This window comes from Struthio camelus, chromosome 5, assembly GCF_040807025.1.
Source record: "Struthio camelus isolate bStrCam1 chromosome 5, bStrCam1.hap1, whole genome shotgun sequence".
In the NCBI taxonomy this organism is placed as follows: Eukaryota; Metazoa; Chordata; class Aves; order Struthioniformes; family Struthionidae; genus Struthio; species Struthio camelus.
Genome location: NC_090946.1, coordinates 68,448,541 through 68,561,045, shown reverse-complemented (window position 1 = coordinate 68,561,045; position 112,505 = coordinate 68,448,541). Strand labels below are relative to the sequence as shown.

Here is a 112,505-nt window from a genome sequence, read left to right as displayed (position 1 = left end):
CCCTAAATTCAGGGAGCTGATTCATGTTATGCCTTTGGTGATTACATACCACCTATGCCCAAATCTCTCCTATCATTACAGAAGGCTATTTCATTTGACTTTCTATCCCACACTTGCTCTGTAGTGTTTCCTTCAGGTGCATCAGTTAGCTATGGAGTTAGCTTCTTTTCTATTGGATGAAAGTCATGAGAATACATAGTAGAATATTATCTCCTAGAGATAATCTAGGAGATTATAATAATAACACTGTATTAAGAAAGCACCTTTTCTTAAGAAGCACATGGTATTGTGGAGCTGAATATTAGAATAAGTTTTGGAAAGACTCTGCATCTTTTTAGACCGACATGGTCTATCTATCAGGAGAGAATTTCAAATATACAAAGAATAGAATTTCTTTCTTGAGCAAGACGTGTCTGGGACATTCTCGTGAACGGGAATGAAATCTACAGTTTCAAATTTTTCTAAAATTAAAAATTCTGAGGAGGGAAAATTGTCACAGGTTTGTCAAATCCTTTAATCTTTTATATGTTTATGTTAAATTATGTGACAGATTTTGATAGAGAAAACCAAAGATCCTTTCTGAAATGGCACTTCCAAATTAAAAAACAGTAATGCTTTACTCTGAGAATACTGTGATAGGGTATTTACCGGGATTTTCTCTCCTCCCCGTTTATTTTCTTGTAACCCTGCATGCCTGTATATTCACCTTCTTTCACAGAGTTTTTTTATTTAAGCTAAACCACATGTTCCAAAGGAAAATGGTATCATTTCTTAGACCCATGCTACTGTGGATCACGTTTCCAGGATTTTCCACCAAATTCAGCACAATATTCACTTTGCTATTGAAAATCTGACTTTTGATTTTGAAGCTTAATTGATCTTATTAGAATAGTTGCCCCTTCAGTCACATGTCTGGCACCCTCCCAAACTGCCATTCTGAATTGCATGAGCTAATAAAATTTATTGCTATATTATTATTAACTAGGAATATATTCCAAGTTTTGTCCCCTAAGCAAACTCATTAATTTCTGTTGACAGCCTTCAGGTGGCACTGAAGATGAAAAGAAAAAGAGATTTTTTTCCCCTTTCAACTATAATCCTGCAGTTGTGCTTTAAAGAGAACATGGTTCTGTTTGTATGATCTTTACTGAAAGGGACGATATGGAGTTCTGTGGCTTCACACACACATTCCCATAAACCCCCCTACAGAAGATGAAACATGACACTTCCTTTGTAAGGGATCCAAGAATCCTGCCCCTAATCCATAGATTTCATATGTATGTAATCAACTTTTATTGGTTTTGTGAGGATGAAGCTTCCCCTTCCAATGTGAGCACAATACAAACGTTGACAGTGTCATTAATAAAGAACTGTGCAGCTTAGACAAACGGGGAAGTTTATGTAAAGCCTTTCTCTCAATGCTTTCGGTGATGCTTGTGTAGTGCAGTCTTGCCACGTTAGACCCTTGCTGTGTTGGACCCCCAAAAGCAAACTGCCTGGTAAAAGGAGAGAAAGCTGGTGCTGTCAAAAAATCACAGCAGAGCCGAAAAATTGTTGAGGGTTTCCTAAATATCTTTTTCTCCTGTTCTTTCTGTGTCTTGATAGTGAGCCTATTGAAGATAATGGCAAAGATCCAAATGATTTCAGTGACACTAATTCAAGTCATTTATGGGCAAATTTTGAGGCTTGCCATTTGTAAGCCTTCATGTTTTTATTCAGAAACTGAGGTCATTATCCAAAGCCTTATAGGGACCTAATTTTGGAATCTAAGTGGCTTTTAGGCTCTTTTCACCACACCACATGTAATCCATTCTTTCAAACTCAGAGACAGGAACAGCTATAAATATTGAAAAGAACATCAAGAGTTTTTGGAAGAAAGTATTCTATTTGGATATTAATTCATCAGCTCTCTAAAAAAAAGAATACCAGGCACTGGATACTGTTCTCAGTAAAAGGTCGGTTGAATCATAAACCAACAAAAAGTTGAACTAAGAAACACTTCTGCTTTCTGACACAGTCACAATCACTAGGGTTTCACTGTTGGCCTTAGTAAATACCAACCCTATACAATAGAAAAAAAAACTGAAAAACAATTAAGTTTTTCTTCATCCTCCCTCTCCCTAGATTCCTAATTTGGATGCAAGGATACTATAGGAGATTGTGTTGAAATCTTTACTAAAGCCAATGTGAACATATCCAGAAAGCCAGCTGCCGTATCATCATGGAAGACAATCACATTGGTCAGATACAGTTTCCCTATAGTAAATCCATGCTAGCTGTTCCCCAACACTTTCATGTTTTTCGTGTACCTGAAGACAGCTTCCATGAGGACTTGCTTCATAAGCTTTCCAGGGACAGAGGCAAAGCTGACTAGCCTGTAGTTCCTCAGATTCTTCTTACTCTTTTGAAGATTGGCATGATATTTGCTATTTTCCAGTCATCTGGGGCCTCCCCAGATTCTCACAACCTTTAAAAGAAGATAGAGAGCAGCCCCTCAATATCTTTGGCCATATTTCATTTAGTTGAGAAATTGTAGAATAAAACATTTCTGAATGCCTCTATAGACAATAGCAAGCAGATCCCTCCTTCAGCCTTACAGCACACAGCAATAGTACCTGTTCTGAGCGTGCAGCAAGGATATGGCACATGCAGTTAACACCATTAGGCTCCAGAACAATGGAGCTGAGAAAGTCCCAGCATCTTTTGAAAGGCTATGTGGTTCCGTGTCCTATTTTTCACAGGCAAATAACAAAACAAGCACATCTGAACAAGATCAAAAGTCTGTCTATTAACATCATATACAAAGGAAGGGAAAAAACAAATCATCCTAGAAACAGAGATGGGTTTTGGATTACTTGATGTTATCAGCTTCAGAGCCTGGTGGAGGGTGATCATTTCTTATGACAGTTTTTTGAGATTCACTAATGCTTTTTCAGCCACATCTCATAGTTATCTAAGGGGGAAGGACACAAAGCACTGTCCTTAAACATGTGCCTTCTCACCTGAAGATTTAATATCAGTCACCCTTCTGCAACTCTATCTTAAGTAAATATACAAGTGCAGGTCACCAATATAGCTATCATACATCTTGAAGTGCGTGTTTCAGAATGATTAATACATATTGGTTGCTCCGGGTGTCTTTTTATGATTTTTTTTTTTTTTTACTGTTGCACCTAACCCTCATTTTGATAGTCCAGAATTCTTTTTTCCCTCTTGAAAATACTCAAAAGATTTCTTTCTCAACCCTTTCCACATTACTCGCTGTTCAAATGTTACTATAGATGTCACTTGAAATGCTCTCATTTTGATCAGTGTCTAAGTTCCCATCCTCTGATCGACAGAAGTAACAAAACAGTGAAGTTCACTTATCTCAGCTATACCCTCTATAACCACAGGACAAAAAGAGACTAGCTTAGCATTGTAATAACCTATTAATGATACTGAGTACCTCGATTTCAGATGTCTGCAGGTTTTGCAGACGGTGTGCTTTGGCGGTACCATGTGCACAAATACAGAGACACCTTCCATATCTAGTTCCTGTTGCAAATATAGGGCTGATTGACAGGATTTAAATTATTTCAGTTGATTTCCACTGCTGAGATGTAGGACTTCCTGACCCTAACCTTCCTCTCCAGCTTGAAAAGGTACTAAACTGTGGTCATGGATGAATGGGACTATGTGAATGGCAAGTAGAAGTTGCAAGAGCTTGAAACATTTAGTATTAAATGACTAGATGAACAAAATAAATGGGAAATTTTAAATAGGTTTTGAATGGTTATACCACCAGACATGTGCTTTCACAAGTATATTCCTTCAGTTTTACTTCCAGATGACCAAAAAAATAGAAAGTGATTCTACTTTGCAGAGGTTGTAGAAAACAACAGATAGATTAAGAATCATATTTACCACAATCTGCTACTAGAGAAAATTTCTAACTATAACAAGAAAAACAGCATACATAATTAAAAGGCAAAGAATTTTGTAATTTTAAGTTGGTTTCCCTGACTTATTTTGTTATTTATTTTTTGCAGTTCATTCATGTTTGACAGTAAGATTACACTGGTCACCACCTTGTTAGTCACACTTCCAAGCTCTTCACCACTAGCATAATTTTATATTTCAGTATAAAAATTGAACTGAAGCATTTATTAAAAAAAAAAAAGCAAAAACTTGTTTTTGCTGTTTTAGTTTTAAGTAAATTAGAAATTCTTTCTCTATATACATCTAAACCATGGATTTTTTTGCCCACTACAAAAAACTTCTAGCTCCTGCTCTAAGAGGTGGAGAGACACCTGGATCAATATCAAAAAGGTTGTGGAAAAATGGAGAAGCCATTTCACTAACACTTTTTAATGGACAACTACAGTGGGGCACATGGAAATATCCTTGTCCCGAGCTGAGGTACAGAAGCAACAACTGCCATCAGTATCTAATTCATGTGGGACCAAAAGTTTCCATCTGAGAGTCTAATAATCTCTTTCCAAGGAAGAAAATCCTTTCTACATGGATTTAACATCATAGTTCATGAATGAGCTCAGAGGTCTTATTAAACCGAAAATTTTTTCCCTAGCCCAAACCTAAACTGCAGGTTTCACATTATCTGGCAGTATCCCTGACTCGCTGTTATTAATTGTACATTTCTCACACTAGTGAAAGAAACAAACAAACGACACACCTTGCTTAAATAATTTTTCATTGCCATCAGATACCAAGAAGCCTTAGCACTGCCAAGTTGATCAGCATAGATTATTAATTATGATACTGCTGGTACAGTTCAATTTAATCAGAAAGAACATCAAGGAGTCCAAGAAGTAGGGTATATAATGCAATTTATCTTTGCCTTGTACTGATAGGGATAACAATGATTTGCAAATTGCTTCAGCTACAAATACACAATTAAAAAGAGATAAATATCAAAAGATATGCCACATTCTCAACTCAAAGCCAAAAGTGCAGGTCTTAATCTTAGTAGTCAGTTTTAAAATCATGAGTTAATTCTTCCCTTGATGTGCACGCTTAACTCCCATTAAAATTAATGGGGGTTACACATGCTCATTGAGGAAGAAATAGACCCCATAGTGTGTATATTCTTCAAATAATAAGGATTTGGTAATTACTATATTATTTGTTCATTAATTTTCAATTTATCTTGTAAATGTGCACTCTTTGTGATCTGAGGTCCAATTATAGAGAGTAATTTGTGGCAAAAGGTCTAGTGGAGCATTATCCTCTTAAAGGACATGTGGTTTTATAGCATATATTGACAGTGCTCTAATTCTTAAACTTTATCACTTGCAGAATACACCAAAACAAGGGAATGTGACTCCTGGCAGCCAAATGTGTATGGTCCAAAGCGCTTTGAAATCACTGGGTCTATTCCATTGACATCAACTAGTTTTGGAGAGGCAGCTTTCCTCTAATTAGTCATTGCCCAAGAGCAAGATTTTTTAAGAGTGACTAATGATATTCAGGTGCCTTACTTCTGGGTATCCAAGCAGAAGGCTGTTTAGAGGGAATATTTTTCAGGAGGTAAGTATTAAGCAGTTTCTGAAAAATATTGATTTTTTCAGAAAATTTCAGGGAACTAAGGTAATTGAGATTAACTGATTAACTTCAAAAAAAAAAAAAAAACATATTAGTCCCCAAAAGACAACTCTTAGTTAATTTATGGCATAAAGAAAGTGGACCTTCTAGTATTTCCTGAATGATAAAGTACACACTGTTCTGGGACAGAGAGACATGCAGCTGTTCTTTCCCCCAATCCATGGAAATTTTGAATTCTTAAGGTATTATCCATTCATAATGAGTACATATTATAAGCCTATTTAAAAACCTTAATTACATGTAACTAAACAGGTATTTGTGGTTTGAATGGATTTACCACAGCTTATCCCAAAGTGTCAGCTGAGTAGGCCAGAATATTCCCACCTCTACTGATACTCAATAGCATTTTAATGACAAGAACATTGCTAGTGACAGCTGTCAATATTCAGCAAAGGGAATCTGGCCCAAAAGCACAATGGATTTGTGACTAGCAAGCAAGTGAAGAGACAATGAATACAAAGAAATACTACTTCATTCCTCTTAGGGTTCCCTGTGGCCCTTAAAAATGTATAGTATTTCTGTATGATCTGATGGGCAGCAGACATGGGTCCAACAGAGGCACAGGAAGGGATTGCACCCTACAGCTACGAACTCTTTTCAACAGATAATCTGCCTGGAACACCTTACCTGATAATAGTCGTGGTGTTAGAACCATTTTTAAAGTAATCTCATAGTTTCTCATGGCCTGAATTCTCACTGTCATGTTTTTGAATGCTTAAGGATAGTCATACAGCTTTATGAATATATTCTTTTTAGGAACTTTTGGACCTTTTTTTATAATGTAATCTTACTCTCCTATCTTGACTCTCCTTTCAAAAAAAAAAAAGCTTTCCAGTTCTCTTATCCAGTTTTGATATCTCACCTACTTCCCAAATAAACCTGTCTGTGCTTATTTTATCCTCCCACTTCCTTATTTTCTGGAACTATGTCCTTCCCTCCCCTTTTCAGAGAGAGTAACTAAGTAAATGAAGTCTTCAGTGCTTAGGACGAGAGGCAACAGGCACAAAAGGAAAGTCCGTCTGAACATGAGGAAAAGCCTTTTTACTGTGAGGGTGACTAAGCACTGGAACAAGTTGCCCCTGAGAGGCTGTGGAGATATTCAAAAGCCATCTGGACACAGTCCTGGGCAACGCTCTTCAGGTGACCCTGCTTGAGCAGGGGGATTAGACTCAATGATCTCCAGAGGTCCCTTCCAACATCAGCCATTCTGTGATTCTGTGATCTAGTGGTGGAGTTTCCTTTATGTATATCAAAGCAAATTCACAGTCATTGGTTCACCTGGAATTGTCTGTGCAGTTCATACATGCTCCATTAGCAATATATATTACAGACGTACGCCCCCCTCAACCACCCCTTCGATGGTAAGAGGTAGCATAGATCCTATATGCTAGTCTTTATATTGTGTAAGCGGCAGTAATGAGTGACTGAAAAAAGTTCATAAAAGGATAAAGCAGTTACTACCCATAGCCAACATGACCCAAGGAGTTTCCTATGAAAGGTATCACATGCTCTGGAAGTTTCCTATGTGCTGATGTAAATTCATGAAAGAGGCTGATGATTAGGTTCAATGAAAACTATGTTCAATATAACTTGTCTTATTGACAAGCCATCAGAAAGTTAAGAGAAATTCAAGCTGTCTTGAACAGGCGGTTAAGGGCAAAGGGGAGGAAATTGTAGTACTTGGTGTAGAAAAATAGAACTGTCAAGGCAACTTATTTTATTTAAAAGTTTTTCCTGCACAAGTAGCACAAAATAATAATTCCTAGTCTATTCAAAAACAAGATTATGATTTTGGGGCTAGCTTAAGGGTTAATGAAAGATCTTACAGATTGGCTGAGCCTATGAGAACAGCATGACAAGAATGCAACACCACAGCTACAGAATTTGTTCTCAAACTAAATTCCAGGATGCTTTCAGATCAGTTTAGATTTGCATTCCAAGACCTTACAAGTTCAGAGAATTGGTAACAATTACAGATTATTGAAAATGGTAATATTTTAACATAAAAAGTCATTTCATAGTTATACTCTTCTATGACATTTCTTCTCCAAAATATTTCATATTTAAAATAATTGTCTACAAACTGAAGTAGTTATTTTTGCAGGGAGAGATATCTTGTTACGTTCCTTTTCCCTTTTCTTCTTAATTTTTCAAAAATGCAAAAGAAAGAAACCCCTGAAAATAAAATGAAAAAGAAAATATTACACCTCATCAAAAGATTTTTTTTAATAGATGTGTTTTGTGTACCTCTTGATTTTTGGTATTTTTAGGATGTTAAATTTTAAAACACACACACACCCACACACCAACACACCCACAAAGGTAATTTGAGTCTTCTAACAAGAAAAAAAATTCTTACAGAGATTATCTGTTTGCAAACTGCAAGCGCTTGAAATAACTACAGTTTACAACCAGCTGGATGCACAACAGGGACACAGACACCAAGTAGGGGTGTAGATACTTTGTGCTTTAGATACTTATTTTCTAATAGGCATTTTAGGCCTTTCCCCTCTTTACATGCTGCTTTTTGTGAGCCCCATTTCTTTAATATCGAGTTCGGCACTGCATAAGACCTGGAGCATGTCACTGTACGACCCTCACCAGGGAGCGCAGTGCCTAAAAGCCAGGCACCACTGCAGTCAGAGTTAGAGCACCTCACTCCCCGCAGCCCCCTCCTTTCACACTACCACACACCACACACTATACACCCCCACAACACACATTTGTTAGTCTAGGTCCATTGTAATGTGGTCCATGATAAATGAGTTGACAGGTCTCAGTTTAAGTCAGAGTAGGAAGATGTGCAGGCAATACAATCCAGCACTCTGATAGGCAATGTTTAACACCTTCACAGCTATTTTTAAAGAAGGGATCAAATGCTCTACAAAACAATGAGGATACCTACTGAATATGATAAATCTAGCTGGTTGTGGATTATAGTGCTTTTAACGCAGACACTAAATTTATTTTGCTGCTGTTATATGCTGCAATGTATTTTGGATAGCTCTGTTAAAAAAAATAGGCATTTTCATTCTAGAGTAACAGAGAGCTTCATTTGTCTGCTCTATAGCTAGAGACATTCATTATCCCCAGGTACAGCCTACCTAGCTTTTAAAGACAGCAGCCCAAGGAACAGTTTACAGGTTGATTAAATTTACAAAGTCAGTACAAATGCATGGCAATGATACAGCTTTTCAGGCCCAAAAAGGGACATTTAGACAATTTTGACACTAGCATTTCCCTTTGATCTATATCTACAGTGTATCTCTGTAGAAAAGTTCTGCAGGTACAGTATATGCTGGGGAAGCTGAATGTAGGTCAATGAGATGCACTCTGCTTTTTTAAATAAAAGCTTTCTGCAGAAATTGCAGGATTTCCTGTTACGACAGGAGGCTTCACATAGTGTATTATATGTTCATTTTTAAAAAATGCCTTTTTAGTTGTGCAAAAATCATGCATTTTACTCAAGGTGCACACACACACACATGTACATACAAGTTTCTATATACAATATACCTATTTATGAATAATTTCTTTTCATGTCTTTTCCATTTCTAATTTGTGGCTGACACGGAACAGACCACAGAATTTCAAGATGCCTGTTCTTGCACAGCAAACGCTGTTAGCCAAAAAGGAGCATGCATACCTAAATCCTGTCTAACTAAACTTTTGATCTTCAAATCCTTACCTCACTACCACCTAAGCTTAGCAAGACTAAAGCCCATAAGTTCCTAGTTTAAGCCTCTAAAGTTATCTGGGTCCTCGATTCTTGTGACCTAGAGTTAAGACTGTTAGTGGAAAAGTCTGATGTAAGAGCACAGCTGCCAGGGCTCCCCTGGAGAAAGGCAAGCACTGGTGGAGGGCATTAGGGCGTTGCAGATGTCCAATGTGAGGGCCTGTCCCCCTCCATTGCCCACACAGAGACCCTCGGGTAAGTGGCGAGTGAGGCAGCGTTGGGGAGCTGCCAACCTCGCTCCACCAGCGAAGCATTCCCCCTAAACAGCCCCCAGCAAAGCCTTCCTGTCTTCATCTGCAGCCCTTTGGATCTGTCTAAGCACAATTACTGCATCAAGCTGCATGCAGGAAACAGCTTGGAGAAAGGGAGGTGAGTCAGAGAAAGCAAGTGAGCCAGGAAGAGCTAGTGTCTCCGTAGAGCGTCTCCCCACCAAGCGAGTGTGTAGACATTTGCCCGATTTGGAAGCTGAAGGAACGTGAGGCTCTGGAAGAGAGCTGAAAATTAAAGAGTTTTCTGACTCATGCTTTGTGCTATTAGCTGTGATTGAACAAAATACTTGTGCTTTTAAATGGAGAGGGTTTTCTGACTGAAAATGAGCTGCAGGAAAAAGCGTGTTAGGAAAATACTGTCTCAGTGTCAGCTCTTCCCATGGATTTTACAATGTGAGAGGGTGCAGTATGGGACAAATTGAGAGAGATGAAAAATAAAATAAAGATCGAATACCTTAGAAATTTGCAGAAAGTGTAATCCTACGTCATCAACATCCTGATTTCTATTTCAGGGAGGGAGTGGAGGGGGGTGGCGGAGTGTCCTCATGCAGCTGGGGATGTTTCTTAGCAGAGCTGGCAAAGGTAGGTGTTGCGTGACGGCATTAGCTGAAATTATTGATATTATGTTTCCTTGCATACGGAGAAATGTGTTTCAGAGGTCCTGAGCTGGGTGAAATGTTGGTACTCTGTTAGGCCACAATGATTCTGGAAAAGTACCTGGCAAGCATCAGCTCAAACTGAAGTTAGTGGAGTTTTGCCATTGCTCAAGTTGAAGCCAGGATTTCACTTCTGGTGTCAAAGAGGCTCTTCCTCTCCCCAACCCCCCCCCCCCCCCCCCCCCCGTTATGCACTGGCTGCATACTTAATTTATCCCATGCATATCGCAAATATAGCAGCGCAGACCTTGTTACCAGAAAGCTCAATTATTCTAATCCGCTCTTAGGGGCGCTCAGCGCCAGGCTGCGCGGAGCTGCCTCCGCTCGCCCCGGGTGCGGCAGCACGTGTGCGCAGCCCCGCGAGCCAGCAGGAGCGCATTACACCATGCGCCTCGCTTTACGCTGCCTGCCTCTAAAGCAGCAGATTGATTTTAAGTTGGCCCTTTTCGATTTTAAAGCCTTAAATAAAACAGGCTCTGGCTATGACTGATGCCCGTCTCTTTGAGCCTTGTCCTAATGGGGGACTGCGTTCCCACGCCACCTGCTTTTCCTGGAACCCTACCGTCACACCGCCAATCTGCTCCAGATTTCGACTTTTCTGTGCTGAACTGCATGTACCTCACCTTCCCTCCCCCCCACCCTTTTTATTCCTTCCCCTTTGACCCTTTCTGTTTATATACCGTGTTCATCTCAATGTTATCAGAGCACCTCACAAATGCAGATTAGCCCATGTGACTTTGCATCGCGACGCCAGGTACCCACTTTTTCTCCTGCAGCTCGTGAGAGGAGGAGCTGGATTTCACTTACCGCAGGATAAGAGCAAATAGGAGGTTAGAGCAGAGCAGCTGACTCTGTTTCTCTATAGCTTAATTTAACTTGCTTGTTTGCATCGCCATACCCTTGAGTGTCTCTAGCCAATGTACTTCATTACTCTTCCTCCTTCCTCTGCCTAACAGAGCTAATGATACTTCCTTTGTGAGGTGCTTGCAGATCTACGGATAAGAAATGGAAGTTTCAGAAGAGGCATTATTATTTATCATTATTTATTAGCCTGTCTAAGCTCTAATTGCCCCGCCCATCTTTCAAGACAGTAAGAACTACTTGTGATTTTATTGCAGCTGTATTATCTTTTAATAATTAAGATAGTTATTGGCCCCTCTTTAATTACTTTTTCTACCTTGTCCTCTTCTCATTTTAAAACATGCATTGGTTTGCTTTGAATTCTAACATGGTACATACCTGTTTATTTAACTTGTGTTGTTAGTATATTTAATTTACTTTAAGTACAGTTTATAGTGGCAGATATGTAGGGATTTTAATTAATAGAGCTATTAATATTATTAATATTAATAACACATGGGTTTTCTCTTAATATTAAAATATGACCCAAACATTACAAAACATAGATGCTTAAGATTAGATAATTAATCCAAGCTCACGTTTCAGAGCACAGAAATCTAAGTTGCTTTTTATGAAGTTCACCTATGTATTTAAGGTTAAAACTCTAGGAACCCATGTTCGAAAATCTTGGCTTTGATGTATAAATGTGATGTTTTAATATCGGTGTGCATGCGAGAGGTAGGAGAGACACCTTTTCTCCACCTCTCTTCCCACCTTTAACATTAAGGGCTAATAGGGAACCCAGCACGAGGCAAACAGTCTACTCCCAAACAGCCATTGTGTGAGCTGGATCCTTGAATCACCTCGGGGCAGAGGACAGGAAAGGAGGTTTAATGCTTCAAGGCCTGATGTAACTTACCTACCTTTAGGTACTTAAATTAACAGCTCTTTTTACGCCCCCGGTTAGTAGTCAGTGCAGAGGAATAGGCACCTCCAGGGATGATTCAGCCCACCTAAAATCTGAGTCACCCTGTGGAGGTGCCCCTCTCGCTCTGCCCTTTCAATTAGAGTGGGTGCTGCAGCTCTGAATTTCGGCGTCTCAGTTAAACACCTAAACTGAAGCGTAGGGAATTTTGGCCTGGATGCCTTTACTTTCTTATGTGAAATCGTTAGTCCTTGGAAAGATGAGACCAACATTTACACAAAGAAGAAAGAGCAGTAATGCCGGGGTGGCTAATCTTTTTGCTATTTATCCAGGTACCTATGTATTTGAAATACTTATGGGTACTGTCTTGCTTTGATGTGCAGGGATTTACAGATGCAGTTCCATTAACACTAGTGAGAACTGGGTGCATAGATCCAGTGCATCAAGATGAGAATATCTGGTAATAAATCTTTTAATATGCATGTAACATTGACTGGATAATTTGAAACATTTTTAAAATCCAAATAAAAATTGAGTTTTCTACTACAAGAGAAGTTACCCCTAGAGACAGATAAGTGGAATCTATCTCCACGTAGTCAGACTTTGTGTGATTTCATATGGTACACAGAATGATCCTTTTTCATCTTTATTGATTACTAGAAGAGTAATACAATTAAAGGTAGCAAAATGCTTTAAGGTTTTTGTTCTCTGGCAAAGAATCAAGAGTTCAAAATGGGGCTCCTTTCTCATTATTAAAGAACACCCTAAGAGACAATCATTTCCAGCAGTTCTCTCTTTCTCCTCCTCCCCTTTTCATTTCCTACTTTATAATTTTGGGGATAGAGGAAAAAAATTCTCTATGTGTTAATACTAGTTAGTGATGTGCAGACACAAGAATAAATCTATTCTTTCTTTTTACAACTACAGGTCTAAAAGAAATACTTATCACTATTTCATTAATCACAATATTTTCTTGCCTCCTTGGTCACATGGATGTATGTACGCGTGGGCACACACACGTAGACAGACTCACATTTGAGTTTTCTAATATGCACCCCTTGATAAGCACGGCAAGATTATGGCAAGATTATGAATACAAGGAAATAGAAAAGACATTTAGAAACCATAGGAAAACAATTCTTTTGGTGTTTGAACTGCAGTATTATTCAGATGTGTATAACTACTGCTAGGTGGGGGAACTGCAGGAAATATGCCAAGGAAGAGAGACAAGGGGAGGCCATCAACAAGACAGAGAAAAAGACAGAAAATGCTTTTGTTTGCAGACTTGACTGGTTGACTTGACTTGAAAATAATAATAGGTCCCCTTTCTCTCTCGCCAGCCCTCTCCCCTGATTTATCGTATCTAACAGAATTGATTTGCACTGGAGATGGATATGTATCTCGGTTGTTGCTATTGTTTATGTCTACACAGTACATTTCCTGCTCCGTGAGTTTTGTTCCTCATTTCCTCACTGCCCTGTTGCAAACCCCTATTGCATTTCCAACTGTCGTCACTTCTTTTCCTTTCACTTCAGTCTTCACACAGAAAAATGAAGAAAGAGGGACGCTGCACTGTCGTGGGGACTGTGACAGGCTGCGGTTGTTACAGGTTATGACATTTTTTGATGCAGAAAATTGTCTACCTGCTCCCTTTTGAGTGTGGGGCTTGTGTTCCTTCCCTGCTGTGTTTCTGCTAAAATACAGAAGTGGTAAGGGGAGAAATTCCCACACCTGGCACGGGGCTAACAATACTGTCATCAAACTTTGATTACCATCCATTTAAATGGGGTACCTTTGGACAAAGAGATGGTAATCGCCCAGGGCAAACCATCTTTTCAAGTCTGAACACCATGGCAGAGAGGAAACTAAAAACTATGCAGCAGATCACAGGGTAAGGCAGGGGTATCTCCTGGCGGGGCTGATCAGGAAATTGCCTGGCCTTAGGTAGCTAGGGAGGACATCTGACAGGCAGTGAGGAAAGAGCAGTAAGCAGAGAGTCCTCCATGCCCCAAGAAATTCGGTGCACGCCGCTCACTCTTCGACCGGCCATCACCAGCCCGCAGGAACGTTCCTGGGAACAAACCATGGGGGTGAGTCACGACCGGTGTCACCCTGGAAGTCTCAGGGTGACCCTTAAAAATGACTCTGACATGCAGAGGTGCAGGAACACTTGGCCAAAAGAGAAGATTGAAGGAGCGTGCTTTTGTAACGGTGATGCCTCGTTTAACTATGGAGATAGATAATGATAAAAAAGATAAGCAGGCTGGACGTTACAGAAATTTGAAGAGAAAAGAACTGGAATAAGAAGCTGTGAGTGGCCATGAAGATGATACCAAGCAGGCTGAGACCAAATGAGGAACAGCACGCAGATTTTCCAGCACTTTCGACAAGTATGCTAACCACTCTGACATGGATGTGCAGCACGTTCCATCTCTACTTTTTGTAAAATAAGATCTTAAACCTTATTGAGGATTCTCTTTCCCTTCTCCTGCTGCCTAGTTGCACAAACCTTCTTCACATTAACAGGACTGGATTAAGAAAAAATATTTCAGGTCCATGACAAAAAAAGGAGGGAGACTGAATTCAATAGCTTTGACAACAACAACAGCAGCCTAGCTATTTCCTTCACAATCAAATACAGTTATGAGGCTAGGAAGAGGGAGCTATGGGAAAAGGAGGAATTGGAAAGAGAGGAGAAAAATATGTAGAAAGAATAGAGAGAGGAGGCTAGGGAAGAAAGATCAACAAAGCCTAATGGCAAATGGGTGGCTTAGATGATATGTTTTAGCAGAGGAGGCATTATTTTTAAAGTACTCCTGAAGTTTTTATGGCTCTGGGCCCCTATTTCATCTTAATTCATCCTTGGGGATAAAGACTCAGCTGGATGGATCTCAGTCACTCCCTTCCCTTTCTCACCCCTTGTCATCATGTTCTCTTCCTTCAGTACATTTTCACCATGGTTAAAAATTCTGACTCTCACTCCCCTTCCCAACTGACTACCGTGGCGCCCTTTGGAAGGTGCATGGTGCCCCGACTCCCACGGAGTCGAGTTCCATTGGAACTGCTGGTAGTGCATTCATCAGCCATCTGTCATTGCAGCTGCTTGTTGAAGAAATCAACTTCTTTTTTTTTTTAATACTTTGGCTAGGGGAAAAAAAAAACACACACCAAAAATTAAACAACAACAATAATGGCCCGACTGTTTCCCTGACAATCCAAACACAATCTGCTGCCCACAGCCACCGCAAAGTGTCATTGAGGGGAAGGAAAATTCTCCTGGCCTACTCTATTTGACTGCGTCTACGGCCTTTGTTTTATTCTCCTGTTCTATTATAGGTGTAAAACCCTTTTCTGAGGGGAGAATAACTCCTGTGAAGTTTCCGTGACTCAAGAAGGCTGAGCTATGGTACGTCAGACTTCACCAGCCAGTTGTCGATACAACATTTAGCTGAGAGTTTCAATAAAACAGGAATGCTTTTTAAAATTCCACCATATGGTTTTTATTTCATTGTATTTTCTACAATTGAACTGAAACATTGTGGAGAGGTGATAAAAACTGGGCAAACGTAGGGTAATATTTAATGGTGTCAGGAATCTAGACTACAGGCCTTCCAGCTTTCCAGTCTTCCTGCAATCTAATTTGATCTCTTTTCTGGAACTGTCTTTCAGAAGACAGTGAAGATGGATCTATCCACTTTATTTTCATCCTGAAACCTTTATAAATTTAGCCACTGTTCTGGGCCCCAGGTCGTGCTGTCAGCCTTGCTCACGGCTATTTCAGTGGTGACACTGGTGGAACCAGAGACTACTGCACCTCCCCAAACAGGAGACAGGCGACCGGAGCACAGCCCTCTTGTCTGATGTTTGAAACAGAGCTAACAGATCATTGCAAGGCAGAGCAAGCTTTGTTGCCTACAGTCACACTGTGGCTACATACTTTTCCTAATGTGTTTTCCTTCTAATTTGCTTTTGGAAAAGAGAAAGGGAAAGGGAAAGCTTATCTCTCTTTGTTGCCCCTGTAGGCAACTGAGAGAGAAGCGGGATATAGTGAGAAGGCTAAGTGATTAGTAAAATTAAAACATACAAACTATTAAAACCTTTAAGGCATAGGAAAAAATAGAGCTCATGGCATCTGTTTTAGGTCAGCACCTAAAGAGTTTCTTACAGCTGATATGGGAACTCTTAAGAAACATAAGCGTTGTTAAACACAATGGCGTCTTTATCAAAAACAAGAAACGCACAGAAGGAGGCCGTGGTACCTACAGTGTGGGAACATGAATCTATCAAGTGAGGAAACTGTGAAAGCAGCACGGGAAAGAACGGACATGGCCTCTTGGGTTGGTGGCATAGGCTGGTATGTCTGAGCTCCTGCACAGTGCATCTGGCCCTCCTAGCAATAAAACCTGAATTGACAGGTTTGTGTCTCCATCTATACAACACGACAATGCCACTGCAAACTGAAGTGTAACATCAAACATATTTTATACTTTTGTGTATTCATATATGTGTATATGTAAGTGTCCCTGGAGCCACAGAGATACAGAGAGCTTTTCTTTCCCTCTCCTTCTCCATCTTTTTTAGATAAAAAGAATGGTTGTCTTTCAGTCCTTCCAATTGACTCCTGGCAAAGATAGACAGATAGACTTCGAATTCAACTTACTGCCTGGTTTTTTACTTATTTTGTCAAATCCTTTTTCAGTTTCACATACTGAAATTCTCAGGCTTTTGATTACAGGCATGTGGTGGAGGGAAATCAAAATGAAATGGAAAGTAAACAGGCTTCACTACACTCAAAAGGCTTCAGATTTTTAGTTAAAGCTATCGTATTTTAAAAGGCAGGTATTTCCAGGAATGAATTCTTAAATGTTTTCTGTCTATATTATTTTAAATATACTCAGAATTACCTGCTCATAAACCAGAGTCAAGTCTAAATCCTTGCCTGAATCTCTTGTATATGAAAGACCATAATTAGTTTCTCCAGGAAAATAATTGGGTTTAAAATAGGAAGAAACATTTCACATAGTGACTTTTCTAAATGTTTTTTAAAATAAACACATGTATATTCAATGGAGGCTTCTGTCATACAAACCTCCAAAAGCTCCATTCAGATCCACTAATAGTCAATCCTCTTGGCTGTGAAATAAGCTTCTGTATTGTGTCATCTCTACCAGCAAAAACCAGCCTCTCTGCCTTAGCTCATGTTCATGGGTTTGTGGAGCTCCTGCTGAGAAACAAAATGGGCAGATTCTAATGCAAGCAAAGTACTTAAGCGCATGTGTAACTTTTGCAGAAGTGTGATCCTTTTGATGAAAAACTTAGGCTAGCTTGAAAGCCTGCCCCTTTTCCCTGTAAATCAATTCTACTTGCCCGTAGGAGCCATACACTTTATGTTCTCTCTTAAAAACATTAAAATTTTATTTTAAAAAAGGTTACCCAAATCAGAGCTGGATAAGTAGCAACTCCCATCCCTCAATCACCATCCCTTTGCTCAAGAAGAACAGTCCCAAGTTACTAGGCCTAAGTTCAGCTGATGATTATGTCTCTGAATTTATGTGTAGGTGCATCTTGGATCACTGTCCAGTTAATCCTATCCTCTTCTTTGGCATCTGTTATCACAAGCTATTTATTTGCGAGTTCTTCTGCAGTAGCACAGAACTTTTATCTGTGCTACTTTATCTGTGATTCACTACCATCTTTATATCTCAGGGTATGCATTCTCATATTCGAATACACGGAATAAAAGGTGCTATGCGGTTCACATGTAGCTGTTGCTGTCATCTAAAATGGTTGCTTTGCACAGGACTTGACATCCGTCAGAGATGTCAGAAGGGATGCGATAGTCTGCGTAAGCTTTACATGAGTTTTCTATGGAAGACAAACTCCGAAGATAAAGTACTACCGCAAGGTTAAAACAACAACAACAAAAAACTCCAGTCCAAGGCAGCAGTGGCTCTCTTAGCTCACAAAGTGGGTAACCAGTCAAGCGGTTGAAATTTTGGGTCCTGGACGTGAACGATTTTCAAAGGAAAACAAAGATTTATTTTCATACCTTTCATATTTTTCTCTTCAGGGATAAGAGGAGTAGTCCGTTCACACTCAAGATAGATTGACTTCACATCTGAAAAGACACATTCCAAAAGAGCTACCTGTCTAGAGAGGAGCTTCTAGCTGGGAGGAACATAGTCTAGGACCTGAAAATTTCTGTTAGCAGAAACAGAATGGAAACAGACTGTGACAGAAGAACAGTCCAACCTCAGAAAGAAGGAAACTCTTGTGGAAGACACGTAGGATCTCAGACAAGCATGCTTGTCCGTCTCCTGCCATGACCAACCTGCATTCCTGTATTGCTAATATTCCTCAGTGTATCAGTCAAAGTCATGTGTGAACTAAACATTTGAGTCAGCCAAAGCCATTAGTGCAGACTATCAGCCTTATGTCATAGAAATGAGCAAAGTCACCACATGCTAATGAGGAGCTTTATAACTGCAGCCTAAAATGGTGAGCCCCAAAAGCACACTGAGGAAAAGGTGTTTGATTCCTGAAGCAAATTTAGCTTTCACATGAGTCAAAGCAGAGCAGAGTCATAGCCCTAGCTCTGAATATTACTCATGCTTTTATTTGAATAATATAAACAAATAAGATAAAGATAATGACTCTACGTCCGTAGCTTCCTCACTACACTCCTGTTAAATTAAAGGACCAGTTCTGTATTCTTACACAGCAATAGAGTGTTCTAATACTTACACCATAATTCTTTGTCCTCCAGTATGAAGCATTTGAGTCTGCACTTAATGCACAGGTATAACATCGGTGAAAGCTAGGGAAGCAAAGTCTCTGTTTTTTTTATTTTTACATTAAAGAATCATGTGCAAAAATAATGACTTGGCCTTTTGGTTTCCTACAATATTTTAAACAAGTCTATTCTGTTGATTTAACACAGCTTCAATTTCTGGAGCACTACTCAGCGTATATCTATAATCAGGAATAGCTTACAAAGGTAGTGTTTAACAATGTTAAACAAAGCACACTGGCAGTTGTAGAGCCACCCTTACGACTAAGAATCTGCTAGTGAGAGTAGAAACTGTGTTACACAAGGGCTTCTCATCAAGTCAATCCACTTAGCAGGGAGGATCAAGATGGATTGGTGTTATGAGGGATATAGTCTTATAACACTCAAAATGATGGGACTGGTGCTACCCCATGTGTTGCTAACTGCCTTATCTGTCGGGGATCAGCTTTTCCTTAACCTTTTCTCTATTATAAATCTGATGCTGAAGGAGTTTAGTGCTGGTCTAAACACACATAAATGATGATGTTTTCTTTGACTTAACCTGAATGAACTATATTGTTCTGGCTTGAGAGGCTGTTTTGCTATTTATTGGCATTAGGGTTTCATGTCATCATAAAACTCTACTCAAAATGCAAATTTTCAATTAAATTCCTTACATTCATGGCAATAGAAGCTGGTAAAATTTTCAATTTTTTTTCTACTGCACCAATATAAAAACTTTATAGCACTGAAATTAGGAGCTAAAGACCTTTTCCAAAAAGTGTTCACAATTATTTTATCCATATTTTTAATATTCATAAAAGTGGCAAGAACAAAGTGAGGCAAATTTGCATTTCATATCTCACTAAAGCTACTCCACATATACACGATAACACATCCTGAGAACAATGAGATATCCTGTCACATGTATGCATTTTCTAAAACTGCACAAAAGGAGGATTTCAAGGATGCATAAATTAACTTCCTACCTTTAAATTATTAACCCAGGCTGTTCCCTGAATATGAACCAATATCAGAGGACAGCTCTCTCCCACTCTTTTGCTCCCCCCCAAAAACAGCACACAATATTGTCAGCCTTTCCTCACTTAAAGCTGATGAATTAAGAAGTAGAGTTATGTGGATACTGAAAAACGGTTTTCATCAAAGTTTTTTACAGTCCTTCTTTTCATGCAATTTTTGGAGTGGGAGGATGCATATTGCAGAAATCATTAAGAAATCAGATCACATATCCTAACATAGTTCTTTTGGGAAACAAATTAAGGACCTGTTGCACTTTGATATGTGGGGAGAAACTAAGTTTAAATCAATGAGTTCTTGAACCAAAAGAGATGAAGTCTTTATCCAGGATCTTGTCTCTGATCAGGATATCCCAGAAGCACTTTCTTTTAGGCGCTGCAAAAATAGATGGACATGTACATACATTTCCCTGAACTGGCATTGTTAAAACTTGCAATTGCAGAAGCCATGTGACTGAAGTAGCCAATTGCGACTGATGGTGATGCTTGTTACAGCTACTGAAATGTGTTTTCCAAATGTCAGAAACGGGCAAAATAATCTACTAAAGCATTTTTGCTGACACTGTTTTTTCACAAAACTAGTAATCCGGTTGTAGACTTTTGCAGGAGACAAAAAAGGTGAAATTTGTAGATAAAGGATTATAAATTATTAACTCCCTTCTAGAAACAGGTGATATTAAAAATACAATGTTAATGAATTCCTTTAGGGCCCCATTTATAAATTAGTACCATATATGCACAACTTTATATGGGAAAACAAATTAGATGATTGATTAAAGCAGATAGATTGGAATTAAAGAGGAAATGTTCATAATAGCAGCCAAGCTGGATAGTCAGTGCAGATTAATGCATTTTACTGAAGCCAGCAGGTGAAGTTAGAACTTAACGGCTACTTTCCCTCTTACTTTTTAAGCCTTGTTTGCAGATTGCCCTGAAGCAATCTGCCATTGCTTTTTCAGTTGAAAATTTAGTGCCATGAACATGTTAGTAGTACTATTTCCACACAACCTTGTAAAAAAAGTCTAGCAAACCAATAACTAGCACAAAGTACAAATGCATATGTTTTCTATAATTACACAAAAATCGTGATTTAATAGCCCTAACTTCCTTCTTTAACAACTTGAAACCATCACACTTAATGTGATCTAGTAAGAGATTGTATAACAATGTAAAAATCACTGTTTTTCCTTACCTAATTCAGATAAATAGCAAGGAACACATTCCAGACATTATTCAGGGTTTCTTACTTATCATCACAGAAAACGATTACCTTTTATTGACCTGAACTGACGTGCATTTAAGTCAAAGGAATTTTGCCAGTGATATGGGACCAGGTCTTAAATTCCTTACATTAAATTCCCACTCCACTCACAAGCTCTTTAGTCTAAATTTGAACTCATTTCTAAGCAAGCATTTTTCCAGAGTTCAACACTGCTTAGTTAACTCACTGTTTCATTTGTTTCTGCATATTATGTTGGCTTCTACTCAGGATTAGAAGCACTGAAATGCCAGAAGAAAAATGGTTTCTGCTGCATTTTTCCATCTGGATGTATAGAGTTATTACCCAACAATCTTATGATGTCACCCTCTCTCATTCCTGCCTCGTACATCCAAGGATCTGAATAGTTCATATAAGGACCCAAATTTCTGGATAATTATCTGAAACAAAATGGATCTTCTGAAATTCACCATTCAATTATTAATACCAACAAGACTGAGGTAACTTGGAGCAACATAACTAAGTACAAAACAAAAAAAAGTACAATATTTCCTTTTGTACTATAGCTGTAATGTATCAACATGAGAAATGGGCAGTTTGGGTGTGCTGATTACCCAAAGATATTTTCATGGTAGCCTGAAACTCCACACATACCAAAATGCAAAACCACATCTGTTTTCTCAGTTTAAATTGCTGCATGATGCTCACTCAGCCTCTGTACTTTGGCATGTGCCAAAACCATGGCTGAATAAAGAGAATGCCTGCCAAATATATCCACTTTCAAAACCTATGCAAATGGAGGACTTTGGGGATGCATAACTCAACCTCCTCTCTCAAAGTTACATTAATAATATCCCCCTTTCTCACTGGAGCATTATAAACAAATACCATTAGAAAAAAGAGAGGCAAATCCCTACATACGTCATGATGCCTTCTCACAGAACTTGGGTAAATTAGGTGTAGTCATAAAAAATGGGGCCTTTTCAAATTGCTTTGCATGTCTGTGTTACATGAAACGTGATATGGTAAGCGTGGCTCAGCCAGAACAGGTCTGAGCCCACCCTGAGCTGGGATGAGGTTAAGACATTGAACCAGGACTAAAGATCTCAGTTCAACTATTCAGCCGTTCCACAGACACTCTGTGTCATGTTGGGTCACTCAGTATCAATACCCTTCAGATCCTGAGCTATAAGAAGGTAGCCTCTTTTCTCCCGTCCCTTGGCTGCCTGATGTGTGTAGACTGTCTTTTACTACATGCTTTGTACAGAATCCACTATAACACAATCCTGAGTTAACCTGATACTGCTATCATTTTACTACCAATAAATGGAGCTCTCTATATAATCACCCATTAGACTTTGCCACAATGGAACCATAATGGAGCTCCTCATATGCAGCCAATAATAGGATTGTTCAAAATGTTTGCTTAGATCCTGAAGTCCCAACAAATCACCTACACATAAGGAATTCACAGACTTTAGCCCTGTAAATAAACAAAATAGATGATGTAAAAAGGACTCAAGTTGAACATTGTCACTCTTTGCATGTCAGAACGTCAGCACTTTTACCTACAATAGTTGCTTCCTCCTTCTCAGCCCACACATTCGCTCTACTTTCTCCAGAATGTCTTCCAGAAAGGCTGTGCTCTCCCTCCATGTGCCTGGTCAAGTTCTCAAACACCTTTTCATTTAATTATTGCTATTATGCAATAATAACTAAAGTATCATTCAGAAGTCGTTAAATATATCTTTAATTTTAAATCCAGGAATATTTGGATTGATTTACATGAGTTCTCATGCAGTACTGTAAGGAACAGACAGCTAGATAACTGGGTTATCAAATCCAGTCTCATGCAATTTTTAGTATACAGTTAACTCTGCCACAGAGCAGTCTGTAATCCTACTACACCACCAGGCATACCAGGCTGCTTGGTAGTCTATGACACTTAAGACCTTTTGTAGAAAATCTACCGTGTACCAAAGCAAGCACTCAGGAGAAATTAGGAGGATCAGCAAAATAGTAGGCCCCTGCTGCACACCAAGGACTTTGTTGGATGAAAATGCCCAGATCATCTTGGGAAATGGAAAGCTTCCTGACAATCTTTCCTGTGGTAAAATTTTTTCCTAATCCCAAATTGGACCATTGTTTAACCCTCAGCATCTGAGTATTTACTAAGATTGTTGCTATGCAAGCAGGACCTTTTGGGACTTTCCTCAGGCAGCCATCCTGCATCATCTTCAGCTAAATTTGAAAATGAATCAGTTCCAGAATTGACTATGCTACAGTGTGTACGGGAAAGACAAGGCAGAGAATTAATTAGATAGATGGATACCTCAAGTCTCTTTCAGGCTCTTTGGGAAAAAAAAAAATGAAGCACTTTCCCCTTAGCTCTATATATGATACAATAGACAAGGGAAACAAATGGCAGTGGGAGTAGAAGATGAAGATTAGCACTGTATGGACATTTCACTGTGCAGAGCCAGTACCTAGTGACATTTAATTTTTTTCACTTTTCACATGCACAGGCAGTAATTCCCCTTTTATTACCACCTGAATGGAAAAGATCTGGAATTTAAGAAGCATTTATTGGTCTTAGCAGAGAGAATGAGTCATTAGGAAAAATCTGAATGAGGAAAAGAAAGGGATCTGTCTAGCACTCAAACTCCCCATGAGCTTTCCAGAAATAGGCTACCCTCCCTTTCACCAGCAAAATGCTGAGTAATTCCCTTGAGCTGCTAAGCACTCCCATCCTTCTGATACCAAAGGGAGCCAAGCAGCATTCATAACTTCTCAGGAGATGCTCAGCACCCTATAGGACGTGATCTAGAAGAACAGGTTCATAGAAACAGACCTACGTCTATTGCCCTGGAGCAAGCGCTTCTCCAGTAGTTAGTCAAAACCAAATCCAAAGCTCTGTGAGGATCAGTGATCAAACTCAGTCCTTTTTGGAGAAGAACAAGGAAATTACAGCAAGGAACTGTGTCCATGCAACACTATGATTGCAGTGAATGCCCCAAACGGTCAGAACTGCATACATGAAAGATCCAAGAATAACAATAATACGGCCATGATGCGCACAAACGGTATTTCTCACTCTTACTTTCCTTGATTAAAAAAATATATATATAGCCAAATAGTAGTAATGATCATATTGAGGCAGTTTTGGCACAGAACACATAGGAGAGGCTGAGTCCCAGGAAAGTCAGCAACCCTGTGGGAACCACTGACTTAGGTATTGCTAGTACCGTTTCTGTGCGACACCTTGCAGGTGGTAGCAGGGAGCTGGTTATTTTTTAACGTTCATTTTGAATGAGGCTGATCTAAGTTTACACCCAGCCTCCTGTTCTCACATTCAGCCCATGCTCATATAGGAGAAATCTTTACTGGCTGCAAAGTCACTAAGCATTGAAAAGAATGTTTCTGGGTACACAGGCAAATGCAAAAAACCCCAGTATATGCAGGGTGCGTGTGCATGTGTGCACATGCAAGCACTTGTTAGTACATACATTGTGTTGTTTTCTATAGGAGTGCCACCGTGGGCACGTAAAGCCGCTTGCCCACACCCTACGCTTGCAGACACAGGCGCACCCAATGAGAACCACGGGACCTGGCGGGAGTCACGGCCCAGGCTCTGGGCCTTTGCTACCATTTCTGACAAGGTAGCCTCCTTCTCTGAAAAGGACGAGCTGGAGCCATCTTTCAGGAGTTTTCTTTCCCTGACAGAAATCAGCAGGGTTAGAATAAACTGCATAAGTTATCAGCTCCTCAGGAAAGAACATGAAAAAAGCCCTTCTATCACTTAATGAAAAATAGCTTCTTTTTTGGACAGAACTTCATAGGCTTGCAATCAAGCCGCGGCTCCCCCCTCCCTTCCTTCCTTGACGTGCCATAGAGGCAAATCAAGTCGGCATCTATTAATAATATTTTCCCCTGCTCCTTTCATTTCTCTGCATGTCCTACCACTGTCAGGCCCCGTGATGGAGCAGCGCCTTTATCTCGTCCGAGTCTGGTCTGTCAGGGTGATAAACAATTCTAACAAGAATCAGAATAAAGATCTTCCCAGTAGACTCGGCGGAGAGATAGAGGCTTTTCTCATTTTCTCGACGGAAAAAAAAAAAATTTAATCTAGCAGCTCCGGCTTTTTTCAAGCGTCACATTCAAAGAGATGCAAATTTGTCAGAGCTGAGACCCCGGCTGACTCTCAGCACTGCGTGAATGTCAAAGGGGGGACTCGAAGCCTTTGACATCCCTGCCTTTTTTGGGGGCTATCTGCTAAAATAAAAAAAAAGGAGAGAGAAAAAAAAGCAAATGCTTTGTAGTGTGTGTTTCAACAATTTTCATAAGTTTTCTTCTGAAATAAAATAGTGCCGTTGGGAAGGTAAAGTGAGAGAGAGAGAGACAGAGACAGAGCGAGTGAGAGAGAAAGAAAGAAAGGGGCAGAAGAGAACATAAACTTGTCCATTTAGATTTAAACACACCATGTTAATAGTAACATTTTCATTATTTGGAAAGAGTTAATTTAAGATCGTTGGTATCGTTTTTTACCTCAAAAAAAAAAAAAAAATCAATTTACCTCACCCTGAGATGGGCGCTATGCTGATAGCATTGCATATGTATATGTCTGTCCTCATTTGTTTACAGGCATGATTGTGTGCGTGAGCAAACACATATGCATTCAGATGCATAGCTTTTTTAGTGCACATGCAGTGTGTGTCTCTGCGTCTGTCACAAATCTATGTATTATTATGTGTTCTTTTGCTATATGCTGACAGTGTACTCTCCACTGAATGAATCAGAAATTAAGCTAGTACTCTGAAGATCATACCATCTGAAGGACAAATACAGAAAATATATAATTTTGTTAAGAACTCAAGCATGATGATGATTTGAGGGGACTGTTGTTGTTGTTGTTTAATTGGATTAGGTTTTTTTTTAATTTTTTAATTATTTACTAAGTGGGTATTATTTATTTTTGACCTGTACTATAGGGATTATAGAAGAAATGAATCTTTAAGAGTCCAGACTATGGAAAGACAGCTGTGATACTCACATAAGGTGGAAGCTGAATGTTTGTGTCCCTTTAGAGTACAATCTTCTAGGAGGAAGGAGTGTTTCCTAAACCTTGAGGTCATGGAGTCATGTGAATGTTCAGCTATCTCTGGTGTCACTAAAATACATAAATATGCTTATTGTTGTAAGTATAAAATGTGAGCACATTAAATCCTGAAGCTTTAGAATTTAGCAAATCCTCTCAAATCAAAGTGTAGTAAAGAGTTGTTTCCAAGTCATTCTTTTCCACTGTACATATATGTGCACTGTTATTTGTAGGGCTGTCCATACCACTCTACAGTCTTAAATACAATATAATTTTGAAGTGGATTTTAAAGGGAGAAAACTATGATCAAGGCTGTAGAAGATGTGGATCTATTGTGTAGATTAAAAAAAAAAAAATCCAAACAGAGCTTTCCATAGACATGAGAATTAACCAAAAAAAACCCACTCTGTAATCAAAAACTAATTTTTTTTTCAAAGCTGCTGTTCACTAAACAAATGTAGACTAAGTTTTCCCACGGTCTAACACTTTCTGCCCAGGACTCCATGCCAGGACCAAGACAGAAGTGGGCTTTTTTAGTCATATCTGTGTATTCCCTCTAGCCTTTAGCTATCAGAGATATTTCTTTACCCCCTTAATTTGACTTATCAGCACTCACAGCAATTCTCAGGAAGCTTTTGAGGCAACTGCCTTCTTCTGTAAAATATGCGGGGACCTACTCTGGATATGCAGCATATAAGGGCTGAACACTACTGTGTCAATCTAGCTCAAAAGAGTCTACTTTAATCCACTCACTGTTTAATAGTACTTGTGATGTGTGGACGAAATATTGGCAATGGGTTATGGGAACGGCTTGCTTCTCATTGCCCTTGTCTTCAGGCTAATTCTGAATTCATTTAACACCTCCTCAGTCATAGCTAGTTGGGCGCGTTGCACTCTCTCCATAAGACTGTTGCTGCAAACTCCGATCATTAATTACTAGACTCTTACTTGCAATCAATGCAAGTGCTAATACTCTCCGGTCTCCACTCAGCCTGAATTGGTTAAATAATAAACTGGCTTTTACTGCCGTAATGATCCATTTGTAAGGGAGTTGTCCCAGAAACTCCAATATATCTCATACGACTCTATTCAAATGAGGTATTGAAGTGCTTTTCTCAAAGGTTCTCAGATCATTCACTTTTTACTTTCTCTAAAAAAGGCATCCAAGTCATTATACTCGCTGGGAAGGGGACTTGCTCAGAGTTAGGGGCCTAATTCAGAACAAAATATCTGGGCTGTGCTGAATCTGCTAGGCAGGGTTTAGTCACCATCCTGCAACAGCTGGCTCCACGCTGGGACAAGAGATTTGTTGCAGACCCAAACATTATTGTGCTGTGGAGGTGCATAGCTGGACGCAACTGACCTGCTTTTCCTCCTTCAGGAATGTTGAATGTGGCAGGGCCCACTTCTATCCGTGGGCTACAGTGCTGGAGGTGACGCAGATTTAACAAAAAGAAAAAGTTGACATTTAGACCAGGTCTCTGAGAGTAGGAAATGATGTGAAAGAACATGCAGGTGCAGCACGTAGAGGAGCAGAGTGCGCGTGGGCAGGAGCTGACCACTGTGAGTAACTGGATCTGAGAGACAAAAAGTACCAAAAGCAATGGACACTGAAGGGAGAGAGAAAATTTAGGTGAATAAATGAAGCTTATATGAAAGCATTAAGCCATTTAATTGCTGGAAAGGAGTTATATCCTCTTCTAAAGAGATAATAACTTCTGTGTCTGCAACTGAAATGCCGCAGTGTCCGCTGAAGCAAACAGACCTGAATAAGAGCTTGATATCATGACAAATACAGTAAGATCCTGAGGTTAAGATGCTCAGGATCAGTTTCTGCTAGCTAGACAAAGAGAGCTACATTTAATTCCTTTAAAAAGTGCCCCGAGCACCTCACCATTTCCTTCAATGTCAATAGGAGCTTCTGCTGGGTTCCTAATCTTTTTCTTTTTCTTTCTTTTCTTTTTTTTTTAATAAAGTTAGACTACTTCTTCAGATGCTTAAACACATTTAATAACTGAATTTTTTAGTATTGGCAGTCTCCAATGCTATTCTTCCTCTGCTAAGTATATCACCAGTCTGCTATCCTGAGTTATTTCTAGAGACACATCTTGGGCTAAATCGGAACCCAAGTGACTGAGTTAAAACTGCAGTACGCATCACTAAGTCCTAACTACAGATCACATTGCATTCAGATGTAATGTGATCTGCCAGAAAATGATAACAACCCAGCAAGGAAATAAAAATAAAAAGGAAAAACTAGTTATATTTGATTTTTCATAACTTATGCTGCTCACAGAGCTTGTAAACAATTTTTATGTAGAGAAAAAAAGAAATCTTCACACACAACGTCTCCTACTCACGCTGGATATGAACTCTATTATGTACATACTTCATATATACTGAAGAAACAAAGGGAAAGTAAAGTAAAGCATTGAGGGATTTTTCTCCTGTCTCAAGAAACAGGTTTATTCTGCTTTAGAAATTAAAAAAAAAAAAAAAAAAAAAAAAAAAGAGACAGAGAGAGAGAGGGACTCCTGTAGTAGCAAATGTAGATACAAGAGAGAGATGTTAAGTTTTATTGCAAGATCTTGCATGTTTTCAAGCACTAGCCACCTTTAATAATGCAAGGAAAACAGCAGTGTACTAGGGATTTCTTCAATGAACATTAAAAAAATGTTTACATTCAGTATCTGTAATAAGTTTTTTTTTCTTGAGAGATGGTTATAAATTACAGGTTTACCAAAGAATAACTACAGTTCGCATTACAAACTTCTGCGAACCTTGAAACAGTTGCCTCTGTGTACACCCTTTTATTTGTCATTACCTGAAACAGCTCCATGACTAAACCAGTGCCAAATCCTACCCTCACCCTCCCTGCTGTAAGACTACAATTCAGTGGTGTCGTTGTTGGCTTAAGGCAGGATAAGTCAGCCTGAACCACAGTAGCTCACTAGATAATTCATACTTTAGCAGGTTTTGTTCAGTGGGCAATCAGTTTATTATTTTTATGAGTTCACTATAATCATTATTCTGCCTGCTGTCCTCCTCTAAAGCAAGGTTTCAGCTACCTAGCTAGGCCTGCTCCTGCAAACCTGCAGCACTTCTGCATGCAAATAGCATAAGGAGGGTTTGTAGGATTTAGCCCCTGGCTTATAAACTGTGTAAATTATTTCAGAAGTCATGTCAGGTATAGTTTATTCCAAGGTTTCCTTGCAAATTTTAATCAGAAAACACAGAAAGGATATACAGTTTAGATTGAAATATTCTTTCACCTTGTACTCTGCCCAGATTGACTGTGGGCTGATATAACTGGCAGAAGTTACAGCATGCATGATAGAGGAAGGCTGGACACAAACTAGAGAAAACACATAAAGAAACATTTATTTTAAAAAAACTAAATCAACCATAAAGATCCTCCCAGTAGACCTGGGAGATGGAAGCCTTTCTCATTTTCTCCATGGCAAAATTTAATCTAGCGGCTTGGCTTTTCAAGCGTCATATTCAAAGAGATGCAAATTTATCAGAGCTGAGACCCCAGCTGACTTTTCGCACTCTGTGAATGTCAAAGGGGCTTAAAGGTTGAAGTGTCTATACCTCCCTCCATCCTTAGTAATCCGAAAGCAGACTGAAAATACAAAGCACCTACCTCCACATGTTTGTTCAGACCTCTTTATTTCCTGTGTACCTGCTGGCTATAAAAGTGTTCCTTTCAGGTGTTGTTATCTGTTTTAACTAAAAGCACATATAGAAATGAGTGTGCAATTGAAAAATGCTCCACCAGAGAATCCCGCAACAGCAGAAAACCTTTCCCTTCAGAGAGCTACCCTGTCCCCCACTTCACATATACACATTTTAGTTGTTCTTGCAACAGAGCCCATTCCCAACTGACTGATTTCAGAATTGCTATTAACTGAGCAGTAATCTCACCCAGTGACATGGTTCACTTCATACAGTCTCAGGAGGTAATATATCTAATAAAAATAAAAGTAATAAAAATAAAAGCAGCCCTAATGAATACGCCATGCCTTGTAAGGTATACTCTATATCACATAGTAGGAGCCACCTGAAAGCAATGACAGTGGGGTTTTTCACCTGCCTCTTATATGATGTAAATATCAATCTACTAATGGAGTTCCCATTGACAAAGGCTAAGAAAAAAAAAAAAAAAAAAAAGAGAGAGAGAGAAACAGCATTGAACAGATTGAGGGAGACTAATCTTGTTTGCCTAAAAATGGTAAAAAAAAAAAAAAAAAAGTATATATAAGCAAAGGCAAGAGGATTTAAGCTTAATTCCATGGGTAAGATGTTTATTAAATTAAATTACATTAACATATACATGATCAGTGTGAAGGGAAGCCCCCAACAGCCTTTACTGAATGACAGATTCAGTGGGTGAACCGGAGCTCTAAGGCTGGACCTAGAGTAACAGTTTCAGAGAAGTGTTTCTTCTCATTTAACAATTTATCAGTCCTCTTGATGATGAATTTACGGGAAAATGATGACTGTCTCTTTAAAAAAGTAGTTTGGGCAGTGCTTTTTGGTTTTAAAGTCTGGAGACAGTGGCATTAGATTGATTAGGTGTGTACATGTTGGCTGAGAAAGCTGTAGAAAGGGGAATGGAAGTGTTTGACAAGATGAAAGACTATTCAACATGTTAGACAGCTGGTTGAGTGAAAAGATCTATAACAGCACAGTAAAATATACTCAACAGTAAATGATACCTTCACTGCAAAAGCTACTACAAGTTAGGTCACACAATTTTAGCCTAGGATGACAGGTTCAACCAAACAAAGTTTTAAAACACACAATTAATGTGTGTGTGCCTGGTAACAGACAGATAGCACTTGAGAAATTGAGACAGACAGGGGTTCCCTTTTCCAAATTTAATAGTGACTATGCAAAGTTCCTGAGCCAGATTCTGATCTCAGCTGCTTATTCAGAGTAACTGCTGAGCTCGGAGGAGTTGTTCCTAATTTACACCCAGGTAAGAGAGATCAGGATCTATCCTCTGCCTCAGTCCGTTTCGTTGCTATAGGAAATGTATGTTTTCAAGATATAACTTTGTTAAGGGAATTGTGAACCTTCTTTCTGCAATCCTGCAGTGACTGGTGAGCACAGTAAATGTCTGTGTGTAGCCATGTGCGCCATGTTTTCTGACTTGCACATGAAGGCTCCGTAATCACCATGTGATTTTCATAATTAACGAAGCACAAAACACACCAGGATGGTAGGAACAGTGAAGCGTCACACATGACACAGATAGACAACAGATAAATAAAAATGGATACAGAACACCCTGTATTGTTAAGCAGAAAGAGGGATTTCAAGTGGTTTTCTGGTGATAGGCTTGCAGTGATTATGGTAGTAGGCGACAAAAGCAGTCTAAAACCAAAGGAAATTTTTTTCTGTAGACAATAATAGGACAATTGGACCTGGATACAGTTGGGTAATCTTATTTGGTTATTCATGATGCAATGATCACTTCAGATAGCAGAGGTTGTACAAAAAAGCCTTTTAGTCAGAGGCAAGTATGGCATGTGAAGCTAAAAACATTATCAGAAGAGCCCACATTTCTTTTGTTTTCCTCCTGAATTAAAGCAATGGGCAACATAGCAAGTGGTAACATTGAAGCAATACATTTCTCCTAAACTCTTTAAATTTCTTTGTACCGTTGGGGGACAGGTCCCTTTATGTTGTCAGAAAAGCAGAAAGAAGTCTTAATTCAAATGTGAATTAGGTCTGAGGTGATCAGCAGTTTTGAAATTAGAAAAAAAAAAGACATTTATTTTTTAAAACTTGGGTCTTTTCTAGCCCTGCTGATTTAGTGAGGATGCAGAGCTTCAAAGTCATTCTGACATTTCATTTAGAAGAGGTGGAAAAAAATCTTTTTTGTGAAATCGGCCTTTTAGTTCAATACCCTTGTATCAACTGTTTTCATCATAAGGTTTCAGGAACAGAAAGGTAGGCACTTGTTAACCTGATTCCACTGTATATTTGATAACAAAAAGTGGTTTTTAAATACTAACGTTAGCACATATTTCCTTAATTATAGAGCCCTAAAGGTACGTCAGACTAAGCAAACCATTAGATTGTCAGAACATTAATAATCTAGTAGTATACACAGAGTTGTTCATGCAGTGCAATGGACCAGGGAGTTTGGTTTAGGGATTCGTAGTGAAGGCACAAGGGTATCCATTACTAGCTCAGCCAGGAACATACAGAATGACCTTGAAAACGCAGCCTCATAATCTGCCTCAGTTTGCCCACTTGTAAAAGCCTAGAGATGCTTTGAGGTCTTCGGATGAAAGGGGCTATTAAATGCACAAAGTATTTATTAATTAATATTACACTGAGAAAAAGACACTCGTGCTTCTAAAATGTAAATAATGCATTAAAAATCCTCAATAATACCAGAAGTGCTTTTTCATGAGCAGATATTTATAAATTAGATGGTGTACTGAGAAATGATTTAAGTAATCCAAATGATTAAAGTAAAGACATGAATTCTGTAGGCGTGCCCCAAACATACAAACACTTCACTTGCTCAACTGTATCTACAATTTTTTTTTTCTTAGGACGGGAGACAGGAGGTTTCCAGGATCCTTCTATAGGAATGTTAAATGATTCCAGATAGGGCTTTTTCTGGGGTTTACAAACATAATTTCAGGGCTAACACTCTAATATTAATGTCATCAACTCTTCCCCCCGCCAAGTTATTTATTCTCAGAAAATTCCTTTTGCACATAGAGTTACAGCTTTAATTTCCCTGAAGCTCTTCCCTACCGGAATTTTAACATGTCTCAAGTCACTCTTGACTCTCACAGTTCAGCAGTAATATTTATATCTGAAATGGAAAAGTATAGTGCAAAATATAGGAACTTCAAAGGCAGAAGCTGTTGAGTGGACAGAGAACACTTTGTATTGCTAATGTAAACCATTTGGGGCTATAGAGATTCTGAAAAAACATGTGCTGAACTTGACCTTTCATGTCATCAATACAATAATAAAGGATTAGCTCTATGAAGTGCCACAAATATTGAGTGACTTATGGGTCACTAACTGCATAATGTTTGTTTCAAAGATAACTCTACTTCTTGCAATGAAAGTGTAGCAAGTTATCCATGCTATTTTCCTAGGCTTAAAAAAGTAAAATGATGTCACTGACTGTGTAACTGTTTGGCCTCTAGAAGAAAAGATCAGCATCTATGTCTTGCCTTTGTAGCACAATCGGATTGGCAACCACGGCAGATTTAAAATCAAGATGTCAGGCAGGTGCCAAACGCAGCAAGCTACAAGTAGTGTGTTGCTTTGGTTAGGCTACAGGAAGATTGAACTCTGATATTCTTTCTCCAAAGCACTGTCTTATTTAAGAGTTTTATTCTGTCTGTGGTCCTGTTTTGAGTTCTGTTTGTCAGCCAGCTGCCAAACTGCACGGCATTGACTTGTCAGGATGAGGCTGTAGGAAATAAGCTCAGAGTCAGAAGTCTTACTTTGTACCCCAGTAAGCTCAACAGACAACTCCTCCATCTTGTCTTGTGTGAAGAGCTTGGGGAGTGCTGATGAGAAAAGAGGAAGAAATAATTTCTTAGTTGGAAAATAAATCTTTGACTTCTTTTTATCTTGAGGTAAATAAAGGATAAATTAAATGTGAGCTACACACCCTCTAAAAATAAAATTCAAACTCAGAGGTGCCCATGAAAGACCAACACAACTTCTGTGGTTTAATGCAGATCAGCAATTGAGATGTTACTAAGGTGAGTAAAACAGAAAGGGTTTCTCTCATTGATGAGACACCTTCCTAACATTTTTACTGTTTAAATAGGACAAGACAGATACAACGTTCTTCACATAAAGGAGGGTGAAAGATTCTCAGCGAGGAGAAGAACAGAACGTAGGTGGGAGAGCATCCGATTTAATTAGCTGTAGCAGCCAGCAAGAAATGCGAGAGACAACTGTCCGAGCAAATTCTAACAAAGCAGTAATGCATATGAAAATGAGGGATATTTTTAAGGGAAAGACTATTTGAATGTTTTGTAATTTACTTAATTTGATCCAAAATTAATTTGGAGAAAAATGGTTGATAAAGTTAGGCTCCAATAAACTCTCCCCGGTTTTCAGAAGCACAGAAAAAGAGGTCTGCAGTGGATTATGCTGATCGGAACGTGAAGCCTCCGAAAGAGCTATTTCCATTTACTCTCTAGAAACTTAATGAGTTTTTTTGCTCAATCACATCCCTGCTTGATCCAGTTTGGATGGCTGTGAATATGGGAAGACTAAAAGTTATGGCCAGATGGTGACTTAGAATATGGCAGCTGATTCTTCATTACCCCTAAAGCATCCACTCTTTAGCCATGAGGATGCCTCCCTAGTCTTTAGGCCAAGTTGAAGAGAAAGAAAGGGCTCTTCTAAGTCTTTCTTCTCCTGCAATACATTGGTGATTTCTCCCATTCACATGGGAGGATGGGCTATGCAGCAGACAACTCTGCTCCTCAAAATGTTGACTTGATGTGTAATGGCTGAGACATATTATCTTAAGTATCTTGTTTTGCTCCTGTTTAAGGGAAGGTGCATAACCATGTTTCTACACGCTATAGAATGCTATGTGACAATGCTACGAGCCTGCACGGTCTTCGATAGAATTGGTGGGGGGGGCGGGTTCCCAGGGACAGCATAAGTGTAACTAGGGGATTCAGTGTCACCGACACTTGAGCATGTTTTCTCGGTGGCCCTAGGCTTATATATGGAGAAGCATACGGTTTGTGGGTCCAGGTTGGGCCAGCTAGATAACTTCTCTGGAGGAGGTGCTGCATTCATATACAGGTGCTTTCTAAGCTAGCATTACCTACCTAAGCCAACGGGCTTAAGGTTCACCCTGGTAATGCTGGAACAGTAGGAATAAAAATCAGCACTACAGAAAAAGAGGTTAAAAATAGATTTGGATTAAACTGGAAAGAAATAGGCTTTTTAACATGTATTGGTTGTTCACATTAAAATAAATATTTGTGGTATTTTTATTAAATAGTGCAGTTATTTACCATTTATGAGATTATATTTTATGAGACGAAGTATCTAACTTCAACTTTGACTTTCATTTGTTAACCTAACTGCATGCTTCAATTAAGGTCTTCTAACCTATCACTTTGTGGAGTAAAATCACCTTTCACAAAGTTTCTTCATTATAGCTCATTAATTAATTGGTAACTGGGATAGATTTTAATCATTGTTAAAGACTCACACTTTCTTACATTGCTGTTGCAGAACTTCTTAGTCAATTAAGCAACAATAACCTACTTTACTTGGTTTATTCTATTAATGCCTTGGGACATTTGCATGAAATATATAAATTCTCTGGTATTGTAGTTAACTATACCCATGACCACAGCCTGTAAAAGTCACGTGTCTGACATCTGGAGAAAGAATGGGCATGAATGCCAAAGACTAAACCAAAGCACCGACTGTCTAAACTAACAAAGTAATTCATGTCCCTCAAAGAGCAGAAACAGAGAGAATGCAATACTTTTTAGTTCCTTTAAGTTTTATTATGATTTTATGAGACCATTCTTACAGGCAGAGAAGAGGTTGGTGTCAGGGGACTGTGCTGCTTCCGAGTGTAACTGCCTGAACCAAGTCAGACAAGAATGACAAAAAATACTTTTTTTGCGCAAATGAAAGAAACTTGTCATTCCAACTTCACAAAACAGCGCTAGAGATGAAATGCTCAACTCCACTGGGACAGCCATTTTTTTGCTGTTATTACAGAAGAAAATTATAACCATAAAAATGTCCAATTTAGAAAAAAGGTGCCACTTTAGTGTCATTTGCATAAAAGCTGTTACATACAAATTGTTATAAAGACAAATGTGTAGTACTCTTGTTGAAAATTGCTTATATCTTAGGTGCTTTGCCTGAAACGACGTAAAGGCCTCTTCAAACTGAAATTCATTCTCAGGTAAATAAAGCTGAAAAAGAATTTTCACCTATTTGTATGTACGTGAGCAGTTTTTCATATTGTCTTAAACAGATTTTGACATGCATTTCTCCCATGCTTTTAAGTTCTTTCCCTTCTTAGCCTGTTGGTGGCCTCCATTACGATAACTTGGCTTCGCTGATGAGGGCAGATGAAAAAAGTTTGTCCTGAGTACAAGTCTATGAATCAGCTAAGATAACTTTCTGTAAGCGCAGGGCAGCTGTTACTTCCTTCTGTTAGAAAGTGCTTGCATTTACCTCTCCGCAATGAGCTGACCACTTTTCAGGCCTGAGATGGGTTACTAATGTTTCTGTCATTACTGCTGCTATCTACTGACTCAGAGAAATTTACTGAACTCTTCGGAGAAAGTCAACCAGACGTTACTGGGGCCACTGTAAAATTCAGAGCACCTATATACAATATATAAGTAGTATTATGATGACCACCCTTATTCATTTTGCAGTGGTGCTTAGATGACCCAGCCAGTATCAGGCCTCCATTGCACTGGAAATCATTTCTCCGAACTGTGTTGGCTCCCATGGACAAGTTCTTCCAAATTGTGGTGGAGCCACTAAAGGAGCTCCTCTACCATCTGTCTATCCCTGCCCTCTCCTCACCTGAAGGCTACACCCCTCCAACCCACTCCAAGTATGTTTGCTACTGGTGTGCAGAGCTCACATGCCACATCACCTTGAGCAGACAGAGGTGAAGGTGTCCCCCTCTGCCGCACCACACGCTGGAGTGTGACCTCCTCCTTCTGGTGTCAGGGTGAGCAGCTAGGAGCCTTGGCCTCTGCAGGCATCCCACCACAAACTGGCGGAGCTAGGCTTCAAAAGCCATAATGGACATCCCCCCAGGTAGAAGAGAGGCTCAATAAACTGATTTATCTAAAATTACACAGGAACTTCATGGATTAGACAAAAGCTATATCAGCTAGGTTTCTGATGTGCAAGTCCAGTTGCAAACATACGGATCATTATTTCTGCAAGGATTTTGGAAGTTTGCTACAACTTCACAGATGTTAGTGTTCAACAACTAAATAACAAACTTTACTAAATAAAAATGACCCTATTCAGTAGTCCAATTAACATTATTTTTGGATTTCTGAAAACTGACTTCAGAGGCGTGTATTTATATTCAGTGTAGAACACTGACACAATACAGATACGCAGGAAATCCAGATTAAATGTTGCAGTGAACAGAGTCATCAGACAGACATTACTGCAACAGAGAATGTCACATTAATATGAATGAACACGTTAGTAGGGGATTTTCAAGTGGTCTGATACTTTCTTTACCCAGCTGCAGGATCACTAAAATTAGTGTAACTTGTGTGTAAGCAGGAGAAACAGGTAACAGTAAAATCTCAAGTTAAGATGTGTAACTCACTGAACCTTCAACATTCTACACCATGGTATTCCCAGACACTGCATAGTATCTGAAATTAAGAAGCAAAGCAGGATATATCATAGTGTAGAATACATTAGTCTTGACTCCCTTGACTGTGAGTCCTACAAACGCACTGATCCTCACCAGATATATATGGTACCTTGCAGCACTCATAACACTCTACATTATATGGAAACATCTGCAGCAAAATTAAAAATAAAGTATTCTGGAAACTTCAGACAGTACAGGGCCAGCAATAATATGCCTACATACTTTATTCTCTGCTCTTCCAACGGGTTAATTAGTTTCTCAAGTAAAATAAATAAATAAGATAAAGAAAAAAGCTTGTTAATCACACATGGATTCTAGTGTTTTATTATTTGAATGCACCATAAACACTAAGCTCCAAATGGTCTCATTCGCCACAGTGGAGAGCACCCACGACTCCGGATGAAGACAGAAGCATCTACAGGTACTCTGAACCTCTGAGCACTAACTGTGAATTTTGTAATTTTATACTTTAAAAGCAGTGTGAAAAGACGCTTGTGATTCATTGTCAGTCTTTTTCCTTCTTAGTATGAAAAAGTACTAATACCCTGCTTAGCCTTTCTCAGGCCCAGATCTTGACGCCTTCTGGATGGAGAGTTCTGCACAGCTGTGTGGCCATGACCAGGTCGTGTGAGCTGGAGTGTCGCCTTAGCTGGCACCTCTCCCCACCATCTGCGCCTCTTTCTGCAGAATAGTGTAAAGATTCTTCCTTTCTATGCAAGAAAGTTGTATGTTTTTTCAAAGAAAAACTGGAAAAACACAGTTCAGCTCACAGAAAATCACAAACAGAAAGAGCCTTTAGCTCTGACTTATATTCTGATTACTTTTTTTACGAAAGGCCCAATATTTTCACCAAATGGTGTCCTTCCAGGATAGTTAGTCTACAGTGAAAACACCTTTTCGTTGTTCCCTGTGATTATTAGAGGGATAGAAATACCTGGAAATCTCTGATAGACTGAAATCACAGGTTCCTTAAACAGAACCTACCACCACTTCTTCTGAGTTCAAAAGGGCAAGTCTGTCTGAGTCTAGTCAGCAAAGGACAGGTGCTGATCCAGTTTTAAAACTTATACACAGTAGAATTTTGTCATACACCTAAGCAAGAAATAATGCTTTTTTTGCGTTAGCCTGTTAACAGGAGTTACACCGTTAATTACGATCCTCAGTCCTGCCTCAGGTAAATGTCCAAAATGGGGTATTGCTCCTTGATGCTACTCAAAAATCTAATTCTGCAAACATTCCACAAGTGAGAACACCTCCTTGACATAATTAACCCCATTAAAATCAATTAGACTAAGCATGAAAGTCAAGCAATTTGCATGAGTAAAGATATTACAAGAATGCGACTTACGTGGTTGTTATTTACTGCTGGAGTGGTAACAGAAAAAAAATAGAGATCATTTTCTTTCAAGTTTTAAATACGGTAGATAGCTGCAAACAACAAATTCTGTCCATTACAAGCTCTGCTGGAGAAATGGCTAATGGAATACCAGCCACCAAAGCCTTGTGACTCTCCTGTGTTCACAGAGGACTGCAATAGCTGCCTTGATGATTGTTCTTTGCCTTGGCGACTGTTCTTCACCCTTCGGCTGTGCAAAGAGAAAGCAAAAATATCCTCCAGTCTCTCACCAGGAACGCCGATGAGGTAAGCTTCAAGCTAAGGAAATTATGGAAATTGTAGGCCTTTGACACCTCACAGAAGGGCCTCCTAGTCAATAAAGCTCTAGCCACTGGACATTGCATGACAGGGCTTCACAGAGAAGCCATGCTGAGGGAAGACAGCTTGCCCTTACAAACTTCTCAAATAATTTCTTTCTAGTGTTGCTCCAGATTCACTGTTAAAGACGAGGGCCACCCCTTACAGGTTTGTGGTGCAGACTACGTGATACTTCTTTTGTGCACTGGATAAAGGAAAAGAAGAAGAGGGAGAAAGAGAGCCACACTAATTTATCTTTGCGCCCAATTGTTTTGTCCTGGGCCTTTGGCTTTGACCTAGGCTCATAATGAGCTTTATGAGCAGCATGGGCAGTATTGCTGGGAAACACCAATTTTCAGCCTCTTCTCCTGTTTCTTCTCCTCTTCTTCCAAACTCTTAGACTGCTCCTAAATATTTACTATATACAAGGCGTGTTCACAGGCAACGCGTGTTTACCTTTGCCTCAGCCTTCCTTTCTTCTGTTTATACTTCTTGGCTGTACTTTTTTTGAAACGTTTATGTCACTGCACTAGCAAACAGACAGCAGCATTATGTGCAGTAGCCCTTCCACTTATATGCGTTATTGCACAGGTGATGGAATTTGGATTTAGAGGAGAAAGTTTCAGTTATTTAGCCATTTTCTATTCCTCCATATAAAAGAGAGAGAGGAGAAAGAGACGCTGATATTATTGAAAAACTAGGATGATAATGAACTGGAAGGGAGAATATACAAAATGCAGTTGTCAATTTGAGTTGAAAGTCAGATAAGAACATTAGAAACCAGCCAATTAAAGTTTGCAACCAGTAAAATCATGAGGCTCATTTTAATAGTTATATATTTTTAAGTCATTTTGTTTTCTGTATTCCTGTCCTTTGCCATGGCTTTTCCACCAAGCGGTGAATATTGCAAATGCTGTGGGACTTTTCTCAAACTTGATCAAAGCACTAAAAAACTAGAAATGAACATAAATATTTCTGAGATCCTTAAGGAACCTGCCAAATAATTGTTAGTGACGGTTCTAATTCTTTAGTAAAATTCATCTCTTACGACGTCTAGAGGAGACCAGACAACCAGTGACATTTGATGATGTTCCTGATTGTTTAAGAATAGTGCACACTCTTGTATTTTTGTAACTGCGTCTTTCTTGCCTTGTCCCGAATAACCTACTTGTTTGCTTCCTCTACTTGTGTCTCATGCTAGGTTTTCGGACAAAGGAAAATTGACAAAGGAAAATTGAGAAGAATATAAACTCTAGCAGTCTAAACACAGAACCACAAGAAGGCAGGGGATACAAAATTTTGAAGAATAACTTGCTAAAGGCATAAAAATAATAATCAAAACTTTTTTTAAACACATCAGAAGCAGGAAACCTGCCAGGGAGCCAATCAGGCCTACAGGTGTAAAAGAAGCACTCAAGGAAGATAAGGCCATGTGGGAAAAGCTAAATGAATTCTTTGCATCGATGTTCACTACAGAGGAGCTTAGGGAGGTTTCCACACTGGCACCATTCTTTATGGGGGGACAAATCTCAGGAACTGTCTTAAATTGAAGTGTCAGTAGAAGAGGTTTAAGAACAAATCGATAAAATGAATAGTGACAAATCATCAGGACCAGATGGTATTCACGCAAGAGCTCTAAAGGAACTCAAATATGAAATTGCCAAACTACTCACTGTGGTGTGTAACCTAGCGCTTAAATTGGCCTCAGTACCAAAGAAATGGAGGTGGAAAATATGATACCAGTTTTTAAAAGCATTTGGGAGTGTGGAGGGAAATCCAGCAAGCTGTAAAGCAGTAAGTCTGATTTCTCTACTGGGCAAATCGGTTGGAAATATTGCAAAAAAACAGAATTAGTGGACTTATGGAGAAATAAATCAATGGAGATGCTATAAGCAATGAATAAAGCAAGGTGTTTTCAGACAGTGATTCATTCTGCTTCTCCTATATGCCTGTTATAGGGTGGATCTAGCTTAGAGTAGATAACTGGCATTCAGAAAGTTAAGTCAGAGGAGAAAAATTCACTGCTGAGTAGCTGGATGGCAGATAAAATTCACGCTCCGATCTATACAAAGGAAAACAATCTTAAGCCTAGATACCTAATGATGGGTCCTATATTAGCTATTACAATTAAGAGAAAAGATGACAAAGTAATTTGGATTGTCAGTCTGAAACGAAATCATCAAGTGTCAGATTTAAAACAAACCAAAGGAAGTACTTTTTGATATAACACATAATGAAACTGTGGCATTCATTGTCACGGCATGTTCTGGATGCTGAAAATATAAACAGTTTCAAAGAACAATTGGGAAAAATAATGCAAGAAAAGTCTCTCAAAGAATATCAGATATCACATTCAGTTCAGAATTCCCTTGTACATCATAATACTAGAAGCTGGGAGAGCATGTTGAAGAAGTATCTATATTTGCTTTCTTCTGATACTCTTTCTTTAAACATCCATTACAGGCTATTGTGAAAGACAGAAGATGAGATTTGGTAGATCTTTGATTTTTCCCAGTATGTCCATCCTTACATTAGATTTTGTGTAATTTAATATGATATGATCAAGGAGAAGTTTCAGATGAAACCCAAATTGAACATGGATCCGCTTTAGCAAAAATTAGCTCTAGCGGACCAGTGCTGTTTTTAAGTAAACGTTTCGAAACAATGACTTCTTCTTTGAACTGAAGTATCTGTTAGAAATTTTGCTCAATGCAGTTGGAATAGTCAATGAGGCTCCTACCAGTTCTCAGAAGGATTCAGGCCAGAGCCCAAAGAGTTGTTGCTCACACCCTTCATAGCGTACTTCCACCAAACTTTTAGCTAAAGTCATCAACTATAACTTTATCTCTTCTCTATTTAGAAATCATGAAAAGGAAGCAGTCTTCCTCAGGATTACAAATAATTCATCATCTCTAGGCAGACATTGTAAGTACACAATCATGGATTGTATTTTCTTCTTATAGATAATTCTGTAATGATTAGCAATCTCTCTGGCGAGTGACAGTAATGTATTTGAAAGAAAGCTGTCTTCCTTTTAGGATCATTTAGCCCTGAGTATCCCATTGGTCCAGTTATCCATAGATAACTTTTTAGGTAGTTTGTTGGTTAAAATAGGAAGTTAGATGGCTTACCACATATCCATCTGTGCTATCAAAACCTGTAACTACTCACTGGATTTGGCAGGGTAAATGAACATTTTGTTCAATTACATTAAAGGTCTGATTTTAATTGTCTAATATTCCCATTAATAATGTCTCTTTAAGTCATCTGTTCAGATTCTGCAATGTTAAATTGTCTCTGAAAGTTAGAACAAATGCAAATTAAAACAAGGGTCTAGTTAACTCTCACCTGGCTTATGATTAAATGTTTCTATATGTTAATGTTTTAGTTATTAAAATGTATGAAGACATGGAAAAAAGCTAGGAGTAAATAGCACCAGGGTTTGCCTTGAGAGTAGTTCTCCATGGAGGAACAGCACTTTGGATCTAACAGCAGTGACAGACAATCATGGTTCAGATGGCCTAGGTCACTGTAAGGCTGTAAGAGAACAAAGACGACTCACTGTAATTGTAAAGAAAGTATAAAACAACAAAATATGCTTCCAAAGTAAAGTTGAGAAGATGACCAGTTAGCCACTGTGATTTTGACAATACTAGTGCACAAGCAGTGGGTGATGGCTGTTGAAGGCAGGAGGTGGTTTGATCTGGATGAATTCTTCCATGAGTGGATTTTAACTAATCTTGAGTAGAAAAAGAAGGGGAGTTTTGGGGGATGGGAGATGAGTTTCCACAGAGAAAAGAGGAACTTAACCAAAAGTGATTCTATGAAACTGGGATGGAGTGAAGTAGAAACCAATAATGTTCCTCCCCTCTAAAGAGGGGAAGCTGATAAAGGAGAAGCGCAAGCAACTATCTCCAACCCACATAGGAGCTGAAAACTGAACCCAGTTTTCCCCGCTTTCCAGCACTGCTGAGCACAAGAAGAAGTGAGGGTTTTGCTTATGTTTATATCATTTTGTGGAGGAGATTTTAAAATGATGTCATCAAATTGCCTCACTATAAACTGCTAGAAAAATACAGAGGAAAAATCTGATGGAGTGCTGGAACTGTGAAAAACCATGTATGCCAAGGTAGCAGGTTTCTCTGAACAGCTGCCGGAGCTCTTGACAGTAAAGATCCAGACAAAATCCTTTTGCAATTTAAACTGGTGCTGTCTCTGTCGAAAATCCTTTTGCAATTTAAACTGGTGCTGTCTCTGTGGGTTTTGGTAGTCTCTAAGGCCAGCCATTTTGGCTTTCAAGCCTGTCTGGATTTTCAGAAAGAGGCAGAGGTATCTGGGGAAATAAGGAGAAACAAGGACCTGAAATTCAGAAGGGGTTGAGGTGGGAGGTGGATTCTGAGAAACACAAGAAAAACGGAGAAGAAAAGGCAGATGGAATAGGAAAGAAGGGGGGACAGATAGTGAGAAGGAAAAGGAAGTAACTCAATACTTGTGAAAAATAAGAAGCTTATATGTGTGTGTATGTGTGCACGTGTGTGTGTGTGTGTGTGTGTGTGTATATATGTGTATGTACACGCGTGTGTATATATAAAAACCACATATTGAACCCTTATATTATTAAATAACCTCTCCCCCAGATTGAAATGTTTTTCCATCCCGAGATTCCTGGAGATATGCATGAATGACACTGCGAGAACCCACGCTGTTCAAAGGGAATTCTAGCGCTGGAGCCTCACATTCAAGGTCAGTCCAAGGTACCTCCTACGAGATCCCATGGGAGCCACAGGACTAGACCCTTGTTGTGCCCACAGCAGTGGCTCTTTAAAGGTTTATATTTTGGAAATGAAAATGGCTATGGTAAATTTACCCTAATAAAGAAAAAATGCCTTGCCCAAGCATTAAAAAACAAAAAGAAAAGCTAGGAGTGTGAGGAAGAGCAAGCGCTGGAGTTTTTTTGGCAGACATTCATATCTTGTGTTCTGAATAACCGTAAGCTGTAAGCCTAGATATAGCTGAGCTCTTTAAACGCAATACCCTTTCCCCTTTTTTCATTTAGTTATCTCCTTCTCTGCTCCTTGCCTCAATCTGCATATGTTATTGGCCTCGAATCCCAGGGCTGCCACCTTAATCTGTAGTAGCTAATAGTACAACCTCACACATGGCCTGGGACCAGGCTCAGGTTAACAAGAAATCCAAAAGCAAATGGCTGGGGGAGGTAGCTATAAAATAACCACTTGAAAATTCAAGCTGTGATTTTTTTTCACATTTGCATGGAGGAAGCAAAGCTTTTAGTCTCAGAGGTTCAGTCAAATGCATTAAAAAGATGAACATTTTAGTTAATGTTCTTAGAAGATTTCTAAAAGCAGTTTTGATTGTGTACTATTAGCATTAATTAATTTCTATACTGAGACCAGCCGTTATATTAGTAGAATGCATACTTTAATCAATTTCTACTTGCTGTTTTGTGCAAGTTAAAGGTAGCTTTGTGGTTTGTGCCTGGTTTATACAGTGCGTTTAACTCAATGTGCCTTAGGTAATGCTCATCTGAGGTTCAATGTATACTCTAATCAGAGCATGATACAAGAATTATGAATGAAACCCCGACAAGTAATAGGGTTGTTTTCATTTTGGACCATAGTGGAATATACCTTCTCTAAACAGGTGCTTGAATGCATTATTAAATAACACAATACTCAACTGCACTATCATCAAAAGCAGGCATAAACAGTTAGGATTAAATCTCTTTTCAATAGCAGCTTACCTGCATCTGAGAGCAGCTGTTTGATATACATTTGCAATCATTCTGTCACCGGTAAGTTTAAAAGCATCCTGTCAAGTGACTTTTTTAAAAATAGTTTTCAGATGATTATTTTTGAAATCTTTTATCATTTGGTACAAGCAATTAAAAAAAAAATCAAAATTAGATAGATTCCCAATTATTTTTTCTTGCTCTTATTTGACAAATAATGATACTTTATCCTCAGGATTTCTAAACATAAATTAAAAATTAGTACTTTATTTATTTTTACTTCTTTAGTCATAAGCATTGATGATGATTAAGGGACCAGATGATTACCCCACACCTCCCAGCACCCAGAATCCCTCTCCTCCTTCATCCCTTGGCACTTCCCTCCCAGCCCAAGGAAAAACTGCTGTTATCTCTCATCACCAGCGAAAAGGAAGACCCTCAGGAGGTCAGACTCAGCAGGTTAGGAAGCAAAACCCAGTCCCATAAGAGGTTCTGCTTTTGGCAATAAGGCCTCAGGCCTCTCTGATCCCAAATACAGAGGCTTTTCTAAACTATTGATTCAGGAGAGATGAAGTCCTGACAGAGAAAAGAAAGGGAGGTGAGGAGGGTAAGAGTTGAAAAGACTTAAAAAGGGAAGGTGCAATGGAGGCTAAGAGAGATACAGTGAACTTTTGATACGGAGAAGAGTTTGAAAACAACAATTTCTCAAAGCGGATCCTGTCCTCCCTCCATCTCTACTCTGCTAGTGCCAGAGACGGCTCCCAGGGCCTTCCCCCAGCCCACAAGCTAGGCACTTGGTCCCTCCCCAGCCAGCACCCCGACTTCAGAGACCATCACACCTCCCCACTGCTTTCACGGGAAGTGCTCCTGGTTTGCCCTGGAAGGTTGTTTCTGGCACTCAGAAACAGACACTGTGATGTCCCACAGTCCCATTCTTCCCATGGCGTCCTTCTCCGTGCACTGCCCCTCAGATTTTTTCTCCTTTGTACCTTTTTCAGTACGTTATCCTCTCAGGGCTTTTTGTTCTACAACAATTCTCTGATGCTTCAAGAGAGGTCAAGCTCACTGTGCCTGGAGCTGTATACTGAAAGAAATAGTCTCTGCCCCAAGCTGCTTCCAGTGTGAGCAAATTGGATGGACAAAGCTAGGAGGCAAGAAATTGAGGCACAACTTTGTAGAACATCACCTCAGCCTAGCCTCCTTCATTCCAGATCAGAGCTGACTAAGCACCCTGCCAAGTGCCTGCCCACGAATAACCCTCTCATCTTCCCCATCCACATCCAGGTCGCAGTGCAAAGACTTGTCTGCTGAAAGTACAGACATGAATGGGTAAAAGAAAGAGGGGCTGCAAGTGCATGGTATGGATGGATCGAAAAAGCGTTTCAGAGAAATTGAGTGCATCAGCTGTACTTGTATGGTTCCCTGTTAGGTCATCTTCAAGCCCATCTGACCAACACAAACCAGGCTTATATTGGCATATCCTCTACAGTAGCACTGACCTGGCAGGAACAGAGTCACTGCTGCTGCACTTCAGATTAGCACATCCATGATTCAGGCTTCAAAGCACTAATCTGCTCCAAAAGTCTTTGTCAGAAAAGGTGCTGACATCAGTTTCCATCCTGGCGTAAGCCACGGCCATCAGTGCTGCCGTTTGGTAGATCTCAAAAAATAAGTGGTCGTAAACGACTCTGTTTTTCTTGTATTGGTTACTCATATTACTGATTACTGATAAAATAAGCATACATATATACTAGAGGTATTTGGCATAAACAAGCACCAGTGGATTACACGTTGGCAAACCTGCAATGATGTTAAGTATTTAGAAGGCATGAGGAAAAAAAAATGCTGTAAGTGATGTCAGAAAAAGTTGCCACTGTAAAGGATTCTGAGACTGCAAAACCTACAAAAGATTCAATGACTGCAAGGGCAACTTATCCATTACCATTCAAGACCATTCCGGCTGCAAAGATATTGCATCCCTATCCTCGTTAACATCTGTAATTCAGTTTCCATGCCCATTCCCTCTTTGGACTCCCTGCTTAGAGTACAACAGCCACCTGGCCTACGGGAGCGGGACTGATCCTGCCACTGTACACAGACTTACAGGAATGTCTTCCTAGCCTTCCCTGGATGTAATTGCAATCAATCACCTAGAAATGGAGGCTTCACTAGTTCGTTACTAGTTCCCTGAGCCATCCAGTCTCCCCAAAGCTTCATAAAATTTCTAGTTTTCTAATATTTAAATTAATTATTTCAATTACCTACTACTTAGCAATGTTGCTTATGTTTCTCTTGATTTTTCTTTTCCTACATAGATTTGGCTGGAAAAACTTCTGTAGCATATCTATATCTTAATTAAAGATAACCTGTTTTAAGTGCAGGAAAATTAAGAAATTTCAAAGTTACTATTTTTCTCTCCGTTTCAAAGATGCAAATACAAGAAAGTGAGCAGTTAGACTTTAAAAGAAAAATTTATGAGTATTTCCCTCTTGGTACTCCTTCCAGTGCTTCCTAATTAAGGACAAGCCAATACAGTATCATGTACCAATCTGGTATTTATTAACAAAGCTAGTCATGATTTTTAACTGATTATTGCTCAGAGGATCCTCCCCTCATTAATATAAATGAATTAGGAGGAATACTGCCAAATGTTTCAAATGGGAATTAACATGAGACTGCAAGGTATAATTAGTTGAAAATGCTAAATACATCAAAGTATTAATTTGTGTGTACATATATATGTGTGTGTGTGTGTGTGTGTGTGTGTGTGTGCATGCCTATGTACGTATTAAGTTTATATAGTATCTAAATATATTATATATATCTATACACAGTGCACATATCAACTTAAGTGCAGCTTATAGATAGATACATACCCGTTTTATTATATTATACCCTGCAGCTAAGGAACCTAAGGCATCAAGCTGAAAGAGGATTACAAAATTCGGGGACCAAAAATTGAAAGATATCCACACAGGATAACTTTGATAATATTTGTCGTTTAGGGCAAGGAATCTCTGAATCGAACACCACCACATGTACAATATCACAGCCTGGTGTCTTGTTTTCTGTTAGTCTCGTAATTGTATGATTTTTTCTCCTCTCCTCCCCCACCATTTCTATGTTTGTGGATTTACTAGAGTGCAAGTGTGAATACAATGAGACTGCATCACCACAGCCCAGACAATAATTTTGCCCTGTACTTCTGACATTTAGATTTATATCATACTTTTCTCTGTGCTTGTGACACCTTCTGTAGCTGTTTTGAGGAGCCTCTCAGGCATATTTCTGGAAACAAAATTATTTGGGAAACAGAACAACACGGTCAGAATATCAAACAACATACAGAGATAGAGGTAAATCATGACATATAATAGAAACACACTCACCTTTATTACTCAGTTGTACTCATGCTGGAAAAACAGCCTCGCTTGCCATCACCTTCTGAAACCAAAGCACAGGCTACTTAGTAAGGTGTGGGAATTATGGTCTAAGCAAGATGAGAGCTGAGCTAACACCAGCCTTGGACCTGTTGAACCTGTTAATTCTACCTAAGGGTGTATGGCTGCGCCAGTCCAGTGGGTGGCCAGAAGCTACTGCAGGCTTTGTCTAGTTTTCTGGATTGTTTTTCACACTTCAGAAGGAAGTTGCACTTAACCTAGGTAGGGATGGTGTGCAGGTACAATTTGGGGCAAAGAAAACAAGACACAACCCCATGACTGTAACATCATGATATGTTGCAGGAATGTTTTTTGTACCCAGTAATTATAATCAAGGGTCTGCACTCCTCTCTCAGCCCACTCTTCAGCTTTGAACCAGGATTCCTAAAACGTATCCAGACTGAAATCAGGACTAAACCTCACTACCTCCATCCACGTGGGCTGTCAGCCCTAACTGTACACAGGGGTCATTGTCACAACCATAAGAACTGCTAAACTGGATCAGATCAAAGGTGCAGGTATCCTGTCTCTGAAAATGGATGGCATCAGACATCTAGGGAAGAAATACAATAGATTGCCTTTCTCCACATATACCTTCCCTGCTCCCAGCATTTGGCAACTTAAAGTTTTCTTTAGCAGGTAGTTACATTAGGTCATTGTGTCTAATGATCCCCAAAGAACGACACAGTGACGTTGTGTTTGACCTCCATGACTGTCTAATTTTTTTTTTAAATCATTTATCCTTTTGGTCCTCACAATATCCTCCGGCAGCAAGTCACAATCCTATGAGAAAATACAAGAAGCGGTCGTCTTTTAGTTTTTAAATTGTTACCTGGTCCTTTCACCGTTTGCCCCGTAGTTCTTGTTCTCTGAATGATTCTTCCATCTTCACCTTCCTGAAGCCATTCATGACACAGTAGACTTTCCCTCCTTGGTTATCTTTTTTTGCCCAACTGAAGTAGCTTAAGGTACTTAGAGGTTTGCAGAATAAGGAACTTGTTACATGAAAAAATAGACAACTTAATATTAAATAAAAAACTTTCCAGAGCATGCCTGCATTCATTCTCTGCTACATTGTCTGGCGTATTTCATCTGACATCTTAAAATAAGCCTTGGAACACATGTATAAATTGGAAGGTTAAGAGATTACAAGCATTTCAAGGTAGAGACTGCATTTTCCTGTGTGCAGTAACAGGTATAATGATGGTGCCTTTAAATATGACTGCAATAAATAAATAATGATAACAAAGGTGTGGAATAGCAGTACAAATATAAAAACATTTAGCAGTCTAAGCTATTCCACTATAAAAGAAATGTAGAGTTTATTTTGTTTGCTTTCACCAGTAAAGAATGCCCTTTATGGGCTTACTTATGTAACACCCACTTGTGGTCATAACTGCTTCCCTCATATTTTAACCTTCAGGATTTCTTTTCCTCTAAATATCTAATTAGTACTGCTTTTTTAATGGTTTTATAAAAGCATCTTGGCATGTATGCAGAGAATGGCCTAGTGCCAAGGTACCATAACGTGCAGGAACAGTAATGACTCTGTCTCTGTACTGACTCTCTTTGATAGAATATGATACAAAAAATCAAATGCAAAGCTGACAGGACAGCTCACATTTCTGCTGGATCTCATAAATCCTACTTGGCGTGAGACTTCCACATCTCTGGCTATGCTTTGTTTTTATAGATATAGGGTATGTAATTAGTTCCTTTTTTGCCTTTTCCCTCTTCATGTTATCCTTGTCCAGTGCATACTAGTCACATATATTGGTCATTTTCTACTACCACCACCTTTGTGAGACAGCTGCAGGGTAAAAAGACCAAGGCATAGGAGAGCTTGTCAAAGAGACACTGTGCCAACAACCTAGAAGATTTTCTCAGATTTTCTACAGCAGAGCACCTGAGAAGTTTGATTCTGCACTGAAGTCATGGGCTAACGCACTGCATGGGATGCTCAGCAGAGGCATAACCCACTATGTGCAGGCAGTAGCAGAAGCTAGAGATATTCAGCCAGGGAACTTTCTTTGTTCAATGATATCTTCTGAAAAGGGCCCCTTTTCTAAGCAGCTGAGTGATATGAAGACCTACATTAATGCACAAATCTCAATAAAGGGCTTAGGTTCTGACCTAATGCTTCCTCCCACTTGTCCAAACTAGTCCTAAAAACAGCTTAGCCCTGTCCTAAAATCAGAGTATGATGTTCTCCAGTTCTGCTTCCATGCAGACAATATATAGTTTGTAGTAAGTATATCTCAGTCACCAATAAGGCCTAGCTAGCATAATGGTTCTTCAGTGCCACTAGCAGTCCACATAATTTACAGTCACCCTCAGATCGCTCTAACTCATGGCAAGGGACAAAAGCTGGCTAATGATCAGTCAGTGCAAGGTGGCATCTTTGCTCACACCTCCCTCCCAATTAGCACTCCTTGCTCCTTGCCTGCAGCAGAAAATCTGGGCCTTTATATTATTTTCCCACAACAGCAGCCTCCATCATTAATTAGTGTATGGAAGCTCTGGAGATCCATTGGGAACACAGAAAAAACATTCTCCTGTGACAGTGCTACTCATGCTAACAACTCTGATTCCCCTCAAGCTGTCAGTAGCACATCCTTGAGCTTCTGGTGACCCTGCACAAGACCTTCCTTTGGACTGAGGGAAGGAAACAATGAGATATGCAGCTCATGAAGCTTCTGGTCTCATGACTGCATTATCTGCATCTAATAGGTTTCAAGCTGACTCTGAAGCTTTTCCTGCATCTGGGGCATTGGCAATGTCTCTATTCCATGTGTCTTCTCTGGTGACTAGTAGTACAGCTAAAGCTTAGAGATGTATCTTTCTCAGTAGATACCTGATTTGGGTATCTCTTCTCTGCTCCTTCACCTATTTTCACAAAACTTCTGTCAAAGACACTGTGTTTCTACCTTAAAATCACCATCAACTGGTTTACGGTAAGAAGTTACTAGGCAGACAGACAAAAGTGTCCCTGGGGAAAAAAATTGAAGAATAAAGTAAATAATAATGAATAAAGATCTCATAAAGATCTGTTCTTGTGCTTCCAACAGAAATCTGGCTACACTAAGAAATTTCTCAAGAAAGCTGGAAGTTTTAATTATGCTTTTAAATATTTGGAATTAACTCTGGATAGCATCTGAAATTTTAGATGTCTAAATTTTCTGGGATTCATTAGTCACTAATAATGTCATGTCCACTTTCCATATGATTCCAGGTATAAGAAGAAAGTGTACACTTGGCATATGTGTGATAGCAATAGAAAACATTAGTTAGAAATGCACTAAGAAACAAACGAGAAGTTTTCCACTAACAATTAGTTTTCCAATTTTATGTAATTTTTGCACAGCTCAAGCTATTAGATCAGATCCTCTAATAGCTTTCCCCAGCAAAGAACAGCTCAAGAGTGTGATTTCTTTTCCCTGTAGTATCATTACACAGGAAAAGGTCCTGGTAAATTCAGCATTTGCCCAGTTCAGATCACACCTATACTGCCAGACTATGCACCTTGTACTGATTAGACTCCCAAAGTCCTACTTTGACACGCAGTTGGTTCAGTTTAAATCTACAAATGGTCTGAGGTCAGGTCTTTGGCTGTTGTAAGGTGCCGATACGCAATCTGAAGGGGATATCCCCAGGATATTAAATCTATTGACCTATTGACACAAAATCTCTGATGGTTGAAAAGAGCTGTCAGTCACTAGCATTGAAGTCTCTGCTAAGCAGTATATGAAATAAAATAACCACTTTTTTGGATTATTCCCTAATAGTATCTCAATTCAGATTTTTTATTGACCTTAAGCATGACTTAACTCCCACGAAAAGGCCTGCCAGTAAAAGGCAGAGTCATCAATCCAGATCACAGCGGAAAATTAAATTTAAACATCAAGTTCATTCTTCAAAAGTTAAATAATGCTTCTGGCATCGACAAGTTCCGAGTAAAATTCTTTTTTTTTTCTATACACATTCTTTCCAATCTCTATGCCATTAATGAAGAGCGCATACCTATTGTGCCTGATCTGGTATTATCACACATAGAACGTCACTTTCGGTCTCCCTCTACTTGTTATCTAAACGTATATGCCATTGGGCAGAACTCTTATACTCTCATTCCTCCTCTCTCCCCCTTCTAGATCTCTACAGGATTGAATAAAGAAAGTTCTATATCCTACAGAAACACCCATATGCAGGGCTGCAGATGAGAGAAGGATGGAGAGAGGATAAAGACGAGGTCAAAAGCAAATGTAAAGAAAGCAAAATATTTCAGCTCCCTTTTAAAATATGTAAAGTTAACTCAGATCAAATTGATTCCAGAACAGTGTGCATTCTATTCCAGCAATATCTATTGCCATATGGGACTTTTAAATACTGGGTTTGGAAAGGAAAGAAAAGAACACAAGGTAGCCTAGTTAAAAATGCACCAGAAGTATGAAGACAGCAGCCCAGTCTGTTACTTGATATTCAACCATTCTCAAAACTTCACTGGGCTTTTTTTTTCTTCTTTCTTCTGGGGGATTCTATATTGCTATGATCAAATGCTTGACAGCCATTTTCAAGTAATTTCGCATGATTTCCATGCTGAAGAACTATTAAACGTAAGATTCTGAGAAACTAGTCAATTTGTGCATTTCACTATTTTCTCCAGCATAGACACCCTAACCGGTCCCTCTAAGTATAGTACAATATCATACTATTTCTTCCATCCTTTCTTTTCATCACAGAAAATTCAAAGCTTTTGCATGTTTTCATATTTGTTATACATTTGGATCAAATATCGCTTGAATATGTAAAAGGGAATAATCAAATGTAGAAACAAAAAAATTTTGGAGTGTACATGAGTATGAGCGTTTGGGTACATCTACCTATCCGTTTATATTCTCTCCATGAACAGCTTAGAATAAATAAGGTTTTTAACGCTATGCCTGGGGTTTAAAAAAACACAAATCAAGTAAACGTATGTTCACAACTGTGAAATAACAAAATATATTTTAAAAGGAGGAAATGGTATAGTCTAACTGCAAATGAGTCATCTTAATGGCATAACAAGAAGAAAAACATACATAAATTTGGCATTATATTCAGCATCACAATTGTTCTAGTAAGAGAGGAAGGGGAGAGAAAGACAAGAGACTGACTTTAGAGACGGCTAAGTGCTGCTTATTAGTGGGGAAACAAGTATTCTACTACTTTGCAAAAGTTAGCCTTTTTGCAAAATTTTGGGGGCTTGTCAGATGACAAATATAAATATTAATCATTGTCTTTTAAATGACTGTGCTAAATTTCTATTTCACTTTACAATCCAGAGTGCAGCACTTATATAGAAACAATTGCATTCTGTTCATTAATTTGAAACCATTCTGCAGTGATTAACATGTGAAGTCTGCCAAAGCATTTTCAAGGTTGTTTTTGTACTTGTGTGTGTGTATTTAAGATCACTAGGAAAATGCAGTGAGTAACTCTGAACATCATATAACACTGAAATATCTTTCCCATTCTTTAAACCCAATACAAAATGTTTTTAAAGTATAAGTATACCTTACATAAAGAACAGAAAATCTGTTTGCCTTCTTTATTTCAGGAGACATATTATTATCTCAGGAGCTTGTTTAAAGGTGGCCTACAAATAATTTCTCAGGAGTTAGTTTTATATAGCTTATACTTCACAATGAATGAATGAAGAATGTCAAAAGGTTTGTTTTATTCTTGTTACTTGGGTGATGGCTTTTTGCTTTAAGATATTTTTAAATGTCGGTTTTGGTTTTCCTGCATTTTAATCATTGAACCGATTAGTGATTTAAGAAATACACTATCAGCATGGCTGAAGAGGATGGGAAAAGAAGGGATTATTTTTAAAACCTACCCTTTTTCAAAAGGTTGTACTGCAGTACAGCTAGAGTGGTGTTAACAAAAAAAAAAACTACACAAAAAGTATCAGGGAATATCACTAAAACTCCTTTTCTTTCCTTGAGCCATTCTTTCCTTTAACTTTTTGACTCTTATGATGTCACAATTTCAGCAGCTTTTCAGACATCGATCATATAAATAGACTTGGATATGTAACAGCAAAAACAAGCAACAGAGGGTTAAAAAAAATTGTAATACCTTTTCACATTTTATGAAGTATCACAAACCTAACCCAAGCTCACATTAACTACTTCATTATTTTGAACTTGGTCTTACGTTAAGAAGAAAAAAAAAAGAAACCCCACTCCCTGACATATAGAGATAAGAATACTAAGAAGTTCAATTTTCAGTTTTACTTTAACCAATAGTCCTTCTCTCTAATTAGGGATGGGCTTAAAACGAGGGCACTGATTTGCAATAGTAAAAGATGTGATAATTCACATCCAGTTCTAACCAAATGTGTTATGCATGATGTAGAAGACAGTCACCTTGTTCCTTTACGTCAACACCTGGAGCAGGTATGGAGGCAGCGTGTTCAGACATTGGCAAGGAGCATCCTGTCTTATTTTATAAGGTCTCCATCTGTCCATCTTGGAAGCAAGAGCAGCGTATGTTTGGCAGGGACTCTAGTGCAAGGATTGTAATAAGGGTCTCCTATTCAGCCAACCAGGAGTGCTTTTTGCTACCTTTCTCACCTTTGTAGCCAGGAGCCTGAGGCCTTTTGGCCTGAACACCTAATAGCCATTTACTTTGTAGCCACTAATTAAAGGGATGTCCTTAGCAAGCAAAAAGATAGCCATGATAAGAAGGGTCTTTTAGCAGAGAGGTAAGGGAAATAATATTCAGATGGATGCTGAGCCTTTGAGAAATGCAGGGTACAGCTCACCCTTGAGGAAGGACTCAGGACTTTTCTGTTGCTTGCTCTCACTGCAGTAGAAAATACTTCTTGAAATATATAAAACTGTTAAGTTCATCAATTTTATAAGTCTCCAGAAATGAAAGTCCACAGCTGTGAATAATGGTGTAGTTCTGCATGGAGATGCATTGGCAAAGCTGTGTGATGCTGTTTTGCATAAATTCATGCCCATAATATTCTAGCTCCTAGTCAGTGCTACTTGATCTGTAAATGCTAACAGATCCCTTCTCCTCACTTGTCTTAGTACACTGAATAAATCAGAAGGGAAGTCTTCTTGTCTGTTTTGGTTTAATTCTACTGCTTTATCCCAACCACCTACAAACTTCTCTAGCAGCAGCCATATCAGTAATATAGATCAGAAAGAAGTGCCTGATACTTTTTCCAAGCTACAAACTTATTTTCAGAAAATAGTGGTTGATATGAGTTTCCTGGACTATTCTCATTAACACTGAAAAATAGGGGGGAGAGAGAGACAGACAGACAGACAGACGGAAGCAGCTCAGTCCTCTGACCATCTCTCATTTATGCATGGTTCAGCAGGATATGTCACGGACTTCTGTGGAAGTCCCATGGATTTCCTCCATCATGAAAGGGAACCGAGTGCCTCCAGTCATGAAGATACAAGTTTTTAACAGCAGCCTTCCTGGGATCTAAGATGTTAGGCTTGCACTAACAAAGAATTAGCTCGCAGATGGCAACAGTCAGCAATGGATTTCCCTCTGTTCTGTCTGCTATGGACCTTCACCTCTCACATGTTCTCCTGATGCAGAACATAGATGCAGGGCTGGCTCACCTACTCTGAGCTATACTCTGCTCCTTCACTCACTACCAAGCTGTTTGTGGTTGCTTGCTGGAGCCATCTTGAGTGTATTTGCCACCAGCTGCTTCCCATGACCTCGTTGTTCCCATAACCACCTCCAGAGTGCTGCAGCACACTGCAGGAGCCTACAATTTCATTTGCCAACACCATCTGCTGGACCTCCTGAGCCAAGATTACCTCCTCCTAAGCCCACACCCTTTTTATCAGGGTTTCAGATCCTGCAAACAAGGGGTCACAATCGCAAATGAAAGGCTCAGGAAATCTGAAGCTGCTGTTCTTATTCCAAGCATCTTTCCTTTCTCCTTCCAGCACACAAATATCCCTCTCATTCCACAATAATTGTTCTAGGGGGAAAAAAAAAATCCGTTACAACTTTTGGCTGCTGCTTTAAGCACGCTACCAGGCACAGTAACGCTGAAAGGAGACACGTCTGATTACAGCTTCTCTTTCTCTACCTCTAGACTGTCCCAGTCCAAAGAACTGAAACTAAAAGTGCCAGATGGCGGAACTGTATATTTATAAGCCTAAACCCAGTCTTTCTCTAGGAAAGACTTTTAGTACTAGAATTCAAGAGATATTGTCTTATTTGATTGATCACATTGCCAACTCCTGTATCTCACTGTTGTGAGATACTGACCACTCCCCCTTACCGTTATGCCCACATAACCTCACCCTCACATAACCTTACCCTTAATATAAGTGTATTTCTCCCTTTTATCTCTAAAGTATCTCCATTGGATTGACCAATCCCAGCAGCACTGAAGAACTTCAATCTTCCTGAAACTTGTAAGGCATATCAGTGCTTTTACTGCTTTGACAAGAAAAACCTCCACTTGCAGCCTCTGGTTTTCACCCCGTGTTGCAATAAAAACATTCCCCTGGGCCCTTGGTGCAATCTTGGCTTTATATGGAAAAAAATGTCAAGCTGCTATGCTGTCACGAGACCATGAGGTCTTTCTTCCATTTTCAGTTCAAATATCTGAAAATGCAGAGAATAATTTTTCCTTTGTAAATTATACTTTTCCATTGGTTTCAATCTGCTGTGGGGAAAAAAGCGAGAGGAACTCACATGTTCTGCTTCCGGTTCTGATTCGCAGTCAATCAGCTCTATGATTTTCTCAGCTCCCTTAACCAAAGCATTCCTCACTTTACTAATTTGCAAAGTTGGTACAATAAAAGAGACATATCTGCAGGAAAACTGAGAGGAGAAGCCACTGCTTGCAAAAGCCTAAGAGAAGTATTTGATAACTTATTTTTACAAATTAAAAACATGACAGAGTGTTCACATACCCACATGTAAGCTCTACCCAGGAATCTGCTTGTAAGTGGACCACTCCTACATAAACCCTGCACTCTGTTTATAAGGCACATTGTTTCTTTTAAAAAGCCTACAGAACCCACACTTTGATTTGAATATAATAAAACTGCAGAAACAGCAGAAGCTGGCCATGTAACTCCTATTTTAATGAATACCTAAAGTAACAGTCCTCTAAGCTATTGTGTCATCTTTCAACTCCTGTCCCTCCCTCCCCCTTTCAGCACCAAACTCGAGGAAAAGAAAAACTGATTGGCAGGTACTGTAGCTGGCGTGAATAACCACGACTATATATCTTGTCAAAAATCAGCATGTACTTTAAAAAAGAAGAAAGTAAAATATGAAGATAAGAGGAATAATCTGAGGCTCTCCCATATTCTCATTCAAATTTTTCTATTTAGATTTCACTATATTTCCTTTTTTAACCTTCTCCTGCAGGTCTTTATATATAGGACAAAAAAAATCCGCTTCTGTCATTTAAAGCATGATGAAAGTACCAAAGAAAAATCTATTTTCAGCTGTTTCTCGTTAGAACACTTTTTTGCCACTGTGATGAAAGTCGATGCAAAGAAAGGAAGACGAGTCACTGATGAAGATGAAGAAGCATTTCTGATCAGCCATCTGCTCAACCAATTAAACCCCTCGCAAATAAAATTGTGTATACGTGTATAGCTAACCCATAAAGATATACATATCTATGTGTACACTGGCATGCAAACACATACATAAAAATACCATGTAAAGTCTACTCTGCATATACTAAACTGTGCTTACATGCTGGGTATAGCTAATTAAATGCATACATAGAGAAACACTGCAAATATAAAATAGAATTTGGCCCCATTGGAGAACAAAGCCTTCTCTATTAGCATCCTTTTCTTTTAATGGTCCTTATGCAGTAAAAATAAAGTCCAAACACTGTAATTTCACTCCCAGAAAAGTTACAGATACTGTAGGTATCTTTAGAAACAGCTGCAAAAGTGGATTCACTTCTGACAAGATTGGTGTTAATTACCAGTAAGGACTTCAGTATAATACTATTTAAATCATTTTAAATTATCCCTCTCAAAAATTAATTTTTCATCAAAGATTACACAAAAAAATCATGATATCATCTCTGCAGCTGCGATTTAGTAATAATTTCATCTATTATTACCAATGTCAGTTAGATAAAAGAAAAATGGCATCCTACTGTGCTGATTCCAGCATAGGCCATATATAGAAATTTTTAACTATCACTTATAATCGCCTTGATGAGCTTAAACCTCCTCTCAATTAACACCCTAAATGACACTGAGACATCTTAATGGAGGATGTAAGTAAAGGAAAAAGACTTTAATCAAAGAATAAGAAGAGAAGTGCCAAGGAAAAGGAGGAAGTCTGGTGTACCTCTCAGTGTCCAATCACACCAAGGTCCTTTATCTTGTCTTGAACTTCTTGTCATCTTAATATTGCGACTGTAACTTCACAGCAGCACTAAGAAGAAGAAGAAAAAAAGTGTGCATACTCTTATCTGCAGTTTGCATCCACATCTGAAAAAGACAGTGGAGGTATGCACCAGGCAGGCAAACACAGACTAAATGAAACTGAAGAGATTATGAAAAATAAAATAATTGTAAGTTACAATGAGCCTGACTCCATTTTGCTTTCCACTTCAACAGTGATTCAGGGAAACCCTTAAAGACTGCAATACAGTTATTCTCATGCTACTCAATAAAGCTTGAAATAGCATGTTTTGATCCAAACATCCCAAACTGAACTAAAGTTCTGCTTTTACAGCCAAGAGGTAATTATACTTCTAGAGATCCCAGTTACAGACAACCATGTAAAACTTGCTTAGATGGCACCTACAGTCTATATTATTAAGGGCATTCTTGTCTTTTTTAGCATACCTTAAGTATCCCAGTATAACCATTTAAATGCATAGACGTACCAGCAAGTTGTGATAGCACTCTCCGAATTTCAGGAAGGTTGAGAAGTAAGCCTCTATCTAGTGGTTCTCAAACTTCAGAACCAAATTTAGTAGCCATCAGAGTAACCACACAAATGTGGTGAGCGGACAATCTCCAGCAAGCCTCTGCAGGCTTCTCGCTGCAGCCTTGTGCATAACCACTGGGCAACACCTACAGCCTGGGAACTGCTGATTTGGGCTGCGCATAGGTGAAGGGACGGGGGGGCAGGTAGTTTTGCCCTGGTGTCTGTCTCAGGGACAATCTGCTAGCACCGACAGGGAAAAGGGGCTTTAGAAGTGCAGTCAGGAACACCCCACAGAGACTTGGGAAGGCGCCGTGAGCACCCAGGAAGCGTACATCTCTGCTGTAGTAGCTGATGTGGCTGTGAGATTCTGAAGTATCTGGACTACAAAGAGAAGCTCCTGTTCACTGTGGCTGTTGCTGTAATTCGAAAAATATATATATTGTTTCATGGCCCGATATTTTTTCAGTTAATTCACTCATAATGAGAAGCAAATTAATATCTCTGGGTGCATTAAGAGTAAAAAAAAATCTAATTAAAATCAGCCATGGTATTTCATTTCTTTCAAGTGTTTGCTTGCCCGTTAGAGCTTCACAAACTGTTAGCTACAAACAATACCAGTTAAGGATTCAGCTCATTTTGATTAGCAAATCATTTGCAAATGGATTTTGCTTTTATTTGTCGTAAGTATTTGTTGAATAGCTCACCTAACCATTTCAGCTTGTGGGCTGTTTACTTCAGCTTTTCACTAGTCACTCCTACTCTGGTGCTAAGCACACAGTATTTATGACACACAAAGTACTGTTAAAAGAGCCCCTCAGGTAAAGGTAAGAAATCCTCCAACCTCTGCTCCATGACAGGTGCAGTATCCACTAAATTTAGTCACTGCTGTTACAGAGAAATGATCAAACCTAGAGAGTTATTTTTCCTCCTGTGCTGGATATTTCAGACATATGAATATTACATAGCAACTAATAATAAGCAATGTACTGTGTATTTTTAGGGAGAAATTTGCAGATGTGTACTGATTCGTATTAATATCTGTGCAACTTACAGCATTCACAAATATTACCCTGCCATGGGGCAGCTGTCTGAATATTTCCAACTGAAGAGCTTTTTCTGTGACTCACAGAAAATCAACCTTCCAGCATTCATTCTCGAAACTGGTTTTTGTTCATTCCCCCTCCCCCCTCCCATTTGGTCTTCTATCCAAACACATTTCTTTCTCCAATTAAAATTTAAGGAGGGTTGATTTTGCATACATAACACACAAGGTAGTAATGAAGTAATGCATGCCATTAAAAAAGTCTCTAAGTATTCACTGATCTGAAGGTTGACAGACTTATCAGTTTATAGAAAAAAATGAAGCTAATAGCTTTAGAGAAAGAAAATGCCTTGTACAGAAAAGAAGGGTCACTTTCTGCAAGTGCTTCTGTAACAGAAACTGCTGTATGGTCCACTGCTAAATGCTAAGCACAGCGTCTTAAAGATCAATCCCGCTCCTTTGCGATCAAGGAAATGGTTATTTTCTTATCCAGCAGGAGAAGTCTAAGCACACTGCTTTTAACTTGGTCTCCATTTCGATGTTTTACTAGTAGGATAATCATTTCTGTTGATTACAAGTCTGAAAAAATCCCATTTCTGATCAGAACGGCTGTGGCAACAAGGAGCCTAAGGCAGACTTGGTAATGCTGATATCAAAAGGAAGTCCTTTTCCTGGAATTGGGTTTGAGCTGCCCCAGCAAGAGACTCTAGTTAAAAGCTGCATCTCTTTGGAGAGAGAGTGCCAATCAAGCCATACTGAGAAATAATTTCAAGTGCAGACAAGCCAAAAGGCTGTGATATTCAGAATCAGCTGCGATAGTCAAAACAAATGCAAGTTTCAGCAGGGATGGACATTCCGGCATTGGTTTATCACTTTGTGACCCAGATTTAAGCCAGTGTAAGGAGTTTTTTGCAACACAGGTAAATCCATTTAATGCTTACAAAAAGAGTGTTTCCATTCCCATCCCTTTCTCCTAGCTGTATACTGCTACTTCTTGCTTTGCACATGCTCTGACATCCATCTGATCTCTGTACAAGCTGATTTAGTTCACTAAGCTGGTAGAAAATGATGGATTGTTATTTGCTGGGACAGTTTTCTGCTTGTATAGCCAGCTGAAGTAGCTTACTGGGGCATCAAACAAGTACCAGGGCTGTCATAAAAGGAGGGGAGGAAGGCAGGATAATTCCTCTCAGCACTAGCCAGTTTTCAGGATGGCTCAGTCCTCTCAGGAGACCTCCCCCTTAGACAACGCACATAGCAAGGCTGTGTCACTGTAGCTGGAGTTACCTCTTCAGCCACGTCAGAGCTGTTGCTCTGACCAAACACAGGGACACCTGGTAGAGTCCCCTGGTGGTAGGGACACCCCAAGAATAAAAGACAAGGCTTACACAAGAATAAGTGGGTTTTTTTTTTCATGATGGGAATAAAGTACACAGAGAAACACATGAGCCTGGCAGTTGAGTTTTGCTGGCATTGCTATGTTGGTTAAGATAGTGAAAAAAAAATCCACCAAAGAAAAAACAAACCACACTTTCCTAACCAGCACTGCTATGGCAGCAACTCCCCTGACGTAGATGCCATTTTATCTACAAAAGAGTACTTTTGCCCTGTACTTATCTTGTTCAGGAAGTTGTATCAGTTTATCAGCTTTTTGTGCCAGTGTAAACTTAGCCTCTAGTGGAAGTGTCTGACAGTCTAGCTCTATCACAAGCCCTTTATAGCTGGGATACGGTCATAACAGGAACCTTTGGGCTTTCGATTATGAAGAAAGCCTGTATTTCAGTGGATGCCCTGCCATGAAGCTGCACAGCTGCTATGAGGGTGCTATTTTTGCTACTTCAGTCACCACCTTTCCAAACAAAAAAAGGAATTCTGTGTGTGCTGTGAATAACAATAAAAAAGTCTATTCAAAATGAGTATGCTGCATTTGTGTCCTTTTATTTCTTTGCCAGCAGTAAAGGAGTTCACTCTAAAATCCCCAGCACTCTGCAATTGCTTGAGAGCCAGGACAGCTCTCAAGCCAGGTCTAAATTATAAAGTGTTGTTGACAAAGCTGTTTCAGTCAGAAGCGTGAAAAAAATCACACCCTTAATTGATATATATACGCCAGCAACACCCTCTGCATAGATGCAAGAATCCCTTTGCTGGCATGGCTTATGTCACTCAAAAAGGTAGTTGAAAAGAAAAGACTCCTTTTGCCAATATGTGCTTTTTCTCTGGTACAGATCAGCCAACAAAGTCCATGTATCATGGATCAATGATTCCCAAGTTTTCTATAGTCAAGCCTCACTTGAGAAAATTGGCAATGTGTAACACTTCCCCGTGTCCAGCTCCCTTTCCACAAACGGGGCTTTTATTTCCACCTTATCTCCATCTTATTGCTTCCTACCTCCTTGGCATTTGTCCTATGGCCCCCCAGTCTCCCTCCTGTCTTCTGAGTCTCCTACTTTTGATGCTGCCATTTCTGTCTAGAGTCATTCAGACGTGCTCTTCTCATGCCTCCCAGCACTTCTGGGTCTGGCTGAGCTCATCTATCTGGGCTCCATGCGGAGTACCCTTCACTTCTAGGGACTCCCAAATCCTTAAATCCTAACAAATTGGAATCAAAAATACGTCCATTGCTTAGAAGTATAAGCAAATTAGTATGAAACGCACAGACTTCTCTCTAGATTGTCAGTATAGCTTCATGAAAATGTTTACCCCTCCCCTCTCCTTTTTTCTTTAACTTGCTCTCAATGGGATAGCTTGCCAGACCCACCCTAAGCCACTTCAGGTTCATTTAACTGAAGATTTAATCTTGCAGAATGGAATCCTCCTACACTATATCTTATGCTTGGATGGATCTATGGCTAACTGGACAGGTGCAAGGATGAATAATAATACATCACTGTATTAACAAATGCTGCCTTCGCATATAACTTTATGAAAGAAGTCTGGCCTATGATGATGCTTCATTCACCCTGGAGTAAAACACAGTAACTCCAGTGATGTCCATGGAGTTACTTAAAACAAGCGCAAATTAAGCGAGGATTAATTTCTGCAAATTTAAGCCTATGGGAATAATATTGCCTTTTGTTTTCTGAAACTGTAGCCTTGGTCTTAAGAGGTAGATGGGCAGTAAACAGAACTTAACAATAATATGATCTTAATATTTATATGAGAAATCCACTAAGAAATTATTACCCAGCATTTAACTTTAGAAGCATTGTTTGAGAAAAGAAGAAACGTTTTCCTGGTTTCTTCTTCAAACTTAATAGAACTATGTTGAGTAATTCTTCTACCTCTCTTTCTCCTATGCACGTCACAATTTTGCAACAACAAAGCAAAATATTTTTAATAAATATTTTTTTTTTGTGCTCAAAAGAAAGAGCACAAAGTTCTGAGTAGACAATGTATATATGAAAGTTCTTTATCTACTGCAAATCAGTTCCATCAGAGGTGAAATGGAGCAAGTGAAAAAAAAGCATGAAAGTAAGTGAAGAAAAAGATTGTATTCAATCAAAATTTCACAGAATGTAAGTAGGGGGAATATAATCACCCAGTCTGAAGCTGCTAAGATTCCACTCCTTCAGCTGTGAGATCTTTAGTTTTTGTAAGTGGCTAGGACCAAGTTAACATTTCATTCAAAAGGTGGCACCCTGCAAACAGTGCAGTTTTCCCAATAAGACAGGGACACCGATATAGAGGAAATAGCCTTGTCAGCTGAAATTTTAATGCCATACTCTCAAGCTCAGGATTCTTCCAAGTGTCTTGCCCCTAGAGCTCCTTCTTTCTTTCAAAGACTAAATTTAAAAATAAATCCTGTAAGGCAAAGAAAGAGAGTATTTGGTACAGAAGAACTAATGAAATGCCTGCAAGTTTCCTGAAAACAGCATGAGTTTTCTATGCAGGCTGCAATTACTCATTCTTTTAATATGCTATCTTTCTCATTAAAAATCTCAGTAGCAGTTGAGAACTGAGAAATTCAGTTGAAGCAAATAGCAAACGGGGCTAGAACTGACTCTGGACGTCCTGAGTTTCTGTTCTAGCTTTGCTCCTAAAGGCATGATAGAGCAATCCCAAAATCTCTCCAATTTGTCGCACATGTATTTGGCCTTTAAGGCTACAAATAAGTAGCGGTCTGCACTTCCATCGAAAAAAAGGTGATAGGGTGAAAAAAGCCATTGTTTTAGCTATAGTGTCTCAGCAGCAGAGTTGCTAAAGCATTACCAAAGCCTCTCCCTGCAGGGTACAGACGACAAAACCAGCCTTAGGGCAGCCGCTTCCCCAGAAGCAGCACAGGCCTGCCAAAGAGGCTGCAATCCAGGGCCTGTTCACATGTCCTCCATGCCCTCTTAACGCTTATTGTGAGAGATGGACACACATTTAGCAAAAAGTTATGCCAACAGTAGATCAGTGCGAACTGTGCCGCCTTCCAATAATTTTAATGCTGGTTCGTGATTGAGTAAGACATTAGGTGGACTGCAAAGTATAGCATGACACTGCCCTGTTGTTAAGCTTTAATTAGTTAAGGCAGCAAAGAGCCTCCCTGGAACAGGATGGTCATATTTCTCAGAAACGTAGACTCTCTTTTATAGAAATATGAATTCACTTTTTTTTATATGCAAGATAAAGGCAGGAGAAGGAATTAGGGCATGGAAACCTCACAGAAGGACTTATGAGCCTTCTCTTCTGGGTGCAATAAGGAATAGAACAGAGAGCAGGAAGTGGCATACCTATACAACATGAATGCAGTAAGTCAGGAAGTAGCATAACCTATACAACGTGAATGCAGTAAGTCAGGAAGTGGCATAACCTATATAACTCCGTGAACGGAGTGAATGTAACAGGAAGGAGAAGGATTAGCATTGCTTGTGTTTTATCATTTCCTGGTTTTGCCACAGACGCTGTGTATGATCTTTGGCGAGTCATTTCACTTCCTACAAATACTGGAAATAAAATGTGTGCGTCATAAAGGTATTAGATGTTTTAACTCTTAACTATATGGAAAAGCTTTTAGATCCGTGGGTTAAAAAGCCATGAAAAAAATCTGCATCTCAGATCTGAATAAAGGTGAAATATGGAAAAAAACTATAAAATCTGGCTTGCCTAATTATGGGATGATCTCTCCCAGCAAACTGGCAGTGGTGACATGGCCCTGCCTCAGACAACAATAAGCATTGCATAAAAAAGGTTGACCAATAACGTTAATGGCACAAAGTATACTACATTCTTACAGCAAAATATTGTATTAAGTTTCTCTATTCGAATTTGAGGCCTATGGATATGCAGAACGGAACAATTTCAAATGAACAGCAGAGTTTGTCCTAAGTACAGTCACTTCAGTTCAAAAATGAATGGGTTTGCAGGCATATGTGCTAGAGAATAGTTAAAAATGACTGGAGTACTCTTCAGATTATTGAAGCAATCTAGGAAATCTAAATTGGTCTACAGTGCCTGTGCCCAGAGCACCCTACTCACTTCCAAAATGAAGTGCTCTTAAAAAAAAAAAAAAAAAAAAAAGTGAAGCATTGCATTTGGAAAGGATTGGAGTTCTGGGCATGCACTAGGCAGAACAATTTAAAATTACTGGGGCTCTTCAGTTTTTTTTTTTAAACACACATTTCTTTTTGGAAGTGGATCAAGAAGCATTCTGTCATTGTAGGCAAACTCATGAATGATTTAAAAATTGAACCCTATGTAAAACAAAAGGGGGAGAATAATTACAATAATAACACTAACCCCCTCCTGCCCAGAAACCCTTAGAAGTGAAAGGAAGATGGAGAAAAGAAGTAGGAAAGAGAAGAAAAAAATCCACAGTTTCAAGGGATTACAGAGAATTGTAAGGGCATCTCTAAACTGCTCTGTTATGTGCTTTGCAAAGATGCATGCATCAATGCACTGATGGAGTGACAGGATGGTCTTGGGAGTAGACCATGGAGACCCTATCGTCTCACCTTTGGTGATGTGACCTGCCTTCACATCACTGAAAGCACCTCTTCTCCTTCCTGGTTATATCTGAGTGCCTGGTCCTTTAACAGCTGCATTTGTCCAGGACTGTTTAATGACCTTATTGTACGGATTTATCTTTCCTGGTGAAAGATAAGTACGGGCCAATTCTAAAAATTGTGTTGCGATTTAGTCAGGGTTAAAGCTCCAGATCTTCAGGGCTTATGAGTGGGGGGAATTTCAGCTTTCATTTAACATGAAAGTGTATTTTCTAGCCCCTAGAGCTGATGAGAAAAACTTGGAAACGCGTCCCCAGGAAACTATAGCCTCAGAAGCGCAGCAGGCAAATAGAAAGCGCTCCCTCTTCCCATCACCCCTCCCCACACGCCAAGTTATTTTTAAAGCTCAGTATTTAGAAACCAATTTCACAAACTCCGAAACATTTGCGTCTGGCAATACTGTTGTTTTCTTGCCTCCCTCCCACTACGTAACGTTTCCTAGCGAACCACGTTTGAACAGAGAGCTCGCAGACGCTCCCCGATGTGACCTACCCCATTTCTCAGGCAGAGGAGCGCTGCGGGCTCTGTGGCAGCGAGAGGAGCCCGCACGGAGCTCGGTTCCCCTGAGCGCCCGGGGCCAGCGCGCAGCCTGGCAGCCCGCCGCCGCCCCGGGAAAATTCCACGGAGGCTTTTCTGTCTGCGGGACCGAGCAAGGCTGCAGGCCCCGCTCAGAGCAAAGAAGGGGGCTCGGCTTCGTTGCCAACGAAACGAGGGCTCTCTTCCAGCGTTCAGGAACGTACATACTTTTACATACTCGCCACATGGCTTTCTTTGTGTGTTTTGGCTGCGCAACGCCGCGTAAAAAGAGCGCCCGACTCCAGGAACGTCGCGCGGCTGGAGAGGTGGCATCGGGTGGACCGCGGTACCTGGGGTCAGGTCAGCCTTCTAGAAACAGTCATCTTCAGGCTGCCAAAGAAGGTGTTCGCGCCTCAACGCCTCTGTGCAAAAGTAGGAGACTCGTTACCCACGCTGCTCAAAGGTGCTTGGGAAGCTCTCGTCTTTATCTTCTTACCCTGATTTTTTTATTATTGCTATGTGCCCTTGTAGTGCTATCTACAGCACAAAAGCCTTAATGGAGACCAGGCCCCATTGAACTGAGCAACAAAACAGTAGGACATAATCACAAAGAGCTTACAATGAAATCTGACAAGAGGGGCAAAGGGTAGAAGGAATGAAACATTATTATTCCAATTTCAGATCCCCAAAGTCCCACATCGGTGTCTTAACCATAAAAGCCATCCCTCCTCCTAAGACTTTAGTCAACAGGGGAAAAATCATTGAAAAAATTAGATCTAGCTTTCCCACGGCTTTCCTGAAAACAATCCACAATATGATTTCCTACACTATGACCATGCCTAAGAGGAAAAATCCTATAAAAGGAGATGGTCTTGTTAAACATGCCCGTGGTTCAAGAATACCCTTGGAAAATAAAGAGGTCATTCAGGGAGAGTCGGTTAAGAACGCAAAAGAAGGGCTTCCTTGCCATGACCACAGCCCTATTTGCTCAGTGGAGAAACAGGTGACACAAGCCAATCTGCATGCATCCGAAGGCTGATGGAAAGCTTGTTTGTGCTCAAGTGCACTAGAGAAGTTGTTCGGGAACAGTTACGTAAAGATTAGCCCTGTAACGCTGCCAAATACTTCGTGTTATTATGTGCTGTGTTTGTGCCAGGCAGCCCCACATGTCAGAGCTGCCTCATAGGGCACTTTTAACATGCACACCCACATTTTCAGAGAGCTCGGAAAAATAAAAAAGCCATGGAGGAACCACTCTGACCTCGTTTGCATGGATGCCACTGCTGATTCCAGTCAGCTTGTACCTGCCTGAGCGCGACCAGCGCAGAGCCGGCAAGGCATTTCCACTTCATTCTGGAGAAGGCTGTCCTCACCTCCCCTCCTCCTCCTGACCCATCAGGTTCCCTTAGAGAATCCCAGCTGTATGGATAAAACAAAGTATCAGCTCAACCATGTGGGAGCATACAAATTTAATGTCGGCTAAATAGGAAGGCTGTCTAAATACCACAGTGATTGGAGTTATGCAAGTACGTAAGTCTGGGGAGTAAGAAGCTCGCTGTGCTTCTTTTCTTTTCTTTTCCTTTTCTTTTCTGCCTTACTCCATTTTCTTCACAAAAGTTCATTAAGCAATGATTGTTTCCCCTTTAAAAATCTATGAATGAATTATGTGTTCATGAAAATGAGTAAAAAGCATTGGCCTTAGCCAGGCACAGTGCAGTCCGGCTCTCTGCAACATCCCCTGTGTGGGTTCCTCTACCAAAGCACCTCAAGCCTGACCTAAAACTCTACTCCCCATGCTGCCTCCAACCTTGCTTAGGGAGAGACTTGTCAACAGTTTGTATGAGTATTAATCGTGTTGGACATACTTTCCCAGCAAGGAGTGGACATGGACCCCAAGACCAGATACGAAGGTTACTTCACGAGTCCAGCAAACTCCTTTGATTTTCACCACACACGCCTCAATTACAAGGATGTTGCAGCCTGTCTGCAATCATAAAAACATCACTCTTTATCTAAACCAGTATCATAAGTGGCACCATCCTCTTCCATGGCCTGGACACAGCTGTATCAGTGTACCTTACCCTATGAGAAAGGGGTAATAAATAATAAGTGGTAATGTCAAGTTTTTATACAGCTCTTTTATCGGTAAGTTTTCAGCACTTTACAAAGTAGGAAATTTCCCTTTGTTTCCTACTCTTACTCTCTCTTTACCTCCATAGAATCTTTTCTCTCTTCTTCATTTAAAATTTTTTTTCTACGTTTATTACTTTATCAGGTCCCTTTTTTTTATTTTTGACATTTTCTTCTGTTTTCCATCCCCTTTATTCTCACTTAGGTTCAGTTTCAGACTTTTTGTGGTTTAAGTATCTCTCTAGTTTTTCCTAGTATTCTGCTTCTTTTCATTACTTTGTATTTCTGTGTTTCCTCTTCTCTATTCTTTGCCTGCCTGCTTGCCCTTTCTCTACATCTTTCTCTTTATCTGTTGCTTTCTATCTTCATTCCTTCTGATGGTGAGTCTCTTCCTTCCCAGCTCTGTTTTCAAAGTCCTTTTCTCACATTCTGTTCCCTTCTGTGATCATTTCACATGCTCCCTTCCCTTTCTCTTCTCCTGCTGCTCTTACTCTTGTTTATATAATTTGCTGCAATAATGACTCAATGGCTACTCTTGACTAGGCTTCCTTGCCCCCCTTCACCATTCTCAGTACTCTGCATATGTGGTTAGGAGCGTTCCCTGTTTCAAAGACCTTAAGGTATTCTCTTTTCCAGCTCCTTTTTCCTCACCTGCAGATTGGGCCTGGCTGGCAATGGAAACGTAAGGATTAGCGCATCCTTGCAATATGTCAGGAGAACAGGTTCTGGCTCCATGGCCAGCCTGCTTTGTAGTCTGTGGAGCAGGGGCCACAGCGCAACGTGATCTCTGGGAAGAATGCCAACTCATTTACTGTGGAGTACCTGCCAGTAGTCTCAAAGGACATAGCCTCCTCCAACAGCTCTAACTCTTCCAAAATCAGGTTGGCTAGTGACTGCAGAAAGGAAACAAGCAGACTCCAGGCTACCCTCGCTGACTGGGTGACTGTCACTAGAAATATTCTTCTTCAGGATCACCTTCAAGGTGAAGACTGTAAGTCAAGACATCTGCGCATGTCTGGCACAGCAGACTCCGCTACAATGAGGATAATGCTCCTTCGGACAGGCTAAAGAGTAGGGCATTTTCCTGGGTGCTTTTAAAGGAGTAAGTCTGATGTGGTAAGACAATCAGTTTAAAAACCCACTTGGGAGCTTTCTGGGCTGTAGTGGGAATATTTCAAGCAGCTCCTTAGCTGTGGTAAGGTATGATTTTATGGCAGCCCTTGACTCATTTTCACTTCCCTTGAGCTGAACGGTGTCTTCAGACTGCAAACTTTGGCCTTAGGAGGCTGAATCTTTTTGTGGATTTATATGTCTTTAAGAAACTGAGCCTCAGAGCTTTGCTGGATGGGAATGGTATCTAGCATCTCAAAAGAAGAGGCAGCACCTGCTTTTTTTCTAGAAGGATAAAACACAGATGATGATTAGCTGCGCCACTGCCAAAGGAACCCCAGGTAAGTAGGGCAGGTTTAACTTCCCATACTTTAGCAGGCTGCATCCTGTGTTGTAACTAAGGGGAGTCTCAAATCCAGAGGGCTGAGACAGCTCAAGGAAGAAAATGAAAGAAGGGAGAGGGCTGGAGTGGCTGTAGAAACACTGAAACAAGGTGAGGAGGGAGAGGGAAGAGAGATGCAGAGAGCATAAGGAAATTGAGAGGAGTACAGTTATTTAAAAAAATGCTGCGTACAGAAAAAGGCTGGCCCTGTGGTTACTGCTTTTTTGTCTTCTTTTAATCCCTACTTCTTTCATCTTTCCTTTTTGGAGGTAAATGGATCATAACCCGCCAGTTTATGCCTGTCAGGTTCTCTGGCCAAGACACGGTCAGAACGTTTTAGATAGAAGAGCATAGAACTACACTGGCACATATTACACCAGTTTTTACATTTTCAGTCCTCAGTATCTCTTCCAGGCCTGTTCCATCCCCAGATGCATATGTTATATTAACTTGGCTGCTTACGCATGCTTCCATGCTTTTTTGTAAAAATGATGGATATTTAAATCCTTTCCACACAAATCTGAGAGGACAAATGAGAGGCTTCAGCCAAATCTGTATTTTCTGGCCATTAGCAAACAAAGTTTTCTGATGTCATTATTTTCTCATTGCAATCCTGTGTAATGTGCCAGCGTCCTATCCTGGAATTCAGGAGGTCGTGAAACATCCTGAGGAGCAGATCTGCAATCATCCCAAGGAACAGAACAATGGAAAGGTTGTTTATTTTGTTTGTGAGGAAAAGAGAAATTTTATAGTAATATATTAGTATTTGATGCCACTAGCAAGGATATGTATTCATGCTGCGCATCCTCAGCTATATAAAAAATAGATCAAGAGTCTTTTTTTTTTTATTCCAGAAAGAGAAAGAGATATAAAAGAATGAAATTTAATATGTTTGAGATGTTTGTAAATTTTTAAACATAAAGACCCAACAACCCCATATCCCTATCAACCTGTAGCTCAAATTATTAACTTAGCATATATCATGAATAGAAACATAATTATTATTGCACCCAAGAAATAGGGATGGATGGGGAAAGAGAAGGAGGGAAATTAAAGTAGAAAGACTATTATTTTCATGTACTCAAGTTCTGACATAAAACTGGGGATTTTGTCTGTTAAATGTTGATGTGCACAGAATCATAGCCAGGTCTAAATGCCTTAGTCATGGCAGGGGGTTAAAAAAGAGAATATTTGAGAATAATGTGAATTAAAAAGGCAAGTTAGTTTAAATTTCTGTTTGGTAGGGCCTGAGGCCTACAACTCCGATGGGAATACACTGTAGCTGGAGGGCTGATGAGTGCCCTTAATGAAGTTGGACAACCTGGAATACATGCATAAAATGATTTTAAATATTGATATGATGTCATTCTGTGTCTGAAGATATTGAAATGTTCATTTTCAGAGCTAGACAGGTTGCATCTAATTTATTATGGGGATGGGAATGATTATTTACATTTTTTAATGTAGCAATAAAACAATTATGGGATTTAGGGAGAGAGAAAATATTCATGCTTCTTGGAGAGAAAAAAAATGCATGTTGCGATGGAAATGACTTAGAGGAGCTTATACAAGCAGATATTAAGAAATATACTTTCTCTTTTCCTGTCCTGATAATTGAGGTGATACATTCATAAAGTATGTAAAGTAAGAGGACCCTTTGACCAGTGTTAATTGCATTTAACCTGTTCTACGTATAGCAGAAGGAGCAGCTTAAATATATCACTGGGGACTACCAGCTCACCCATATATTCTGGATGTGTCTATTATAACATTTCTGTGACATTGCCTGGTTTTCAGAACAATTCTTACCGTGAAGAAGAGGAGACGTGGTGTTATAATGGTACGTTCAGTTCCGTTGTGATATGAAAGTTTTTACGGAGAATGCCTCAGGGCAGCTGTCTGCCTCGTGTGTTCAGTACTACGGCTGTATAACACGCAGGGGTGGAAGTGTATTAAAGGCAGAGCCACTGCAGTCTGCTGGAGGTTGCTAGTGCTAAGGCCCAATCCTGATGATCCCCAGACCAAACTGAAACCAGAAAAATCTTTGTAAAAATTGCATAGAATACTTTTCACTTGTTCTTTTGCTCCTGGCTGATATTCATCCTTCCCTGAAAGAGAGAAAGAATTTAGTTTACATTTCAGCTCTGGTGTAAGCTGGAGCAGTTCCCTGAAACACTTAGATGTTTGGGATGTGATTTTCTTTTTCTCTAAAGCACCAGTTCAGGATTCAGCATGTATTATATATGCTAGCAAGCAGAAATGAAAACTCTCCCACCTCTCTGCTTCCCTGCCCAACTCTCACATCAGTGGTTTAAAACGATTTAGCACAATAGTTAAGCCCATGCCTAACTAAGGATTTTACTGAGGCTATTTCTTTGCACAAAGATAGGTAACTTCTTGCTGAATCGTGGCCTGTGAGCTTACAGTACACAGAGTAACTGTACATTCGCATTTAAAGGAGATAATCTCTTTTGTTCCACTCAATAGATTATAAACACTAAAAGTACCACCTTCGACCTGGAGAGAGCATTGCTGTGTCCAGCCTTGACGTAAGGTCCAGAATGGGCAAAAAGCTTTCAGGAAGGTATGGCAAAAGAGCCCCAAAATCCCTCTTCTGCTGTAAGCTCTTTCTTCTCCTCCAGCATACACACCAACAGCAACTGGACAGGCAAACAAACTAGAGGGAGCAGTATGTCTCAAAAAGAGCTAGGAAAGGTATAGTGAAGGGGAGCATGGCTAAGGACAAAGGACATGTAAGAAATTCACATTTTTCAGTGAGCAAGATAGATGATTGAGGAAGACTTGACAGAGGAGTGTCAGATGGCCCACAGGAAGCACACAGGCATTGATTACTCCCTTTCCTACAGTAGCAGGAGGAAGGAGCACCTGATGAAAGGAACAAGCACCACCTTTAAAAAGAGGAAGTCACTTTTCCGCAGAGCACGTAATTGTGCAACTTTTTGCTGCAAGACAATTATAAGAGACCAAAAATACTAATAGATTTGCAAAAAAGATTAGATAAATTCATGGAGGAGAGCTCCTTAAGTCTGGTTGTAACCTCTGATTCAGGAAATTGCTAAGCCATTGATTGTCAGAAGGAAAAAAAAAAAAAAATCACTTTACATGTGTGCCATTTCCTCTGCTTTTCCCCTAACCATCCATTCCTGCTAACGTCAGCCAGCAAACAATGCTAGAGAGGCTGTCCACGTTCTTCTGAGGGGGCACAAGGTGCATATAACCTTCAAACGCACTTCAGCTCATCTCCACTGGCCAGCTGAAAGGTGAGCTGGTTACTGGCATTCCTGACCCAATTCCTTCAAACGCTTGCAATGGCCAGTGGAGAACACGTTAGAGATTACCCCTGACGCGGAGCAGAGCAGACACAGAAGTATCCTTTCAGGCTCACTCATAGTGCCTGTGCACATGAACCTTCATATGCACATTGATAGGTGAGCACAATCTCCAGTCCTTCTTATTTCCGCATCCTCAGCTTTCCAGCACTGCCAGTGTTTTACACTATATCTCAGCAACAATTTGCCTTTTACATTTTACATCACATACACTACAGCTGTTTAAAACAAAATTCAATTAAGGAGTGGATAAGATCTCAGGACAATTCCAGTTTCCCTCTTATCTGAAGTGATTGCCCTGGAATGAGGAGTGTTTGGATCTCAATTTTATAATCAAATAGCCAAACTATGTGATTAGCTTACATCAAATTAGCCACCATTCACCAGCTGACACCCCCAACTAATGCCTCCTGCCACTAATTGACTTTATTCCCACTTCCTTTAATGTGGCTACCTGTTCTCAAACTGCTAACTGGATTTACATGTCTTTCAACTTCATTGTTCTGATAAATGTCCTGTATCCTTCCTCCTCTTCACCTCTCCTTACCAGCATCATTCCTTTCTCTTTCTATCCCTCTTTTCTCTCGTCTTGCATGCACTTCTGTTCTTAAGCTTCATCTCTCAAACATCATTTTGTCTAGTACACAATAAAACATTGTGAAAATTTACTACAAAAAGGCAGGTGAGTTCTGCCTTTGAGTAGATTATATCTCCATTACAAATGAATACTGGGCAAGCTGGCTAAGGGGTTGAAAGCAAGAGGTCGGGATGCTCTGACTGCAGGGAGCTTCCAAACTTCACCAGCCGGGACTTGAGGAGTGGAGCATAGCCTGCAGCTTAGCCCTTACCTGAGCCCTGCACCCTCGCAGTTCAGCCTTGTTGAATGCTGCCACTCAAAAAACCCTCTGCCAAGAGACACTATTTACAAAAACACCAGGAGCGACTAAGAAAAATGTATTTCTAATGCAGTTAGCAAAACCTGCTTCTACATTGTCCTCTCCGCTCCTAATCGCTTCACCTCAGCCCCTCCGCGATGCCACTGCTCGCCTTGCCTTCTCGCACCCTACCCCTCACCGAAGGAGCAGTTTCTCCCACGCCTGCCCCCGTGCACCGCCTGCGCTGCCGAGCAGGCGCAGAGCGAGCGGGGAGGCGCTCGGCTGGCCGCAACGCTCCCGCCCCACCTGGCGCGGGCAGCGCTCTCCTCCGCGGGAGCGCGTCGCCCGCTACGGCCTTGCCCAGCTAGCGCGTAGGCGTCGGGTTATACGGCACAAACCAGAGCAGCCCCCGGGTAGCCGTAAATGGCGCAAGCGGGGCTCGGGGGGGTACAGTTCCCTCCGAGTTTTTGGTGCGCAACGCAACCTTGCCCCCTCTGCTTGTTAAAGGACAGCTTGGTACGCGCACTATCTGCATTGTGCCAAACCCCCTATTTGGCTTAAGAATTTTTAGGCTAATGAGTTTCATTAACCATTCCTAAAAAGTTTGACTGTATAATATATTCCTAGGAAAAAAACCTGTAAATTAACATCATTCACTGCTAATATGGAGCACAAAAGGAATTTTAAAAACAATGTAGCAACCACAAGTTTTCCTGGAAAGAACATAAGCGTGGTAAGAAACTGTTTTTTAAAAAGCTTTAAAATGTTCCTAAATATTATTTTGAAATGTTACAGCATTTGTAGAAAATAAATGTGATCTTAGCTGGCTAAAAACGCATTCTCAAATCAGAAAAGCAGTATTATTTTAATGCTTTTAAAAATTAAAGGAATAAACTTTAATTCATTTATTCAGCTGAAAAATTATCTGAATATAATTGAAATTCAGAGGAAGTGAAAATACGTTTCAATGCACATTTTACATTTTGACATTTTTATATTGTAACATACACAATTCTAAAATTATTTAATGTATTTTGTTTCTTCTTTCACAAGACAACTGAAAAGCTTTCTACAATATGGGTCATAACAAAAATTCTCATTCCTAAGCTTTCTAAAGAATAGTATTCAGTTGGGTGATGTTTTATGTGTATAAAAATCACGTTTTTATATGTTTTCTGCTAATCAACAATCATGGTTATAAATGATGGACAATAGGATTTGTCTGAAGAGCTGGAAAATTTTTAGAATACATTTGCAAGGCTGATCTAAAAATCACATAATATAATATATATTACAACATATTGTCTAGGCCTTCCTAGAAGAAATCATTGATACAATTGAGTAAGCCAGCACTGGCCTTGATGGAATAGCATTGGCACAAAAGAAATAATGCAGTAATGCACTCCCAAGAATTGAGAGCTAATAGAGAACAACATAATGGATATTACCCAGGATGTTACCTTATTCTCATACATTCCACTTCATTTCACATCAGGATGCAGACAAGCTCAGAAGAGAACTTGTGGGAGGAAAGGGGGAGGACGAGGGCCTAGGATTTGTCCGCAAACAGCTCAATCTGATTCACAAACCAAACCTCTCCGGTCCAAATGAAAGGCAAAGATCCAGTGTCACTGGGTGTGAATTTTAAGGAACTCCTTTCAAGCTAACCAAGTTTCTGGTATTACAGATCTGCCCTTGAGTCTTGTTCCTCCTCTACAGCTCCCTTCTCATCTTGAGCAGCCACGTCCCATACTGACAAATGTCTGAGGGCCGTAACCCTAGAGACAAATGTGAAATGGCTGAAACAACTGTTGTTCACTCCTCAGAAATTTGGCTCTATCTGGATAATTTAGCAAAAGGAAGCGTGTTTTTAATTCAGCTACATGCATTATACTTGCACTGATCCAGTGCCTCAGCCTCACCATGCTGTAACCTCACAGGAGTAAGACAGCCTCCATCCCAGAGCCTGCAGCTGGGAGCTGGGCATGTGCTCCTGGCCAAGAAACGCAAAATTGCTGGGGAAAAGGAAGAGAAGGATGTGCTATGGCAAGTTTCTTGGTCTCTGTAAGCTCCTGTGTTTTTCCTAGTGCTTTGCACCCTTAAGCCTGTTCTACAAATGACAGAGATTTCTGTATCAGTGATGCCAGAATGATAGTTTAAAATTGCCACTCCTTTCTCCATTTATCACCCTTGCACAGAAATAATTTCCTTCTGTGTGTGTGTGCGCATGTGGGTATGAGATACCCCTATCCCCACACGCTCTCCACAATCTGAACCCATTTGCATTGGAGAACAGAGGCCTGCATCTCTGTTGTCCTGCATCTTCAGGCAGTCATTTAGATTACTGAGAAGCAGACACTAAGTATTACTATTGGTATCAGGTACTATCTTAAGCCCACTCTGCACTCACGTAAAAGGCTACATAAGATCCAAAGCAAAGGACAATCAGCCCTCAGGTTTCTGGGCAAAGTACATACCTCTCGATTCTGCCATTGATTTGTCAGGAGATGTATACTCAAGCAGATGGTTCAGAAGAGGATCCTTTAGGAAGAGTGTGGTCAGATTGACCTCACTTTCACTGAGCTGACAGCCTGGTGAAGAAAGTTAAACTGAATATCAAAATCATCAGCAAAAAACCTCCTCTTTCTTTGATTGTACATTTTAAGAGGAGCCATTTGAGCTCAATTTATTCTCTACACAGGAACTTCATTGATTATCTCAGACATTCATGCAGGAAGGAAGATGAGATAAGAAGAAAGTTTTTTCTTTTTTTTTTAAGTGATTGCAAGATGGAGAAAACTGCTTTGTGAGTGTAATATATACTATAAAGTTTCCTTTATATGATCTGCTACTGAAAAGTAAGAAGCGTTTACCCTTTCTGGACAAAATAACCAGTAGAGAGGGTGTGATGATTACTGAGGGCAGAGATATGCATACTAGGATTAGGGTATATATTCAGATATATGATTAATATACAAAAAATAAGTTTTCCTAGGAGAAATATTATCAAGGTTATCCCATTGTCTTGTACTTCCAGTGGCAAGCATCAGGAAGAGAGACTGATCACTATTCTTTTTTTTTTTTCTCAAAGGATATGCTAGTTTGATCTCCTGCTATTGACCATAATGGGGATTTCCACTGACTTTGAAAGGAAATCAATCCTGGCTAAAGACTACTGCCATGAATGGAGATGGGATTTCAATCATGTTCTACCAAAGTGAAATGGATGCTCCACCAGTCACACCCTGGGGGGGAAGGAATTCCCTGCCTCTCAGACTGCAAAACCTAACCCAGGGGCACACAGACGCACTGCATCTGCATACTTCACTCAGGTGATAGCCTATGTTCTTTGCCCAAAATGACGAAAGTGAGGAGAGGGTCAGCAAAGCAGTAGGTGTTTTATCTGAACCTTAGTGGTTGTAGTATAAACTGAATGGATTAAATACCAACATATTCTGGAAAAGTCTGAACTCTCAAGTCAGCTTTTTAAATGCAGATACCCCCTTCACGGAAATGGCTGTAAACTACTACTGATTTTAACTACAGATTCATGCAAAGGTGTGATTTCCTAGAAGCAGCCTGTAGCGAAGCTGCGTCATGACATGCCTTTTGAAAGCTTGGTACATGGCAGAATATTCACACTCTGCATTTCTCTGGCACATGCATGCAGGGTGGGACGCTTTTTAACATTTATTGTGTCCCAAACACTTTGAAGCTGACAAATCAAGCATTATTAAATAGACACTTAAAAAAAATTACTCAGCTACTAAACCAATCACTGTAGGTTGCAGCTCAAAATGAAGTTGGAAATCTGCACCTTTTAATAAAACAATCTTCTTGAGAGCTGATGGTATTTGGTTATGGAATTTATCTGTAAATATAATTAAAAATTCAACGAGAGAGTGCTCTGAACTAAGGGGTAAATATTCAGCACGATGCAGAGTGCTCAAGCTACATGATTCCCATTATCGTTAATGGGAGTCCTACAGCTAAATCCCTGAGCATCACGCTAAAAATTTACCCCCTAGTGTTTGCAGATGGAACAAAAGGATTATTGTACATACCAGCAGAAAATAAAGTTACCACTGACATTTTGACCAGAAAGCTTCCATCAGGATTGATTGGTGAAAGATTTAGCCTACTACTTCCCCTGCAGACTGTTTCTTCGGGGTTTCTCCCATCTGCAAAGGCATCCTTGATTTTTATTTAATTCACTTCGATTTACTGGCTTTCACATCCTAATATCTCTCAAATTCCTTTCCTCCTAGCTTCCCACCAGAATACTTCTCTCTGCTTCACCCCAGGCATCTCAGCTTCAGTGGACACAATTTCAGGTCCCTGAACCTTAAACATAACGGATACAAGGAAAGAAGAAAAGTTACATATGCCAACAACCTTTCAGCTCAGTTAGCTGAGTGTGCAAATTTAACCTGTAATAAAACGCTGCAGGGGATTTGGGGGGTGGTTAAAAAGTTGGGGGGGGGGGGGAAAGAACTCGCACATGCAAATTCACTCTTTATGACAATGACAGTTCTGGATTTTAGGCCTGATCCTGCCAAAAGATTTAATGAATGCCCTTGCCTAGCTGTGTGATGGAGTAAAATAGTGCAGTCTGTTAATTTGTGTGGGTGCCATTTGAAAACGTATTCTTAAGCAATGAAAACTGTTTCGGACCTATTTTTTAAAATGTAAATATATGTATACACAAACATGCACACACTAAAAATGAGAAGAAACTCCTAAAACATTTAATTTCTACTCTTGATTTCACTTACTGTAATTCAAAAATAGCCAAGAGATTTGTTTATGCTTTGTACGCCATACTGCAGGCTGGAGTGAATTTTTATGGGTGAGTTTTAAAACCCTCGACAGTAGGGGCTTATAATGGAAACACTGATAGACCGTTATTATAGTGCTGGTCATAAATACAATGCAATTTCATTTTATATAACATTCTTCATACAAAGTATCACAAAATATTTTACAGGAAGTGTCAATCGCAAACTAAAGAAAAGGGAAAGAGAATTTAAAGGTGACATTTCATTGACTTTAGCAAGAAGGAGATAATTCCTTACAGGATAGCTCAAAAAAAAGCGCAAGTTGTCTCCCGACAGACCTTTCTCTACAAAGCTGTTGCAAGGGTCTGAGAATATGTGTTTCTTTCCCCTCCCTCCCCAAAAGTCAAGATTCCAACTTCCAGCTCCTTTGTTTCTATGTTCGTGCAGCTCCATCACATAGCTAGGCAAGGGCATTTGTTAAAACTTAGGGCAGGATCAGGCCTAAACTCCGGAACTGCACTGATTGAAACAGGGCTAAAGACACCTGACAGCTTGTAGGCTTGGAGCGCCAACACAAGAAGAGCAGAAGGTGCAAACCGTAAAAGAATGAAGTTGCTCGTGCAAGTTCCTCCCCCCACCCCCATCAACTTCTTAATCACCCCCCAAATCCCCTGCAGCATTTTATTACAGGGTAAATAATATAATGAAAAAGTGCCGACATGACACAAGACACATGGGTACAAACAGCTATTAAAACTGAAATGATTTATTTCGTAACATTCCGAGGTAGCACGCTTTAACTCTAGGTACAGCAACCCCTCCATTTCTGCTTCCCTCATTTGCATAGGTAATTGACAGCTTGTTAACAGCTCATTAGGAACACTGAAAACCATGTGACAGATACAAACCTAGTGCTAGAGGGGAGAAAATCTGTGAATTACAGTATATTGAAAACTCAATCAGATCCAGAATTACAGGTCAGAAAACAAGTTGATTATTTTATTAGGTTAAAAAAAATTAAGAGGTTAGCATACCATTTTTCGACCTGTATTTTGGAGATAGCAGGCTACAAGGTAATTAATTAAGAACCTGATTGTGATGTGAGCTACTTTCCACTGCCATGGGTAGGATTAGAAATGATACTAGCTTGATGCAGTAGGACAACTAATGACTGCTGAGAATTTTAAAAAAACATTGAAAAGTCCCTGGTAGTCCGTTTTGTTCTTAGACTATACCTTCCTCAAAACAGCAAGTAACGTACAGACACTGCAATCTAATATTCTGTAACTGAGAAAAATGTAAGGAATAATTTGATTTTAGTCTATAAAAAGAAGATAAGTGTTCTGATCTGCACACACTTACTATCCGTAAATTTTGGTTATGCTTTTTTAAGGACATTTGAATATAAACAGTGCAAATAACGGTTATATCAGCAAATCTACTTTTTTGTATTAAACACACATATACTCTAATAATCTTGCTTTTCTAACATTGCTAGCAGAAACACAGTAACCTGTAGACATAAAATGGTCTCCTTGCAAAAAGTCTCCCTTTCCTTGAAACCTGATGTGGATTTCCTGTAACTCAAGTGATATTTGCTAGTGAGGCCAGAGCTGGCCAACTGCATGTTAGTCTGCAGAGAAAATCAGCAAGCTGTGTGATTTCAGGTGATCGTTTTCTCTTTCACACACCAACAGTTTATAGATTCTTCCCTCATACCGCTAAAAAGCACCCCAAAAAACATAATCAAATATAAACCCCTGGCTGGTCAGTAAAAGGAACAGAGAGATGTTTAGGTGTGGCATTATCAAAATCTAGACCCTGTTCACACAGAAGGTCGTACTGCTGTTCAAGACATGCAGCTGCCACAGTACAGATGTATATGTTATTATAGACAGTCCCATGAAAAATAACCTGTGATAGAGTTTCTTATAAGAATTCATGCGTCTACTTCCACGCTACAAATATAGCCATATGAGCCACCCTGTCTGGTGGGGATAAAGTCTCTGTGTGTAGACATGGTTTAAGAGTGATTAATGAATCTGTGACCTGAAATACAATGAGAGTCGCACTTGTGAGTCACTTCAGCACTTTTGAAAGCTCCATCTTTAGTCTTCATTATGAGTAAAACCAATGGGGTTGTTGTGCCCCCAGCGTTAATTACAGCGACTCCTGCACTGGTGAAGTTACGCTGTTGTAACTACAGCAATATAGACTTCTAATGCAGATACGCTCCAATGGTATAAAGAGAGCTTTACACATGGTACAACTGACCCCAGATTTATACTAAGCTTAAGCAAGGCATGATTCACACACACTAAAGGAAAAGAGCCTGTTTTTTGTGCCGGAGGTCGTATCAACTGTGGCATTTTGTCCAAAGCAAAAGTTAATGTGTTATTGCTCAAAAGCAATAGCGATGGCAGAACAGCCAAAGGTCAAGTTCATAATCAACCGAGCCGTAATATGGCAAACAAAAGGGATGGTAAACTAACCAAATGTGATGATAAGAAATAGGTAAACTCTGGACTTTCAAGCCAAAAATAAATGAGTTCTACTTACATGCCCTTTTCTTTACCCATACCAGTGCAAACAATAACGCAAATTTTGTGCTTGACTACAGGGCTTATTCCTCACGTCATATTTTAATCATGTGTATATCTCTTAGAATAACTTCACTGGCAATATTCTTCAAGCTTTGGACCTTGTTTTTCTTTTTTTTTTTCTCCGTAACTTTTACATGTTAGAATCTTGTTTTGATTTGATTGTCATCGGACAAAGATAAACACAGAAAAACGGTAGCTAAATGTTTCCAAAGCTCAGATAGCATCCCAGTTACGTTTGGACTGAATAGCAGCTGAAATTCTGGGGAATATATTCTTTTTCTGCATTAACCACTCAGTCAACCCTTATAAGCAGATGACATGATTAAAATGAAGTTTGAACTTTTTCTGTAGATTAATTCTCTGACTTATGATAAGGGTCTTCTAGTTTTCATTAACTCAAGTGCCATTTCCCTAGGACTCTTTATTTTTGCAGTTCCTAATCTACAGCTTTCTAATGACCTGGCCCCAGGAACGTATTATGCTATATATCCCTTCCTTCACTTGTCAAGCAAGGGGCAAAATGGCTTTTCAGAAAGGGTAAAGGGCTACTTCACTTTGGCTTCCAGCTTGTGCGCACGTAAGATACTGGATTCTGATATGGAGAGTGCCTGATGGTCAACCCACAGCTCTGCTCCTCTCACCTCTGCAGCTACTATTCAGACTTCAGTGTCACTGGTGAAAGGCTTCCAGCTCATGAAGTATTCCCTATTCTTGTAGCACATTCCTTTAACCTTCCTCAGAGAGAATATGTTGCCCCTCACTTCCTACTATCATTACTAAAGGTTCATTTCCAGAGTACCAACTCAGCATGAACAAACTGCTTCAGCACACAGGTTTCCAAGCCCTCTACTGCATGCGAGGACACAAGAATGACCTGAAAGCCTTTCTCCACCACCTATCATCCTCTAGGAAGCATGGGGTGGCGTTTGGCTTTGCACCTACATGGCACTGCCGTTTTGAGCAAAATCGAGTCATCCTGTGTCTGCTCAGATCATAAGCGCTTAAGACAGCTTCTGTCTTCTACAATGTCTTTACATAGCCCCTGCCACAGTGTACAGGTACAATTGCTCACTAGCTTCTTCCTAGTTTTCCAGTTTCCAATTGGGATCTTAGGAAAACCTTAATAATAAATATCAGGTGAATTTTTTTAGCTTTTTCCTATCAATATGCATTCTTTCTATATTCGATTACTGAAAATGAGTAATAAAAATGTATCTGTAAACTTCTCATAAACTCCTGCTAACTCTTCTAGTGCAGCATTAAGTAATATAAACATTCATACCGAGGCGTCTAAAGGTCAATACTCTCCGCTGCTGATCTAATAGGACAATTACTGAAGACATTTTGCCTTTTTGGCATAGCTGGAATGTACATGTAAGTGACATTGTGTATTTTTAGTGCGATGCCCAATGCACTTCCACCAGGTTACTAAACTATGCCTAAGGCAGGAAATCAGAGGAAGGGAAATGCATATTTAGAAGCAATGAATTCAAACTCGCAAATCCATTCTTTAGGTATCCAACATCTTCTAGATTAGGCAGCTTCAGAGAGCTCATGCTTTTTTAAATATTCTTTCTGTTTAAACAGATAATGTAATTAGCTGTAATATGTGCTAAGGGTCACTCTAGGAGTCTGGGTGAGATAAAGCACTTGTTCAAAGCTGAGGAAGTAAGATCAGATTTCAATACTGATTAATAAACTGATAGCAAACCAAATAAGCCCTGTCTAAGACGAACTGATCATCTGAATTTGCAAGAGCCATGAGGTATCTTTCAATGTCAGAAACCACTTTATTTTTTATGTAATCCTTGGTCTGCGTGTGGCATCTCCTGCGCTGTAACTGCAAAGCTGTGCCTGTGCGCCAGGCTGCACAGACTGTGCTGTTGAGATTATCTGCTCAATCCCCAGTGTTGGCCAAGACAGTAGCCACTGTGGTTTCTAAGCAAAGTAACAGGCTCAGTAAGCAGATTTTACCATAATGTAAGGAAAGTTAGCATCTTTATTTGCCTTTTCTTTGGTATACAGCAACAGAGTAAGTTTTGCATAATTTCCTTCATAAACTATGGCATCATCGCATCACCTTTATGGAGTGAAGCCCTATAGACATTCCCCATTTTGACCCTGAGCACCTCGTGAAAGTAAGTACAGCAATTCTTTCAATAAAAGAAATACTTTCATTTCTAGTTATACTTTCTGAAATGAAAGTATAACTAGAAATCCTGTGTTCTGGGGATGAGAACAGTATCTCTCTAATAAATCATTCAAAACAAAATCTCTGAGTTGTTGCATCAGTACAGGTAATAGACATCAGGTAAGCTGAAAACATGTTCAAATCTACTAGCTAAATTTCCTTTAGATTATTATCTTACTTTCCCCCTTACTTCTACTGCATATTGCTTCATATTTAAGATTGCTTAACCTATAAGGTTCTGAGAACACAGCATAGAAAAGCACAATAACAAGAAGTAGAAAAAATGCTAGCTTGCAAATATGCTGCCTGCAGTGAAGGGCTGTGAAAGTACGTCTTTGAAGCAGTCCACCTACAAATCTTTGAATATGTTCCTGAAAATTTAGCTGCATAGGCTATACCTCCATTTATGCTTACTAACATAACTGGTTGGGTAAACGTGTATAAAGAAATACCCAGGTCTTCAAACACCATTTCAGCCTTTGAAAACATTTCCATTTCTCCATAGAGGTACAGTTAGTATATCTAAGACGTACGCAGCCTTGGACAAATTTCCTTGTTTGCAATTTTTTTAGCATCTTGCTCTATAGACGCATGCTATTATCTGTGCCATAAATTAGGGCCAGAATACAATTTGCCTGTTTTTATCCACAAAACTTCTGAGCCACTGCACTGAAGTTCCCCATGCCTCACTAAGCACCACAGGGGCATGTAAAACAAAAGCAGATGGAGCTGCTTTTATACATATACATTTTATATATATTAAGACACACACATACACGTATACAACCAAGCTGTAACCCTTTGCACACATTTTACTCCAGTCAAAATGAAAAGAATAATTAAATTCCTGAGGGACAGATAATGTCCCTCTGCATGCAGACTAGTATTTTTGCATCTTTACCTCTGTAATAGATCCTAACATATTCTTTCCTCTTTTTTTAAGTTCTTTTCCTAATTGGGGTTGGAAATAGAAAAATGGGATTCTCCATACCAAACCATCCACTGAACTTAAGAAAATCTGAACATAAGTGTATAACAAAATATTTTGAAACAACCACCCTATATTCTTCTATTGCTTAAGCATGGTGCAGAGGTGTGTGGCTAGATGTATCTAGCTCACTCCTCCTCCTCCTCCCCAGCACAAGGACGATTTGGTCGTAGGACTCTGTAAATAGTACTTCACTAGTTACTGTCTTCTGTCAAACATATATTATTTCAAGATAAAACTTAATTATCAATACTAGTTTTAAATGTATGCATATTTTAAGAATGGGTGTGTTCATGTAGATATCTGTATGTGTGTGTATATGTGCATTTTTATATACAAATACACAAAATCGACAGAAAAGTATCTTCTTTTGATGTCATCTATGAGCAGGGTACATACCCCAGGCAGCACTGTCCACGGTAGCCACCAGCCCTACCCTGTGACTACACGGCTGATGGGCTTCCATTTTCCTTCAATTCCCTTTTCAATTCTGAAGAATCTGCAATGCTTTAGTCACCGCAAGAACAAAATTCCTGGGCAACACCTGATGACATTTCTCTTTTTAGACAGCGAATCAAGGGTGTTTCCAGTGTTTCCATAATTTTTTTTTTTTTTTGAGGTGTAACTGCTAACTGCTGCCTTGCAGGCTTCAGAAGTCATTTACTTAATTTGGCAAGTGTGGAAAACCTAAAGATCTTCTGGTTTCTTGGATATAAACTTTTGTTTTGGCATCACTTGCTAATTCAGCTTCAGTAAAAGGGATGTGTATTACAGAGACAGACCTAAAATCAGAGGATTAGATCTTCTGAACTTGTCAAATATCATGGATTACTGAACTGGGGTATTTCCACCCAGAACTATTCTTAGCCCTTAGACATCACATAGTTTCTCGACTCCACATATCACAGTCAAAAGTCTTACTAGTGCAGTAATTCGCATGTGAGTGCTCATTAAGATTTTTTTTCATCCCTATTTTCATTAAGAATATGTCTAATTAAAGGTCATTACCCCCACGTGGGAAACCCTTGCTCTGCCCTTGCACACATCTGAATGCAAAAATTCAAAACTCTGTCCTTTTCCCTTTCCATTTCATTCAAGTAACGACAGGGTTAAATTGCTAATAGAGGTTTCATGAGGTCTGCCAGAGCCCACTCTCCAACACTTACATCTGTTCAACAATTATTACAGCATTTTTGTCATAAAAAATTCAACACCCTGAGTGTCGTGCTAGCAAAACCTGAAAATTTATGCAGTGAATAGAATAGCTAATTTCTCTGAGGAAATGCAGGGGGAAAAATTACAGATTTAACTTAAATTCTCAAGTACTGTAGAGCACACATCTGACTCCCTCTTTAGGTTTTGTCACCATGTAGCATAAGTAGGAATACCAGCTACAGTAGATCAAGACACCTTTGCAAAGCAAATTTACGCCTTCGAAGAAATAATGTTTAAAACTCAGAAGGGGGCTGTATTGGATTCATCATTTTACCTCACAAAATCTCATTTAAATAATAAATTATTCAGCTGAGTTTCAGGACGGGGTTATATACACATTGCACTCACTATATATTGCTCCTATAGAATGTACTCCCCCTTCACAAGGTACCAGTAAACTACACAGATGTGTAGGCAAGAGGTTGACAGAAAAACATTCTTTAATCTTGTAAACCCTGTGTAGGGCTGCTTGATGTTCTGGGTAAAAGAAAAAAAAAAGAAAATAGAATTTGCCTCACTCCTCCATAAGGTTAGGAATATGGATTTTATGCTAAAACTAAAGCTGTCTAGTTAGGATGCCAGTGGACTGGAACAACATGCTAGAGGCTATAGCCTTCTATTCTCAAGGGCCAGAGTCTTACTTCCAGTACTGGTGGTTCAGCCATAATGATAACTGCAGCCATGACAAACAGGGAGTTCTTTCAGTGTCACAACAGAAATAAGACAAATGGTTTGGGAGTGGAGGGGGTTCGTTTTCAAAACGTAAGATGCAGAGAGGACACTGGCTCAAGGAAGGACGAAACACTGCACGTTCCCTTTCTCAAGACTGTATCCTGCTGAGATGACAAGAGTCAGACAAATGCTGCTGTTGCTGCAAAGAGGCGTTCACATGTTAGTTCTGATAAAAATTGCAGTTTGGCTCAAAGGATATTAACAGGCATTTTGCTATTTTTCACAAACAATATTAGCACAAAGTGCTTAAGAAAGTATGTACTTGAGCAAAATTCTGTAGGGGCTGGACTCTGAAGACCAGCCTTCCACTCAGGCATCAGAAACAACATGGCTTAAGCACCCAGTCCTATCCCATAGGGAGTTCACAGGGTATCATTCAGTTTTAGTAGAAAAATTACTCAGATATACTTTAATCCAGTAATGGAATAAGGTGCTTGACCAACTACTTAAATGGACAACATATTCAAAAAAAGAAGTCCACAATTCTCACACTGTTAGGTTACCAGATTTCTAAGGGTTTGGGGGTGTTCTACATGAGTTACACATTTCAGAATACTGGACAGTGTCCAAACTTCAGCAATTTGTAACACTCAAACTGAAAAGCCACTTTTGGAAACGGAAATAACTTCTAGTCCTGCCTGTTTCCCAAATACCAGTTACGTCTGGGATTGCATAGGGACTGACAGATTTCTTAATTATTACTTCATTTTGTCTGATGTTCAAGTTACCAATCTGATTACAAATAAAATAAAATAGAAAAATGTATATGAAAAGCAAACACTTTGCTCAAATAAAAATAATTTTCACTCCAGAAAATAACAACTGCTATATATGGTTCATTTTTGTCCCCAAACTCGAGCTGCATGGGTCAGGCTGCATATGCTAGGTGAAGCTTGGGACCTGCCAAAATAACATTTCAATGATTTTTATCACTCACTGTGCTATACCTATAAAATCAAATGCTTTCAGAATATTTTTCAAATACACATTTTTGATACTTCTTTTTTTAATACAAGTTGCAAATATGCATTGCCAAAATACTTTGTTTCCAGGTCCTGATTCTAGATTACTGTGCAAATAACCAGTTTCATGTGAGAAAAGATAATTCTCTACCACTGCTCTTTTTCTCTTTTTTTCCAGCAGTAGAGTCAGTACGCACGGAGGATGGTTGGCCATCACAGGATGCAGATGCCAAGTGCTGGCAGATATTATTCCAGTGTCAGAATCTTTTTCCTTGTCAAACTCCCCAGGCAGTTGTGTTAATGGTTCTGGAGCTGCCTCTGGGTCTGTCACATGGGGAAGCAGCTGATGGGTTGGTTTCTACAGTGTCCTCCTGCATGACATCTATCTTTAACTCATCTTTGGTCCTGAGGAATTTGTACACTATTATCTACTTGGAAATAACCTCCTATAAATTTTGCATTAGGGCTATGATTTCTTCACAGATTCGCTTGCTGCCCTTAGAGCTCATGTGCACACTTTCTTCTATAGCACAGCCTCTCTATAAGTTTGAATGCCTTGCAGTTAGATTACTCCCTGGCAAAAAAGAAATATTTAACTGAATGAAACCATCTACTAAAAAATTGTCTCTTTGCACCCTTATCACCATCCCATCCTTTTCTCCCCCACATTTTGTTTATGGTTAGTGAATCGTTCTTTGTGAACGGAAGGCAATCTTCTTCTGTGTTTGTTATCTCATTCACAGGCTAGGAACGAGAGCTTTCAGCCTTTGGGTTGTTCACAGACCAGTTGTATAGATTATTTGCCATGCATGCTGCATGGGTCAGTCACTTAAACTTCAGGATCTTAATCCCACAAAGATTAACTTGAACTCACATAGGCAGTTCAGAACATACACAATGAAGCAGACATGTAAATCTTTGCTGGATCGGGGCCTTCCACTATCAGCTCGTGAAAGTCTCTGAGGTAGGGATTCCCAGACTTGAGTTTGCAAGATGCTAATCATCTTCGATCCCCTCCCGCAGAGAACCTGAAGCGTGAGAGTAGCTCTGCTACAAGAACCAGTTGTGACAAAAGCACTCACCTCTGCACTGGAGGCAGCGAAGAGACATCAGTCGCTGAGGAGAGATGCCAGGCTTGACTGCAATATAAATTCTAAATGTAAACAAACATGTAACGCTAATCCACGCCACCCTATCATTTCTGTTACTTGACTGAAATATTTTAAGAAGGAAAATAATGATCAACAAGAGGCAAATTACACACTGTTATGCAAATTTTGAGGAAATATTCACTGCAAACTCTGTGAGTCTCTCCATTTTTGCCGACACTTTCAAAAACGCAAGACAGTTGCCCCATATATTCAAAACTAGCAAAATGTGTCTGCTGCAAAAGAAACTCAGTAGTCTTATTCACAATTGATTTGGGGGATATGCACTAGACAATCTTTTTTTTTCCCCCCATTGTTCTTACTTTGATGACAATCCGTCTAAGGTGGTTTGGGATCTAATACCTTTCTTCACAATTTGCGTAAGAAGTCCCATGAAGTCCCATGAACCTCCAATAAATTTTGTTTGTCTATTTAAGTGAGAAAAAAAGAAAAAGAAGAGCTTACTTCGATTGCTTACAGGCTTCTTCGATGTGAACAAGAACCAGTCCTTGATGATATGCTCTTTTCTTTGGTGGCAAATGTGGAATTTTTTGGCTGTGCCAAAGAGTCAGTTCACAGGGCAGCTCCACAAATGGCTAGTCTTGTTCAACCTATAATGCAGCAAACTACAATACAGGAATGGGAGCATCTTAAATTGGCTTTGCCATCAAAACAATGTCCAAGTAATTGCACCCTCAGCTGAATGTCGGAGGCAGACTCTCTGCTAGTATAAGCGCTGAAGAAAAGGCTCTGCCTCAGGGATTTCTGTTGTATCCTGCTCCTTAAAACAAGTGAGGTTCTTACACCTTGTGCACACAAGCAAGAGATAACCACAACTAACAGACGCGAGGCAAAATGTGGAAAGCAGGCTTTATTTTTTTTGTCCAGATTGATTTAGACGTCTTTCCTGTTGACGGCATGTTCATATAAACTTTGCAGACTTCATTTGCCTTTGTAGACTCATCCTTAACTTCCTAAAAAAAATCGTAGCTAAGCTAAATTTTTTAAACAATCTTGCAACACTGTGAATGAATAAAATATGCCTGGTACAGAGGAAAGCCCTCATGAGTCACCACACATAAAAGCGTTGGAGAACTGGCCGTTCCTACATTCAGAATGCTACCTACCTACCTTCAGCAATACACCTCTTCAAACCCATGCGTAGAAAAACAGCTAGTCAGCTTTCATTCTCAAGTCACACAGGCAAAAGCTTTTTGAGGAAATATCTACAGATCCATCTAACTGGTCTAGACATGGCCAAGGACTTACTCCCCTTTGGCCCTGGTCCTGCTGTGATTTTGCCCTTCTGCTCCTGCTCTGACTACCCTACAGTCCTGCTGTAGGTCACACAGTTACATCTGCAGCTGCTGCAAAGGCTCTCTGCTCTGAGCATTCATCAGTGCTGAACTGAATGCTCAAAAACCCTGGGCCTGGGTCTTCTTTCATTTACATTAGCATAACTCTGGAGAGTCATGCATAGTGTGTGTAGCCAGGGTGAGTAAGAAGAAATCCACATTCAACCTTGTCTCCAAATCAGAATGTAAATAACTATAATAGATTCATATACATTTAATGGTTGTATTTTTATGTATGGTTATGTATTTTTTAAAATTTGAATTGTACCTCAAATCCTTGTTCCTCCAACAAAATCAGAGCTTTTTTTTTTTTTTTTTTTTAAATGTAGTTCACCCTTCCTAGCTCTCTTTTCTGATCTGGGAGCAGAACACAAAGGAGTTTTTCCTCTTAGTATAGTAGACTTACGTTGGGAGGAAGTGGCTAATGAACTCCTCTCCATTTACACAGGCCAAAGAGAGTCAGCAGTAGCATTTACCTTTCCGCAATTTAGCCATTCCTGGATGTAATAACATAGGCTGTCTGTCCTCAGAGTGGGGATTCAGCAGTTGCCCGTACTGAAGCAAACCCTCTGAAAGGTCATATTTCACCAAATACCTCATGCAGGTTCAAATGACACTTTTATTTTTAAGGTCTCCTTAAAAAGAAACAATTTGGGCCTGATCCTCATATCTGTCCAGGCTTACACACAGGAGTAACACCACTGATTTCAGTGGAATTATTTCTATTTCACATTTGCACAAGTGACAGCACAAACAGGTCCATTGTATGTTTTAAGTTTACCTGGCTTGCTTTCATACTGATGAGTCAGTAGAGAGTCACAGCTATATCTTATCCTTCCAGAGTATGGCTCTGTTTCAAAAACCCAAAATAGCAAAGTCTGCTGCACTGCCAAACAGGAGACCCAGATTAAAGAATTTCAGACAGCAGTCTATCACAAGCCCGTCAAAACCGTGTATATCGTGCAAATAGTGATCGGAGAGACAGATCAGGTGACTGAACCAATATAGCAATGCAATATGTTTGCTACCTCAATTATCCTTTTTTTTTTTTTTTTTTGGTGAGAAACCAAAACTATTTGCTTCTTCCCTCCTTATAGAGATATTTAGTATTACTATGCTTATGGTTGAAGAAATATTTTTCAGATAGGATTAGGAAAGGAGAAAGTTTTGTGAAACAGGGCTGTTGTTTAAAAAATGCATAGCGTTGTTACAGTTGATTCTCAAAAAATATCAAATTATCCAAAAATAGCCTTTCCCTCCACTGTTACTACGCCTATTCCCTTTCTTCCATCCCCTCTGCACCCATGAGACTACTTAGTATCTTTTATTGAAGAATCAGCTGCCAGGACAAATGAATACATGCAAGGGGAAAAACAGTAGTTAAAATAACCTATTATTCTTTGAAAAATAGGTCTAGTATTATTTTTAGTTCTGAGTACAAACAGACATTCATAGGTGAATGCTGGCTCAGTTGGTTTCAGTTTATAAAATGGTCATTATGTCCATATCAAACATGTGTGTTTTAGAGTTAAATCCTCTAAGACAATGAGATGAAATAAGTAATCATTTGATAGAAGTACTTATAATGAATTAGATTTGAAAATGTTGGAAAGTCATTCAAGGAAAATCCTTCTTTTACCTTACACTGAAAACATATCATTAGCCTTAATTTAAGTCAAGGTGAGGAGGGAACGAGGGAGGGACGGGGGTACAGACATTGCAGGAAACTCTTGAGTGACTATTGTTTAATCCCATTTAGGGACACTTAGAACAATGACACATATATAATGAGATATTTAAAATTCTTTCGTCAATCTCTAGCTAAAGGCTTTTACTATGGAAAGAATGAGTAATTCAATACGGACTACATAGCCTTTCACATGCTTTTATTCTTGATTTGTTGGACATGTGTAACATAAATTTCAAAACCAATCTATTAATGACTTAAATTGGAAACTGGTTTCCTTTGCTTTACATACAGCATTTCAGTAACAAGCATAATAACAGGTGGATCAATAAATACTATTTGGTGCAGCATTTGCAGTATGTTAACATTAGTCCTGTACCTCTATTATCGAACATCGTGTCAACAAATTCCTGTTTCAAGGAGGACGGCAAAAATATTTTCCAATGTCAAGGTTATTTAACCACATAAAATTGTAAGAATTTTCTTGTGCATTTTGTTTGTTACTAACCTTGCCTCTTCCCCCTTCTTTTAAATAATCCATGTTTTGATCAAATCAGTAGGTAAAAAATATTTTGCATCAAATCTGTCTGCTGTCAGCTCAGATTATGTTCTTTAAAATGGACAGTAGTTCTGGGAAGAAAATCAATTTTTTTTCTCTTACTGAGAGAAACATAAGGAAAGAGAAGGGCACGAACGTAAACACAAATTTATAAAGAAACAGAGAGAAAGAGAGAGAGAGTGAGAGCAAACGGTTGAGTTTACCATTTGAAGAAGAAATTTAGCTAGGGAATTATTTCCAACCTATAGTTCTCAAACACAGCATGAAAAGACAGAAAAATGAAATTTTAGTCATTAGAATTTGACAGCTCCCAGTCATAATATGCTGACATGTGTAACGGGAATTAAGGGGTTCTGCAGGCAGAATGAGCATTAGTAATTTTTTACGTAAATCATTGCTTTCAGCTTCGTGAATCATATAATGTTGGAGGATCACTGGACACTTACAAATGACAGGTATAATACAACTGTACTCTGCTTTGTATCCTTTGTTAAACAGATTTAATCCGAAGCACTGTCACCTGACTGGAACACATCTTCTGTATCACAGACAACAAATGGCTCTGTCCAATGACCACAGCTGCAACAGACAGCAGCTTCATGCCTGCAGCCACAAGCGATCCTGCAACTTGTTGGCGCTCAATGATCTACAGACTGCAGATCTATCCTCTTATCAATGAAAACACCTCAGCGAGTCTACAGGGGATGTTTCATGTCTGAGAAATGATGTCCATGATATGAGTGCACTAGCACTTCTCAGACTTTGAAAGTGTGAAACCAATCTTGGTTCATCTGTCTAAGCAACCCATCAAAGGCTTTTACATAATAACGTGTAATCTTGCACCGTCAGCTATATGAGGAAGACAAAGAACACACTTTAGCCACCTGCTTCTACAGGTGTGCTTACTCTATGAGACGCCTTAAATTCTTTTCATTTTTAAAATAACATTTCAAGATGCCTGTAGGTTTTCTGGACACTTTATGATCCCCTCAGAAGAACATCTGGAGGTTCTTAACTCAGAGCCCAAACCCAAACACATATGGCAGTCACATTCCCAAATGTTGGGCTACATTCTGCATCACATTTAAAGGGGCCAGGCAGTAGCTGGGAGCAGGTTTATATTCAAACTTCACCCTTATAAACAAGGTGAGCTCAACTGGCTTGAGCTATGTGGTACGGCAGCAACTGAGCAATGAATAACAACGACAGAGATGCAGCCTTGCTTTCACGCTTCAACATATGACTCATGCAGACTAGGAGCGACTAACATGCAGTATGTCATACCCAGCAAACTGAGCATAGTCAGGGAAAACGTGAATGTAACATGGAACAGAGTGCTCAGGCTCATGTAATCACCTTGTAGAATTTGCAGGGATATATCCTGCTGTCTCCTGCTACAGCACTACCAGCTACAGAGAGAAACAGGGATAAATCCAACATGCTGATTTCAGGACATTTCTCTAGTAGGATCACTGGCATTTTATGAGCACTACATCATAAGGCTTGTTTCCAGCAGGTGCAACTTTATAACATACAGGTCAGGTCTATTAAGCTACAGGGGATGCATTTCTTTGGCAGTTATCTGCCACTGTGGCACAAACGATCAGGGATGAGTATCTGACTCAACAAACAGCTGTTAAAACTCTCCTTTGCCTTTTCTTTCTAAGCAGATGGCACAACCCACCTAGCCTGTACCCTCTGCATTGTACAAGTTCAACAGTCTCTTCAGCTGGGCCACAACTGGTTCGTAGCTCAGCACCATAAATCTGCTTACCTCTCTTTGCATATCGTTGAATATGGCAGAGAGGATAAACATATTTCTGGAGCTGGCAATCTGTATGTTTTTGCAGCTCTATGTTGCATAAACGCTGTGATGTCCCAAAGCTTTGGTCACCAACTGTTTCCAGGTAGTGAGGGATGGGCCAAGCGCACGCAGTACTATTAGAAATCTTTTTGGCACTGAGTCATTTGCCAGGGCTTCAGGACTGTCTGTTAGGCCAGTCAAGAGAGTTAGTCATACTTCTCCATCTGGCAACAACTTCTCTTTGCTTGCTGCTGAATGTTCTTGCTTGCTGCTGAATGTTCAGCTCTGTGGACCATAAATAAATTCCTTTGTGAAATCTATGATAGTTTCAAAGGGAGAAGATAGAAGTAATTCAGAGAAATGAAATAGCATGTACCTTGGATCCTGAATTCAGTTAGTCTTCCTTCAACCCTACAAACTCCATATGCTTTTCTGAAGCTTATCATATGTGGCAAGAATTTCTCCTCCTATCTTCCTTCTTCATTCATATGCCAGCATTCTTTCTTCCTATTTGAATTTTTCCTTCTTTTCACTTACATCTCAAATCTTATCCCCTTTCTTCCTTCTTTCAGAGGACAATTTACTTTCTGTGCCTGGACTTGAGGCGTTGCTATGCTGCCTTCTGAAACTTTTCTTTCTATTTACATGAATTCAGTACTAGCCCTAGAAACCTTAACCTGGCTGATATTTTAACTCATCGAGTCTTCTGGCTTTTCCCATGCCCTGTATGCCTGCTCTCGTATTATAACTTGGAGATGGGCTCACCTTAAAACATATTCTGTACTATTAGCAGTGAGAGAGAATGAAGGCAACGAGTGACTTCTGCTTGAAGTGACAGCATAGATTAGGAAAGAATTTTTAATTTCAAATACTAAAGACTGAGTCCTAGCCTCCAGAGGCCTGTGATAATGAACGGACTCCAGTGGTGGCAAAATCCACCTCTCAAAGATACTGCACTGTGTTCAAGGGCTCAGCATTGAACCGGCAGTGCCCTTTATTTCCTCCTCTTTGGATCTGGCTCGCATGTGTCAATTGAGGTATCCAGAGACAGCACAGATGCCCAAACGTGGGCAGGAAGCCAGGCTGCAGGGCTTACAGTATAAATATATATTTTTTAACTTCATACAGACCTTTTTTTCCCAGTAAGTGTGTTTTTCAGGCTTAGAAACTCTGTGTTCTTAGCTATTTTAAGAAATCTGAAGGGTGAGAGATAGATGGAGAAGCAGCAGACATGTTGGCAACAAAGATCTCTCCATGAGCAGAATGCCAAGATTAAAAACAACAAAAAAAAGAGGGATACCTTTGACTTTTTCTTGCTCTTCTATCTCAGAAAATTGGCTCAGTTGAAACTGTTGGATTCTGGCAAAGATTTAATAGCAAATGAGAGAAATAGCATGTTCCTGAAGCAAGGTGATTTCCAAAGTGAGGCTAGATGTACATGCAGCTCCTTCCATTTGGCAGCTATCACGAAGGGCAAAAAGATTTACTGGTTCTCCAGAGGGTATATAACAGGGTCACCCCAACCTGTCAGTAAGTGTTAGAACTCACTAAGACTTTGAGTGGGACTTAAAGTTACTCAGGCTCAGCTGCTCACAATGTCAGGTGTGGATCCACCCCAATCAAAAAAGAAGCATGAAGAAGGAGGAAGTGCAGGAAGGCCTAAAAGGAAACTCTTGACACAGCCAGGCTTAGCGAGAACGCTAAAGTAAGAGGGCGAATGGATGAGTTCTTGCAATTACTGTGTATCAGCTGCTCTATGGGACCTATCCACGTGAATGCTGCTTGCCTGCAACACGTATGAAGTAAAGCTGAGTTAGCTGGGCCTGTAATGAAAGGGGGGTTATGCATTTTATGTGAACAGAGAGAGAGAATGCTACCCACAATGCCAAACTCGAACAGATTAATGATTTTGAACACTAGCTTACAGCTTGTATGCTCAAATGATGATGGAATAATAACTGAGGCTCTACACGGTGTTTTTTTATTTGCAAGTAAAAGAAAGCTGAAAAAATAGCACTGTGTAACCTCGACAAAATGGGTCACAACTGGACTAGAAGTAATTGCAGAAGCCCCATTTTGTCTAACAACATTTCTCCAATGGTCTGTCCAGATTTCTGTCTAATCTAATCTATCTACATGCCCATCACTGTGAAAATGTGTTGCCATTTTTCACATTTTGTTAATCCACCTTTGAAAATTCAAAATATGGCTCTGAAGCAGGAAACGGTCTTGTTAAGTAAAAATAATAATTAAAAGCATATGCCTAAATCAGCACACTGTCCTACTATGCAAGTGTTACAATGCATACTGCAGCTCAAAGATCTTTTTACTCCTTCAAAGCAAGAACTAATGGAATAGGGGAAGTAAAAGTTTCCACGGCCCAGATATGTCTTTGCTGAATCACTTTGTAAGGTGTGGACAATTGAGTCATAAACTTTCACACTACAGATGGTTGTGTTTCTTTCATAGTGAATCAAGCTCTAAAAGATCTGTGACACTTTATGTTATATGTTAACTAGAGAGGCATATTATGTAAAAACCACATAGGGTTTCACACGCACTAGTGCTCCCTACTCAAGAGAGCATCATTTTCAATAATTACTCATAAAACCAGCTTCCATTTTTGTTTACTAACTTTCTTGTGCAATTGTCTGAAGTATATGTTGGTTTGCACACATTTATATCGCTCTCAGACTTACTGCAAATCTGACTGTGTAGAGCTTCACAAATTGGTTAAATGCATCTTTGCATAACGGAAATTGTATTTTTGATTCTAACATAAAAATCAAATTATCTTTCTAGATTATCACCTAATCTAAAGCCACTTTCGGAGATAAAGAAAAAGACAAGCAACTGATACTGACATATATATACTTCTGTGTTCCCATATGACAAAAAAAGGCCAAATACTTTAGATACATTTTAGAACTTTGGTAGTAATATGCCTATGTAAAAATTCTTCTTGTCTGACTTAAACCAAATCTCGCTTCAATATAAGGCCTTTCACCACAGCAAGGCTGATTACCTGTTACTACAGCGAAATGCCCATCCCATTGACACTGCGCGAGGTTTTAAGAGCTCCAAGAAAACTCCTACTTACATTTTGAGTGCGAGAACATTGTCTATACACATTAATTTCTAAATCAGGAAAGAAAGAACCAAGTGATTCCTCCCCAGCTAGCAGGCAGTTCTGTGGCAACGCACTGAAGTACTATCACTCAGCAGGATCCATAGCTGGAATTAGGATTAACACTTTGTTTGTTTGAACAAATAACATTTTATTCTCATTTTTCTAAATCGGTTCAACATTGCTATATATGGTGCAAATCATTTCTCAGGCAATTATGACCGACTGTATATTTAAAAAAAAAAAAAAAAATTACTGGCAAAAAAATGACTACAGCCCACCTCCCAAATAGACATATATACATATATAACCTGTCCTAATGCTGCTTCACATAAAACTATAATTTGCTTTCAAGAGAAAATTATTTTAATTACAAAAAGGGCTGTGTTCACTACCTTTCTTCCAGCCAGACTTTATAACTCTGGGGATTTGCCCCTGTGTTTTTTGAAACTTCTTTAGAGTATGCCACGTGGACTTTTCTGGAGATATAACAGTGTGTCAGGCTGAGCTGCAAACTATTTATGTCTTAAATCAAACTGGCTAAACATCTTGACCCAGCAGATAAAAATTTCTTGAAGTTACTGAAGGACAACATTTCAATCGCCTCTCCAGATGCAGGAACCAAAAGAAATAGTAAAAATGGGTAGTGAAAAACAGGAAGAAGATAGACACAATGAGAATGGAAAATTTCAACTCTCTCTCACTGCCTTTACAAATAAAAATAACTTCACGCACAGTAAATACTCCATGCAAAAGCTTGCATTGGATTGATCACTGGTCCAAGGTCTAATGATTCAAAGTTTGCTAGTAACACTTTTTAAGCTTGAGGTAACAATCAGATTGCCTAGTATCGAACCTAGTTTGCCAGCTCCTCAGTGAAATATTGTAAAGTGAGATATCTAAGTGACAACTGTTCTCCATCATTTCTCCCCTCCCCAAACCCATGTACATATAGCACCATGAGATATACTTTTGACATTCCCTGACAGGACAATACCCTGTCATGTTTAAATGGCAAAACTAGAGCGGTATCTGCTTTAAAGTAGCTTGGGCTAATTAAATATTGAAAAAAACCTCAAGAAACCTGATCAACATGCCTTCTCAACACGACTGGGATCATTGCACAGGGCCCTACTACTTGAACTAGCTGAGAAATTATTATTGGTGTTAATCTGCTACTATCCATACGGACCAACCAATAAAGGACACCAAAGGGTACAACCCACTTCACCAGACGATTGTTTTACAACAATTTTCTAAGACAGCAAATGCGATATTGTGATTGAGGCAGCATTGTGTCCATTCCAGGTTCTGCAATGGCTGCATACCCTTTTATTCTGGCTCTGTGAAGCAACCATCATCCTACAGCTCTTTTTCTGCTCTTTCATGAAATAATAACCAGAAGGGCAATCAAATATAATCCCTACCGCCATGCTATAACAGTTACTATTACTCCGCATTTCTTGACAGCAAGAAGGCAAACAGGGTTGTGAGGGTCCCTGCTAAAATCTAGTGGCATCTCACTGGCACCTTTATTCCCATCCATTTGAAATTTTTCACACGAGATAGTCTATTTATCTTGCTGATCATTCATTCTTGCTGCCAGGTGATTCCTAACTGAAGGCTACCATCGCGGTACTGTTTAACTGTTCTTCTCATTTCAAAGCTTAGTTCTGCCAATAAACTTTTAAATACCTTGAGGTAGTAGATAAGCAGCCTTAGGCAAATCTATCTGATTGTCATGATTTAGAACTTGCTGATTATTCTTTGCTAAACTATAGCTCCACAATGCTTGCTACTCTGTCTTCAAAGACAACCGAGCCCATTTTGCTCAAATCAACCGCTGGAAACTCTTCACTCTTGTTCCTAACTCCCTTATGTCACTATACTGTTTCATATACATTCATATACATTAAAACCTCCAATAGTTCTCTGTTTACTGCACATAAGCTCTTTAACATGTGGCACACATGGAATTTCAGACAGTCAGTCATAATAACCTGTTCATTAACTTACTACTACACCCACGTCTTTAGATAGATTATGAAGGTCTTGCAGACTAATTTGTCCCACATAATTAGGTCCTGTGAGCTTTGCTATATACTGTCTTCCTATGCTTTCAATTCTTAAGAACCTCTTTGGAGGTAATGTGACACATAAAATGCATGCAGTCCTCAGTATGCTTGCCACATGTTCTGCTATTTCCTCCTATGTTATTATGGCCTTTCATCATTTCCTCTCACCACATTCTCTTGACTGTGCTTCTTTCACCCCCTCCCTCCATATACTTTCACTGAATTATCACTATTCCTCAGAAAATGTCACTTACTAGGAGGTAGCATCTGTAATAGAACCAGTTGGTTATAATTTAGAGAAGAAATTATGGCAAATAGCCAACATTTTGAACTTCAACTCATAACATTTTCAATTCAACATTCAACTTCTATTTGCACCCTTTTTCTCCAGCTACTGCTAACTATTCTCTTTTCTGTGTTCATACCACATTAAACAAATCTATTGAAATATATGTTACTAGCAAGTTTAGAAAGACTGAAAATGAATGTTAACAAAATAATGCACTTTCAGAGAAACAGCAGGTTTTGCTAGACTTACTCAAGTAGGAAATAGTAAGATTTCTCAAGGAACAGAGTACCAAAAGGTAGACTGGTCCCAGTAGAATCCTTAAGTCTCTTGCCAAAAGACATTTAATGTGCAACCATCTCTACTGTAAAACAAATGCTGAAGAGGTGCTGTCAGTGATATTTGCACAGATTCATTCTCATTAAAGGCTCTTATAATAGCATTCACTCTGGTGTAAACTTTTAAAAATTGACTCCTAGATCCATTAATCCTTTTCATCTGCTTAATATGTGACACTAGCTAAAAGAACTAACTCCGTCCTTAGATGGATAAACAAGGGAATAGAGAGTAGAAGTAGAAAAGTTACATGTGTTTTCAATGGCATTGGGACCAATCCTCGAAGAGTATACTGATCAGAGTTTATACCTCTGGCTGCAGTTGAAGAGTTGGAAAGGCTTCAGAGCAACTAAGGGACTGGAGAACAGGACCTAGGGTGAAAGACACAAAGAACTCTATTTAGTTTAGAGAAATACAAGGGATAACTTGATTATAGTTGAGACATGCCTCTAGGGAGAATAGGAACTTAATACTAAGGGAATCTTCATCTAGCGGAAAAAAGATGTTGCAAAAATCAATAGCTAAAGACTAAAGCTTTAACCGAGATGCACAATTTTAACAGCATTGAAACAGCTCAGAGAGATTCAAAGTGGATCCTCCCCCACTGCAATACTAAAATGGTGACTGAAAAAGACACCAGTGAAAAAGACTATATGCATCTTATTCAACCGTAAATGTTGAACTTGAAGCAAGAATTAATCCAGGGAAGCTCCATAGCTTGTGATAGGCAGACAGAATTCTAGTTTTGGTCTCCCAGCTTCTGAAATAATTCTTGAAGTACCTCCCACACACCTGTGGAGAGAAAACTTATGCACTGTGGCTGTAACATTCCCAGCATAGTCACTGCATAGCCAACATACCCAACACAAACCTACCACATTCCACTAAGCAAAAGAATGGGATGGGCTATCAGGGTTAATGCTGTTATTGAGCATCTTTGCTGTCCAACCTCAAGCATCTAATGTAGCTATCAAGGATACATACAACATATACAATGATCATATATATGACCCTGTACAGTCAGTGGAGCTTCTGAAGAATAATTTAAAACAGCAACATTAAGAACCTGCCTCTTTCTATTGACTGTACAGGAAGTCTGAGATCCTGATCGTATGTGGTCTCATGGTATGAACAGCCATCCAAAAGCATTCTGTCTTGCAGCCTCTACTCTTTTCCTATAACCAATATGGACATTGTATGCAAAAGAATGAGAGGAATGCTGCTTTTGTTTTCTCCTTAAAAAACAATTCTGCCGTGGTTTTCCTCTTATCTGATCTGTTTCACTTCTCTTATTTGTTCCTTTCCCTCCGCATTGTTTGCAGAGCAGAAAAACAGGCTGCAAGAGGAATTGTTGGGCTCTCTGCCCAGAAGCAAAGAACCCCACTCCTCGGGGCTATTCTGTACCCTGACGGAGCTGCTAAAGGCTCACCCTTTACTGTGGATGTTTCGCAGGGTCTGTAACTGGTGTGGCTTACTGAGGCTTCAGCGCTAAATACTATGATGTGATACATCGGGGTAATGCTTCTGAATGTATGCACTGGCCTAGCTGTGTGGGCGCAACAGACAGGATTAAAAGTGTTTTCTAAGGATCAGCACTGAGCATATAATGACTGTCACAGGGGAGAGCCACTTCCCAAGGTGATGAAAGAGCAACACTCCATTACACATTATTTAAAGACTCTCAGACATCTCCTGCAAATGCACAGCCATAGTGCAGTTGTGCAGTGTGTCTTACAGCACAACTGCAACAAATAACAGTTTACCGCACTGAGAAACAAGCATCCTCAAATCAAGGCATACAAAACATATGCATTACGGCCAACCTCCTGTTTCATCATTAAAACTGCCTTCCTCAGTACACTACCAGAGGCCAGAGCAACTCAGAATAGAACTGTTCTTCAGCATGCAGGAGTTGAGAAGACCACGCTTTTCCTCCTAGTTTTTCCTTCAGCAGTATTCAGCATAGAGGACACCATTAGCTCTGCACTAGAGGATGTGTTTTTGCCGTAAGTGAACTAACTTCCCTTTGCCAACAGCAAAGGACCTGTTGAGAGGTGCAAGAGTCTGGTGAAGCGGGATGCATTGTGGCACTGGGCTCCAACATTCAGATAGACTTTGGTGGACTTTCCTGACTTTATCATCACGCAGCTCTGCTATGTGAAGCTGGTAAAGCTGTGTGAAATTTCCTCAGGGTGAAGACACAGTATTGACTAGCATTTGTTTACAAGACATTATGAAAGCAGGATTTAAGTGACCCCCTCATGTGCACAGACAGACCCACTAACTGGTATTTCAGACTAAAGGCTGTTGCACCGGCCACATATGAAATGCTATTTATTCTTGAATATAATATTTAATTTTCCTAAATGTCAATCTATTTATATACTACAAAAATGAGGCACTCTTATTTCACGTTAATGAGGAAGCTTCTACTTCATGGCTTATGGCCGACAGAAATATGCCTCTGTCTTGAAGAATACAGCAATATATAAATAAATCTTCTGTTAAAATTCATGCATAATCAAAACAAATTGAATATCCGCTTTTATTTCCATAGGGAACAGAGCTATAAAGATTAATGCTAGACAATGATATTTAATTAAAGCTTATTTACTTTATAAGTACTTCCATGTTTTCAAGAGTATTCCCTTCTTTTGGAAAAGGAAGCAATAACGCATTTCAGAGCCATCTAACAATCATAGGTGGAGGAAACTAGTTCTGATCACAGCGCAGTGCTTACAGAGATACTGACAAACTGTCTAGCAAAATTTTTCACATTAAAGAATTCTAGTGTTAAAGAATTTTAATGAATTTTAATTGACTTTTCAAAATTCCATTTTTTATTCACAAACACACCTGAACACAATAACAGGAACTCATTTTTATATGCATTATTCTCTCTGATGGCATGTTTTTGCACTGTACATTTTTCCCTCTTCATTTTTCACACGCAAAATAAAAGGTTATGCTCTTATGTGTAATAACCAAATAAGGTTCTTTTCCTTGGGCACTAGCCTGGTGTTGTATTCTAGATTTTTTTTAATACACTGTTAAGTACTTCAGTGAAATTAGATGAAACAGCTTATGTGTGAATGCAGAAACTGACAGGAGAAACCAAAGGGAGTACAAAAGAAAATTGTACTTTCATTCTGCTAGTTGAGGTTAAAAATCACCGTAAGTTTTTGGAACATTCTTCAAATGTAAGGATTGTTGAGATATATGTGGCTGGTGCTTGTTTCTCATCTGTATGAACACACAGCCTCCTAATACAACACTTCCAATAACAATTGTATTAGTCAGCTACAGCTACAAGGCTGTTTAAGATACACAAACAAAATAGCTTTATTTGGATTGTAATTAACATGGCAAATATCACAATATTCTACAGGAAACAAACATTCTGAATCTATGTATTTTATTTCTTCTGACAACTGGCAAAGTATATTTTACTGCAGAATGCTTTATTACGTCTTAACTATTCACCCTACACAGTATACATAAAAGCTTAATGAGTATAGCTGCATAAAAACTAATTTTAATGCTTTTAAAATCAATGGTGAACAAAACGTTGTTTAGATTGTTTTTCAAACAACTATACCACATCTGATCCTTTGAGGAAAAGCAATTACTTCTTCTTGTCATAGCCAATACATTTCTTCATTCTCCCATTTTAGTTATACCATTCTTAGGCACCTTTGCACCACTTACCATGCAAACAGTTAAATATTTGAGCAAATATAGAAGAATATTGTTATTAAATGGATAATCAATGAAATGCTACTTCCATTAACAGGCTAACAGTGAGGAGGACAAAAGTAGGAAAATAAAAAGCATTATTTTTTTTCCAAATTAACAAAATAGTATATGCAAGTTTGCTAAATAAGTTTATCTTCAAGGAAAATTTACAAAAATTATTTACATAAAAGGTATTCAAAGATCTGTACAAGAGACAGCTGCTATAACCTGAATTTAGCTCCCCGGTCTTTCATCCACTCGGTGAATAACCACCAGCTTTTTTATTTTCAAAGGTAACATCAACTATAATCATTTTTTGTAAGTTTCAAGTGCTATAAATCATTGGGAGCGTATGTACACCTAATTTATGCAATCACATTGGTAGTGAGGAAATCATCATTCTTTAGCGTTTTGTATCTCTGTCATTCTCTCCTAGGGAATTTCTTTACTACAATAGGCACCACAATAGTTGAGAGTTTTTCAGCATTTATATTAGTGAGACCAACTTTTTAAGGTATATAACTCAGTCATAAAAAAACACAGCCTGAAAGTGTTTGTGAATTTTCAAACACGCACACATAAACACACTCACACCCACCCACCCACCCACCATACATGCATTTTCTGATTTAAAATGCTTGCTTCTTTCCATTCAACTGCACTCCCAACATTTAAAAACATATTCCTTTTTTTTAGTAATTTTGCAGGCCATCAGGCCAGAATACAGACTAGCTTGCTCATACTGTCAAAGGAAAAAATAACAACAACAACAACCACTACCGCCACCCAAATGGCTGAGGTATTGAGATTTATAAAGCATTCTTAACACATGCATAAAAGCCACTTTCCATAAGGAGCTGCTATGCTTTCCGGAGTATGTTTCAGGGATTCAGAAAAGTACGTAATTCGCAAATGCGTACTATTGTTCATAGACATTCACAACACATACCTCCTATGAAGGGTGTGTTGAATCCATATTAAGTGTACTACAGAAACATCATTAAACATGTTTCGTTTATATACTCCACATTCTCCTTTTCTACTACATCCCAGCCACTGTCGGGAATGTTAGATATTCCTATATAAAGTCGTGTTTCTATTGGACGTTGTGCCTATGCAATGACTGAAGTTTCCAGCTCTGTGTTCATTACAATAGAACAACTGGTGTAAGGGCAGCCTGCTCTTAGCATTGTGAATTAAGCCAGCCATTTGGAAAGAGGCTTTTCGGGGATATATGTTTAACCTTGTTCTAGTTGCCTGTCCCAGTAAAAATCTTCAGCATTAGAGATCTTGTAATTTCTAAGCATAGTTATCTAAGTACCTCTATTATAGTGACTTTTTCCCTGGCATGTAAATAATGAGACAGGAATAGAAGCAACAGAATTGGGAAACTGGTGGGGGGGATCACCTGCCCCAGCCATTTCAGTCAGAAATTAAGTAAAAATCGGGGAAAAAAATGAGATTAAATATCAACTTTAAGGTAATAAAAGAGGGAGATGTAGGTGCCAATGAAATCTGCCGAAACTAAATTTCAGAAGCACGGCTTTCTCATCTTGAAATGTTACACCCATAAAAGCAGCCTATAAAATTAATCTACCTGGAGATTTTCCATGTTAAATCAGCTCAGAAATAACTTTTAAGCACTTTAAGCATTATATCTAAAATACATATTCTCCTGTTGTCCATATATCAAAATCCTGTGTATTTTGAAAAATAAGATCTGAGCTGCACTGAAATGTTTGTATTATAAGAAAGAACAGTAATAAAGTATATCACTTTCAGCCAGAGTTGATATTTGCAAGCATTCTCTAAAAATTTGCATCGAGGTGCAGTACTGGGGGAGCATACTGCTAAAGATTCCTAAATTCGCTTTTTTCAAGAGAAGTGTTTAGAACTCTGAGAAGGAGGCAAAAAGCCAGCGTATCTTTTCAACCTGGACCTGAAAATGAAATTCCTAAAATGCTATTGTTATCCATTTTACCAGGAGTTCAATATGGCCCATTCATACAAACTCTTTTATTCCATTTACTCAAGGGAAAGGGATGTTCAATATGAGAGAGAGAAAATCAGTGAAGTAATTTCCAAAGAAAACAAACCTTTACTTCTCTCAGGAAAATACTGTACTTTTTCAGCTTGCCAGATCTGGAAATAAAGAGCATTTAGATAATGATGTTTATATTCTAATCAAATTGTCCAAATTAGTTTCTTTTAAAATATAGCTTGAGCTATATAACAGTAAGTGTAAATTCAGGTTTTTCTACCTAGAAAGCTGCAATAAGCAAAGCAGCAGACACAAGTGAAGAAAAAAGATGAAAAAAATCTGCAGATTCCATACATTTGGGTTCTTTCCAAGAACTTTGCCACTTTTTGCAGATTCTCAGTTTTCAAAGAAAGGTGTCTTAGCCCTTCCAATTGTGGAGATATTCCTGCCTCTGTAAATCAATGTATTGTTGCTAGCCAGCCTTGCAGAAATCTGTCTACAGCTAGCCAGACAGAAACAATAGGAATGACAATTATATGTATTCTCTTTCCTCCCTCCAAAATTAACATGGTTTTGCCTTAAAATTGCAAGGCAATTTTAGTAAAGGATGTGTTAGTGTTCAAAACACTGTAGAGGTTGCTTTGTAAAAGCGCATGTAATTAAAGTGTACACACTCTCTTTTTGCTCATGTAATGTCAGTTTGGGTTACTTTCATCAATTCAACATCGCAGATCAGATATGGAGACAAATGAACTTTGTAAAGAAATGAATTTGGGATGAACATTTGTATTTTGTCAGGAGTGGATATTTGGACAAACACAGTGTTTCAGGTAAAGTTACTGAAGGAAGGGAGAAAAAATCCCGTGGCAGACTAAATTGCACTGATCCTAATCACTGTTAAAGCACTGCATGGAGGAAGAGAGCAACTTCAGAGAATCTTGCTTAATGTAATAAAAAGCATACTGATAAAATATGTCTGCATTTCTATTAACATAACTGAGTTCAGGACCTGGTCCACTCTTTTTTTTTTTTTTTTTTTCTCCTGGAACTTTCATTAAAATATATTTTGCCTTCCTATTTCAACTGTTTTTTACTTACTTTACTTTACTTCATCTGAAAATCCACCTGAACTTCAATGAAACATTAGGTTCCAGAACGTAACAACTGTGCGAAAGCGGTGTGGTATAGGATGTTGTTAATGTGTTTTATATTTCTGAATCTGTAAGCTCTCAGCGACTTAAACATGTTCACTCACATTTCTGACACATTTATCTGCTGAACGGGTTCAAAGGTGGACGCTCTCTGATGTGAAACCAAGGTGCTACAGAATTCTGCAGAATCTATAGAAATACCTCCACAGATTTTGCCAAAAAACCTCAGCAGATTTATATTGGCCCTGCCAATGACTTTCTGTTTAACTTGTAATCAAAACAACTCAAACCCAGTTACTGTTTGCATATCTGCCAAGCCTCTCAATTTCAGCAGTAGGCAGCAGACTCTCAGTATGACAGCCTGTCTTTCAGATTCAGGCTGAATCTGCCAAGGCTCCACTACAGAGGCAACTGGTAAATTAAATGCCAACAAGCAAGGACATTCATGTACCTTTACACTCTGCACATGAAGAGACATCACAGGCCTCTTCATTCTAATGGGTGCTTTGTGTGTTTTGGGCTGCAAAGCAAAGAGTGCCTCCTCTTATGCATAATGAAGCCATTGCATATATATTAGTTTAGCTGTATTGCTCCAATTCTGTGGTCACAAATTACCTAACAAATTTCCTTGTTACCGAAAAGCAGAATATCCTTTTGTTGGCACAATTAACCCACAGAAGCAAACAATGAAAGAAAAATCAACTTTTAAGCTCTTTTTTCTCTGAAGACTATGGATAACATTATATACTCAGGTTACAGCAGAGTCATTGCTAAGGGTAGCTGAAAATAAGAAACATTCAAAACATACTGTCAAATCTCTAATTCTCTTGTTCGTAATACAGGCACACTATCTGATTCTGAGAAAGGGGATATTTTTAAACCATCAGCATTACTAGTGATTCCTTATGGTAAACAGAAGAGGTTAATCATATTTATGCAATTATTGGCTCTTACTAATACTTACAAGTTACATGATACTTTTTGATTATTGATAGCTGATGCAGTCGCTATTGCCAAGTTTAGATTGTATTAGCAATTTTGAGTGCACAGCCGTAATACAGCCAGAGATATTAATACCATTGAGCATAAATAACAGTACTTGACAGACTCAAGTGGGGGGAAAAGCACTAACACTGGTTACTCTAATGGACAGAATAAATGATAGAATTGTATAATGAGTTTACAGCAGCCAGGTTTAGTGAAATCTATTTCTGAAGTAAGAAGAGGGGAAAGGTAGCAATTTTGGTAACAGAATGAGGGTACAAATACATTAAAAATTAACAGGGTGTTTTCAGATAATTGAAAGAAAAAGCACATGGGAAACTTAGCTGTCGTAGCTCACAGGGCTCTACACTGGGCATTATCACTGTTTCCTGCCGTGGATTTAATCTGCCATCATACCTATAAATGAAAGAAAAAAGTATGAGCTTCTCAAGAGTTCCCACAATAACATGAGAGGATTTTCTTTTTTTTTTTTTTTAATAGGGGGAGGAAGAGAGATCCGCAGTCCAATACAAAAGAGGTTACTGTTGTGCAAGTGTCTTTTTTATTTACTGTAATTTGGCAGACACGGCTCTGCAAGACTTCAGAACTAAGAAAGTGGAAAACTTTGATGTTCCTTTGACATGAGCTGGTTGAGATGCATCTTCTTGGTAATTGTAGAGAAATATTATATTGTTGCAGCTGCCTGGTGTTAGCAGTGAACTATGCTTCATTTTGCAGAGGCAATTCCTCCCTTCTCCACTTCCCTCCAGCATTTGCAGTACTTACCTTTGTCACACCAAGATTTACTTTAACTGGAACCATGTCAGGTGTCCCCAGAAAAATGACAAACTAAAATTAACCTATAATTGTAAAATAAGCCTGAAGGCATGTGCTGGGTGGGAAGAAATTCACCTTCTACGGACACACATCAGCAAATCTCAGGGATATTTGAAATTCCAGACATTGCAATTTCATTAATCAATGAGTAAATCAGTTAGCAACCAGTCATGCTCTTTTGCAGTGTGACTACAACTGGCGTGTGACCCAGTCCTTAGCTTGAACTTGCCATTGCCTGGTTAGGTGTTGTTTCCAGGGTCTGATTCAGTGGTCACTAACGATACTGGAAAAGCTCCTATGAACTACAGCAGCTGCAGGATCACGTCCCTGGAATAGTCTTTCCCCTTCCACTTCTTAGCAGTACTTTTTAAGTATACAAAGTGAAATCTGTCTATATAAAAAGCAGCTAACGGTAGAAGTTACAGGCACATGCCATTCAAGGTTAAAAAATCACACCTCCAAAAATCTGTGTAGTTTACAAGTTTCCTTTCCTCCTAGTAATTTATTTTGGTCATCTGCCTATAGGCTGGAAGTTTGTTGTTGGCTAGCTTGAGAAAGTAATATTGCAGCCAGTAGGACAGACAGCTAAAAATCTACTGTAACTACAGCACATAAAGACACGCTACCCCCTCCCTGAGGCCTACCTAAGTTAGAGCATAAAGTGCAAGTACAAACAAGTTAAAAATAATGAAACTTCTTCACTCGCCAGGAGTTACTGATTTTGACTTCTGCAAACAGGTATTTCCATGTAAATATTTTACCAACCCGAACTTAAAACAACCCAGTTCTGTCTGTCTCTGCTAGACCTGTTTTGTTAAAACATTTTTTAAGGCAAAAAATTCTCATGCTTGCCTTGAAAACGGAATTGAAAAAAAAAAAAAAAGCACACATGTTCATTCCTAATAGGGAATTAATTGAATGTTTTGTGTTTTATGCCATTTGACGGCAAATGATTTGGGGCTGGGGGGGGGAGGGGAGAAGGGTGATTAAAGGGTTAATATTCAAATGAGAAATTTGCAAGGCCTGCATAATGGAACTGCCACCCTGATAACAATAGGAATTTTTAACAATATCGAGCCTTGTTAGCAAGAGAGTTACAAGCATTGAGGGCAATCAGTGTGTCTTGTCAGTTTCTTTTTATCTACCATCTCCAACCGCCAAGGAACCGAAATGAAGCACTTTGGAATTATCAATTTCAGCCACATTTGCATAACAAAGCCCCCGAGGAAGAGGCATGATAAATGTGAAGGACCCCTCTTGGAAAAGGAACTGTCAACCGCGCCCCGAAAGATTCTCCGACCGAGCGCGTTCTCGGGGATTGTAGTCAGCGAAAATAAAATGAAAGCATTAAAGAAAGTCATTCTCTCAGAGAGAAAAATCTCCCCCTCTGCACAGAGAGAACTGGATGAAATGACATTATGCATATGAAAATGTCCAGAAAGATGTTTGATTTATGTATGCATTAGATGCAAATTCCATTACCGCACGCGCGCTGTTGTGTGATTTGGCTCTGAACACATCACTGCCCTGATCAAATCTGATCTCATTAATTCCGACAAGGAGAGAGAGAGGGAATTGAGAAGAATTTATGGCCTGGACACTTGAAAGAAGTAAATTGTAATTCTGTTTAAAGCTGCAGCGAACCTTTTAAACACCTTTTATTATAGAAAAAAGCACTTACTTTTATAACACTGTTAGAACTTACTTAATCTTGTACTTGGAACTTCTAGTCCTCATTTAAAAAAAATGTATGACCTTGTTTAGGGGAAAAAAAGAGAGAGACAGACAGACAGACAGAAAGAGAGAGAAAAAAATACGCCTGTCTTAGAGTGAAATCCAGCAGAAGCATCATAATAATATGATCAAAGAAGACCTATTGACTATCTGAATAATTGTGTGAAAATTCTGCTCTGCTGGTGTATGTTTATTTTTAAATAATCTTTTAATATCCTCAAATAAAATATCAAATATTTTACAAGTGCTTTTATGGGACTAGATAGACGTTTCATGCTTAAAAATGTTATTAATTGTGATCTAGATAAAAATGGCAATGAGCACATGTTTTATAACAATATTCTCAAGCAGTGCAGTGGTGTCAGCTAAAACTGATATGGGTTCCTTTCTGAGATATAGACAATTTAAAGACAAAAAAACCTCAGATCTTTACTAAAAAGGAAGTATATTTCTGTAGGGGAAAAAAAAAACAGATTGTTTCTTACATTAATAAAGATTCTTATCCTTGTTTTGCTCCTGAGAAAGACCTTAATAACTCATTTCCTCCCTTCATGAAAGATAATCACCCTTCATGGGTGAGATATCCTGTATTTACTTGATACCAAGTGTAAAACTGAAATAGTGTCTCAATATGTTATTGCATTGTATAATCAGTGTTCCTCCCCCAACATTCATGAACCCCTAGGGTGCTTCATAGCCTAGAATAGTTTTTTTTCTGTTATGCATCTTCCGTTTTAGTGAGATACGATGAACTACCTCCCCAGTAAAGAGGAGAGAAAGTGATCCCCCCCCCCTTGATTCCTAAAATCTTAGTTGCCTATCATGATTCATTTACAGAGAAATGAAGTGATTTCTGCAAACAGTTTCCCCAATGAAGCCTGCAGCTTTCTGTGATAATCTGCTCCAGTAATTGTTGAGCAAATGTTACCCAGAGAGAGACAGGAAACTTGTAAGTTATTGCATATACTAACACAAAACAATAACTTGTAGATAAACCATGTGAACTTATTTTAAGCATCTCTCACATGCTCAATGGTTAATGCTGACTTCTCTGCACATTTTTTGTTTTGTATTTCCACATGCAGGAAGTATATATTTTTAATAACCATTATTCAAATACACAAAAATGTTACCTTTTGAGGAGCTATTGTAACATATCTGGCTACCAAATTCAATCATTACTCTAGAAAACAGGGAATACAGTCTTGATTTACGTGGAAATTTCAACAGTCCTAACTATGCATTCAAAAATCACTTCAGAGAAACATGCAAACATTAGACAGATAAATGAGTACAGATACGTCCTGTCATTTTATTATTTTGGCATTGATCGCACATATTTTTGAAAAAGTACTTGAGAGTGCATACGTACACATGAAAAATAGCAAAGAGAGAGATTTGGTAAGTTTGTAATAGAATGGGCATTTGCTTAGGTGTCTGCATGAGAGAATGCTGCTTT

The 112,505-nt window shown here is 39.3% G+C and overlaps 2 long non-coding RNA genes across 2 annotated transcripts; one reads left to right on the top strand and one right to left on the bottom strand.

Moving 5' to 3' along the window:
- Window positions 1–35,672: 35,672 nt before the first annotated feature.
- On the bottom strand, window positions 35,673–77,542 carry LOC104144440 (uncharacterized). The gene is made up of 6 exons (XR_694129.2): window positions 77,256–77,542; window positions 72,363–72,579; window positions 58,799–58,885; window positions 49,272–49,434; window positions 48,389–48,443; window positions 35,673–39,143 (listed from the first exon to the last, which is right to left on the bottom strand). It is a non-coding gene; the product is annotated as an uncharacterized lncRNA (long non-coding RNA).
- On the top strand, window positions 75,103–79,167 carry LOC138067522 (uncharacterized). Its single transcript, XR_011141643.1, has 3 exons — window positions 75,103–75,511; window positions 77,870–78,110; window positions 79,047–79,167. It is a non-coding gene; the product is annotated as an uncharacterized lncRNA (long non-coding RNA).
- The last annotated feature ends 33,338 nt before the right edge of the window (window positions 79,168–112,505 follow it).